Genomic DNA, 144,179 nt, shown 5'->3' on the forward strand with positions numbered 1-144,179 from the left:
CATGGGGCCTGCTCTAGAGCTAAGGCTCTTTTTGTAACGAAGACCATCGACATGGCTGCAAACAAAGCCCGGACCCTCTTCAACACAGTGAAGAACTTAGCCGGAGCAAATTCCTCGGCGGTTGCACGCCCCCTCACCTCGAAAAAATGCCAAGACCTTGCCACATATTTTGTGGAAAAGATCGACACCATTATAGCAAATATAAATCCCTCGGTGGGGGCGGATAGGGAAGTTCTTCCCTTAGATAGCCCTCCAGGAAATCGGCTGGATGCCTGGCCATGTATTTCTGGGGACACCTTAAAATCTTTGGCCACCTCTATTAAATCAGGTTCTCCGTGTGATCCCCTTCCTATTAATATCATGTGCCAATTGGATGATGGTGCTCTAGGAACTATTGCCGAGACACTTAATGCCTCCATCCGTTTGGCAACTGTTCCGGCATCCTGGAAGCACGCTATGGTCAGCCCTCTGCTGAAAAAGCCATCTGCTGATCCAGAGGTCCTTGCAAACTATCGGCCGATATCTTTGCTACCTGCCTTCTCGAAAATTTTGGAGAAGCATATCCATGGGGCACTATCATCGCACGCGGAGAGTAACAACCTGCTCCATTTCTCCCAATCGGGCTTTAGGGCGGGTCATTCAACTGAATCCGCCCTCCTGGGAGTTACGGAGAAAATCAGGGCACTATTAGACGACGGGCAAACGGTGGCTCTCGTCCTGCTTGATCTGAGCGCGGCCTTCGACACCATCTCGCACAACAGACTGCTTGCCAGGCTGAGCGTGGATGGTGTCGGAGGGACCGCATTGGGCTGGATCAGATCCTATCTGAGCGACCGGACTTTCCAGATCTCGTCCTCACACGCACAGTCGGACATTTTTCGGTCACCGCATGGCGTGCCCCAGGGCTCAATTTTAAGCCCACTATTCTTTAACCTTTACCTCCGCCCCCTCGCTGATCTAGCAGAGCGAGTAGGTCTGGAACTCATGACCTACGCGGATGACTCACAGATTATTTTTTCCCTTACTAATTCAGAGTCTTCATCCCCTTCAGTCCTGAAACTTGGTCTCCAGGAGGTCTTCAGCTGGATGTCAGCTAACCAGCTGAAGCTTAATGGGGAGAAGACAGAGATTCTTCTCCTGGGGAAAAATCGTGAGCTGTGGCAAGATAGACACTGGCCGCCATCTATGGGCGTTTTCCCTAGTCCGGCTACCCAGGTTAGAAATCTTGGGGTGTGTATCGACGATTCTCTGTCCATGAAACAGCAGGCCAACAAAGTGGTTGGCACTTGTTTTACCATCATTAAATGGCTGCGGAAGATTATCTGGATGCTTCCTGTGGATACCCAGAAGACCGTAGTCAACGCGCTAATAACATCTAGGCTTGACTACGGTAACATTCTCTATCTGGGCTCCAATTTAGCCATAGTCAGACGACTACAATTGGTCCAGAACTCCGCAGCCAGGCTGTTATGTAAGATCCCTAGGACAGCAAGGATTTCGAAGCACCTTAGAGACCTACACTGGTTGAAAGTTGAAAACCGGGTCCGGTTTAAGGCCTTGACCATTATGTTCAAGATCAGGGCAGGAACCGCACCACGGTACCTGCAGAATTTGGTCAGGCCCCATGTTCCTGTACGGAATCTTCGTTCCTTAAATGGAGCAACTTTCGTGGTTCCCAGATTCAAACTGGCCCGAATGGGAGGTAAATCTTTCTCCCACCTGGGACCAGCTCTTTGGAACTCTCTCCCTTTAGCTTTGCGCAAAGAGGGAAATTTTGCCAGTTTCAAGAAAAAAGTCAAAACCTGGCTGTTTAATAAATAATTGTGTTTACCAATGGTTGTTGATCTGTGACAGTATTTTGCCTTTCAGTATCTTTTTCTCGTAGCCATGGCGCCGGGAAACCCTTTGTGGGTATCTGCGCGCATTATAAGTGTAAGAAATAAAATAAATAATAAATAAATGGAGCCAGACAAAAGGGATTCTTGTCCGATTTCCGTTGATGGCTTTTTTCATTTGCATCTTACTTTTCTTCACTTCAAAGGATTTGGCTGGGAAATATTTTACATTTTTTTCAATGAATTTGAGGAACTACTTTTGTATGCCTACATTTTTCTTTTTTCACTTGCTCTTACCTTTAAGTATTTGCTGTTTTACCTGTTGCATACCTCTCACCATCTTTTGTATACCTTGTCATTGAAACTTAAACAGCACCACCTCAGTACCATTCTCTAGTGTCATTCTGAAAATACCTCTTTTGATTGCCTCCATCTCCTATAATTTCTTTTTTTTATATCTGTACCTGTTCTTTGCGTGCATCTGCTCTTTTTGTGCAGTTTTTGCCCATTTAGCTCTCATGCCTGAGCTTCACTGTGCTCCCAATTCATTTATTTCTCTTCCCATCCCCCTCCAGCACTGAAGCTTGCACCTGCTTCCCAATGCCCAGAGCACGGCCAACAACTTAAAAGGATCAGAACGGTCAGAGGTTCTACAGTTTTAGCACTTCTGTACTTCTATTACACACTTTAAAATACCACTGTTCTGGGTTCCTCAGTTATCATTTATATGTGTGCATCTCTGATAAAAAAAGAGTTTAGTGTGATTAGTGAGGAGAAGTGTCACAGGCAGTTGTAATTTTTGAAGCACAACGATTTCGTTCAAGCACACAATAGAATATGCAAGTGGCAGCGATCCACGTCTCTCTGTGGTTTCTGTTACTATGCAAGACTGAATCCCATTGGATGACAACAGACAAAGGTATCAAAATGTGTGTGTGTGTGTGTTTGTGTGTGTGTATGGGGAGAGGAGTTGGCCTCCAATCTAGGGAACAGGGTTTGAGTCTCGGCAATGACGTTGAACATCCTGTCATTCTGGGCAAATCACTTAATCTCCCCATGCCTAACAAAACTGAATGTGTCCTTGTGTAACGAAACTGATGCTATTTAAAGTGCTCTGATACATGATACCTTCGGGTCAAGTTCACGCTATATAAAACTCCAGTCGCCCGTAGGTAGTTATAGTTAGGATGTATTATCCATAGGAAAAACCACAACATTCTATTGCCAATAACTTTGGCGTCGCTTGATGAATCTTCTTTAAATTTTCCAAACGTTTGGCTAGCCCAGTTCTGCTCTTTCCCTGAAAGTTTGAGGGTGATTGGTGAAGCGGGGGCCGAGAAAAAAAGGGGGGTCCCAAAACGTGTTTTCCCCATGCAATTTCCCATTGGACCTTTAGACACGGCTACAGCCCGAACAGGTGAACGGAATTACACCAAATTTGGCAAAGAGGTAGTCCTTGGTTCAGACGTGTGCCTTTTGCTTATTTGGTGTAAATCCGTTCAGTAGTTCCTGAAAAAATGACAGTAAAAGTCATTTATATATCTATGAGCGCGGTGGAACCGCGTATCTATCCGCGTACCCTAAGCGCAGCCAGCACGCACCCTACTGTGCATGAGCTGCATGCTGATTGGCTGTCAACAGTCAAAATCAGAAAGTATTGGCAGCCATCTTGTGCCTCTGTAGAAACGAGGCACAAGAAACCAAAAACAAACTCCACAAAACGCGAAAAGGGGGCTTGGTAGACACACCCTAAACCCCTAGGCCTGCTCAGGGGGTCCCACAAGAACCCCCAGGGCCCAAATTTTTAAACTTTTCTTGTAAAATCGCGGGATGCACGTAGGATCCACGCATCCTAGCGATAGACAAAAAAAGAGAAACGCGGTCTCTCGCGGTAAATAAGGTAATTTGCCCCCGGGGGGCAAAATCCCGGGGGCATTAAGTGTGGGGGGGTCCCTATACCCCCAACACTGCCCCGGGGACAGAGACTCATGGGGCTCTTAGTTAATGTATGCGGGCGGCTCACGGGCCCCCCGCAGCCCTGGGGACCGCCACGCACCAGGGCTTGTCCAAAATGGGTGGGGTGCTCTCAGGCCCCCCAGCCCTGGGGACCGCCACCCTGGGGCTTTTTTGAAATGGGTGGACGGGCTCTCAGGCCCCCCCAGCCCCAGGGACCACCACCCCCGGGGCTCTAATTTAATGTGTGTGGGGGGGGCTCATGGTGCCCCCCCGCAGCCCTGGGGACCGCCACCCCCAGGGTTTTTTTTAAATAAAAATCCTGTGTGGGGAGGGCCTGAGCAACCCCCCACACACCCCGGGGAACGCCACCTTACTGGGGCACTACATTTTTTATTTGGGGGTTCGTTATGGACCCCCAAGCCCAGGGGAGCACCACCCCCTGGGGCTTCTCAAATGATGGGAGGGGGGCCGCGTGGCCCCCTTCCTGGAGCTCTCGAGGGCCCTGGGGACCGCCACCCACACAGGGCCGACTCCTTTAGTGTCCTGGGGTGCCCACCCCCGGGATACTGCCGTTTGCAATGGCAGGGCGGGAGCCTTGTGGCTCCCACCCTGCCATTGCAAACTGCTTTCCTCTTTGGAAGAGAGAGCATGTTAGCTGCTCCCCATATTGAAAAGCAATGCCAGCTCCCTCAGGAGGCGGGGAGCCGGAGGGATTGGGGACCTCCTCCTGGTCCCCAATCGAGTGGGCCAGCCCCGGGGGATGGGGTCCCCAGGGCTACAAGTGGCCCCACTCCAAAAAATAAAAAAGATTTACAAAAAAAATGGCCCCGGGCCTCAACTGGTCATAGGAGGAGGGCATGGTAGCCCCCCTCCAAAATAATAATTTTAAAAAAAATGGGCCATGGGGTCCCCACGGCTAAAAAAAAAAAAAAAAATGAAAAAGGAGGGCTACACAGTCCCCCTACTTAAAAAAAAAAAAACGGGATCGCGGCCGGAGTCCATGCCCCCTCATTGCGCCACTTTGCAAACGTGCCCCCTGGCGCGTTTGCAGAGGGGGAACAAATTCCCCTGGAATACTGGGGGTCCCTGGGGGCCAACTAGCCCACCAAGTACCTCCAGTATGCCCCAGGGAGCTCCATTGCAGAGAGGTGTCCTGAGGCCACGCCCCTTTTACACCTCTCTGCAATGCAGCTCTGTGGCGCTTACTGGAGGTAGCTGGTGGGCTAGTTGCAACCCAGGGACCCTCAGTAAACAAAGGAGACTTAATCCCCCAACTTAAAACGTGCCACAGGGTGCGTTTGCACAGTGGTGAAGGGAGGGGGCGGGACCTGAGTTCACATGTGTCCAAACATGCCCTGTGGCGTGGTTTAGGTTGGGGAATCAATTCCTTGTCAATACTGAGGTATCCTGGGGGCCAACTAGCCCACCAGGTACCTCTAGTAAGCGCCACGGAGCTGCGTTGCAGAGTGTTGTAAAAAGGGGCATGGCCTCTGAACACCTCTCTGCAACGCAACCCCCTGGTGCCTACTAGAGGTACCTGGTGGGCTAGTTGGCACCCAGGGGACCTCAGGATTCAAGGGCACGTAATCCCGCAACTTAAAATGCGCTACGGGGCGTTTGCACCCATGTCACCTCAGGCCCGCCCCCTTCCTTCACCATTGTACAAATATTCTTCTAAAATCAGCCGAACTACGAATTCTGATTTACTCACCTGTTATCAGGAGAGAACCCAGTGCCTCATCTTTTAGCCTAGCACTGACCCTGAAAAGTAATTCTAAGTGTATTTACAGTAACTTGTATTGACTTCCACAGGAATCCATTGTGTGGTTTTCAGCAGAAAAGTTTCTAAGTGCCTATTTTCACAAATTAAATATATTCCTTAAAAATCGCCTGTATGACTTAAACACATTCTTTCAACTGTTTACAAGAGATGCACCCATGCTGGATCCAGAAGTAGTGTGGCTCACTGGTTAGAGGCGGCAGACCCAAGAGCAGAGGACGGCCCAGGACCAGGGTTCGAATCCCGGCGCGGCAGGTTTCTGGACCAGGGTCAGCGGACTCGATAATTCTCTCGCCTCGGTGCCCACTCTGATCAGCGATCACACTCGGCAACTCTGGGCATTAGCTTGCCTCATCTTCACTAACGGCCCCACCAGACCGCCGGGGATGCCTGGTCTCACCCTGGAGATACCCATTAAGGGACCATCTCTCAGGGAAGCCAGGAAGGGTTTCGCAGCGGTCGAAGCGCCTTGGGACCCTCCGGGTAAGTAGTGCGCTATATAAATGCCTATACATACATACATACATACATACATACATACCTCAGAGTAAGAAAAAGTTACGTTAACATTACTTACCTGCTAAGTGAATTTCCTCCCGTAGGATAACATTGGTGATTCTATGTGAAAAAGTTTGTGTCAACTTTTAAAATACAATATTATTCCTTAAAAATCACTACTGTAACCAAAACGCTTTTACTCAACTGTTTACAGGAGATGTCCCAGGACTGAATCTAGGATCCAGTCCTGTCGTTACAAAAGTAATCCAAAAAGTAACTAATTGCATTTAACTAGAAATTCACATTGACCTCAATGATGCATTGTGTCTGAAATTGTGTTGCGCATTACAACAACTGTAACTACTGTACTTAAAAGACTATTGCCTATTTGTAAAGTATTTAAAATAAAGTAAATTATTCGGAGAAAGTATATTTTGTAATGTAATGTATAATGTAAGTATAATGTCATTTAAAAAATAAAATATCTAAAAACACATTGTTTAAAAAAAATGTAGAAAACCAGTATAAAAAAAATAAAAACAACAATACATTTTTTTAAAATTATTTACAAAACACTTGAAATTCACTGAAAAAACCATTGGTTTCAGACATGTTATAGTAAGGAATTAGCATTTAAAAAACCTTTGTTTTAACTATAACTCACACGCCTCAATCCACTGTTGATGATGTCACATATTACATCATTCATGACAAGAGCTCTTCAACATCGTGAAGGAACTCTCCAACCCCAGCTCCAACACCAACGACATCCCACCTTCACAAGACCTGTGTGACTCGCTGGCCACCTTCTTTCATTGCAAGATCGCTGACATCCATGACAGCTTCAACGCCACGACCACCCCGACAACGACTGAGACCTCCGCCCCCACGACCAACATCTGCACCAACCGCCTGCTCTCATGGTCCAACATTAACGATGACGACACCATCAAGATCATGAACACCATCCACTCCGGATCTCCATCAGACCCATGCCCACACCACATCTTCAACAAAGCCAGCTCCGCCCTTGCACCCCATCTCCTGAAAGCCATCAACATTTCCCTTGAGACAGCAACCTTCCCGGAAAGCTGGAAGCACGCCGAGATCAACGCCTTACTCAAGAAACCCAAGGCGGACCCCAAGGACCTCAAGAACTTCCGGCCCATCTCCCTGCTCCCGTCCCTGGCAAAGGTCATCGAGAAGACAGTCAACAAACAACTGACGCGCTACCTCGAGGAGAACCGCATCTTGGACCGGTCCCATTCCGGGTTCCGCAGCAACCACAGCACCAAAACTGCCCTCATTGCCGCCACCGATGATATCAGGACCCTGCTAGACAATAGAGAGACCGCGGCACTCATCCTCCAGGACCTGTCAGCCACCTTCGACACGGTATGCCACCACACACATGCCTCCAAGATGCCGGGATCCAAGAGTAGGCCCTGGACTGGACTACCTCCTTCCTCTCCGTCAGAACACAGAGCATACGCCTCCCCGCTTCTGCTCTGAAGCCACCAAGATCATCTGCGGCGTACCCCAGGGCTCATCCCCAAGCCCAACGCTGTTTAACATCTACATGGCACCTCTCACCCACATCGCCCGACTGCACGACCTCAACATCATCTCTTATGCCGATAACACCCAGCTAATTCTCTCTCTCATCAAGGACCCCACACCGCCAAAACCAACCTCCACGACGGAATGAAGGCCGATGCCAAATGGATGAGGAACAGCCGACTGAAGCTGAACTCTGACAAGATGGAGGTCCTCATCCTCAGATCCACCCCCTCGGCCTGGGACGACTCCTGGTGGCTGACCGCACTGGGAACAGCTCCAACACCCACCGACCACTCACGCAACCTTGGAGTCATCCTTGACTCCACCCTCTTCATGACCAAGCAGGTCAACACTGTCTCCTCCTCCTGCAAGGATTCCCACCGAAACAGGAAGAACAGTCACCCAGCGTCACGTCACGTCAGCAGCAGACTGGACTACAGAAACGCCCTCTACCCGGAGCCTCGGCCAAACTCCTGAAACGGCTCCAACGCATTCAGAAAGCCTCTGCACACCTGATCCTCGACACCCCTCGCCGCAGCCACATCACACCCCACCTGAGAGACCAGCGCTGGCTCCCTACCAACAAGAGGATAACCTTCAAGCTCCTCACCCATGCACACAAGGAACTCCACAACACCGGACCTGCATCACTCAACAGATAAATCAGCTTCTACACGCCCACCCACCAGCCTCGCTCCGCCGACCTCTCCCTCGCCACAGTCCCTCGCATCCGAAGAGCAATCTCCGGTGACAGATCCTTCTCCCACCTCACCGCCGAGACCTGGAACTCCCTCCCCATTCACCTACGGCAGACCCAAGACCTGCTGACCTTCAAAAGACTCCTCAAGACCTGCCTCTTCGAGCAGTAGCAGCACTCCCCCCCCCCCTCCACCAGCACCTTGAGATGCTCACAGGTATGTAGTACGCTTAACAAATGCCATGATTGATTGATTGAACACAACAACACTTAATCATTCACACTACTAAATACTATGCACAAATTAACACATATTTACAGAAGGCATGTGGAAATGCAAATGGTGAGAACCGCTGAATGGTTTCACGACCAATAGGAGCATACACTAATGCAAGCCTCCACAGATCAGAAACCCTCTAAATATACTCTGGTACCTTTAACGGTCTCTGAATCCGCAACCCCTAACACCTAGACAAACAATGTCCTCCATGAGCCAAATACAACATGAGAAGTGCAATAATTAAAAGTCAGTCCACTGGCTTAGTCAAGTGTCGCCATACTACCCAAAGGCAAAACATACATTTAAACAAGGGACACATGTGCATTTAAACCCCTTCAAGATGGTACTCCCTTTCATGAACCCACACAAATCTATGAATGATGAACTTTTCATAGTATAAAAGTATATATATATCCCAATAAATGTTATGATAATAAATCCAAAACAGCATGGGTGGTTTTTTTTTATCTTTACTCAGTTTGCTATACAACCACAAGGCCCCATAACACAGACCCATCAATGCATTCCAAAACCTCTGGAAAACAAACATCTCTAAGAATGCTCACAAAGGCTTGCAAACTCTCCCTAGGTCATGCTTCCGGTGACCTGGGAGACAGTCTTTGGATCATATTTCAGTCTCTGCACCGGTACCCTCCTGGGGCACAACAAAGCAAAAACGGAAAATTGTGAAAAGCCCTACAAAGTTGATAGGGCAATTTTGCGCTCTGCTGTTTAGCCCATGGTGCTGTCTTTAATGCAGCCGCATCTCTTCATTTTGTTTAACCAAAATGTGTCCAATAGAGCCGTTTGATTTTTTAAACTGGTGACCATGTCCCACGTGAAGGGCACTATTGTGCTCTTCTAGAGTTATGCGGGAGCCCAAGCCCGCACAGTCAGGCCAGCTCCGCTTCGCCCAGCACAGCCCTTTGGGTTTCTGTGAAGGAACCTGCTGTTTTCTGTCCCAAAGACCTAGTACAGCATAGGAAGTGGAAAGTAGATGCTCCTGTTCTTCCACGTCCCTTGCACCGGAACTGGCAGTAACTAATGGCCGTGGTCGCCATGTTTCCCCATAAATGGACATGAGAAGCTGGAGGCTTACCTCTGCACTCCTAGCCACTGGCCTTCTCAGGGACTGCAAGAGATGGAGTGGAAAGGTGCTCAGGAAAGACAGTCCCTTCCACGGTGCACCCACCCTCCCTGGGGTTGCATCTCTCTTCGTGCTGTGGAAGGCTATGTAATAGTTCCAACCCTAGGACACTGGCTTTCCTATAGGATTATTAAGAAAACTACAGGGAGCAATACAGACTTTCTCTGCCTGCGGGCCTGAAAAATGCTGCACACAAGCAGGTGGAACAAATGCAGATATCTCTTGCCTTGCTGGACCTAGAAAGAGGGGATTTGTGGAGTTTTGCTTCCGGTGGGACACCCCGCTTGGCGTACAGCCTCCTAGCCTCTAACATTTTTGCAATTTCTTTGGAAATAGTTTCTGTTTTGCTCTCTCAAATGAGGGGTAACTCTGGAATCTGTCCTCCTGTCCCTCTAGCCCCTGGTTGCCGATAAATGTATGACATTACAACTCATACATTTACAATGCATGCCTTTAAAACGCAGTTTTTACATCGCAAAATCCTTTACAACGCATTCTTTTACATTGCATGCCATTACATCGCATTTTCAGAAACTACCTTTACAACGCATTCCATTACATCACATTATACCTTTACAACGCATACCATTACAATGCATACCATTACATCGCATTTGAGGTAAGTGTTGGATAGTATAGGGGTAAAAATTACTATTCTAACTCTAGTGACGGCAACAGTAGGGTAAGTGTTGGATAGTGTAAGGGTACTCTGCCTTGTATTGCATTGTAATGACTTGCGATGTAATGCCTGCATTGTAATGACATGCGTTGTAATGACATGCGTTGTAATGACATGCGTTGTAATGACATGCGTTGTAATGACATGCAATGTAATGACATGCAATGTAATAGCTGCATTGTAATGACATGCTATGTAAAGGATGTTGCATGTAATGACTGCTATGTAAAGGTAGTGCGATGTAATGACTGCTTTTTAAAGGTTGTTTCCCGATTCGTAGGCTTTTTATAGCTCCAGAACCCAGCTGCCTCCTTCCACAAGTAGAGAGTTGTGATTGAGCCCTGGACCTGCTCTTCTATCTGGACCTGTTAATCCTGTCCTGATAATCTTCTTGGCCTGGGGTTTTGTATCAGCAGCACCTTGTAGCCCTCAAGAAAGCTTACACTGCCTGCCTCCACTTCCAGAGTCCCTCTGACTCTGTCCACATACAGTGTGTCTGTGGGTCCAGCAGGATTCAGGGATCATTTTAAAGGGTAATCATCAGAGAATCAGTCCACAGATTTCCATGGGAATCATCTCTTGTAGGGTCCCCAGGATGTCCATCCTCTACTATTCCCCAAAAGTAGTGTAGAGGCCGTACCTCTAGCCCAGGAGACAGGAGACCAAGAAACAGGTGTTCCTCAACACTGGGTTCTTTCTTCTTCACCTTTTGCAATGCTCTTATCTTTTCAGATGTTCTCCCTTGTGCTGTGATTTAAAAGTAGACGTGGAGAGTTCTAGACCGTGGAAGTCTGTGCCTAATTGAAGTGCAGCACTTTCTTGGTTCAACCCTCATCCACCCCCTAGCAAAGCATGAGGGGGGTTAAAGATGGCAGAATCAATTATTGACTTGCAACAACTTTCCTCTGGGTCTTAGCTCCATCCGAACTGCCACTGTAAATTGTTCTCTCCCCTCAAAACTTCAAAAGGGAGCTCCTGGTGTGACTTGTGCCAGAGGCCTACGTGTCTCCCTTTGGCCGTGTGAGATTGGCATGGCTTGTCATTGAGGTGACAGTTAAGTAGCCCATCCACATTCTGCTTCCACACTCTTCCTCTACCAGGAGGAGGTCTGATCCCCTCCAGTTGAAGGTATTGTCTTGGCAAGGCTTTGATTTTTTGGCCAGCAGAGTAAATTGCATGGCACAGCATGATAGATAAAATCCCCAATCTCATTAAAGGATGACTCAGGCAGCGGCTGCTTTCACAGAGATGGACTGGCCACCTAACCGCGCCATACGAAACCGTGGGATGACCAGCCGGCCCTGAGTGGCAGATTGTAGAGGTCGATTTGGCGTATACAGGACAAAACGTCTCCTAAGATATGCTGGTCCTAGACCATGAATGGCCCAGTAAGATAGAATAAGGGCCTTAAAATTGCACCCGCTGGGCCACTGGTAGCCAATGCAGATCGCACAAATGTTGCAGGACACTAGATCTCTGCGAAATGTTGAATAGGAGTCTAGCCACAGCCTTCTGTATGATCTGAAGTTTCTTAACCAGATAGCCAGGAATGCCAATGAACAAAGCATCAAAAACTGGCCCAAAGAGACGAGGATAGGGCAGGGCCGTTTTACAAATATAAACTGTAGAGCTCCTAAAGACAAACAGATTCCTGTTTATCTTGGTATTTTTTATTTTACCTTTTTCTTTTTAAGTTATTATAGAAATATTTTTGTGTTCTCACATGAAGAATGGAAACATGGTCAAATCATACCTATATAACAAAACATTTCATAAACCATTACAAACATACTGGAGAACTTAATTGTGCTCTACAAAAGACATCACACAGTTTAAATGTACATCTGTGACAAAGAACAATGTACAAAAACGAAAAACAAACAGTATTTATCTGTAATAAATCATCCGACTTATACAAATGCCCCTTTTGCGTGTTTTTCAATAGAGTTTAAGAAAAAAAGGAATTTTTAGTCCTTATTAGAATAGTGGAATTTAACCGCAAATCCTGGAAGTTTCCTAGGGGTATGCCTCTAGAAATATGCCGACGCGTTTCGAATTCAGATATCTCTTTCACTGGACTCTCATCAGGGCTTTCAATTACATCTGTAAAACGATTTATGTGATATCAAAAATAGTTTTGGAATTTAACTCTCATTTTTTTGCTTATCTACGATCATATCTCTTATTTGCCATGATACCTAAGTAATGTTCTTTTATTGACCCAGGAACCAGCTGGCTGTATGAACCACAAAGTATTGACAATTTCAAGGCCTGTCGTTTTTCTAAAGTATTAGAGAAATCAGTTTCATATGCCTACCTTGTTTATTGCTGCACCTTTGTCAGCTTTGCCTTACATGAAGGGTAGGATTGCGGGGTAGTTAGGGCAGGCCCGGGAGAAACAGGGAACTCCTGCAACAATTGGTGTATCTTATTATAATGTTCATTCATCAAACTCTAAAAAGAGATTTTTACTTCAGTACTAAAAAGTGAAATCAAGTACCTTAGTGCGCGAACATTATCGCCAGCCGTTTTTCTTTGAATCTCAGTCACTGCGTGTACCTCGTTACTGTGAGGAAAAGTTTAACCATCAGCAACAGGTTGATGCTACTTTGTTGTTAACATATTTGTTACATTGTATCAAAAGCGATACCTTGAGCTCAGTTGAAGCAGAATGCTCTGCTTCGTTGTCGCTCAGGTTTACTCTTTCGCACTCGTATTTATCTGAAATTGAAGGCAGACGAATGTGATTCTAGTGTCCGTATTCGTTTAAACCATTTCACCACCTGTAAACAATGTTGTCAACCGCTCACCTTGTTCTCATTGTTGCACCATTTATATCACAGCTTCTTCACGTTGTTCGCACTGGTAGCCATAGTTGGCCTCGTAGGGCCGGCTTAAAAAATTGAAAGTGGAAGGGGAGGGGAAAGGAAAGCTGTGCCAATCACGACTGACCCCAGAAGAGTTGCGATATTAATGCATTATGGGGCATGTAGTTTTTTAGGGTAGACTTGAATCTGTTAATGTTGTTGTGGACACCTTAAATTCAATTTCCTTTGTGCAACTTTATTAAAACCAATATTAGTGTAAAGGGTGGTGGCGAGGCTATGCCAGCTGAAGTGCGGTATTAATGCATTCAAGGTCTTGAATTGGAATTAACAATGTTGTTCAGTAACCCTCATATTGGATTTCCTTCATGTAACCTCATTAAAACCATTAGCAGTGTGAAAAATGGTGGCGAGGCTATTCCAGCTTCTTCATTCCAACAAAAGAATACACATTTGTATGTGCGGTGACATAATTCATTTTCCAAGGCATTCATACTGTTCTCCCCACCTGAGATTTGGCCCATTGTGTGGTTTTATATTCTACTCAGTTCACTCATGCTATTCAATCCTACAGCAATAGTGTTGAACCTTTGTGTAGCAGCACACTATCAACATCAATCAATCTATTCGCCACATTCACTGTTGCTAAGATTGTCCATTTAAAATCATTTTTGCTATGTGGTTTTTGAAGAAAGTGTTCGACCATTGGTGCGGTGGTTACCTTTTTTTAAATTCTCGATCTATGTTGGGTAATTCAGGTATTCACCTGTTGGTTTGTCTTTCCAATATACACTTTTTTGCAGGGGTACATTATCGCGTAATTTAGAATCCTGGTTTTACAGTTTGTGAAATCTGTGTGTCTCCACTTCACTCCATCATGATTGAACTCTGTTCCTTTTATCGTGCTGTTGCACGCCAGGCAATTGCCACATTTATGAAGTTCCTGAACAGGCTTCAGGTTCCTTTTAGAGAGCAAATCGCTCTTTTGCTTCGGTAAAGAAATGTCAGCTCTTACTATTTGTTGACCGATACTTAAGTTCTTTTTCATCGCAAATATCTGCTTAGGATAAGGAGAGTCCAGGTTTTCAAGGAGATGCCAATTTTTTAATATAATTTGTCTGAACTTGTTGGTATCGGGCCAAATGTTGTGAAAGAAACTAATTTTTCTAGTTCCTTCTTAGGCTTAACCAGTAGAAGGTCTTCACGTGGTGTAAATATTGCTCTTTTTGTAGAGTGTTTAAGTCGTTTTTTTGGGTAGCCTCTTAAAGCCATTTCTTTACAAAACATATAACAAAACATTTCATAAACCATTACAAACATACTAGAAAACTTAATTGTGCTCTACAAATGTTTTCCAGTATGTTTGTAATGGTTTATGAAATGTTTTGTTATATGGGTATAATTTGACCATGTTTCCATTCTTCATGTGAGAACACAAAAATATTTCTATAATAACTTAAAAAGAAAAAGGTAAAATAAAAAATACCAAGATAAGCAAGAATCTGTTTGTCTTTAGGAGCAATACAGAACTTTGAAAAATCGAGGTTTAATTGCATTTTCTTTAGTTTATATTTAATGAACAAAGCATTGGCATAATCGATGCGCGAAAGGATGAGGGCAAGCGCTACCATTTCTTTAGCCTCCCTCGGGAGCAAGGTAAGAACCTTTGTAGGGCCTTGAGGGTACCGAAGCAAACCCCTGTAAGTTTTTTAATATGCTCTTGAAACAGTAGATTTTCCTTAAACCATACCCCCAAATTTTTCGCAGGATCCCCCGCGGAGCTGGGACAAGGAACATTGGGAGGCCACAATGATTCTCTGAAAGTGGGGGGAACTGACCATATAGGAGTACCTCTGATTTTTCCTCATTGCACTTAAGTTGGGCATGTGCAAGCCAGCAGAAAACAGATGAAAGGCAGGTCTGAGCGATCTTAGTATCCAGATCCAAGCCCCTCCAAGTGAATAGCAGCCGGTACTGCCAATAGATGACAGCCGGGCAAGAAGAAGTTGATGGGGCACCATATCGAAGGCGGCAGAGAGGTCCAACAAAATCAGAGCCGCCCTGCCGCCTCCATCTAAGCTCTCCCTGATCACCTCAGTAATTTCCACCAACACAGTCTCTGTACTATAGGAGGCTCGAAACCCGGATGGAGCAGGGTGCAGAGCATTAGATGTTTTCACAAAGGCCTCCAGCTGACAGAATACCACCTTCTCACAAAATGTTGCCAAAGCTAGCAGAAGAGATATGGGACGATAATTTGATGGAACCGAGGGATCTAGCCCTGATTGTTTGAGAAGAGGTAAGAGTTTGACTCACATCACAGTTAGGAAGAAAGGTGGATAATTATTTTTCGATGTACAATTACATTTTAAGCCCTGCACAGTAAGTTCAGTAACTAACTGCCACTAATGAAGATGCTTAACCTGAAAGATATCCATGCCAGAGTCAAGGAGACAGAGGAGAAACCTTCAGATAGATGTTCTAGCGGCACAGGCTGTAAGCCAAGATAGTTTGTAGTTGGTGTTGCCCTGTGCACATATTCTACTTTAGGCTTTTTAACATGATGTGGTGTCTTTGTACATCACACAGTGGTGTGCAGTGCTTAATTTGAAGTGCAGGGACTCAAGTTCTTTCTTAGGGGCCTTTTACCAAAGCTGCTGAATGTCAGGGTTGCCTGACACCAACGCTGCCTAGTCTTGATTCCATCTCATACCTCTTTCTTCCACCTCCTACAATGCCTAGTCTTGATTCCATCTCATACCTCTTTCTTCCACCTCCTACAATGCCTAGTCTTGATTCCATCTCATACCTCTTTCTTCCACCTCCTACAATGCCTAGTCTTGATTCCATCTCATACCTCTTTCATCCACCTCCTACAATTCATGTGTCTTTATCGCACTCTTGCAAGGTTTTTAAACCCTGCTTTCTCCAATGGTCACTGTTTTCATATTTTTTCTCTTCTTCTTTTCTTCCTTCTTTCTTCTCTGCCTTTCTCGCTCTGATTCTGGTGAAGAAAAAACAGAACAAGTCTCCAAAAAAGAAGGAAAGAAGAAACCCTATAACCAGTTGCACGAATTAAGCACATGTGATGTGAACGTGCATCATACATCTTTCACATTCTCTATTAATCAGAGCAGATTTAACTGGGCTTCTTGTTGTTCTAGGTTTGCTCTATATTGCGCTTGTATTAAGTATCTGGGGAATAGGCAGTCCAATTTTCTCTAAGCAATACGCTACTTCATCACAACAGACTGTACCTGCGTATACAGAAAAGAGCGTTATGTTTTTCTCTTTTCGTAGTTCATTGGGTTTTGCAACAACACAGGTATATGTGCCAATTGTAAAAAGTACCACTTTTTAATCATGTTAATGCCCTTTTGCTGGACTACATAGAAATTTTTCAGAGCTGAACTGCTTTAATTTTCGGGTGTGTTGCAAAGCACTGGTGAAGTAGCTCAGGCAAAAGGCGGAATGCCAGTGTTGTGAGAGCAATTTAGATATCTTACTAGTCTTGGTGTAGGATTTGTGTATGGTGTCGCACACCAATTTTGTTGCTCAGCATTATGCAAGGTGTTTACAAAATGGGTGTTGTGGTGAGCCTCAGCTAGGCCTACCAGTGCTAGGGGTTCGCCCTTCTATGCATTAAGTCCTTAGACCAATAAGAAGAAGTTGGCACGGAAACTGCAATACAAAACAAAGTACGTTATTAACCTCAAGAGGTGGAACTACATTCACACAACACCCTTCGGTAGTGTATGAAGTAGCACACAGAACAGTAGGAACATGGACCTTTTATACTCACACAGGGGCTCAAAAGAAGGCGGTATAAGAACAGAAAGAAGGTTTTAGGTACATATAAGGTCATACACAAAATGCACAAACAACAAGTGGGAGGGGCTAGCAGTTGCTAATTCTAGTAAACACATCCTGACAGTTACAGACTAATGACAGCTGCATAGACAGCTGCAAGCTCAACTGAGCATGTGCAAAGTAGAAGAGGCTAAATATAATGTGTCACTAGGCAGAATACAAGAGTAGACGACAGAAAGGTAGGTCAGAGCACATGGTGAGCACGTGGTACCACATGGCATACAAAATGGCTGCCAAATCAATGATGGATTCAGCTAGATGCTAACCCCGATCGCTGCCAAATTACAACATGGGGGAAAGCTATATCGTCACATTGTGTTGACTCGGACGGGATGCAAATAAAATGTTGGATTGTTTTTTAAATTTCAATGAAGATGATGTGGCTAAACCTCAGTGTGATGTTAGAGTGTTAATGTTTTGTTTAGTAATGGTTTTTCCAAAACTTTATTGTTTGGGAAGATGCCCTCACTAAATCTAATTTAAACAAAAAATTGGATAAAGCAAAAGAGTCTTTTGGGCCTCAAAAAAGTGCACATTACCATAGTGCGCCCAGCAATGAAGAGAAATACTACGTGTGTGTATGTACTCTTTGCAAAAGTACAGCATGCCGTAAATCCTAGTGTAATGACAAAGAGTGAACAAACGGACCAACGCATAGTACTAGTGTCTAAATATTCCACGGCTAGCGCAACCTTTAAGAGAATCATCCTCAACCACTGGCCCATTCTACAAATGGAACCCGATTTCAGGGACATTTTTCAAACACAACCGCTGTTCGCCTACACCCGTAGAAGCAACATGAAGGAATTTCTTACCAGAAAATCCCCTATCTCTAAAGACAATAAAGGAACCCAGCCGTGCATGAATTGCAATAACTGCAACTGTATAATCAAAGGAAATACCATAAGACACCCCATGAAAGGCCACTCAATCAAACTACATGTAAACGCCGCCTGCGACTCAATGAATCTGATTTATGCCATTAAATGCCCCTGCGGTAAATTGTACGTAGGTAGGACTGAGAGAAAGATTAAAGTGCGCATTAATGAGCACAAATCTAATATCCGGACTAGAAATGAGAAATCCAATGTTGCTACTCATTTCCATGAACTACATCATACCATCGCTCAACTTCGATTCATTGTATTGGAAATGATAACAAAAACTGAAGGAATCGACAACCGCAAATTCCTTCTCAAAAGAGAATTAGAATGGATGTACCGTTTGCAAACACTGAAGCCACACGGACTCAACGACCGTGTAGAATTTAGTTGTTATTTATAACATTCACGCTGTATTATGTATTCATTGATATATGTCTTGCATTGCTCTTCGCGTTTCCTTGTACTTTACTTTACTTCATTTTCCCTTGACTTTTCCAACATGGCCACTACCTTCCACCTCACCCGTTTTCTATGTTTACCTCTCACACACATCACGCTAGTCCACTTTCTACCTCCACGCTTCAGTATTTACTTCCCTGTCTCCACTTGTTACCTTTACTCGGAACCTGACTACACGTTGACCGAACCCTCGCCACTCGGCGCTTTCATAATGAAGTAAGTCTCCCCTTCTCTCAGCAGGTATCTAGTTCAGCACGGGTTGAAGTTTCATTAGCTCACGTCTTATTAATTCCCGCTACCCCTTTTCACTTATTAATCTTCCCGGTCACACTCCGGCACCACCCCTCGACCCCTTAACCTCTTTCTTTATTCTTGGCAACCTACCTGGTTCACCACGTCAATTACCTTCACGCTTTATACCGTTCCCTGGGCACTGCTCGTACCCGATTTTTTTACGTTCTTGCATGAACACATCGCATGCCGGTAATATAAATTTTTTCACATTGTTTTAACCACCCGCTCTCCCCGCATTCTGACACTGGCCCGTCTCTTCTTCTTTCAGTTCTCCTTGACAAAGAGCATCACGCCCGAAATGCATCGGAGTCTTCATCCAATGATCAAATTTTTACTTTGCTATGAATTTTGTTGATATGCTGCTAATATCACGAAGAAACCATTCATGATAACGAGAATAAACTACTTCTCCAAATTATATCGGAATCAGTTTTTTGACCCACCCCGGAGTGCCTCTCATTGGGATGCATACGCATTTTCATGCGTACACTACTTATTAGTAAATCCTAGTGAAGGCAGTGTACAGCCGAAGTGGGCTAACATTGCCTTTAGATGCTTGCTGGAGTGGTGGGAAAAACATTTTAATTATGACTTATGGATGACGTCTCGCTGAAAACGCCTATAAGTAACTATGTTATACATAACTTTAGTAAAATCAAGAGGTCTTGACTAACAAAGGCCTAAAAAAGCCATTGGTTGCCAGGTTTGTCTTTGAGAAAGAAGGGAAGGAAGGTAGGGAGAGAGGGAGGGAGGGAAGGAGGAATGGGAGGGAGAGAGAGAGGGGGAGGAGGGAAGGGAGTGAGGGAGGGAGGAAGGAAGGAAGGAAGGAAAACAGACATAAAAGGAAGGACGGCAGACAAAAAAAGGCAAAAGGAGAAGGAAGACAATGAGGAAGGAAGGGAGGCAAACAAGGAAGGAAGGAGAGAAGAAGTAAAGAAGGCAAAAAGATGGGAGAAGGAACAAAAAAAGGAAAGAAGGCAAGAAAGAATGTAAAAAAACAGCAGGCAAAAAAGGAAAGATAGAAGGAAAGAGAACAAAAAAGAAAGAAGGCAATACAAAGAAAAGGGAGGAAAAAGAAGAAAGAAAACACAAAGAATGAAGTAAAAAAGGACAAAATCAAGAAGGTAAAACAGTAAAAGCGAAGAAAAAGTTAAAAAAGAAAGAAAATAAATAAAGAAGGAATGAATGGAAGAAAGAAGGCAAAATAGAACGAAAGAAGGAAAGAAAGAGGGTGAAAGGTAACAAGGCAAAAAGCAAGCACAAGAAAATAGGCAAAAAGAAAGAAAAAAGGAAGGAGAAAGGAAAGCAACAAAAGAAGGGAAGAGAGTGAAAAAGAAAGACTGAAGGAAAAGAAGAAGGCAAAAACAAAGACAGTGAAAAGAAAATAACGCAAAAAAGAAAGAAGGAAAGCATAAAAAGTAAAGACGGCTAGAAATAAAGATTCAAAAAGGAAAGGAAAGAAAAAGTTATGAAAGCAAAAAAGAAAGAAAGGAAAAAAGTAAGGAAAGAAGGCAAATAGGAAAGAAAGAATTCAGGACGGCCCTGCTGCCTGCTATCTGAGAAGGTAGACTGGACCTTCACCCTTCATCCCAGGAAGAAGTGACAACAGGGTCACCTGACTGACCTCCTGTTCTGAGCCACGGGGACACAACAAGCTCCAGAGGTCTCCCTGCAACTACCCAGCTGACCTGATGCAATGGATCTGCCTGGACCTGCAACTGGACCTGTATGAGCCCTGCTGGCTTCTTCTGGAGTGAGTTTCTGATCCCCAAGAGGTCCCTCCCAGAACCTGAACCCTTGGTGTGGAATCAGTGGAGCTCCACTTAAAAGAAAAGGATAAATCCTGAAGTTTTAACCTCATCACAACCACGAATGGATCAGTTTGCTCCAAGATCTTGCCACTCACACGATCACAAAGGCAACGCTCTGGTGAACCTGGATTTTTGCGCTACTGTGCTCACGGTCAACGACAGTCAGCCCGATATACACTTCACGCTACAGCATCAACAGCCAGCAAGGACCACCAACGCGAAGCTCCAGCAATGACCACCCACAACGCCTGACAGTATCTTGGCGTTCCAGCAATGACCGTCCATGATGCTCTTCCTGCTCTTCATGGCCTTAACTGCTATAAAGGGAACTCTTTGCGCTGGACTTTAGAAGGTAACTTTATCAGCCGGACTAACCTGGTCTCTGCCCCACGCTTCATCGCGGTCTGCCTGAAATTGTGACTTTCACTCAGTCTCAAGTGATCGAAAAAACATGAGTGGCGCTTTGTGCTTTTAGACACTATACTTACCTTAGAAATTGAAAATCTTTGTTTCAACTGATTCTGTTTTTGTTATTTTGGTTAAAAATAATTTATAACATTTTACTCAATTTTCTAAATTGGTGTGGGATTTTTCTTGTATTGTGTTTTCACTTTGTTACTGTTTGAGTGCTGCAAAGATTCTTAACACATTGCCTCTAAGTTAAGCCTGGCTGCTTTGTGCCAAGCTACCAGAGGGTTAAGCATTTGTTAATTTAGTGACTTTTGTGGTTCACCCTGACAAGGATTGTAGCTGTTGCTCGTGTAGGGTCTAATCCCCCTCAACCAACAACCCTATTTCTCACAATACCCAACTAGGAGAGCAGACAGCATGTCAGTAGCCAAACTATTGATGAGGTAATTAATCCCTAGATTCAATTTGCCAAATTATTTGGAGTCACTCAATCAATCAATAAAACATTTATTTTGGGTGTCACAGACACTCGTAAAAAGTGCTAACAGATGAGTTAAAAACAACATTGAGTTACTATAACGTACTGAAGATTACAAAAATTAGTCAATAGCAAAACATACCAATTCAGTTGAAAGCGTCAGTAAAAAACAAAATATATCACAGCATGTTTTAAAATTATACTTTTACAATAGAGGTAATAAAAAACCTGATTGTTGAGTGTTTATTCTCTTATCTGAAAAGCCTGTTTTAACTCTACTCTTTGTGTCTGCTCCTATTGATGATGGGTTAGTCCAAAAGTCACTCAAGCCCAAGTCAAATAGATGGAATTTGACATGCTTTAGCTAGGGGAGGAAATGAGCATTTCTATGGTGCATAGTGTCCTCCAAAGCTAACCTATTAAGAAGAGGCTGGGGAATCAACCCCATAGAAAAGTGGTTTGAACACTGCTAGGTCACCCACCTTTGTAGTCCTGTGTCAAAGAAAAGTGGGAGAGAGGGTGTGCCCTGTGGAAGGCTAAATAGAGATCACTAAAAGTTATTTACCTTAATGATGTGCCCTTTAATGTTGGAAGAACCCCAGACTTCAGCACCCTATAGAGCAGCAGCATGAGCCTTCGCCCTATATACCTCGATAGCTGGGGACCCTGAGTTAAGGGTGGTTGCCCTGTAGTTCTGAGTAATGGCATAGGCAGAGTTGTAAGAGAACGGCCACACTCTTTTCCATCTGAGCTTCCCCAGAGTTGCTTTTATCGATACTAATCCCCAGGTAGTCAAATTTACTTACTACCTGGAGGGGCTCCCCATTCAGCTGAAAATTCACTCTGTAGGAATTGTGCGGGTTAAACACCATGATCTTCATTTCAGAGGTGTTCACCTTCAGCCCATGGATAAGATAAATGACCTGGAATTTGTTCAGAAGATTTTGGAGCTTAGAAAGGGTACAGGAAAGAAGATTATTGTCTGCAAATAAGAGCACTAGGGTGGAGAAGCCAGCTAATTTAATGAGTCATTTGTACACTAAACTAAAAAATAAACCATACCATTCATATATAGTGAAAAATGTGCGGGCGTGATTACACACCTCTGCCTTACTCCTCATTGCACTGGGATGAGATCAGTCAAATCGCCACCCAGACCCCATCCAACCTGTGCTGTGGTGTTATTGAGTCTTGTGAGGATGTCCAGCAGAGATGGATCAATACTCACAGCAGCCAAGATGGACCAATGGTGCTGCCTTGAGACCAGGTGACAGGCTGCCCTGAGGTCCACAAAGGCCAGATAGAGGTGGTCCCTAAAGAGCCTAGATATTTGGATGTATGAGGTTGAACCGAAAAAGTTGGTCAACTGTACCGACCCTAGAGCAGAATCACACCTGGAAAGGTGTCAGGATGTCTGCCTCAATGGGTAACTTTTTGGCCTTACTGGCCTTAGTACAGTGGGACTTTAGGGCACTAAACAGAATGGGATGGTAATCTTATAGCGAACCTTTCCCTGAATGATCAATGAGTGGTGTAAGGATCTAATTTATTGCATTATTGATACCAGATAGGGTGGTCGTGTCAAGTAATAATTGTTAACATTTTATTTACTTCCTTGTTATTCCGACTAAGCTTAATATCAGACTCCGACCTAGAATATTGAGATTCCAGGGATAGAACCTCCCAATTTGAGCCACAGGGCACTGTGATCGCTAACCGTTTGAGGGGTTACTTCAAAATCGTCTACTATGTGCCATGGCTCTAAATTCCAGAAGACATAATCAATTCTGGTTTGACTGAAACCCAGTGAAAATATGAGAGCACACTTTAGGTCTAACAGAAACCTCCCATTGTATGCATTATTACCATGGTTCAATGTTAAAGTGAGGAGTTGCATTGCTGCCTTTGACGAAGAGGAAAGTTGTTTAATCTCAAGAGGGGGAATGCCTCTGACCTTGTCCTCCAAACTAAAGATGTATGATAAGCTATCCAATGGCTCGAAGGTGACATTGACGTCACCTGTGATAACCAATGGTTTGCGAACATCTCCCGATGTCAAAAGGGGTCAAAAAAGAATGAAAATTCATGTAATGCGGGAGATTCCTTTTTATGGGAAGATGAACAATTGTAGAAGTTTCATAAGTCAAACTTGGTTCCATTCCGCTCCTCAGAGAGAGACTCAGAATGTCATTACCTGGCGGGATGAGGTGCCACTGGATACGGCCCACACACGGAGTTCTTCATTCAAATACTTATTGCCTCTAACATGGATCAGCTCAACTAAGACGGAGACTTGAGGCCTCTCACCTATTGGACTATTATTGCTTCTAACTAAAGAGGTTAATTCCTCTCACATCCAATGTCCCGACGCGGACATGAATAAGATGTGGATCTAATTTTACTCCCCTGGCGAACTTACCACTATTTGCTATCGCCCTGAAGAAGCCCATGTCTGGGCGAAATGCGTTGGCTGTCTACTTATGAAAACCGAGTACATCTATAATAAAGACACCATAAGACCATATACAACAACGTGGAATTCCTTTTCTCGCTTTCTGTACATACTTTATGATTTTTCTTGTATATATATTGCCTCTCATACCCTTTAAATGAATGTTTAATTTTGTGGGCAAGTGGCAGCTGACCATCTGAGGTGGGCAATATCTTGTTACCTTTATGACTAGTCCTGGCAGTATAATCCTCCATAACCCGGCTACCTTTTTCGAATGTTAGGTTCTTGAAATGATATATGATTACCTTGGGCTGACACAATGTTCACAGTGTATTTTCCATAAAAAGACCGTTTTTGGAGGTGTTGCTGAGCATGGATTACCCCAACTTAGAAAGCAAAGCTACGTCTGTCTCTTGATTCCGAATGAGAAATATTTACTTAAGATTTGATTTCTTGTCATTCCCTTTGCTATATTTGATTGAGCCTTATGGTAATACTCTACACTGATTTACCATGCATTTTTTCCTATTTTACTTTTTTTGCCTGCTGTAGTGCACTCTAATTATTTAATAAACCTTTGTAGTTTAAACCTAAAGATGGCTACAAGTCTCTTTTCGCTCTGATACTTATTTAATTGAATATGCTAATTTAGTTGCAGCTAATCTGCTGTATGTAGTAGCACATTGCCACATTCAACTTGAGGTTAACACCATCTCCAATCCTGTTCAGGCTCTTTATTTTAGATTAGCAAATAAGATAGTGTCAACAGAAGAGATAGACATCGAGAATGGCATCGAAATATCAAATGCTTCTGTTAACGTTTTAATTGTAGAAGAAGCTAAAATTGGTGGAGCTGTATGTATCACTGTCTGTGAAAGTGCAGTGAGTATTATAGATAATAATGAGAAGATTACAAGTAAAGAGATATTTTGGTACCATTGTTGGGGAAACAAGCAAGGGTGTAATTGCCCAGCAATTGGTAAAAAATGTAAAAATGTCAAGAAAGTTAGACACTTTTGCAGTAGGTATCCGAATTTGGGTCACAAGGATTTAGCCCACTTTTTTTCACTGCCTGAAGCTTCTTTGCAGAAGAGAGAGGACATTTTGCTGGGTGCTCACAAATGGATCAATTGCACATATACTTCAACTATCGAACTCCCTCCAACTCAGCCCCGGCATTGAGAATCAGTTTGCAGCAAATAGCATGCATCATTGCTCCATTTGGAAGATTTAAAATGTATTTTCAACAAAAAGTTTCAATACTCCCCCCACGAATTACATCTGTCAAGGAATACCGCCTTCAGCCCATAAAGTACCATTATTTTCATTTCCTTTGTTTTCATCAATTGTACTAACAAATGACCTCTATATCTACATTTGAATTTTACTATAGTTCCTGAGGTTAACATGGTTCTGATCCTAACTGATTTTAAATGATTGTTCAATTTAGAGTCTTGCTGAACATACCTAGATCCTTATAAGATTGTACTTCCTTCCCTTTAATTTTCTCTAAAACCAATAAGAAGTGTATTACTTTCTAACCAAAACAATCATTATTTCAGTTGTTTTACCATCATAACATTTATTTTACAATACTTAGGAAGACAATCAAGCTTATGTTGCAATCCCACCTCTGTATAATCCAAAAACAATCATCTGCATAGAGTAGACAAGGAATGTGGATGCCTCTTATTTTTAGAGAGTTTCCCTCAAGGTGGCCAGATGGTCTGTCAAATAGATACCAAAAAGAGACTCAATGCCATCCTTGCTGCAAATCATTTTGTATGGTAATTCTTTTAGACAATCTATCAGAACAATCTAACTCTACCTGAACCCAATTTATGTATGTGGTCCTTTAATAAGAGAAAGGAGTCCTAGAGAAGTTTTCTATAGTTCTAGTTTGCCCCACAAATATCCTTAATCCACAAAGGGTAAAGCTATACAGAAGCCAATGAAACAATCGCAGTGCTTGGTTTGATCCCATTGACTTCTGTACTAAAGCCCATAATTCAAAGCAATGATCAATCATCAAGTGGCCTCATGAAAACCCCACTACTCCAATGGAAGAAGATTTGTTTTGACTAACCACTCCTCAAATTGGGGTCTTCCCAAAGACCCTAAATTGTTGGAAATCACATCAGTAAGTCTATACGTTTATGTTTCCATTCCATCCCCCTTTTAAAAAAATGGTTATATCACACTCCATGTCATAAAATAGGTATATTTATAGTTTGTACTATCTATTGGAATAAAAGGTTAAGTGTTTCTGTCCACTAATTTATATTCATTTTAAGAATCACTGCAGGGATGCTGTCAAGTACTGCTGCTCCATTTAGTTTTAAAAGTGCAATCTTTTTTCTTATTCTTTCTTTGGAAAAAGGTTTAACAATCCCAAATCACAGACCAGGACATAGGGGGCCAAGTTCACTTTGGGGAATCCATATAAATCAATTAAGTGTAATCCCAATTTTTCTTCTAGGATCATACAGGTGAAAGAACCGGTCTACAATTAAATGTGGTATTTACTAATTGCCAAATGTGTTTGTGGTCATGTTGCTTAATTACTTGAGTCATCAGATCCTATTGGCCATTAATGTAAGATATGCTTTACCCTCTAATAACAGTATTTTGGTCTTTTTCATCTGCATTAATTGTAAAAAATTAGTGGAGGGTAAACAGTCTCTAAATTATCTCTCCATCATGCATATTATGGTTTTTACATTTTGGCATTTCGAATCTAAATAATTAGTTTGATTCTGCCCGATACACCTGGGGTTTACGCCCGGTATATCCGGTTCCCCCTTCAAAATCTGCAGAGATATTAAAATCCCCACAGACCACTATGGGTGCTGGCCAATTTGCTAACTCCTTCTCCATACGGTCGAAGGTATCAGGGTCGTCGCTATTAGCCCCATAGATGCAGCAAATAGTAATGCCCAGATTCATTTCGCATAATGCCCACCGCCCCATGGTGTCAGCCTAAAAATCATTTAGCTCCCCCCAGGCCCACCTTGCCAATGATAGCCACCCCCCTAATAGTAGATGTTTGGGAGGAACAACAAAGAGTCTTGAATCCCTTTAGGTTTAACCAGTGCCTTTTCCCCCATGGCAGATGGATCTCCTGCATACAGATAATATCCGTTCGTGTAAATTTAACAAATTCCTCCAGTCTTCCCCTTTTTTTACAATCGTTTAGGCCCCCTGTATTCATAGAGCAGATCCTAAGCTTTGACATACTTCTGCCTTAGATCCTTCCTTCTATTCAGCCGTCCGTTTAGCATACTAAAACACGCTTGACTACATACCTTGTTACAGCTTTAAATCTCAGCCTGATTATAATTACAATAGTGTCATGAATTCTCTTTTTTAGGTTTACACCTCCCCAGCACCAACCCATCCCTCCCTCCCCCCCTTTCTACCACCCAGTCCCTCCCACCCCCCCAACCACCCATTGAGGCATCCTGGGTCCAGCCGAATCCAGGTGTGGACGTCTATGTGGTCCGTACACCAAAGATCACTCTCAGAGCCTGTGGCCCCGCCATTAGAGAATGAGAAAAGAGCATAAAAACCAAAAAAGAAAAAAGGAAAATCAAATCAGAGAAATAAGAGCATAAGCCTGTATCAAAGCAGTACTTGTTTTAAGAATCTCCGGCAACTAATTTGTCCCCAATAGAATTAATTTTTGGTTCATGATGTTTATCAGTTATCCTTCCTTGCAGTGTCCGATATTTGTTGCAGGTATCCTTCGGCTTGAATTTCACTATTGAAGAAGCGCGTAGTTCCTTTGAAAATTACTTTCAGACAGGAAGGGTTTTGTAGGTAAACAGTAGCACCAGCTTTTTCAAAAGGGGTGAAGAGCTGCCGCATTCTCCATCTTCTTTCGACTGTTGGATGTGCACAGTCTGGTCTTACAAAAAAGAAGAATCCATTATGTTACCGCTTACTGGTAGGCCGCGCAAGGTCGTAAATGGCTTCACGTAAAAGAAAGTTACCAAAATGCACCAACATTGCCCTTGGGTATTTAGTGGAGTTCTCAGTGTGTTTACGTTGTGTAAGGGGAAAGCGATGGGCCCGCTGGATTTCTTTGTCCATATACCAGGATTGTAATTCCGGGAAAGTTTTATTCAGAAGGTTACTTATATATCCCCTAGGATCGTTGCTCTCCACGGCTTCCGGGATACCAAGAAAGCGAAGGTTGTTTCTTCTGAAGCGGTTCTCTTGATCTTCAACCTTGAACATTAAGTCGCTAATGATCTCTTCTTGAGTTTTTTTCTTGCTTTTGAAGGCTGGCAACATCTTTCTCTAAATACTCAGTTCCAGTTTCTAGAGATGCCATCCTTTCCGATATCTCGGTGCAAGTACTGCCTACTTTGTTGACCACCCCTTCTAACTTCTGAATAGCGGCATGATTCCTTTCACTGTCTTTCTTTAGGTCTTTATGGAAGTCTCTGATAGTGGTCAGGATATCTTTTAAAGAAGGCTCAACCACTTTCCCTTTTCTTGCAGCCAATCCATGTTGTAATTGGTTGTCGCTCCCATTTGAGTCCTCTTCCATGTGCTGAGCCGGTATAGCTTCATCAGAATTATTGGATTTGTTCCTACTTTTGCTGGCTTGACCAGTGAAACTTCCTTGGGCTGAGCTTTCTTCAAAGTTTGACTTATTGAGCCTTTGGTTCCTTGTTCTCCTTTTCTCGAACATTTTTCCCCTCGGGGTATAGCCATGATCTGAAGCGCTAGATTTCTTGGCGTCTAAGGAGTCTGTGCCTTCGGGTGATTACGTAAGGAGCTGGGAGTCTCATTGTAACCAGGTTGCATTAAAAAAGACTTTGCTGATGTTTCAGGGTCTGGTTCCAGATGCATCATCGTATTCTCCTCATTCTTAGATGCTTCAGCCATTACTGGATGCTTTGAGACTTTTTTCTCCCCTTCCTTGGGTATAGGGCTAAAGATACTGGATATACTAGGCTGGAGTGTACTAGCTTGTTCGGTAGCTTTAGCGTTTGCTTTCAGATTCTTAATAGTTTGAAGTCGCTTGGCTTTTTTTGCCATTAACTCCACATCATCATTTACTTCAATGCATTTCTCCTTCTCTTTATCCTTTCATTGAACTTTCTCTTATTCACCTAGGCATTTTTCATTTCATTCTTTGTTTTTTTCATTTTCCATTTCCATCTCTTTGTCTTTGTTTTTGTGTTTGTCTCTGTCTTTATTTTCGTCTTTTTCTTTTTCTGAACCTTTCCCTTTTGATTTATCTTTGTCTCTATCTTTCTCTCTTCCTTTTCCTTCTTCTCGTAATTTATTTTTAATTTCCTTTGCCTTGGCTCCCCTAGTTTCTGGTCCCTTTGTCTCTGGTCGTTTATCTGTGTATTAATCCATCGGTTTGCAGGAGTCCGCAACACTTTCAATTTCAGGTGTGTCAGCACCCCCCTCTATGCTCTTAGAAGGTATCATTGAATTGCTTAAATCCCTTGATAGTTCTAGTATATTCTCCACTTTTTTTTCCAGGTTGATCTCACTGTGCTTTATTATTTGCTCCTTCTGCACACTCGACACTGACACTGACACTGACACTCCAGCTCCAGCTCCGTGGACCGAGTCTTCCATGACTAATCTTCTATTAAATGTTTTGCCTGGCCCAAAGATTTCAATATGAAGCGGTGAGCTACTGGGCGGAGAGGCTGTAATAACAGTTTCCCCTTGAACTTTGCATTTTAGCGCTTTCCGCACATCTCGTCCTCCCTTGTGCAGCTTCACATGGACAGGAATCCGTGGCCTTGATTGTGCTTTGTATTCCCGGGGTAAGTTGTATGTGCAGTTTATCTCGCCTGCATAAATGATGCAATGAGCCCCAAACTCGATTTGAATTGCCGCTTTCACCAATTGATACCTAGTAGGGCCAAAGGTAGACTGTATGTTTCCATTTGTGGATTGGGTTTTCAATTTCGATTTCTGCTTCAGCTTTCCAAGCGAGTTTTTGTTCTTTGCTGACCCCACTCTCATTGCAGGCAGCTGGGAAAGTATTACATTTCAACTAGTCTCCTCAGCCGCAATACCTGTTGTACCCGATCATTCAGACTGTCAGACTGTCCACCCTATTCAATTCATTTCATTTCTATTTAATTCAGTTCAGGCTATTGAATTCAGGCTAATTTCACCCCGGTTTATCCTGGCCAATAGAAACCTTGCATGCAAAATGCTGTGGGACAGGGCACTGCAGCTGAGCAGCTGACGAGCTGCTGGGGAGTACACAAATTGGTTGTTTTTTGAGGGGAGGCAAGATGGCACCTGAGTGAGAGGACGCTGCTGTATCACTCTCACGGGTCTCTGTGCTCTGCCTCAGAGCTTAAGCATGTACTTTGTTTCGCCGTGGTTTCACTATCGCTCTGCTAAGCTAAACTGAGAATAGAGCCGAGTTAAGGAGATTAAAGAAAAGTGAAATAAAGAAGCTGGTCATATCTTACCTGGCCGAGGCGGCTGCATGGTGAACCTTCCACGGAAGGATGTGACGAGGTCCTGGTGTCCAGGGAGGAAGTGAGAAAAAAAGCTCCAGGTTAGCGGCTCTCCTGGACCTGGACCGGACGATAAGCGCATCCCGGTGCTGTGTTCTGCAATGGAAGGGTGGAGTGACGGAGTCCTGCAGGAACTTTGTATCGGCATATTCTGAGCAGACCCGCAGAAAGTTTACCTGGGGAGGTGAGCTGCAAGCTATAAGCGCTGACTGGTGTTTCGCAACGGAGGCAGTATTCAAGTGGACGGAGACTCGAGGTGAGGAGGTGTGGAGGGGCACTCGTAGCTCCCATTGTCAAGGCTCTCCTGGTCTCCGACCTCAATTGTGACACTGTGTCATAACTCCCACACAAGCTCGAGGATATCTGGTGTTTCGCAACGGAGGCAGGATTCAAGTGGACGGAGACTCAAGGTGAGGAGGTGTGGAGGGGCACTCATAGCTCTCATTGTCAAGGCTCTCCTGATCACCGACCTCAATTGTGACACTGTGTCATAACTCCCACACAAGCTCGAGGATATCTGGTGTTTGAGAAATGGGGGCCGCGCTCTCATTAACACTAACATTACCAACGCCTACCAACTGTTATTGAATGCCGTTGCCTCTGCTGCTGACGTTTTATTATTTTTTTTCTCGGCACCTAAACTATCCAATCTCTTAACCCCATAACTTCGCTGGTAGTACAGGCAGTAGAGGCATTACAGATATTATAGACACGAGTAGTTTCAAGAGCCGAGCATTGTATTGTGCACCTACAGCACCCTGTCAAAACTGTCAAACCGGCTGCAGTTGCGTATGGAGCATCAGCGGGAGCAGTAACCTTCGCTCCTCACTCCCGGTCTATCCAGCGCAAAGCCCTGAGCTCTCTCCTCTCTGTCGGCTGGCATGGGGGAGGAAACAGTCATCACTTTTCTGGCGGAAATCGTCGAGTTTTTTAAAAAAAAAACGCGAGGAGAGAAAAGAAAAAAAAAGATCTATCAGACCTTCTTACGCAATCACTACTTTCTAACTTCAAAAATCTCTTTCTTGGAGATTTTACCCTTCACTGGAATGAAGCTGAGGTTCCCACAATCAACCTTCTGGCTAATGTTCTTGAGATTCGTGACCTCAAACAACTTTGGCACACCCCGACCCACTTCAAATGGGCTACTCTCGACGCTATCATCGCTAATGAGGACTTAGCATCCCTATCCAACATCATCGCCATAGATTGGTCTGACCACCACCTCATATTGTTCAAAATTTCCCCATCAACCCCGCCCGCCCCAGCTAGAAACAACAAAACCACGATTGCTACTAGAAATCTTAAGCAAATCCCTCTGGGTGCACTTGAGTCCAAACTCCAATCCCAACTTCGTCTCACCCCACCCTCTCTCTCAATGCAAACGAACTCACGGAGTACTACAATAAATCAGTCTCTGAGGTTTTAGACCAACTTACCCCTCTCACAACTAAAACACTAAAAAATATTCCCTCCAAATCATGACCTCGACAATGAAATGTGCTCACTTAGACTCGCTGAAAGAACATGGAGACATCATCCTTCCCCCGCCCATCTAACCCCCCTTAGAACCGCTGGAGCTACCTACAAAAAAAACATTTTCTCTGAAAAGGCTACTTTCTTCCGTGCACAACTCACCTGGGAAAATAACGACCCAGAGAACTATTCAACATTGTTAGAAATCAAACATCCCAGGCCACCCTCAACCTGCTGGCCTCTACTAATAGGCATGGGCGGAAAATCCGTTCCGCTCGCGGACTCGCGGATTTTGCGGATTTTTGGGAAATTCGCAATCCGCGAGATTCGCGAATCTCCCGCAAAATCCGCAAATCCGCGAGCAGCGGATTTTGCTCGCACTGCTCGCACTGTTCGCGTGAGTTCGCGCCCCGCGAATAAGTGCAAAATTGCAGAAATACGATCTTAGCAAAACTGAAAGTAACTACTTACCAGGTTCAAAAGTTCAGGCTCATCATTAGTAGCCATTTCCTGTAGTGCTTCCTGAGGGGCCCCTCCAGAGTTCAGTTGCCAGTTGAAACTATTATGTGACCCTGCTCTGAACCTCAGAATAGTTACACATATGCCACAAAGGTCCTGAATTACAGCTAAGGGAGACAAGCAGGAGCCAGGCTGGAAGTTAAAATCCATTAATCAGCCCCTAATTCATTATTGTCAGTTGGGGCAGGGCAGGTGTTGTAACTAATTTTGCAACAATGAAAGCACTTAGCAAGTGCAAAAGATCACTAATCAGGGCGCACTAAGGAAGCAGGTGCCAGCTAAAAAAATATTCTGTGACACATTAATCAGCCCCAAATTAATTCAGGTCACTTGAGGCAGGGAAGGTGTGCTTTGCTTTGCCGAAAATAATGTACACTGGACAACCAGAGGGTGTGGTGATGAAACAGAGGGTGGCATGGGTGGGCCAGAGGGTGGCATGAGTAGTCAGAGAGTGGCAGTGGTGACAGAGAGTGGCAGTGATGAAGAAGAGTGTCCCAAACAGGCTGGACACGTAGAAACAACAAGTTCGCAAAACTTGCGACCCGACAGGTAAGTTCGCAAATTGCGAAATTGTAAAAACCCTCGTGAACTGGCAGAAACACGGGCGAACACAAAAAAAAAAAATCCGCAAATTCGCGGGAATTCGCGGATTTTGCGGATTGCGAATCCGCAAATCCGCAAAATTCGCGAACGCGAGATCCGCAAAATTCGCTCATGCTTATCTACTAACGATTGTGAAAAATTGCAAGCTTTTTCAGCAAACAAATTGCCAAAATTGATCAATCCTTCCAGATTACTCAGCCCTCCCCAACCCCCATGTCTTCCTGATGCAACCCCAACACCATTCTCTCCCGATCCCCACCCCCACTCTGCCCCTTTTCCTCCTCTCATCTACCCTGCCTGAATTCTGCCCCACTAAAGCTCTGCTTAAAAACAATGCCTCCTGGTATAATTTCAATCCTGTGTCAGAACTAGAAGTCTTTACCATCTTATCCAAATTAAAACCATCCTCTCACACAAAAGACCCACTGCCATCATCCCTCGTCCATGAACTAAAGCATATCATCGCCCCTTACTGGGCCAATATCATCAATTCTTCCCTTTCTACGGGGTGCGTCCCCGTTTCCCTCCAGCTTGGACAAATCACACCCATCCCTAAAAACCTGAAAGCCAATCCTAATGACCCTAATAACCTCCGCCCCATCTCCAACCTCCCTCTTCTTTCCAAAACCCTTGAAAAATGTTCCCTTCTCCAATTAGATAAACACTTTGACTCTTTCAACCTACTCGACCCTCTACAATCCGGTTTCCGCAAATGATGCAGCACAGAAAATGCATTGCTTAATATAGTAGATGATATCCACCTCGCCCTGGATAAGGGGGAGTCCTGCGTACTCATTCTTCTCGATCTAACCACTGCATTTGATACAGTTAACTACTCAACCTTACTTAATGCGCTTCAAAATCGCTTCAGCTTAAATGGCACTGGGCCCGATTCACAGAACGTACTTAAAACAAAAACCTAAACTTACTACCATTTTGGTATTCACAGAAGGCACTTACTCATTTTGGTATTCACAGAAGGCACTCACTCATTTTGGTATTCACAGAAGTTTGGAGTCCTAACTTTAGGACTCCTAAATGCCTTCTGTGAATATCGAAAGTCTTCAAGTTAGGATTTTTCTCAGTTTAGGAGTAGTAAAGTTAGGACTCCTAACTTTAGGCCTCCTAAATACCTTCTGTGAATACCGAAAGTCTTCAAGTTAGGATTTTTCTCAGTTTAGAACTGTAAACACTTCGATCACATCTCATCTGCCCTCAATGCCCTTAAACAGCTTCCTATTGAATGCCGATCCTCCTATAAAATAGCCTGCATTACGTACAAAACACACTACCAAAAGACCCCACCTTACCGTTCAAACAAACTCAACAAAGCGGGTTGCGCCCGCCAGCTGAGAAGCACCAACTCTCTTCTACTCATCCCCCCTCTTCTGAAAAAACAAGCCTCACAATCCCATTCCTTCCATGGAAAAGCCCCCAGCATCTGGAATACCCTGCCTAAAAATCTACAAGAAAACCCCTCCCATCTCAATTTAAAAAAAGACCTAAAAAAATACCTGCTCAACAAATACTGGGGCTCTTAAGCCCTCTCGTACTGCACTTGCTACACTCACCTTTCACCTAAATTCACTCCCCCTCTCACCATACATCCCACCTCCCTCACCCTTATACCCCTTACCTTCATCCTCTCCTCAACCCAACAACCCACATCCCACCGTACTCATGCACCCTACCTGCCAGCTTGAGTCTGTCAAATGATGTTTACAGTAGTATTATTTGTTATGACATCCTTTAATGCTATTTCTTCATAGCTGCCCTTTCTCTCTCTCTCCAATGACTCTATTTCACTCATTATGTTAATTTTGCGTACTATGCTTGATGCTTTTGATTCAATTGTTCTGTATTCTTCTGAATTATCATCCTAATAATGTTAAGCGCTCTGATGCCCTTGGGTGGAGCCGGCGCTATATAAAACTTCAAATAAATAAATCTTGTAAGTCTCTCACTTCTTCCCATGTTCCTACCCCCCAAGTAGCATAAGTTGGCAGCTGATTCCACATGCATCAATTTTCTTGTTTACTGCTATTTTATACTTAGCACTATGTTGGGCAACTTGGTCGGCAAATTTTTTTTATGTCCACCTTCAACCAGGTGATTTAGTAACGCAATTGAATCAGTAACACAATCACTTTTAGTTTTTGATGCTACTAATAAGTTGTCAATGTATTGCACCAAAACTGATTGTCTGGGCAACACCAGTGATTCAAGACATTTTTTCAAAGTTTGGTTAAAGATCGAAGGACTTTCAGTGTACCCTTGTGGAACACGATTCCAAACGTAAACATGCTCATCAAAATTGAACGGAAAAAAAAATTGGCTTTCAGGATGCAATGGAATAGAGAAAAGGGCATTTGCATAAATCAATTACAGTGAACCATCTTGCGTTCCACGGTATCTGGTATAAAATTACTTCTGGATTTGGCACTATCAGAGAACATGATATGACAATTTTATTAATTTTCCTCAAAACTTGGACCACTCTATATTTTCTGTTAGGTTTCTTTATACCAATTAAAGGTGAATTACAAGGGCTACTCATTATCTCTTTTAGAATGCCTTGCTCAACCAATCGATCAATTTCTGCTGAAACACCTGCTTTAATTTCTGGGCTCATTTTGTACTGTCAGGTATTTGGATAACCTGCACCTTCTTTTACAGTTACTTTTACTGGGTCTACATTTGCCATTAACCCTATTTCCTTTCCTGTAAATCCCACACATCAGAATTTACAGTATTTTGAACCTCATCTGGTAACTCGTTTGGTGTCATCATGGAAAACAGGTCATTTACTACTGTACTCTGTTTAGCTAACATGATCTTGAATACTCCATCTTCATCAGGAGTCTGAATTGCAACACCGTCTGGTGTGCAAAATATTGTGCAGTCCATTTTACACAATAAATACTGATTTACCGGTAAGGATGCACCAAGTACGCATTCCTTTTCCTCCCCTCTCAGGCACCGTCATTGTATGTCATTCTCAAAAAAGGAATCCTGCAAAAGAAACTGTGGGGTTACTGAATTATTCTTACCACTTCTCTCCTGGAATCTGGTGTCCACACTGCACTTGGCTTGACTCACAAAATTTGGCATAGGGGCTGGTGACAATTGACTCTGTACAACCTGCTGCGGTTGCCTCATTAACACCTCATTCTTTGTCTGTGGATTGATATTTTGATTTTGAACATTATTATTCTCTATAAGTTTACACTCGTTTATCCAATGCCCCAATTTTCCGCACCCGTGATAGGGAAACTTTTTCTTTGCTACTTCTCTGCTTATTCACCCTCTTAGTTTGCGCCCACTATTTTCACCTTTGCCCTGCGTTTTTCCTTGTACCTCTGCCTGATTTCTTAGCTGAAGTTCTTGCTGCTCTGCTAATTTAACTTGGGCCCACATTACTTTTTCTTCTAAATTCTTTCGCCTAATGTCGATCTAGTCCCCACAGTACTTAGCGTACTTGAGGATTTCATATATAGCCTTTGCTTGCCAGCATAACATGTGCTGTTTAATCATTTATGATATTTCCATCCTTAACCCAGACACAAAACGATACACAAAATGTGTCATGTCCTTGTTTTCAATATTTTCAAACCCGCTCTATTGCTTGAACACCTGTAAGAGACGTTCATAATATGCGTGTACTGACCCATCCTTTTCTTGAGTTGTTCTGTCTATTTTTATCCAGTCAGTTTTCTTTGAGGGAATTTTCCCTTTCAAGAATGTAATTACCTGATTGTACTTCTTCATCACCTCAGCTGACGGGGCTCCTGTCTTTGCATCTCTTGGAAACTCATCATTAGGCCAATCTATCGTAATTTTACATTCTGCCCATAAATCAGCAGGAACAACTATGTCAAATAAACCATCTAAATCCTTCAACAAAACTTTTGAGACTTTCACAAACCTTTCAACTTGCCGGTACCATTCTACTTGCTTTTCTCTAAACTTTGGGACATCATTTGTAAATGATAAATTATCCTGTCGGGTCCATAGGACATGCCCATAACCTCCTCACGGACTGTCTCTCATTGGGTAAACCTTTTAACCTTTTCTGTTTCTTTCATTAAATACTCAGATGTTGTTCGATTTGCCTGTGCTTCTTCCTTCTTCTTTAGTCATCTAGTTTTCCATCTATCCAAATCTCCCCATTTTTGCAACAAGGTTAACAATTCTTTTATCTGTAATTTCATTCCTGACACATTCATGTTCTCTAAATCTTTATCAGAAAATTCTTCTCTATATGGTTTCTGCAATACTTTGGATTTCCCAACATCGATGCCCATTTCTGAAGCCAAATTCATTATTTTTTCATGAAATATCTTTGTATTTCAGGTGATGCTTCTGCATATGAATAACAACTCTTCTTCACTAAAAGTACTTAGTCTTTCAACCCCTACATTTCCCCTACATTTCCAGCTATCATTTCTTCCAATTCTATTCTTAATTTAAATACATCCAATACCTTTGGCTGTGTTTTTGGCTTTTCTATTTCTCGTGTCCATCTTTCTAGTTCTTCTGGGGTTACTACAGTGGCACTTTTTGACCCTGTGGATGTTTCAATCTGTACCTCTTTTTACCACCCGGGCAAATCCATTAAGGAAATTATCGACTCAAACTCACTTGCCTGATAGTCAATTAATATTTTTTCTTTCCTGGTTGTATGATCAGTGTAGTCAGGACGGGTGTTTTAGGACAATTTTGCTTATCCCAATATAAGGGAACAACGGGACCTATAGTCACTGGCATCTTCAGTGCTTCAGGATGGGTATTCAACTGGGTTATTTTCTGAATTAACCAACTTCTATTTTTATTTTTTGCTTCTCTTTATTTTTCTTGAAGTACCCTTTCCGTTGTAGTCTCATGTACAACCTACGGAACCAAGGGTGTTTTCAGAAGCGGAGCACTAGGGTAATTCTATTTAATTCGTCCTGATAAGGTGGAGGATTTTTCATTAATATATCTTCAAAATAATCATCTTCTGAATCTCCACTACCAGTCACTAAATGTTTTGTTTTCGCTGTATATTTACTTCCTGTCATTTCTTCTGTGGTCAATACGGGATATAATCCTTCCACTACCATGGCCTGTCTCCATTGCTTCATCTGATTATCTTGATTTTCTTGTGGAAACCTAGGATAACATTTACTTATGTTACCACTACATCTTGATCTGTCTCACTCAAAAGCCTCAGTTTCCCATTCTTCTAAAGCTTCATACTGAGTTAATCTGGGTCTTGGTTCTAACTCATTCATGCGAATTCATAAATTGTGTAAAATTCTTCCATTAAATGTTCCATATTCAGGAAATGCTAATACTCCATCATCTTTTGTGTATTCTATCCAATTTTCTAACCATACACAAGTTTGGTAGCCTCTTTCTATCATCATGTATGATGCAGGTGTTTTTGGGGGAGGGAATAATATTTCCTTCTTTAGTTTTAATAGGTTTATCCTTTTTAAAATAATTTAAAATTTTCTGCATAAATGACATTTTCCTTTTCCCTCCGTACATTTTGGCTAGATTTCCTCTAATAAATTTCTTATGTGCAAAACCTATAAGTCTTCTGTCTGGACGGGTCCCTATTATAGTAGGATATGTACTCCACATGCAATACCCACTATCTATTACCACTGAAACTTCTATTTTGGCAATTAATTAATTGTTTGCTTCTACTCTAATGCTTCTCCAATGCCAGCACGTCTTTTATTCTGATGACCAATCAACGTTTGATTTGCTTATTTACTTTAGCTAATGCTTGCACGGCTTTTCTGTGACATCAGTTTCGCTTTCTGTACTCACCACTCCTTTACAATTTTACCTCGACTACAGGCCCGTTGTCTCAACAAATGCTAGCTCGTATCTCAGTCAGTGCAGCACCCGGGACTGACCCCTCCTTTGCAAGGTAATGAGAAACTTATTTTTTTACAATTTTACAAATGTGTTTCATTAATTAACAAAGTAGAAACATTCGCTACTGTGCCTGATGGACTAAATTCAGAGGAAAGTTTATTTATTCCGCTGCGAGTAAAACCTTTCCGTTTATCCCTCACACACTATGAGTAAAACCTCTTCCGCTTACTCCTCACTCAAGCATCAAAGAACCTGCTAGTCCTTCAGTATTACCCTTTCTAGGTGATATAAGACCAACGTTTCACCAGCAAACTCTTTTGCTACCAATCACTCTCACTTTGATACAAGAAATAACCCCTAACCAGTGCTTCAAGTTCTACCTAACTTTTCACACTTTCTTCATCAAGGCAAGTAACCTTACTGCAGTGTGGCTTCCATTTACCACATGAAACAATACATACGGGTTTTGGTGAATACATAAATCAATATTTCAATATACCATTTACTACCTACCTTAACTAAAACCTAACCATAGCTCTGCTACCAAGTAATACTGATGGAGTGAGATTACCAGCTTGAATTACTCTAAAAACATCAATACTCACCTGGGCCCATGAACACACATACATAAACTGATAATCACTGCTGTGGATCAGGACTTATTTTACCTTATAGAATTATGTACCTGTACACTGTTTCTTACAAAACCTTATCACCTTAATTCTCAAATTTCCCCTGGTTGATAGATCAGGTTGTTAGCATAATAGGTATAAATGACATTTACCTTTTTTTCTTGAATGAGCACAGACTCGGGGGAGTTTTAAAAACTTTATCTATGCAATAATTTTGTGAGTCAAATACCAATACATGTCAAACACCAACTTTTAGGAAAAAATAATGATAAAAGTAAAACATAAAGACTTAGTAAAATCTCATGATGTTGGTACCTGGGAAAGGTGGAACAGGAAAACGGTACAAGGACATACGACACGTTTTTATGTTTACCTAGAATGGTTGAGGGCCAACCCCTGGCCAAGGAGCTGGAAAAGGGACTCCAAAGTAGTCAGGAGCCAACAGATCAGGACAGGTTCAGGACAGTACAGGCGACCTCCTCTAAGTGCAACACGTTGCACCTCTCTGGTTCTTCTCTACTCGATTCATCCCCCTTCCGGATGGACAGATTATTCTCACTCAGCAATCTCTTTGACTCCTCTCTCTCTCTGTCTCTGCTTTCTTGATTCTTCTGTCAGAGTGCTCGAGCAGCGTCTCTGACCTCCTTGGCATCCGCTGTCTTTTCCCGCAGTGATGGGACGGTGACAAGTCTGACAATCTACCTGATTGAGCCTACCTTAATTATACTATTCTCAGTGTATGTACCACCCCCTAATGTTTCAATATTCGTGAATCCCCTACTTTTGATTAGACAATGGGATGGGGAGAGGTCATCACACCATCCTAATGTAATGCCTTTTTATTTAGTTTTATTGTTCTATGTTCCCTCCCTTAATTTCACTTTCCCATGCTTTATTTCCACCCACATTTCACATTTGGATCACTACAATGTATACGAATTTTAACTTCTTTACTTCCCCTCTTCGGGTCAAGGGGTGGTGTTCCCAGGCACGTCTTCTGGTTAAACTGTACTTGGCAGAATTTCAATGTCACAGCACGGAGTTTGACAAAGTCCTGTGCGCTCGCACACAACCTGGCAAGATGGAGATTTCAGTCACCCCTCATGCCCAAATATGAGCTAATAACAAAGTTAAAGAAAAACAAGTTACGAAAATAAATGAATGCACTGTATGCCACTTATTCCTACTCTAATCCCTTTAATTTATTTTCACTATTGCATTAGCAGTTTAGTAAGACGTGCAAGGTTTAGTTTAAGCGTAGCATATGCATCAGCATGTCTAATTCGAAGCGGCCATCTTTAATACTACTGCGCAGCTGCAAAGATTTCCCACCAAAGAGAAAGACTTCACACTACGTAGATGCAGAAGACGCATGCGTAGAAGATTGCCGTGTTTTCGGCAACTATATTAAGCCACTCGGATTACTTGTTAGGAAAGCACACTGGAAAGCTTCCCTTAGATGAAATAAATGTTGTATAATGTAATTATTAATATCCACAAAACATGTTGGTTACATTATTACACATTATTCGAGAGGATTGAATCCGAGCAAGTTTTTTACATACGAAACCTTGGGGTTTCTTCAGGGTCCACTGGGAAGGGTCCTTCTTCTTTAATATTTAATACTGCAACTGCAACTTACCCACACTGAAAACGGCCTCCGTGGGGTTCCTGGTTACTTTCCTCGGGGGGTTCCTTGGGTCCCTGGCACTTTTACATCTTTTGGGCATAGTCTTGACTCGAGTCGTGGTTCGCATACCACTATTTTAGTATATGGTTTGGTCTCCCCCTGGCGACCACTATGTATTTGTGCTACTTACCTGTTTCTATTTAAAGGTATTGTGTGCATTGTGTATATCCCCGGCTAGGAGATATATGTTTGTGTTAGTGAGTGTCTCCTAATAAATATATATTTTTATAAATACACTGTGTGGTTCTTTTTCACTTAATCTATACCTATAAGATTATGTTCAGGTAAAACAAGCTACTTTACACTCCTTCTGGACAACGCCTGAAAGCTGCTCTCCACAGCTACAACTCAGAGAGCTTTGTAAGGTTGTCTAAGACCACTACAATCACCATCAGGGTTGTAGGATTGGTACAGGGTGCCCACTTACATAAATGTGCTTCATATACCAAGCCAGCTTCTCAGAGTGTGGAGATGAGAACATTCTTAGATAAATTCAGGCAATCATTCAGTATTGTATAGTGCAGCACTATAACCGCTGAGGCTGTATTTTCTTTGTAGAAAAGCCAGGTCTTGAGTCTCTTCCTTTAGTCCAACAGGGAGGGTGCTGTTTGGAGGTGGTGGGGGAATTCATTCTAGGTCTTGGCAGCACTGTAGGGGAAGAAGCCCCTGGCATGACTGCGACGGATGCGTGGGGTGTGGGCGAGGACGAGTGAAGAGGAGCGCAGGTTTCTCGAGAGTTGATGGAATTTCAGTCGGTGGTTGATGTAGGATAGTCCTTGATCATGGATGGCTTTGTAGGCATGCATGAGGATCTTGAACTGGCATCTCTTCTGGATGGGGATCCAGTGGAGGTTTCTGAGGTGAGGGGTGATGTGTGACCCTTTGGGAAGGTCCAGGATGATTCTGGCTGCTGCATTCTCTATGGTCTGGAGTTTTCGGAGGAGGTGTGTGGCGATGCCAGCCTAGAGAGCCTTGCCATAGTCAAGGCAGCTGGTGATGAGGGCCTAAATGATGGTCTTTCTAGTGTGGATAGGGATCCCTCTGAAGATTCTGCGGAGCATGCGAAGAGTGCGGAAGAAGGACGATGTGACTGCGTTGACTTGTCATCTCATCACCAGTTGGCTGTCGAGGATGATCACTAGCTTGTCTGCATGGTCTGTTGGTGTTGGAGTAGGTCAATGTTCTTCTGGCCACCAACTGTGGTCCCAGATGGAGGTGTTGTTCACGAAAATCCGTACTTCTGTCTTGTCGGAATTCAGTCTGAGGCAGTTGACTCTCACCCAGTTGGCTATGTTGGTCATGGCATTGGAGAAGCTGGTTTTGGCTTTGGAAGGGTCCTCGGTGAGTGAGAGTATAAGTTGAGTCTCATCTGCATAGGAGATTACGTTGAGGTTGTGGAATCTGACGACGTCTGCAAGGGGGTCATGTAGGTGTTGAATAAGGTGGTGTTGAGTGATGATCCTTGGGGTACATCACATATGATGTCCTTGGGTGCATAGGTGAAGGAAGGTAGACGGACACTCTGTTCAGTTATGTTAAATTTTTTATAAAGCGCCGCGAATACCTGAGGGTGTCTTGGCGCTGAAGCAAAAGGGTTAGAAGTCAACTCATTGATTAAAAAGCCAGGTTTTCAGCAGCCTCCTGAATTGAGATAGGGAAGGAGCTGATCTGAGATTGAGTGAAAGGGGATTCCAGGCTGTCACAGCTCTAACCACGAAGCTGTTGCCACCCCATTTAGATTTTTTGAATCTGATGGTATTTGCTCCGAAAGAGCCTGCTGATCTTATATTTCTTGAGGTAGTATACCACGATAGGGCTTTCTTGTGAAACCAGGGTCCTGAACCATGGAGAGCCTTGTAGGTCAGGCAAAGGCCTTTAAACCTGATCCTGTTTTTGACTCTCAACCAATGGAGATCCTTGAGAGCAGTGGAAACGAAATGGTTCCTAAGCACGCCCAGAAGGTGTCTGGATGCCGAATTCTGAAGAACCTGCAACTTATTTAGATATTGAGCTTGTGGGCTGACGTAAAGGATTTTACAGCAATCCATTTTAGATAATTCAAGTGTGGAAATAACTGACTTCCTGACTGACATAGGCAAAAAAAACAAGATTTTTTTAAGTATTCTCAAGATGTTACAGTAAGACACCCCAAAATGGATTCCCTCCTCTCTTACAGGATGCAGGTCTTATGGCTTTGGCCATATGACAGAGTAGTTCCAACAGACCGGATTTTAGCCAGACATTATCGGACATAAAGGACAGTCAGGGAATGCTCCGCATTTTAATAAATGCTCGCTCTTTATTCAAACATGCCTATGAAGTGGCAGGTTTGATCGACTCACATAATCATGACATTTTATTTATCACGGAAACATGGGCCACTAATACCTCATCACCTGAACTCATTTATTTATGTATTTACTTATTTAAACAGTTTTATATAGCACAGGCTAGACCCAAAGGTATAGAGTGTTGAGAGAGGAACAAATTGCAAAATAACATCTGTGTGAAAAGGTAAGATGCAAGACAATAAGAACAATATGCAAAGGACCATAATTACATGAACAAGAAAACAAGGCGTACATTTAGGCCGTAACCGCTAATTGATAGTTAAGATAGTGTGGGTGGTCAGGGATGAGGGGGGGACAGTGTGGAGGTAGGGAAGAAGAGAGGCAGGTGATGGGAGAGGTGATAATATGCAGGAGTAGGTAGTGATTATAAGTGAACTAGTAGCAGGAGGGTGGAAGTATATGTAAGGAAAAGAAGAGGGGGGAGTAGGTCAGGTCTCAAGTGGCGAGAACATAGCACCATCATAGGGAGGATGTGAACCCCTGTTTGGCGGCAGGATTAAGGACCCCAGTATTTGTTTATAAGGTGCCGCTTGAGATCTTTTTAGAAGCTGAGGTAGGAGGGATTGCAAAGTAGATCTTTGGGGAGTGAGTTCCAAATAGTGGGTGCATTTCTGGAGAATGAGCGAGACTGGGTAGCGTTCTTGTTTACCAAGGGCGGTATTAGCATGAGTGTATTTGTGCACCTCATCTCTGTAGTGCAGCCTGCTTTGTGGAGTTTGTCTGATAGATACAATGGGGTGTGATGATGCAAGGCTTTATGCGTAATGCAAGCATTCTTGTAGGTGCATTGCCTTCAATGGGGAGCCATTTGAGATCTTTGAGGATGGGGAGATGTGGTCAAACCGCTTGCAATCCGAAATAAGCCTTGCTGCAAGGTTAAGGACAGATTTGATTGGGGCTAAGTGGGCTTTCTGTGTTCCAGAGAGAATGATATTACCGTAGTCTAATCTATAAAGTACTAGCGATTGAACAACTAATTTAAAGTCATCAGCAGAACGAAGGGTTTAACTTTCTTGAGGTGGTGGAGAGTGAAGATAGCACATTTGGCTGCACTTTTTATGCGGGCAGAAAGTCTGAGGTTGTGGTCAATGCTTATTCTTTGGGATTTAACTGAATTAGAAGTGGACAAAGAGCAGATGAGAGCTTTAAGGTCAGAGATCCCGAGTTGGATGGGGAGCCGGTTGTTTTTAGGAGCGAAGAGAATGACTTCTCTTTTTTTAGGGTTGAGTTTAAGGTGATTGTGCTGGAACCAGTGTTGAATCTTAGTCAGGGCATCATTGAGGTGCAGAATGTCTGATTGGGATTTGATCCTGTAGTACAGTTGGGTATAGTCCGCATAGAGGTGGTATTTGATTCCTGCTTTCTTGAGAATGAGGGGTTCCATGAAGAGGTTAAATAGGGAGGGAGAGAGAATAGAACCCTGAGGCACCACCAGGGAGATGGGAATAGGTTTAGAGAGGCAATTGCTGATTTTAATTTGTTGGCTTCTGTACTGAAAAGGGAGGTGAACCATTTGAGTACTAGACCATTGAAGCCAAAACGAACTTTGAGGGTGTTGAGTAAGGCGGAGTGGTTTATGGTATCAAAAGCCGCAGAGAGGTCAAGAAGAATGAGAAGGGAAGCCTCCTCCTTGTCGAGGGAGTGATGGATGTCATCAACAATGTTGAGCATAGAAGTGTCTGTGCTGCAGCTATTTCTAAAGCCTGACTGTAATGTGTCCAAAAGGCAAAAAGAGTCAATGTGCTTGTCCAGTTGGAGCAAGGCGCATGTTACGAGGGCCTTGGATAGAAGAGGAAGATTAGAGATAGGACGCAGATTGTTAAGGTCGGTGGGCTCGGCAGTAGCATTTATTAGGGTAGGGGTGATTTGGACAAGCTGGAGGGAAACAGGGAAACACCCTGTGGCCAAGAAGGAGTTCATGATGGTGGTCCAATACGGTGCAATGATATGCTTTAAATCTTGTACAAGGCTAGCAGGGAGAGGGTCCAGGGTATGAGAGGAGGGTTTAAGCTTGGTGATGATGTTGAGGACTTCACGCTCTGTAACTGGGGTGAAGTGAAGCCAAGATGCATTATTTTTTAGCAGTGGGCTGGTGAGGAAATGTTCAGGAGGGGAAACAGCGGGAAGGAGATGAACAGGGTCAGGAGGGGACAGAGGTGTAAAAGAAGACTTGGATGGCATGTCAATGAGGGGTGATGAGCAGTGTGGTGGTAGGGATAAGGCAAAGGATTGGTCAATCTTGGCGATTTTTTCGGAAAATAAGTTAAAAATTTCATCACATCTTTCGATAGAGGCCAACAATTGGGGGGGGGGGCAGAAACTGTTTGATTTTTGATAATGCTGAATAGTTCTCTGGGTCGATTTTTAGCCCGCTCAAGTTGAGCGCAGAAGAAGGCAATATTTTCATTGAGAATGTGCTTTTTTGTAGTTATGCATTGCGGTTCTGAGGAGGGCAAGATATGGGGGGAGGGGCGTTGCCTCCACGTGCGTTCGACCAGCCTAAGTCAGCATCTCTCATTGTTGGGATCAGCATTAAACCAGGATTTGGCGGGATTGTTTTTATGCAGTTTTAATTTGGCTGGGGCAATATGGTCATGGACCTCCATAATGGATTTGTTGTAGTGTTCGGTGAGGTCATTAGCATTTTGAGAGGGAGGTGTAAGTTGAAGTTTTGCTTGAATCTTAGTCTCAAGTTCGCATGCAGGGATAAGGTGAAGATTTCTGGTGAATTTCCTATGTTAGCTGTTTTCAGGGGACGGGGGTGGATGGCGCAGTTAATCGTGAAGAGGATAAGGTGATGTTCCCACCAGTCAATGGGGAAAATGGGGGAAAGGGAAGCCAGGTCTTTGCTAGTAATGATAGCGTCAAGAGTAGCCCCTTTGGAATGAGTTGGCGAATGGCAGAGTTGATTCAAGTCAGTAACGTCGAGTAGGTCATTGAGTATGTTAACCGAGGTATCATCCTTATTGTTCCAATGAATATTAAAGTCACCAAGGAAGAGGTTTTTGGAGTTGGAAATTGAGTCTTGGGAAAGCATGTCAGACAATTCCTCCACGATGGGCAAAGGATCACCAGGGGGATGGTAGATATTATGTAGTCGAATAGGAGAGGAGCCCTGAACTTTGAGTTCAGCTCCGATGTATTCGAAGGTGGCTTGATCAGAATTAGGAACAAGGGAGAGTTGGAGTTCATCTCTGTAGATTATGGCTAGGCCCCCTCCAGTTTTGTCAAGCCTATCTTTCTGAGAATGGAGCAACCCGGGGGAGAGAGCAGGACAAAGATGGATGCAGAGTGAGCCTTGAGCCAGGTTTCAGTAAGAAAAGCGATGTCTATGGCTTCACTAAGGATGGTTTCGGAGATTTCTGTTGCATGTTGTGCGGCCGATCGACAGTTGACCAGCATGCAGTTGAGGGGTTTAGGGCTGATTTTGGGGGGACTGCAGGTATGGATTCTGGTGAGTTGCAGAGGGGGTCTGGGCGCATCTGGGGAGGAAGGGATATGGCTTGTCCCCAGGATCACCGGAATGGCGGAGTGACATGTAGGCGGGTCGGTAGTCATGGAGAGATGTGGGGGAGGTCTAGGCTCATTGTAGCCACACCCTCTGGTAACTTGCTTCATAGGGAAGATGGCCCTTTGAAAAGAGGAGGGGGCTTGGTGGTCATCTACTGTGATAAATTCAGAGGAAATTTCCCGACTCCACACTATAATGGCTGTGAAGTTCTGTCCTTTAAACTCGGGCTCGCAAATAACTACACCCTTCAAGGCTTTTTAATTTATTGTCCCCCAGGCTCTAAAGCCAGTTTCCTAGACTCCATTAGCTCTCTTCTCGAGACAGACATCTTTAATTCTAACCTTACGGTTCTCGGGGACTTCAACTTTCACTTAGAGGAAATAGGAGACAAAGACACAGCGTCATTAATTGAAGCTATAGATGCTTGTGATCTCAAACTTCTTAGCTCTGATCCCACTCATTGTGGGGGTTATACACTGGATGTTATGTTATGTTAGCAGGGCTTGTATAGCGCATGGGATCACTGACTAAATATCGAAGGACGCAATATAGACTACCCAAAATATCGATCCCAAAATATCGACAGACAAAATATCGAATTGTATGTATGTATGTATGTATGTAGGTGTACCTGTAGAGCGCAGACCTGTCACCCAAAGGGCATCCTGGCGATTAGATTCAGACAGCTATGCTTTCACTGCTCAGGCATTTCTAGGGAAGAGATGCGTTTTCAGCGCCTTCCTAAATGAGAGGTATTCCCTATGGCTTCTCAGCGGGAGTGGCAGGGAGTTCCAAAGTTTGGCCGCTGCTACACTAAACGAGCGGCCACCCATCCTAACTCTTTGGAACCTTGGGACCACAAGCAAGTGCGCCGAAGAGGAGCAAAGGAGCTGCAGGGCCGAGTACCAGACGAACATATTCTGTAAGGGCACTGGGCCCTGTTGATGTACCGCCTTAAACACCAGGCATGCCGCTTTATACAGTACGCGCGAATGTACCGGCAACCAATGTAGGTCCATTAGAGCTTGAGTGGAAGAGCTGAAATTAGGGCGAGAAAGAGCCAACTTGGCAGCCATATTCTGCACCCGCTGTAGCTTCCCCAACAGATTTTTTGGTGCTTCCAGAAGCAGCGCATTGCAATAGTCTATACGACTCAGTATGATCCCGCAAACTACTTCTGGTCTAGCTTGAGTGGGGAGAAGGGGCAGAACTTTACGCAGCATGCGTAGCAACATCATGCATGAAACGACGGTCTTCTGAACGTGCAGGTCAAGTTGTAAATTTGGGCCAAAAATCACCCCCAAATTACAGGCAGACTCCGCAGCTAATACTGGTTTAGGGAAGGTGGCAGGCCAAAAATTCTCCGGAAGTGTCCGCGGAATCCGATCAATGGAGCAGTAGAGCACCTCGGTCTTAGTGCTATTGAATTGTAAAGAGTTGGCCCGCAGCCAATCCGCTGTGGCTGCCATACAGCGATGAAAAGTCTCCAGCGGAACCGCGTTGTTACCTTCCAGGGAAAAGACCAGCTGGGTGTCATCGGCGTAATTACAGGCCGAGATGCCGAAAGATTTTATGAGCCGGACCAAAGGGCGGAGGTACAGATTAAAGAGTATAGGGCTGATGGCCGAGCCCTGTGGAACCCCCTGCCCTACTTTCTGTGGCTCCGATTGAAATGGAGGAAGCGCAACCAGCTGCTGGCGGGTGCTGAGATAAGATGTCAGCCAGTCTCTAGCCTTCTCTGGACCCCACACTCCTCAAGTCTCCTAATGAGGGTCCGATGGCACACCGTATCGAACGCGGCCGACATGTCGAGCAGCACCAAAAAGGCTGCCCGACCACTGTCGACGCGTGAACGAAGATTGTCCAGTACGGTGACCAGTGCAGACTCCGTCCCATGCCCAGGGCGGAAGCCGAACTGGAACTCATCGAACCAGCCAGTTTCTTCCAGGAAGCCAGACAGGGAGCGGGTCACCCATTTTTCCACGATCTTGATAGGAAAAGGGAGTAACGAGATAGGCCTATAATTGGAAAGACAAGTAGGGTCCAGCGTTGGTTTCTTCAGCAATGGTGACACAACTGCCAGCTTACAGCACTCGGGAACAGTTGCCAATTCCAAAGATTGGAGGCAGACGGAATACAAAGGCTGGAAGAGTTCCGCCTGAAAGGCCTTCCAAAATTTGGGTGGCAATGGATCGCGCGGAGAGCCCGATGATACTGTATGTGCCATACTGCAGAATTCCTCAAAGGAGGGGCTGGGGAAGAGACTTAGTTGGAGTCGACTGGAAGGAGTATCCGGAGCTCCCAAACTGAGAATAAGAGCGCTCGACTGGGGTCGACTGGGTGCCTGGTCCGGAGCTCCCAGACTGGGGCCAAAGGCAGCCGGCCGGGGTCGACTGGACGGGCTAACCGGAGCTCCCAAGTCGAGACTCGGAGGAATTGGGTTTTTTAGACCCTCCAGGATCTTAGCAGTCTTGTCCTCAAAGGCACCTGCCAAAGAGTCACACAGAGCCTGCGACGCAAGGACCGAGTTGGCCATGCACGCAGGATGAGTCAAATCCCTGACGATTTTGAACAGGGCTTGGGACTTATTAGGCGCCTGATTCAGAGTGGTTTCTAGAAAGGCCGCCTTGGCCAGCTTAATCTGCGCCTTATAGCCCTGCAAAGCCAGCCTAAACGAGGCCCTTGCTGAGGGCGAGTACTGCTTCCTCCAGGCTCTCTCGGCACGTTTGCAGCTCAGCTTCAGCTGCCGCAGCTCCTCCGTATACCAGGGGCAGGCCCGATTCAGTCTAGCTCGCGACTTGCGAAAGGGCACAACCTTGTCTAACGTGTTGGTGATAGACCGGCTCAAGAGGAGATAGCTTTCCTCCACCGAATCGCTCAGGCAGAAATTATCTGGTAATAAGGAGGGCAGCGGAGCAGACTTAAGTAGCCGGGACCAAGGTCTGCCCAATTTAGCCTGTCCGGCACCAGCATCCCCCGAGGGGTACTCCCCTATACAGAGGGCGAAAACAACCAGTGAGTGGTCCGTCCAGTCTTGACATAGGATATCATTGACCACTACTAGTTGTGCATCGGCAAAGATCAAATCAAGGGCATGACCCCCCCTATGGGTCGCTGATCGAACCAATTGCTGCAGCTGGATGTCGCCGAGAGCCTGGCAGAGAGTCATAAACGCACCTTCCGACGAGCCGCCCTGCCATAGGTTGAAATCACCTAGGACCAGCAGCTTGGAGTGAGCATTAGAGAGGTCATATATCAGGTCGACGAAGACTGATAGGGAGGGTGCCGGGCCAGGCGGGCGATAATAAAGGACGCCCGTGAGCAGCGTTTTTTCCCGGTCCTTAAAGGAGAAGCCCATCAGCTCAAAGCCTGAAACCTCTCTAATTTTAAGCTGGAGCAGACCCAGCGATTCTCTAAAGATGACACCAATTCCACCACCCCTGTTCTTCAACCTAGGGGTATGGATGATTTTGAAACCTGGAGGGCAGGCCATGCCCAATTCAACCAGGCAGTCCTCCCGTGTCCAGGTTTCAGTTAAGAACAAGACATCAAGCCCCGAGGACTCAATGAGGAAGGCAATCTCTGTGTGGTGTTTACAGAGCGACCGAACATTCAGCAATCCACAGGACAGAGAATGCAACGGAGGTGGAACAGTAGCCCTCTGAGTCGAGGACAGCAGGCTCGGTCTCAATTTTAGTAAGGTAGCCCGAGAATAGACCAGGCGAGGTGGTGCAGATGACCAGAGGAAGCGGCCCTGTGCGCGCCGTTGCGCGAACGGGCGCAAACGGGCTTACCTCTGGCGCACCTCCGGCGCGCCTACATCGCGCGTGCTGTGACCGCTGCGCGCTTGGTCCTCCATCCTTATATAGTATTTGACCGAGCGGAAGTCCGCCTCCTGCCTCCCTTGCCCTCAGCAAGATGGCGCCCGAAGTGCTCCCAGCCTTCACCCCCACCCAAGATGGCGGTCGGACCCGCTACACTGTCTGTATCCCGCCAAATGCGGGATACATTGATGAATTCCTATGTACAAACAGGTAAGTACCAAAATATCGAATCCAAAATATCGTTTAAATATATATACTTTGTAAAAATATCAATTTCTTAAAAATAATGTAAAAATAAAAAAATATAAAAAATAAATAGATAAAATATACTTAAATTACCTTAAAATAAAATAATTAATTTAACTTTTAGAAAAAAATATATAATCATATCTGTTAAAACATATATATATATTAACATAATATTAATAAAAAATACACAATATTATTACCGTAGGATAGCGGAAGTGTAAAAATTACTATTCCCACTCCGGGAAGTGCAACAGTAAGGAAAGGATTGGATAGCGTAGGGGTAAACATTACTATTCCCACTCCAGAGAGTGCAACAGTAGGGAAAGCGTTGAATAACGTAGGGGTAAAAATTACTATTCCCACTCCAAAGAGTGCAACAGTAGGGAAAGTGTTGGATAGCGTAGGGGTAAAAATTACTATTCCCACTCCAGAGAGTGCAACAGTAGGGAAGGCGTTGGATAGCGTAGGGGTGAAAATTACTATTCCCACTCCAGAGAGTGCAACAGTAGGGAAGACGTTGGATAGCGTAGGGTTAAAAATTACTATTCCCACTCCAGAGAGTGCAACAGTAGGGAAAGCGTTGGATAGCATAGGGGTAAATTTTACTATTCCCACTCTAGTGAAAATAAATTAATATAATTCACATAATTATCAATTAATCAATTAATAAAAATTAAGTATCAATTAAGAATTAATTATTTACCAATTAAAAATTAAGTAATAATTTATTCCAAATAATACCAATCAATGAATTAACATATTTAATTAATTATAATTAAATTACTTCCCACCCTATTCCCCTATAAACCCACAACCCGCTACAGAAAATAAATTAATATTATTCACATAATTATCAACTAATCAATTAATAAAAATTAAATATCAATTAAGAATTAATTATTTACCAATTAAAAATGAATTAACAATGCATTCAAAATAAATACCAATAAATTAATTGACATATTTAAATAATTATAATTAAATTACTTCCCACCCTATTCCCCTATAAACCCACAACCCGCTACAGAATTTACGCAAACATTCGATATTATTAAAAATTCGATATTTTTCAAGTCAAGTCAAATAGGCTTTATTTCGACATTAAAAATATCTTAAAAAGCATACATACATATAAAATTCATTTTGGAACATTGAATGTAAAAAGTGTAAAAACCCCTTGCATGATATAAATCAGCAATTATTACTATAATTTTTAGGGGGAAAATTATATAAATTACCTAAAAGAGGTATGTTTTTTAAAAAACAGACCACAGAAGTAAAAACATGATTAAACAATTTGCCTAAGTCTCTTTGACCGAATCCGCCATGCCCACCCAAGATACTTCGAGGTGGCGCATGCATAAAATGTGCGAGTGTCTGAAATTAATATCCTTAGTGCCACATTACAATGTCTTGTGCCCAAGGTGAGACACATGGGTTTTAGCCATTTCATCCGTGGAACCTTATAGGCAGGGCACTCAAATAACAAATGAGGGACAGATTCACGGCGCTGTGGGCAGAAGGGGCACCACGGAGCAGTCTGGTAAGGAATCTTCCAGTGACATGTGAGTTCCATTACAGGGAGAAGACCTATTCTGAATTTAAAATACAGGGATCTTTCCCATGGGGCTGAGATAATATCCAAATACAACTCTCTGAGGGGAACATCTTTAGACTCCATAAAGTTCCTAGTCGTTTTGCAAATCGTAGCAGAAGAGTTTCTTTTGTTTGCCACCCATCTCCAGTAAAGTTGTTTTATCATTGATTTGGGCGGGGCTGTCTGTTGATGCCATGCTTCTTCCAGCCCCAGATTGGCAAGTAGTGCTTTAATGTCCCTTAACCATTTTATTTTTGCCCAACCTGTAGATTTGATTATCTCCCGCAGGCCATCCGCATAACTTGAGAGCTCTGGCACTCTCCAGATGCGGGCCCACAGAAGCAAGGGGCGTAACTTTGCTTGGTCTTCAATCGCCCGACAGCCCATGTCCAATTGCAATGGTAAGATGGGGACAGATGGACCAAGGGACATCAAACTTCTCAAGAAGGTGTTCTCTGCTCGGGTAAGCTCTTTCATGTTAGACATTCCCCAGAGTTCCGCCCCATAAAGAGCGGCACTTACTCCTCTGGCCGAATAAATGTCCATGACTGCTGCTATTGGTTTTGTGGAAGCTGCTCTCTGCTCTTTCAGCAGGGCCCCAGTTACTCTTTTTAAACTCAACAACATTTTAGTCAAGTGATAGTCCCATTTCATTGAGTCCACCAGCCGAATACCCAGATAATCAAATGTCTTGGTCCTTTCCAGTGCAACAGACCCCAGTGTTGGAGGAGGGCCAAGTTTTTGCGGGGGGTTCAGGATGAGATACTTTGTTTTATCTGTGTTAATGCAGAGTCCTCTCTGCTTGCAAAAATCGTCAAAACCAGAGAGAAGCTGCTGAAGGCCCATTGGGGATTTTGACAGAAGTAAAGTATCATCCGCAAAAAGCAGAGTGGGGATTAAACGGCCTGCCAAACGGGGTGCATCTGCTGGTATCCTGGTCAAGTAATCCACCACCCCATTTACGTAGAGCGAAAAGAGGGTTGGGGCAAGTACGCAACCTTGCCGTACACCTCTATTCACGTCTATTCTTGAGGTCTTTTGACCATTCGGCCCCCAGCGTATTTGGGCATAGTTCTTTTCATGGAACCTCATGATCAGGTGAAGCAAATAGGGTGGCATGCCAAGGTCACACAAAACCTTCCATAAGTTGTTTCTGGGAACCAAATCAAAGGCCGTCCGGAGGTCGATGAAGGCCAGATATAAGGTACCCTTCCCAATCGTGACGACCTTCCAGTGGATCATGAGCAGCCTTAACGATTGTTCTATTGTTCCTGTGCCAGCTCGGAACCCAGCCTGGAAATCCAAAAGTATCTTATTTTCGTCTGCCCACTGTTGAACTCTGGCTAAAAGGACCTTGCCCGCTACTTTTTGCGAACAATCTATCAGGCTGATCGGCCTGTAATTTGCTGGGTCGTCTCTTGAGCCTTTCTTGTGCAGGGGGACCACCTCGGCGGCCATCCATGAAGCGGGCAGAGGAGCACCCGATATTTTTAATAACCTATATTATGTACTTGGATATTTTAACTGTCTACATTTTTTAAATCGATATTACATTACTTATCTTCAAAACAATACTTTTGATGTCTATATTCTGTCCATTCGATATTTTGTCTATTCTATATTTTGGACTCGATATTTGTGTTCCTCGATATTTTGGACTCGATATTTAGACCATATACCAGTGCATGGCTACCCCAGCAACGGGGCATCCCAGCGCTAGTGGACAGGCAGCAGTGATGGAAGGTGAGAGGCTAGGTGGAAGGACAGCCAGAAGATGCCTATAGTGTAGGATGCGACGGGGCAAAAGTGCACCACGCAGGTGTCCCTGGATAGATGGAGGAGAATAGCCAGGTTTTAATCTGTTTCCTGAAAGCCCAGTGATTTTGAGTGTGGCAAGCCGAGATTGGGATATAATTCCAGAGGGCAGGGGCCAGGGGCCTAAAAGAGCACCCCCTGCTCTGCTCTTGCGCACCCTGGGAGTGCAAGCCAGATGCAGGTCTGCAGAACGCAGTGCCCGCGTAGAGTGAGCAGAGTCCCTGCAGAATCTGGGGGCTCTGATCGTACAGAATCTTATGGATTGTGCAGAGAGTCTTAAAGTGAATTCTCTGTTCGATCGGAAGCCACTGTAGGCGGTACAGGAGATGGGAGGTGTGGCAGTGCTTAGGGAGGGTGAAGAGAGTGCGGGCAGCTGCATTCGGAGCCCGTTGCAGTCTCTTTGTGACCATTTTGTTAGCACCCAATAGAAGTCCGTTACAGTAATCAAGGCGAGACAGGATCACTGATTGAATGATCATTTGACGGATGGGTGCGCAAAAAACCCTAAGATAGGTTTCAACCCGCGTAAGTGGCACTGTTTTCAAACAATAAAGTTATCTCCAATCTTGACGTACTTCCTCTGATTTGGTCTGATCACTTGGCTGTCTTCTTTGAGATGAATTGTCCCGCTTCCTATGTAGCCCCTATGAATTGACTTAAATCTTCCCAGCACAGATCTTGAACAAAAGTTGACGAAGCTCAACTTGAGCAACTTCTGGTTAGTTCAAGTCCCTCTATGGAGAACAATCCCAAACTGGCAACGGATACTTACTCCACCTGGCTCAAATCTGCCAACTCTCAACTTGCCCCAATAAGTCAAGGTGGTCCTAGCAGAACTTGTACGTCCAAACCCTCAGTTCACATAGGCTCTCAGAATAGAAAAACAAGGTTGCAGATATCAAGAGAGGAAATGGAGATCCAAATATGATATATACAAGAGAGAAATTTATACGCTCCTTAACAAAATACAAAGCTCTATTGGCCACAGAAAAAACAGCCTATTTCTCCTCGCAAATTGAATTCTCTAAAAACGTAGCCAGAGAACTCTTATCAAGTTAATAATAAATTAACCAAACAACCTGAACAAAAAAGAGTTTAGGCTAGGTTAGTCAGTCCTTCTGCAATGACATTGATTCAGACCTGAGGGGTAAAATCGAGTCATTTTTTTTACTCATTTGATCCCCATGGTAACTCTGTGCCAGTCACCGGTGGACTCAGCTTTCGACATGGATTTGTCCATCAAAAGCTTGGATCATTTTTCACTGGTCTCCTCTGCATTAATAAAAGACCTTATCTTAACTATCAAATCAGGCTCTCCAGACGGCCCATGTCCACCTTCAATTATAAAGCTAGTTCCTGACATCATTGCTACCCATCTCTTAGACATATTTAATAATATGTTTAGAATTGGTTTGTTTCCTTCTCAATTGAAAAGAGCCTCCATCCTGCCTCTACTGAAAAAAAGTCAACTTGGATCCCCAGGACCCGGCCAATTACCGGCCCATTTCCAGGCTCCCTTTCCCATCGAAGATTGTAGGGAAGGTAATAAACATGCAACTAAATCAGTTCATCGAGGATTCCAACTGCTTGGACCCCACTTGGTTCTGATTCAGATCCAAAAAAGGTACAGAGACTGCTCTAATTAAGGCCACTAATGAGCTCAAATTCATCTTAGACAATGGGGGATCAGCAGCCCTTATCCTGCTGGACTTATCCACGGTGTTTCACACGGTGGATCATTCCACCCTGATACACAGTCTGGAAGCAAAAGGCATACAAATCTTGCCCTGAAATTAGTTTTATCCTTCCTGACAAACAGTGAAAACACAATTAATTTAGATGCCTTCTCTTCATGCTCCTTTCGCCTGCCCTGTGGGGTTTCACAAGGATCCTCGCTCAGCCCGACTCTTTTCAACTTATACGTCACAGACTAGCCCCCCTGATCTCATCCTTTGGGTTTTCCATTACCTCACATGCAGACGATATGCAAATCGTTTTATCAGCCTCCCAGGATGCCTACAACACTGGTGCTCACATACATGACTGCATGAAAGGTATCAATAGTTGGATTAATAGACACCATCTTAAGCTTAATGCAGAAAAGACTGAGGTGACCTTACTCGGCAATAACCCTAACCTTTGGTCTGCCTGTGTTGGCCTAGGGAGATGGGCCCCCTTCCTGCACCCACCAGGAAAGCCAAGAGTCTGGGTGTCATGATTGATAACCATTTACTCTGGGGAAACTAAATTAACGCAGTGGTCTCCTCCCCATGTTCTGGAGCCTGTTGATGAGGGTGTTGTGGGAGACGGTGTCGAATGCTGCGGAGAGGCCCAGAAAAATCAGGGCCACAGTTTCTACGCGGTCAAGGAGAGTGAGAGCAATCGGTGCAGTCTCAGTGCTGTGGTTGGCACAGAATCCTGATAGTGAGGCATCCAGAAGGTTGTTTTGTTCCAAGAATCCAGTGAGATGGTATTTGATGGCTTTCTAAAGTACTTTGGCTAGGTAGGAGAGCAAAGAGATCGGTGGATAATTTTTTAGATCGCTGGAGTCGGCAGAGTATTTCTTTAGGAGGGGCCTGACTGTGGCGTGTTTGCATCTGTCCAGGAAGTAGCTGTGCTGATAGAGGTGGAAGATATAAAGTTCTGCTATTGGATTCTTCAAATCATTGTACAGCACATAATATTAGAAGGAAAATACTGGGAATTAATTTTGTACACCTGAAAATGGATATCATGTGATAAATAGAGAATACTATCTAGAAGAAAGATCAGAACTCTGACATTTTAGAATATATTGAAAAACATAAAGCAGAGAATCATCCTGACTTTGGATGATAAAGCTTTCATGAAAATGAATCATTGTCTAGTTTTTTGGAAAAACAATTTAGCACAAAATTGACAAACCAATGTGAAGACTATTTAGAAGAAGGGTGTTTTAAGAGATGTTCTCCTCAAAATAAACAACAAAGTGCAGGATGTTTGTGACTAAGTTTACCGTATACTTTAGATTGTAACTGAAAACACACAATCATTGAGGATTTTATTCACATTTAATGAAACTGGATCAATATTTCTTTCAACACAGAGACAATACAAAACTTGTCAGGCTGACATTAAATTAGCAAAGCCATCATGTGATTTGTCTGTTATGGTGCTAGGCCACAGCAATGCTCAAGGGGATTTGTCAGTAGCGTATCAGTCAATCGAAGAAGGATTGGCATGCCCATGGTAGATTCTAAGAGTACCAGAAACAACACTTGGCAACAACAAATTAGTTTTATCAGGACTAATGAAGCATGTTGTCTGTGGGTGTAAGTGAAGCACTTGGAAAGGATCCCAACATGATAACATAATGTACATCTTTTATCTTGCTCTGGACAAAAGCTTCAAAGTGATGTTCTGAGGGTCTGGGTGCCACCTAATAAATCAGAGGAGCTGACACTAGAGGTTAGGGGAGCATATGATTTGGCCAGGTATTTTTGAGTTCCAGGAAGACTACTATTGTTTCAAGCAACATGTCGTAGATCCTGTTGCATATAGTTCAGTGTTATTTAAAAAGACTATTTGATGATGCAGGGATGAAGTGGTCTAGTGGGGTACATGAGCAATTTTATCTTAAAAGATCAGGGTAATTTTCACTGGGGTCTACTGGAGATCTATTTAAAGAAAATGTATAGAGCATGTTGGGGGAGGTAAGAATTAGTCACGGTGGTGGAAAAGAAGTCAGTGGCTTGACTTGTGTAGGAAAAGTAATGAAAATACTAGTATTGTCATGGGTGACTGGGAGGTAGTGAAGCGAGTGAACGAGATAAGTACCTAGAAATATTGAAATTTTGTCCAGTCAGGGACCTATGTAAAGGGTATGAAAAAGCAATATGCTAGTAGGAAGCAGCTCATAGGTGATTATCTTACTTAATTGAAAAAGTGTGGGTGATTTGGGTGCAAACTTTCCAGAAGAGGTGAGTGAATGGTTGGATTACCCTTGGTAACCAAGAACACATATGCCCTGTGCGCTAAGATATACTTTTATTTAGGTATTATTTCTTTAGTTCACAAAGCATTTTTTTCTAATGTATCCAGAATAAGCTGATATATCTGACAGATCACATGCTCCTTAGAATTAGGTGTGCCAATCTATAGTGTGCCTCACAAAAGTTCAAACACAGGGTCCTATATTTCTATATAAAAAGAATACATTTTATGTGCTTAAGAACTAGGTAACATTTATTTGCTGAAGTTGCAGTTACAGACACATGGCGAGAGAAACAATAAGCTAAACATTTGTATCATAAGGGAAAAGAGTAATAAGGCTATTAGCACTAGCCTGCTTCCCAATGACAACCTCTGATAAAAGGAGTTGCTATTGAATGAAAATAGCAGGAACTGTGTCAGTCTACCCACCAACCTTTTCCTGCACCATACATAACTATGTGGAGAAACTCAAGAAAAAATGGCGGCCATACCACCCTCTTCCACTTTACCGAGTAACCCTTAAAAACAGTTATTGTCTGTGGCGAGCACTCTCCAGTTCTTCCATTTTCAAGTTCCAACGCTAAAACTGCAACAGGGCATTGAGAAAAGGCTTGGCTAGTGGTGGCTCCTCCGCTAAGGCGGAGGAGCATCACCCCAGTGCTCAAAAGGAAAAATAAAATGATAATGACATATTGTTATTATCATTTTTATTTTTCCTATTGAGATATGGGCTCTTGGGCAGCGCGGAGCTGGCCAGGTCAGGGAGTGGAGTGGTTTACACTCCTTAAGTATGCATGACTGCTTGGCTGTCCCTCTTGTGCTGTTGTAACAGTCCTGTGCGCTTTGCATCTTCCCCACCAGGCTTGCTTTCCACAGCCTGGTGAGGAACATGCAAAGCCTCCTATTCCCCATCTGAGCGCATACCCACAGCACTCAGACCAATCACAGCGCTGCATTGCAGTGTTGTGATTGGCTATGGGGAACATGAGAGCCCGGGTACTTCCTTTTACCAGCGGAGACAGGAAGAAGAGGACGGAGGAAGGAGACCGTGGCCATCCGGCCCAGGTAAGTGTTTTTTTTCATTTTCTTCATCCCCCCTCCCCCACTCCTGTCCAGTAGCAGCAGCTACAGGGCTTGGTGGAAGCCCTTCCAACCGTGACTTCAGGGGGTGCCCTGTTTGCAAGTTTATTTTGGTTTTAAAAGCACCTGCTGCTGTGTTCCTTGCCTCCAGCAATTTCCAGGCAACAATAAACATGTCAAAGCAACTCCAGTGATTAATGTTCTTCATGGAGAGAGAAATCAGAGTTTTGTCCAGTTGAAGTTTTGACTGATCATAAAATAGCATTGAGGATTAATATGCAAGCTGCAAAGAACGTGTACCATGCAGATCACAAAGTGCATATAATGTAAAAAGATCAGTGGGTTAGTGCTTTTCTAAGAGACATAATTTTGTTACTTGCAGTTTATAAGTTAAAATCCTAATATAGAACAGTGAATTATTAACTATCATCAGAGAACTGAATGCACACTGCAAAGGATATATTAGAGCATAGATTAATGTTGCAAAAAGGGTTAATTTGGGTAGAAATCGATTCTTATTATTAAAGAGAACCCCCAGCTATATTGTTGAGTTTTCAATTCTTAGTTTATGCTTCTCCAGACCAAGCACTCTTAAACTATACTGTCTACCAGTATGGATGACTTGTCCCTGCTACACCTTGGTGTCCTGTGGCTTATGTGACATTTCCTACAAGCTCATTTACCCACGTAGGATTCATTGTCTCTGTGTAAAGTGTGTGTGTGATGCAAAGTGCTCTGACACCCTACACTGGTATGAGTGACACTATATAATTAATTAAATGCATCTGAAAGCGAGTGGTTATGGAAACTTGACGGACAATGTTAAAATGTGGTAGTGAGGGAATCTGTGGTGACCACCTCCACCATGAATGGGGAGGCGCCAAAAAACATTGTCCTACCAGGTGCCACCAGCACCAAAGCCGGTCCTGTGTACAAGCACTCTCTCAAAAGTCCATTTAATAGGCCGGTGTACTCTCTCGATTGCCACTGCAAAAAGTGCACATTTCTGGGTTGAGAGAAGTCCGCATAAAAATACCATCTTTGTCACGTCTGCCTGTAAACGTGTAAATGTGGCAATTCCAAATTACTGAGGAACGTTAACTTTAATATGCACACTTTCCAAACGTAAAGTTATGCAAATCTTTGTTCAAGGAACCAGGATTGGGATTGTATGTTTAAAAAATGTTTATTTTATCTCCAAAGTGCTTTGAAAATAAGGTTTCTAATTCAAGCAGGTTTTTATAGTGGAAGAAATGAGAACAAGCGATTTTAAAAAAAACAGTCCGTCGCGGCGGCATGACTCGCGGTTGGGGGGGGGGAGGGTCGTGTCAGGATGGGGTCGCACAGGGAGTGGATTTAGTTCAATTTAAAAACATTTTTTAACTTACATTCACCTTCGGTCCCGCGTTGCATCTCCTCTCTCCTCTCCACACAGGAAGCAGGTAGCCTCCCTCCACTCCCCTAAGCCGATCACAACGCTGCAAAGGCAGCGTTGTGATTGGCTGATATGCTGACCCCACAGGCGTCTATGGGGAGGAGTGTGCATGACTGGTTTGGTCGGCCCTGTGGCCGACCAAACAATCAGCACCCACAACAGTGGGCAAGCCACTCCTCCCCTGCCTGGAGAAGGACCGCCCACTCGCCCATCCCCAACCAAACCCTGCCTTCTGCTTTCTTGCAGTGTGAGAAGCAGTAACCTTAAATGGTTTTCATTATACCATTTTGTGTTTTCTGCTTCTCGCACTGCCAGAAAGCAGTAGGGCAACTCTCCTCCTCCCACGTGGAGGAGTCACCCCTGCGAAAGTACTATGAGATCAAAATCTGTGTTCAGCGAAATATTAAACAATCGTGTAACTTGATATACCAAAACAAGCAGAGTAGTGGAGTCTTTGAAATTTGTGTTACAACTAGACTACTAACATTTGGTCCCTAAATTTGTTATGAAAATGGATGACCCATGGTAGTCGTCAGATCATGAGAAAGCAACAACGTCAACACTTTACACTTTTTTTGAAAATTAGGTCTGTGAAACTGTGGGGGTGAGTGGGGCAGTGGTAGTGTCCTCAAACCGCTTGGCGCTCATTGTGTGGGCAATCTGTTTTAAATCTTTTAATGTTTACTTCTGCTGGCCTCAGGTTCTTTTAACGGTGCACACATTTTCTTTTGAGGGGAAGTGCTAGGGGCATTTGTTATCCTTACCCCTGCGGAAGCCTGGGCTCAGTCTCCACTCTTTCCCGCCTCGGTCTGACGCGGTAACCAGTACCGTTGCGTGGAGGGCGAGGAATGGAGAGCCAGGAACTTCCGCTTCGACTGGTTAGCGGTCTAGTTGCAGGGATCTCACACTAATAAAAGCCCATGCCTCACTGGCCACTGAGGGGACGTGCGGAGCGGGCGCGCCAAAGGCAACCCCATCTGCGTCCGTCCGCGGGCGTCCGGGGCTCGGGCCAGAACCCCTGGTGGTTTCAGAGCAGGGTTAAGGTATAGCTCCCAAGAACTGCATGCTCTGTGCCCTGCCATGGCTGCTTCGTGTAAGCACAGTATTGAGGGAGGGAGCAAGAATTGGGACTGCAGGTACTGTTCTTTCAGGCCTAGCGCCGGGAGGGTGTTGAGGGAGGCAAGCTCATTTTTTAAATGTTGCTTATTGAATTGTTGATCACTTAGAAAGCACAGAATGGAGATCTACGACCAGCTTGTGGACAGTCAAGTAGATGTGATGTTCCTTTCCGAGACGTGGCTGGATGAGGATTCAGCGCCAGAGATCCTCGAGGCACTGCCCAGCGGTTATGCGATCACCAGGGTAAATAGGCGATTTGGTAGAGGAGGAGGGGTGGCGATCATCTTTAAACACGCCATCCAATGCTCTCTCGAACCGGTCGCTATTGCAGATTGTGGGGCTGGTCTTTTTACAATCAGGGCGGCCACGAATGTCATCCTGAAAGGGCTCCTGGTATATAGACCCCCTGGACTGCCCACTCGCTTCTCAACTAGCTTGATAGAATGCCTCACACAACTAGCATTGTGTTACAAGAAACTCCTAGTGCTCGGCAATCTTAATTTGCATTTTGATGATGCAACGAACACGGGGGCTCACGAGTTATGTCAGGAAATGGCTATGTTGCAGCTCCTGTTAAAATCGGACTCCCCACCCATCAATTGGGTCATTTACTCGTCCCTATTTTTGCGAACTGGGATGCCATAGATGTGAAACCACCGCTTCCTGTTTTATGGTCAGATCATTTCCTGGTTCCTTTCGTGGTGAGGTTGCCCGAGCTAAAGGTACAGGAGATATCCAGGATGAAAATAGCACACTGGAAGGGGGCTGGCTTCTTTCAGGAGAAGAGTAACTATGCCCTCTCTCAGGGTGGGCCGCAGGGGTGCTCAGACGCTGAAGGTGCATGCGAATCTGTAGATAGGCTTATTACGGAGGCACTGGATAGCACCGTCCCCTGGACACTAAAAATGCCGGGAAGAGGACAAAAAACTGCTCCCTGGTACAATACCGCCTTGAGAACTGCCAAAGTAGAGTGTAAACGCCTTGAAAGGCGGTGGAGGAAAGACTTCTCGGCCCAGGTGAGGAGGTAATATAAAGCCACCTTGAAGAGCTATCATGGGCTCATCAGAAGGGCTAAGGCATCTTATTATCAGGAGAGAATTGGGGCGGCAGAAAATTCTGCAAAGGAACTGTTCAGGGTCTATAAAGAAATATCCTCCCTAGCGAAAACGGCAGCACCAGCAACTGGCTCAGAGGAGTCATGCAACACTGTGGCGGATTTCTTTGCGGAAAAGGGGGAGAGTATTTACTCCACCTTCCCGGATTCTGCTCGAGTAGGCCACGGTACCACGGCGGAAGCAGGGTACATTCTAGAGATAGAATGCATTGATAAATTCACTGTCCCCCCCAGAGATCTTAACAACAATCAGCATCAGTTGTCAGTCAGGTTCTCCTGGAGACACTGCCTCCCCCAAGATACTTAGAGGGAGTATTGAAACTCTTGTGCCGTGTATCAGACACCTCTTGGAGTTATCTTTTATGTCAGGAACGGTGCCAGTGAGATGGAAGGAAGCAGTGGTCCTTCCACTGCCAAAAAAAACCCACATTAGCCCAGAACCAACTTGATAATTTGCGTCCAATTTCCTTACTTCCTTAGTTCGTCAAGGTTGCGGAGAAGGTTGTAAATACGCAACTTACAGTGCATATCGCAGAGGTCTTCAAACTGTGGGGCGTGACCCCCAGGGGGGTCCTGGAGTCCTAGGAAGGGGGTTGCAGATTCCCCAGATTCACTTGTCCCTGTAAAAAGACAGCCGTCTTCCGTCCTGGGACGTCTAATTGAGATCGTTATCAGCTGTTTGCCTGAATGAAAAGCAAACGCGCTGGTAATCTGCCAGTGTAAAGGATGCTTGGGAGGCGTTCTGGCTCTTTGAGAAGACAAAGATGTGTGTTGTTTTGAGTTGAAGTGCAAAGAGTTAGCTACTGGGCTGGAAAGTTCTTTCTTTTAATTTTGACTGAATTTACACTGCCCTTTGTGCCCCTAAAGAGGTGTTGAAGGGACAGTTATGTAAAAAAAAATAACTGCATTACATGTGGTCTGGTATTATTGAAACCTACATTTTGAAAGCACCATTTTATTGTAAAACCATTCATACGTTTTGCAGCATTGTATCTTACCCTGTGTGTAATGCATGTATAAAAAATTGACTTGCATATTCACAGTGCTTTCGGCCACAGGCTGTGACTTTGTAGCACTAAACATATACATCACTATTCTGCGCTGCACCAATCAAGATTGAATTCTGTGGGTCTCTGGTTACACACAGACCTCTGCAGTGCTTTAATTAATAGATGTTTTCCTAATGTACTACAGTGCATTTCCCACTGAGCAATAACTTATTTTATTTATTTTTCATTTACACTGCCCATTATTTTATATGTAGATACCTGAAGGTGAAATATCTAAAAAACGTAAGAATATTTTAGGCTTATTTATGAGAGGCTTGCATCACCAGAGCATCACTTTTTTTGATGTTCTGGTGGCGCAACAATCTCAACCATACCCATGAGGCAGTGCAAAGTCACCCTGCATAGCTTTGCATTGCCTCATATGGAGTAATCAGTAAGACATAGCAGCGCAAGTCACTGCGTTGCTTTACTCTGCGTCAAGGAGGTGCTCCATGGGCTTTGTGTGGGGTTCCCACACAACAACCATGGATTTTGATGCTGCCCCAGATTTACAAAATCATGTAAACCTGGGGCAGATCCAAAAACTGACACCTCTCTAGTAGAGGCGTAACAAGGAGAAATGTTCTATGAGAGCTGCATTCTGCGGCTCTCATAGAAATAGGGAAACGCCCCTCGGGATTGCTTTGGTGAAGGAAGGTGTCTCTTCCCGTACAAAAACAATTCTGCCTACGGTAGTGCTAGACAGCAATTTGTGAAGGGAAAAGAACTGGAATGCATCGTATTTCATAATTACAGTTTATTTCTGCCCTTTCACATTGGAATTGGGCAGCGCCGCAAGAAGACTTGCAGCGCTGTCCTTCGCCAATCCCTCATAAATAAGGCCCTTTGTTTTTAGCTACACCTGTGGCTACACCCCTACACTCAATGACCTTTGGTTTGGATATGCTCATATAATGTTCTAAGTAAACTCCCATTCTATCCAGTGGGACAGATAGCCTTCCCATAGTGAAAAATGAAACACACTGTAATTCACTACCAGAACATGTCACACACACCAGTACATGTCTTACCTATAACATACACAGCACCCTGCACACCGGGGTAGCTTGGACCTACCATAGGGGTGACTTCCATGTAAGAAAAGTGAAGATTAGGGCTTGGCAAGTGGGTGCACTTGCCAGGTCGTCATGGCAGTTACAAACTTCACGCAGACACTGCAGTGGCAGGTCTGATAACCCTTTTAACCCTTTCGATGCTGATGACGAGCTCAGCTCGTCATGATGCACAGTTGAGCTGTGCTGATGACGAGCTGAGCTCGTCATGAATATAGCCTAAGAGTAATTTCCAGCACAGGGGGGGAAAACGCCTAGCAGCCAAGGTGTTAAGGGCTGCTTGGGTGAGTGGCACAATCAGTACTGCAGGACCACCAGCACCATTTGATTTACAGGTTCTGGCACCCTCAGTGCACTTTACTAGGGACTTACCAGTAAGTCAAACATGAAATCATGGAAACACCAATCCATAATACAATTTATAATAGGAGCACTTGCGCTTTAATACTGAACAGCAAAAAGGAAGTGTGCAGAGACACTGAACCAGCAAAAACAGAGTCAAAACTAGGTCAGAATGGAAAAAAACAAGGGAAACATGCCAAAAGATGGCAGGTATAACAGGGGCATTTATAGTTATCAATATATGTTGATGACGAGAAGAACCAGTTTCTAGAAAATGTTGTCAGAAGGGGGTCCTTACGTTTAATAAGGTTTGACAAGGGGGTCTCGACATCAAAAAGTTTGAAGACCACTGGCATATCGGGAAATACAATCTCCTTCAGCCCCATCAGTCTGGTTTTCGGGCCCTCCATTCGACGGAATCGGCCCTGTTACTCTCAACTGAAACCATTAGGAAATATGCGGATGCGGGACAGACGGCAGCCTTAATTCTGCTTGATTTAAGTGCCTCCTTTGACACTGTTGCCCACCATACTCTGTTGCAATGTCTGAGGAAAGGAGGTGTGTCTGGAAGTGCTTTTAGCTGGATGGAATCTTTCCTGTCGGAGCACAGCGTCCATGTGAGGCAGGGCTCCCATTATTCCAAAGTCATCAAACTTAAACAGGGGGTGCCTCAGGATCTACCTGGAGCCAGACCCTTTTCAGTCTTTATGTCACACCTCTAGCAGAGATTGCAGAAAAATATGGAATTATGGTTGTGTCCTCTGCCAATGACACTCAACTGGTGGTTTCCCTTACACAGGCACAGGACACGGCAGCGTCCAACTTTGTGACATGCATGCAAGAACTAGCAGGGTGGATGGCTAATAACTGCCTGAAACTGAATGGCGATAAGACCAAGGTGCTTGTGATAGGGAAGGCTCCTTCAGTGTGGTCATCGGCATGGTGGCCCCAGAGTCTGGGGCCCACCTCCATGCCCTGCGCACAGGCTAAGAACCTGGGGGTATGGCTGGACACTAAGCTTTCCTTTGAGTACCATACCAGGTGGGTAGCAGGTGCCTGTTTTGGAGTCCTGCGGGGCTTTCGGAAAACCTTGGATGTGTTGCCTACTGCAGCCAGAAAGACCATGGTGCATTCCCTGGTGACCTTGCGCCTTGATTATGGTAATATACTTAACCTGGGTGCTACTGCTAAATGCGTGCAAAGACTCCAAGGTATCCAGAACGCAGCAGCTTGGTTGGTTCTTATGCTTCCGAGTAGAGTCTCTTCTAAGAGGACGTTGGTCTCCCTCCACTGGTTACCTATTAGGGAGAGTCTTGTTCAAGGCACTGTGTGTCTGTCACCGTATCATTCAAAGGACGGGCCCATCCCATTTGTTTGATCTACTCACTCTCTACTCTCCAACCAGTCAACTCAGATCAAGCGGGACGGGTCAAATGTGTGTTCCTGCCGTTAAGAAAGCTAGGATGGGTGGCCGTTCCTTTCGCTTTGTGGCCGCACAGCAATGGAACAAACTTCCCTTGAGCCTCCGGTTGGAGTGTTCGGAGGTCACCTTTCGAAAAAAACTGAAAACGTATGTTTTCCCCTCTGGTTAGTCCTTCTCCATGGAAAGGTCTTTGTTGCCGTGGGCAGTTTGCAGCGCAGCGCGGGCACACTGGCCTAGTATAATCATGCGCTATAAAAACAATTAATTATTAATTATTGTGGTGCAATACACAGGCAGTGGGTCTGAAAAAGAAAATGGAGGCCTCCTTAATTGTAACGAAATAGGTGAGTGATGAGGCAACGTCGCGCGTGCTGTGACCGCTGCGCGCTTGGTCCTCCATCCTTATATAGTATTTGACCGAGCGGAAGTCCGCCTCCTGCATCCCTTGCCCTCAGCAAGATGGCGCCCAAAGTGCTCCCAGCCTTCACCCCCACCCAAGATGGCGGTCGGACCCGCTACACTGTCTGTATCCCGCCAAATGTGGGATACATTGATGAATTCCTATGTACAAACAGGTAAGTACCAAAATATCGAATCCAAAATATCGTTTAAATATATATACTTTGTAAAAATATCAATTTCTTAAAAATAATGTAAAAATAAAAAAATATAAAAAATAAATAGATAAAATATACTTAAATTACTTTAAAATAAAATAATTAATTTAACTTATAGAAAAAAATACATAATCATATCTGTTAAAACATATATATATATATTAACATAATATTAATAAAAAATACACAATATTATTACCGTAGGATAGCGGGAGTGTAAAAATTACTATTCCCACTCCGGGAAGTGCAACAGTAAGGAAAGGATTGGATAGCGTAGGGGTAAACATTACTATTCCCACTCCAGAGAGTGCAACAGTAGGGAAAGCGTTGAATAACGTAGGGGTAAAAATTACTATTCCCACTCCAAAGAGTGCAACAGTAGGGAAAGTGTTGGATAGCGTAGGGGTAAAAATTACTATTCCCACTCCAGAGAGTGCAACAGTAGGGAAGGCGTTGGATAGCGTAGGGGTGAAAATTACTATTCCCACTCCAGAGAGTGCAACAGTAGGGAAGACGTTGGATAGCGTAGGGTTAAAAATTACTATTCCCACTCCAGAGAGTGCAACAGTAGGGAAAGCGTTGGATAGCATAGGGGTAAATTTTACTATTCCCACTCTAGTGAAAATAAATTAATATAATTCACATAATTATCAATTAATCAATTAATAAAAATTAAGTATCAATTAAGAATTAATTATTTACCAATTAAAAATTAAGTAATAATTTATTCCAAATAATACCAATCAATGAATTAACATGTTTAATTAATTATAATTAAATTACTTCCCACCCTATTCCCCTATAAACCCACAACCCGCTACAGAAAATAAATTAATATTATTCACATAATTATCAACTAATCAATTAATAAAAATTAAATATCAATTAAGAATTAATTATTTACCAATTAAAAATGAATTAACAATGCATTCAAAATAAATACCAATAAATTAATTGACATATTTAAATAATTATAATTAAATTACTTCCCACCCTATTCCCCTATAAACCCACAACCCGCTACAGAATTTACGCAAACATTCGATATTATTAAAAATTCGATATTTTTAATAACCTATATTATGTACTTGGATATTTTAACTGTCTATATTTTTTAAATCGATATTACATTACTTATCTTCAAAACAATACTTTTGATGTCTATATTCTGTCCATTCGATATTTTGTCTATTCTATATTTTGGACTCGATATTTGTGTTCCTCGATATTTTGGACTCGATATTTAGACCATATACCAGTGCATGGCTACCCCAGCAACGGGGCATCCCAGCGCTAGTGGACAGGCAGCAGTGATGGAAGGTGAGAGGCTAGGTGGAAGGACAGCCAGAAGATGCCTATAGTGTAGGATGCGACGGGGCAAAAGTGCACCACGCAGGTGTCCCTGGATAGATGGAGGAGAATAGCCAGGTTTTAATCTGTTTCCTGAAAGCCCAGTGATTTTGAGTGTGGCAAGCCGAGATTGGGATATAATTCCAGAGGGCAGGGGCCAGGGGCCTAAAAGAGCACCCCCTGCTCTGCTCTTGCGCACCCTGGGAGTGCAAGCCAGATGCAGGTCTGCAGAACGCAGTACCCGCGTAGGCAACATAGAGTGAACAGAGTCCCTGCAGAATCTGGGGGCTCTGATCGTACAGAATCTTATGGATTGTGCAGAGAGTCTTAAAGTGAATTCTCTGTTTGATCGGAAGCCACTGTAGGCGGTACAGGAGATGGGAGGTGTGGCAGTGCTTAGGGAGGGTGAAGAGAGTGCGGGCAGCTGCATTCGGAGCCCGTTGCAGTCTCTTTGTGACCATTTTGTTAGCACCCAATAGAAGTCCGTTACAGTAATCAAGGCGAGACAGGATCACTGATTGAATGATCATTTGACGGATGGGTGCGCAAAAAACCCTAAGATAGGTTTCAACCCGCGTAAGTGGCACTGTTTTCAAACAATAAAGTTATCTCCAATCTTGACGTACTTCCTCTGATTTGGTCTGATCACTTGGCTGTCTTCTTTGAGATGAATTGTCCCGCTTCCTATGTAGCCCCTATGAATTGACTTAAATCTTCCCAGCACAGATCTTGAACAAAAGTTGACGAAGCTCAACTTGAGCAACTTCTGGTTAGTTCAAGTCCCTCTATGGAGAACAATCTCAAACTGGCAACGGATACTTACTCCACCTGGCTCAAATCTGCCAACTCTCAACTTGCCCCAATAAGTCAAGGTGGTCCTAGCAGAACTTGTACGTCCAAACCCTCAGTTCACATAGGCTCTCAGAATAGAAAAACAAGGCTGCAGATATCAAGAGAGGAAATGGAGATCCAAATATGATATATACAAGAGAGAAATTTATACGCTCCTTAACAAAATACAAAGCTCTATTGGCCACAGAAAAAACAGCCTATTTCTCCTCGCAAATTGAATTCTCTAAAAACTTAGCCAGAGAACTCTTATCAAGTTAATAATAAATTAACCAAACACCTGAACAAAAAAGAGTTTAGGCTAGGTTAGTCAGTCCTTCTGCAATGACATTGATTCAGACCTGAGGGGTAAAATCGAGTCATTTTTTTACTCATTTGATCCCCATGGTAACTCTATGCCAGTCACCGGTGGACTCAGCTTTCGACATGGATTTGTCCATCAAAAGCTTGGATCATTTTTCACTGGTCTCCTCTGCATTAATAAAAGACCTTATCTTAACTATCAAATCAGGCTCTCCAGACGGCCCATGTCCACCTTCAATTATAAAGCTAGTTCCTGACATCATTGCTACCCATCTCTTAGACATATTTAATAATATGTTTAGAATTGGTTTGTTTCCTTCAATTGAAAAGAGCCTCCATCCTGCCTCTACTGAAAAAAGTCAACTTGGATCCCCAGGACCCGGCCAATTACCGGCCCATTTCCAGGCTCCCTTTCCCATCGAAGATTGTAGGGAAGGTAATAAACATGCAACTAAATCAGTTCATCGAGGATTCCAACTGCTTGGACCCCACTTGGTTCTGATTCAGATCCAAAAAAGGTACAGAGACTGCTCTGATTAAGGCCACTGATGAGCTCAAATTCATCTTAGACAATGGGGGATCAGCAGCCCTTATCCTGCTGGACTTATCCACGGTGTTTCACACGGTGGATCATTCCACTCTGATACACAGTCTGGAAGCAAAAGGCATACAAATCTTGCCCTGAAATTAGTTTTATCCTTCCTGACAAACAGTGAAAACACAATTAATTTAGATGCCTTCTCTTCACGCTCCTTTCGCCTGCCCTGTGGGGTTTCACAAGGATCCTCGCTCAGCCCGACTCTTTTCAACTTATACGTCACAGACTAGCCCCCCTGATCTCATCCTTTGGGTTTTCCATTACCTCACATGCAGACGATATGCAAATCGTTTTATCAGCCTCCCAGGATGCCTACAACACTGGTGCTCACATACATGACTGCATGAAAGGTATCAATAGTTGGATTAATAGACACCATCTTAAGCTTAATGCAGAAAAGACTGAGGTGACCTTACTCGGCAATAACCCTAACCTTTGGTCTGCCTGTGTTGGCCTAGGGAGATGGGCCCCCTTCCTGCACCCACCAGGAAAGCCAAGAGTCTGGGTGTCATGATTGATAACCATTTACTCTGGGGAAACTAAATTAACGCAGTGGTCTCCTCCCCATGTTCTGGAGCCTGTTGATGAGGGTGTTGTGGGAGACGGTGTCGAATGCTGCGGAGAGGTCCATAAAAATCAGGGCCACAGTTTCTACGCGGTCAAGGAGAGTGAGAGCAATCGGTGCAGTCTCAGTGCTGTGGTTGGCACAGAATCCTGATAGTGAGGCATCCAGAAGGTTGTTTTGTTCCAAGAATCCGGTGAGATGTTATTTGATGGCTTTCTAAAGTACTTTGGCTAGGTAGGAGAGCAAAGAGATCGGTGGATAATTTTTTAGATCGCTGGAGTCGGCAGAGTATTTCTTTAGGAGGGGCCTGACTGTGGCGTGTTTCCATCTGTCCAGGAAGTAGCTGTGCTGATAGAGGTGGAAGATATAAAGTTCTGCTATTGGATTCTTCAAATCATTGTACAGCACATAATATTAGAAGGAAAATACTGGGAATTAATTTTGTACACCTGAAAATGGATATCATGTGATAAATAGAGAATACTATCTAGAAGAAAGATCAGAACTCTGACATTTTAGAATATATTGAAAAACATAAAGCAGAGAATCATCCTGACTTTGGATGATAAAGCTTTCATGAAAATGAATCATTGTCTAGTTTTTTGGAAAAACAATTTAGCACAAAATTGACAAACCAATGTGAAGACTATTTAGAAGAAGGGTGTTTTAAGAGATGTTCTCCTCAAAATAAACAACAAAGTGCAGGATGTTTGTGACTGAGTTTGCCGTATACTTTAGATTGTAACTGAAAACACACAATCATTGAGGATTTTATTCACATTTAATGAAACTGGATCAATATTTCTTTCAACACAGAGACAATACAAAACTTGTCAGGCTGACATTAAATTAGCAAAGCCATCATGTGATTTGTCTGTTATGGTGCTAGGCCACAGCAATGCTCAAGGGGATTTGTCAGTAGCGTATCAGTCAATCGAAGAAGGATTGGCATGCCCATGGTAGATTCTAAGAGTACCAGAAACAACACTTGGCAACAACAAATTAGTTTTATCAGGACGAATGAAGCATGTTGTCTGTGGGTGTAAGTGAAGCACTTGGAAAGGATCCCAACATGATAACATAATGTACATCTTTTATCTTGCTCTGGACAAAAGCTTCAAAGTGATGTTCTGAGGGTCTGGGTGCCACCTAATAAATCAGAGGAGCTGACACTAGAGGTTAGGGGAGCATATGATTTGGCCAGGTATTTTTGAGTTCCAGGAAGACTACTATTGTTTCAAGCAACATGTCGTAGATCCTGTTGCATATAGTTCAGTGTTATTTAAAAAGACTATTTGATGATGCAGGGATGAAGTGGTCTAGTGGGATAAATGAGCAATTTTATCTTAAAAGATCAGGGTAATTTTCACTGGGGTCTACTGGAGATCTATTTAAAGAAAATGTATAGAGCATGTTGGGGGAGGTAAGAATTAGTCACGGTGGTGGAAAAGAAGTCAGTGGCTTGACTTGTGTAGGAAAAGTTATGAAAATACTAGTATTGTCATGGGTGACTGGGAGGTAGTGAAGCGAGTGAACGAGATAAGTACCTAGAAATATTGAAATTGTGTCCAGTCAGGGACCTATGTAAAGGGTATGAAAAAGCAATATGCTAGTAGGAAGCAGCTCATAGGTGATTATCTTACTTAATTGAAAAAGTGTGGGTGATTTGGGTGCAAACTTTCCTGAAGAGGTGAGTGAATGGTTGGGTTACCCTTGGTAACCAAGAACACATATGCCCTGTGCGCTAAGATATACTTTTATTTAGGTATTATTTCTTTAGTGCACAAAGCATTTTTTTCTAATGTATCCAGAATAAGCTGATATATCTGACAGATCACATGCTCCTTAGAATTAGGTGTGCCAATCTATAGTGTGCCTCACAAAAGTTCAAACACAGGGTCTTATATTTCTATATAAAAAGAATACATTTTATGTGCTTAAGAACTAGGTAACATTTATTTGCTGAAGTTGCAGGTACAGACACATGGCGAGAGAAACAATAAGCTAAACATTTGTATCATAAGGGAAAAGAGTAATAAGGCTATTAGCACTAGCCTGCTTCCCAATGACAACCTCTGATAAAAGGAGTTGCTATTGAATGAAAATAGCAGGAACTGTGTCAGTCTACCCACCAACCTTTTCCTGCACCATACATAACTATGTGGAGAAACTCAAGGAAAAATGGCGGCCATACCACCCTCTTCCACTTTACCGAGTAACCCTTAAAAACAGTTATTGTCTGTGGCGAGCACTCTCCAGTTCTTCCATTTTCAAGTTCCAACGCTAAAACTGCAACAGGGCATTGAGAAAAGGCTTGGCTAGTGGTGGCTCCTCCGCTAAGGCGGAGGAGCATCACCCCAGTGCTCAAAAGGAAAAATAAAATGATAATGACATATTGTTATTATCATTTTTATTTTTCCTATTGAGATATGGGCTCTTGGGCAGCGCGGAGCTGGCCAGGTCAGGGAGTGGAGTGGTTTACACTCCTTAAGTATGCATGACTGCTTGGCTGTCCCTCTCGTGCTGTTGTAACAGTCCTGTGCGCTTTGCATCTTCCCCACCAGGCTTGCTTTCCACAGCCTGGTGAGGAACATGCAAAGCCTCCTATTCCCCATCTGAGCGCATACCCACAGCACTCAGACCAATCACAGCGCTGCATTGCAGTGTTGTGATTGGCTATGGGGAACATGAGAGCCCGGGTACTTCCTTTTACCAGCGGAGACAGGAAGAAGAGGACGGAGGAAGGAGACCGTGGCCATCCAGCCCAGGTAAGTGTTTTTTTTTCATTTTCTTCATCCCCCCTCCCCCACTCCTGTCCAGTAGCAGCAGCTACAGGGCTTGGTGGAAGCCCTTCCAACCGTGACTTCAGGGGGTGCCCTGTTTGCAAGTTTATTTTGGTTTTAAAAGCACCTGCTGCTGTGTTCCTTGCCTCCAGCAATTTCCAGGCAACAATAAACATGTCAAAGCAACTCCAGTGATTAATGTTCTTCATGGAGAGAGAAATCAGAGTTTTGTCCAGTTGAAGTTTTGACTGATCATAAAATAGCATTGAGGATTAATATGCAAGCTGCAAAGAACGTGTACCATGCAGATCACAAAGTGCATATAATGTAAAAAGATCAGTGGGTTAGTGCTTTTCTAAGAGACATAATTTTGTTACTTGCAGTTTATAAGTTAAAATCCTAATATAGAACAGTGAATTATTAACTATCATCAGAGAACTGAATGCACACTGCAAAGGATATATTAGAGCATAGATTAATGTTGCAAAAAGGGTTAATTTGGGTAGAAATCGATTCTTATTATTAAAGAGAACCCCCAGCTATATTGTTGAGTTTTTAATTCTTAGTTTATGCTTCTCCAGACCAAGCACTCTTAAACTATACTGTCTACCAGTATGGATGACTTGTCCCTGCTACACCTTGGTGTCCTGTGGCTTATGTGACATTTCCTACAAGCTCATTTACCCACGTATGATTCATTGTCTCTGTGTAAAGTGTGTGTGTGATGCAAAGTGCTCTGACACCCTACACTGGTATGAGTGACACTATATAATTAATTAAATGCATCTGAAAGCGAGTGGTTATGGAAACTTGACGGACAATGTTAAAATGTGGTAGTGAGGGAATCTGTGGTGACCACCTCCACCATGAATGGGGAGGTGCCAAAAAACATTGTCCTACCAGGTGCCACCAGCACCAAAGCCGGTCCTGTGTACAAGCACTCTCTCAAAAGTCCATTTAATAGGCCGGTGTACTCTCTCGATTGCCACTGCAAAAAGTGCACATTTCTGGGTTGAGAGAAGTCCGCATAAAAATACCATCTTTGTCACGTCTGCCTGTAAACGTGTAAATGTGGCAATTCCAAATTACTGAGGAACGTTAACTTTAATATGCACACTTTCCAAACGTAAAGTTATGCAAATCTTTGTTCAAGGAACCAGGATTGGGATTGTATGTTTACAAAATGTTTATTTTATCTCCAAAGTGCTTTGAAAATAAGGTTTCTAATTCAAGCAGGTTTTTATAGTGGAAGAAATGAGAACAAGCGATTTTAAAAAAAACAGTCCGTCGCGGCGGCATGACTCGCGGTTGGGGGGGGGGGAGGGTCGTGTCAGGATGGGGTCGCACAGGGAGGGGATTTAGTTCAATTTAAAAAAAATTTTTAACTTACATTCACCTTCGGTCCCGCGTTGCATCTCCTCTCTCCTCTCCACACAGGAAGCAGGTAGCCTCCCTCCACTCCCCTAAGCCGATCACAACGCTGCAAAGGCAGCGTTGTGATTGGCTGATATGCTGACCCCACAGGCGTCTATGGGGAGGAGTGTGCATGACTGGTTTGGTCGGCCCTGTGGCCGACCAAACAATCAGCACCCACAACAGTGGGCAAGCCACTCCTCCCCTGCCTGGAGCAGGACCGCCCACTCGCCCATCCCCAACCAAACCCTGCCTTCTGCTTTCTTGCAGTGTGAGAAGCAGTAACCTTAAATGGTTTTCATAATACCATTTTATGTTTTCTGCTTCTCGCACTGCCAGAAAGCAGTAGGGCAACTCTCCTCCTCCCACGTGGAGGAGTCACCCCTGCGAAAGTACTATGAGATCAAAATCTGTGTTCAGCGAAATATTAAACAATCGTGTAACTTGATATACCAAAACAAGCAGAGTAGTGGAGTCTTTGAAATTTGTGTTACAACTAGACTACTAACATTTGGTCCCTAAATTTGTTATGAAAATGGATGACCCATGGTAGTCGTCAGATCATGAGAAAGCAACAACGTCAACACTTTACACTTTTTTTGAAAATTAGGTCTGTGAAACTGTGGGGGTGAGTGGGGCAGTGGTAGTGTCCTCAAACCGCTTGGCGCTGATTGTGTGGGCAATCTGTTTTAAATCTTTTAATGTTTACTTCTGCTGGCCTCAGGTTCTTTTAACGGTGCACACATTTTCTTTTGAGGGGAAGTGCTAGGGGCATTTGTTATCCTTACCCCTGCGGAAGCCTGGGCTCAGTCTCCACTCTTTCCCGCCTCGGTCTGACGCGGTAACCAGTACCGTTGCGTGGAGGGCGAGGAAGGGAGAGCCAGGAACTTCCGCTTCGACTGGTTAGCGGTCTAGTTGCAGGGATCTCACACTAATAAAAGCCCATGCCTCACCGGCCACTGAGGGGACGTGCGGAGCGGGCGCACCAAAGGCAACCCCGTCTGCGTCCGTCCGCGGGCGTCCGGGGCTCGGGCCAGAACCCCTGGTGGTTTCAGAGCAGGGTTAAGGTATAGCTCCCAAGAACTGCATGCTCTGTGCCCTGCCATGGCTGCTTCGTGTAAGCACAGTATTGAGGGAGGGAGCAAGAATTGGGACTGCAGGTACTGTTCTTTCAGGCCTAGCGCCGGGAGGGTGTTGAGGGAGGCAAGCTCATTTTTTAAATGTTGCTTATTGAATTGTTGATCACTTAGAAAGCACAGAATGGAGATCTACGACCAGCTTGTGGACAGTCAAGTAGATGTGATGTTCCTTTCCGAGACGTGGCTGGATGAGGATTCAGCGCCAGAGATCCTCGAGGCACTGCCCAGCGGTTATGCGATCACCAGGGTAAATAGGCGATTTGGTAGAGGAGGAGGGGTGGCGATCATCTTTAAACACGCCATCCAATGCTCTCTCGAACCGGTCGCTATTGCAGATTGTGGGGCTGGTCTTTTTACAATCAGGGCGGCCACGAATGTCATCCTGAAAGGGCTCCTGGTATATAGACCCCCTGGACTGCCCACTCGCTTCTCAACTAGCTTGATAGAATGCCTCACACAACTAGCATTGTGTTACAAGAAACTCCTAGTGCTCGGCAATCTTAATTTGCATTTTGATGATGCAACGAACACGGGGGCTCGCGAGTTATGTCAGGAAATGGCTATGTTGCAGCTCCTGTTAAAATCGGACTCCCCACCCATCAATTGGGTCATTTACTCGTCCCTATTTTTGCGAACTGGGATGCCATAGATGTGAAACCACCGCTTCCTGTTTTATGGTCAGATCATTTCCTGGTTCCTTTCGTGGTGAGGTTGCCCGGGCTAAAGGTACAGGAGATATCCAGGATGAAAATAGCACACTGGAAGGGGGCTGGCTTCTCTCAGGAGAAGAGTAACTATGCCCTCTCTCAGTGTGGGCCGCAGGGGTGCTCAGACGCTGAAGGTGCATGCGAATCTGTAGATAGGCTTATTACGGAGGCACTGGATAGCACCGTCCCCTGGACACTAAAAATGCCGGGAAGAGGACAAAAAACTGCTCCCTGGTACAATACCGCCTTGAGAACTGCCAAAGTAGAGTGTAAACGCCTTGAAAGGCGGTGGAGGAAAGACTTCTCGGCCCAGGTGAGGAGGTAATATAAAGCCACCTTGAAGAGCTATCATGGGCTCATCAGAAGGGCTAAGGCATCTTATTATCAGGAGAGAATTGGGGCGGCAGAAAATTCTGCAAAGGAACTGTTCAGGGTCTATAAAGAAATATCCTCCCTAGCGAAAACGGCAGCACCAGCAACTGGCTCAGAGGAGTCATGCAACACTGTGGCGGATTTCTTTGCGGAAAAGGGGGAGAGTATTTACTCCACCTTCCCGGATTCTGCTCGAGTAGGCCACGGTACCACGGCGGAAGCAGGGTACATTCTAGAGATAGAATGCATTGATAAATTCACTGTCCCCCCCAGAGATCTTAACAACAATCAGCATCAGTTGTCAGTCAGGTTCTCCTGGAGACACTGCCTCCCCCAAGATACTTAGAGGGAGTATTGAAACTCTTGTGCCGTGTATCAGACACCTCTTGGAGTTATCTTTTAGGTCAGGAACGGTGCCAGTGAGATGGAAGGAAGCAGTGGTCCTTCCACTGCCAAAAAAAACCCACATTAGCCCAGAACCAACTTGATAATTTGCGTCCAATTTCCTTACTTCCTTAGTTCGTCAAGGTTGCGGAGAAGGTTGTAAATACGCAACTTACAGTGCATATCGCAGAGGTCTTCAAACTGTGGGGCGTGACCCCCAGGGGGGTCCTGGAGTCCTAGGAAGGGGGTTGCAGATTCCCCAGATTCACTTGTCCCTGTAAAAAGACAGCCGTCTTCCGTCCTGGGACGTCTAATTGAGATCGTTATCAGCTGTTTGCCTGAATGAAAAGCAAACGCGCTGGTAATCTGCCAGTGTAAAGGATGCTTGGGAGGCGTTCTAGCTCTTTGAGAAGACAAAGATGTGTGTTGTTTTGAGTTGAAGTGCAAAGAGTTAGCTACTGGGCTGGAAAGTTCTTTCTTTTAATTTTGACTGAATTTACACTGCCCTTTGTGCCCCTAAAGAGGTGTTGAAGGGACAGTTATGTAAAAAAAAATAACTGCATTACATGTGGTCTGGTATTATTGAAACCTACATTTTGAAAGCACCATTTTATTGTAAAACCATTCATACGTTTTGCAGCATTGTATCTTACCCTGTGTGTAATGCATGTATAAAAAATTGACTTGCATATTCACAGTGCTTTCGGCCACAGGCTGTGACTTTGTAGCACTAAACATATACATCACTATTCTGCGCTGCACCAATCAAGATTGAATTCTGTGGGTCTCTGGTTACACACAGACCTCTGCAGTGCTTTAATTAATAGATGTTTTCCTAATGTACTACAGTGCATTTCCCACTGAGCAATAACTTATTTTATTTATTTTTCATTTACACTGCCCATTATTTTATATGTAGATACCTGAAGGTGAAATATCTAAAAAACGTAAGAATATTTTAGGCTTATTTATGAGAGGCTTGCATCACCAGAGCATCACTTTTTTTGATGTTCTGGTGGCGCAACAATCTCAACCATACCCATGAGGCAGTGCAAAGTCACCCTGCATAGCTTTGCATTGCCTCATATGGAGTAATCAGTAAGACATAGCAGCGCAAGTCACTGTGTTGCTTTACTCTGCGTCAAGGAGGTGCTCCATGGGCTTTGTGTGGGGTTCCCACACAACAACCATGGATTTTGATGCTGCCCCAGATTTACAAAATCATGTAAACCTGGGGCAGATCCAAAAACTGACACCTCTCTAGTAGAGGCGTAACAAGGAGAAATGTTCTATGAGAGCTGCATTCTGCGGCTCTCATAGAAATAGGGAAACGCCCCTCGGGATTGCTTTGGTGAAGGAAGGTGTCTCTTCCCGTACAAAAACAATTCTGCCTACGGTAGTGCTAGACAGCAATTTGTGAAGGGAAAAGAACTGGAATGCATCGTATTTCATAATTACAGTTTATTTCTGCCCTTTCACATTGGAATTGGGCAGCGCCGCAAGAAGACTTGCAGCGCTGTCCTTCGCCAATCCCTCATAAATAAGGCCCTTTGTTTTTAGCTACACCTGTGGCTACACCCCTACACTCAATGACCTTTGGTTTGGATATGCTCTTATAATGTTCTAAGTAAACTCCCATTCTATCCAGTGGGACAGATAGCCTTCCCATAGTGAAAAATGAAACACACTGTAATTCACTACCAGAACATGTCACACACACCAGTACATGTCTTACCTATAACATACACAGCACCCTGCACACCGGGGTAGCTTGGACCTACCATAGGGGTGACTTCCATGTAAGAAAAGTGAAGATTAGGGCTTGGCAAGTGGGTGCACTTGCCAGGTCGTCATGGCAGTTACAAACTTCACGCAGACACTGCAGTGGCAGGTCCGATAACCCTTTTAACCCTTTCGATGCTGATGACGAGCTCAGCTCGTCATGATGCACAGTTGAGCTGTGCTGATGACGAGCTGAGCTCGTCATGAATATAGCCTAAGAGTAATTTCCAGCACAGGGGGGGAAAACGCCTAGCAGCCAAGGTGTTAAGGGCTGCTTGGGTGAGTGGCACAATCAGTACTGCAGGACCACCAGCACCATTTGATTTACAGGTTCTGGCACCCTCAGTGCACTTTACTAGGGACTTACCAGTAAGTCAAACATGAAATCATGGAAACACCAATCCATAATACAATTTATAATAGGAGCACTTGCGCTTTAATACTGAACAGCAAAAAGGAAGTGTGCAGAGACACTGAACCAGCAAAAACAGAGTCAAAACTAGGTCAGAATGGAAAAAAACAAGGGAAACATGCCAAAAGATGGCAGGTATAACAGGGGCATTTATAGTTATTAATATATGTTGATGACAAGAAGAACCAGTTTCTAGAAAATGTTGTCAGAAGGGGGTCCTTACGTTTAATAAGGTTTGACAAGGGGGTCTCGACATCAAAAAGTTTGAAGACCACTGGCATATCGGGAAATACAATCTCCTTCAGCCCCATCAGTCTGGTTTTCGGGCCCTCCATTCGACGGAATCGGCCCTGTTACTCTCAACTGAAACCATTAGGAAATATGCGGATGCGGGACAGACGGCAGCCTTAATTCTGCTTGATTTAAGTGCCTCCTTTGACACTGTTGCCCACCATACTCTGTTGCAATGTCTGAGGAAAGGAGGTGTGTCTGGCAGTGCTTTGAGCTGGATGGAATCTTTCCTGTCGGAGCACAGCGTCCATGTGAGTCAGGGCTCCCATTATTCCAAAGTCATCAAACTTAAACAGGGGGTGCCTCAGGATCTACCTGGAGCCAGACCCTTTTCAGTCTTTATGTCACACCTCTAGCAGAGATTGCAGAAAAATATGGAATTATGGTTGTGTCCTCTGCCAATGACACTCAACTGGTGGTTTCCCTTACACAGGCACAGGACACGGCAGCGTCCAACTTTGTGACATGCATGCAAGAACTAGCAGGGTGGATGGCTAATAACTGCCTGAAACTGAATGGCGATAAGACCAAGGTGCTTGTGATAGGGAAGGCTCCTTCAGTGTGGTCATCGGCATGGTGGCCCCAGAGTCTGGGGCCCACCTCCATGCCCTGCGCACACGCTAAGAACCTGGGGGTATGGCTGGACACTAAGCTTTCCTTTGAGTGCCATACCAGGTGGGTAGCAGGTGCCTGTTTTGGAGTCCTGCGGGGCTTTCGGAAAACCTTGGATGTGTTGCCTACTGCAGCCAGAAAGACCATAGTGCATTCCCTGGTGACCTTGCGCCTTGATTATGGTAATATACTTAACCTGGGTGCTACTGCTAAATGCGTGCAAAGACTCCAAGGTATCCAGAACGCAGCAGCTTGGTTGGTTCTTATGCTTCCGAGTAGAGTCTCTTCTAAGAGGACGTTGGTCTCCCTCCACTGGTTACCTATTAGGGAGAGTCTTGTTCAAGGCACTGTGTGTCTGTCACCGTATCATTCAAAGGACGGGCCCATCCCATTTGTTTGATCTACTCACTCTCTACTCTCCAACCAGTCAACTCAGATCAAGCGGGACGGGTCAAATGTGTGTTCCTGCCGTTAAGAAAGCTAGGATGGGTGGCCGTTCCTGTCGCTTTGTGGCCGCACAGCAATGGAACAAACTTCCCTTGAGCCTCCGGTTGGAGTGTTCGGAGGTCACCTTTCGAAAAAAACTGAAAACGTATGTTTTCCCCTCTGGTTAGTCCTTCTCCATGGAAAGGTCTTTGTTGCCGTGGGCAGTTTGCAGCGCAGCGCGGGCACACTGGCCTAGTATAATCATGCGCTATAAAAACAATTAATTATTAATTATTGTGGTGCAATACACAGGCAGTGGGTCTGAAAAAGAAAATGGAGGCCTCCTTAATTGTAAGGAAATAGGTGAGTGATGAGGCAACAATGCCTCTAAACTGGTTTAAGGCTAGAGGCCTCTGGTTGACGTGCTCACATTTAACCATATTTCCCTTAGCTTGCATCTCGTTATGGCGTGGTCCTTTTCAGTACCAGTCAAAACTGAAGTAACTGCTAACTTTTTGCAAATGTATTAAATGTGGGTGCTCTAAACAAAGTGGTATTGAAAACGATACCTTTGGGGCATACATGGATTGAAATGGAAAAAGAAATCTAAGATTTTGGGGAATGGGTCTTTGATATAAAGCATGAATGAGCCCCTGGTGAGCATTCAGCGGATAAACAGAAGGGTGGTGAAAGAAAGAACATGTAATTTATGGCAATGCCAGCACTTGCAGGCCTATGATCTCCGGCATGAATGGATCTGGCAACTTTTTATTTCAAATATCCTTTGAAAAGAAACACAGGCGCTTATTTTTGCTTTAAAGGCAGAAATGAAAGCCTGGGAAGGATAGCTCTGTTTTCTTGTAATTCGGCCTCTACGCAGAGTTAATGGCGCTGTTATTGCACAGTGAAATTAAGTCCTTATGAAACATGTTTTTCAAACCTTTGTAGATTCGATTTTTCAATAAAATTGAGGGGTTTAGGTCATGTTGAGCAATCTGCTACATATTAGCACTCTGCCTTCGATGGGTCACTTTTCATAAAGCCATGGTTTATTTTCATTAAACTCGGAATCTGCGGGGGGCCTTTATTTTAAAATTCAAACAAAATATGCAGCATGCAACACCAGTGAAAATGGATCAAAAGAAGAGAGACAAGCATTTTGCTTTAAAATCGAGGTCTGCCTTCTTGTCCTTGGCAGCGCCTTCAGTTTTCAGCAGAACACTGACATCATTAAAGGGAAAAAGTCATTTTTTTGTTTAATTTAAATATCAGGTGTAACAATTATAACTCCACCAGAAACAATAGCAGGCGAAGGGGATTGGGGGGTGGGGTTAAAGAACAATGATTGGTAGATGGTATTTAAAACATACTTTGAAAACAAAACTGTTGTCATCTGGTCTTCATCACAATGCAGGTTCTAACACTGTATCGAGGAGGGGCTATGGGGGCACAACATACAGAACATTAGTGTTTCTACTATTCGTGAATAAAGACTATGAAAACTAATAGTAAAAGCTTTTTTGCAAGTCTTACCACTATATTTTTGTGTACCAAGGCAGCAAGGTCTAGAACTAAAATACTGAGACCACTTTTCACTTTATGAACTCATTCAATTTTCTTTTGATGTTTTTTAATATTTTTTTATTGTACTACTTAATGTGATGCCAGATTTGTTGAATTGTAAAATCTGATGAATACATATATGCAACTAACAAAGTAAATAAAAGAACCTCTAACACAATAATCTCCTTGGGCAGCTGCACCAAAAATATTAAGGACAAATATTTCAGCAAGACCTTCAAAAATTCTTTAGCGTGCCATCGCTAATTTAAAAAAGTGCAAACTTTGATATCGATCAGTAATCATTTTCCGTTCTGTACTTACAGCTGTATTGAAAACGTGCAATAAAATGTAATTCGTTATCGTCAATGAACTTTCGATTCTTAAAAAAGAAATCTTGTGATTTCTGCATAAAAACTGTATTCATTCGCTTGTCTTTTGGAACAGTGTCCATGAGATCATGAGTTTACGCCTATAGGATGACAGGTAAAAACGAATTTCTGAGCTGCGGCCTGTGAAGATAGTGTACTGCTTGCAAGTTCCAGACAGCCCTTCAAGAACATTTTACAGTCTTGTAAGTGTCACGCGTGTTGTTACTTTGTCCTGTAGATGTGGTGGGAGCGCTAACCATTGAGCAGAGTAGAAATATAGGCCTCTTGTGACAAGGTGCAGGAAGTGACTTTAATATGGCAGCATCATAATAAATTGTTTTATGGTTTCTGCATGGCTCCTGCACTTTTCTGTTACACAATAGTAGACGAAGCAGTGTAAAATAACCAAAACCCTAAATGGCATCCTCCTCTCTAGGTGGCAATGTGGTAAGGAGATAGAACTACACCTATACTCCACCACACTCAGAGGTGGAAAAAGAAAAAACCTTTTTTATATACAACCCTCACCCACTCTAGTAGTGGCATGCTTCATCATCGGGTTCACACTGACTCGTAAGGTTGGGGTGGGCTAGACCATATTCCATGGAGCACTTTGAAGAAGTGTTAAATTTTTTGGAGGGTTATATATTATTATGTAAGAATTCCTCATCCACCCAAGGTATCCCTTTATTCACGGTCTGAATGGGAACCATTTAAAACTGTAAATAGACAGAGCAAGCAGGATATTGTGGTCCTATGACCCTAACCTAAAAATGCTGACATGTTTCTGCCCCACTCTATTGGCCTAACAAAGGTCATGGGCATTCTTCAGGGCGACAGCAGAGAAAAAGATTCCCCCAGTGACGCACTAGTGCATTTTTTACAGACAAAAGAGTAGCATGTAAAAGGTAAGCTTGTGCCTGCAAAATAAAAGGTAATGTACTTGCTGTGTATTGGAAGAACCTGCAAACAGAAAAGACAAGACATACTATGGTTTTAGATGCATATGTTAACTCTATAGATACATTAAATCTCTTTATATCATCATTACTCTAGATTGTAACTGTAGGCAAAGATTCGTTGGATGCCTTTGCGGTTGACAGATTCTGAAAAACCCATAAACAAAAAGAAAATATATTTTTACGTTTTTGCAAGAACACCTCCCAAAGGTAAAGAGTGCTAACTGTGTATGCAGCATAAAATGCAGGTACAAAGCATAAACTGCTTTGTACCTGCAAACGATGAATCATGCGTAAGCGCCACTAATCTCGTTCATTTTGCTTATGGGTTTCATTTTACATGTTTTTTCAGAATCTATCAACCGCAAAGGTTTTGCATTAGCCAGACAGATATATATTTTTTTGCTGTTCAGCAGAGAGCCAGAATTGCATATAAACTGGGTGTGAGAAGTTAGCCTGGCATATGATGTCCACTAGTTCTAGTGGGCACCTTGCACCAGTCTAATCAACCCTTATTGATGGTGGTTGTAAAGTCAACCTTATAGAAAGCTATCCTAGTGGTAGCATGAACCAGCAGTCTTCAGGCTAAGACTTCAGTAGGCGAGTTAAGCAAGTTGTTTTACCATATATAATCCCTTGAATACCAAATGAAAGGACACCACACAAGGTATATATCAAAGATATATGTATTTAATCTAAGCACAACCCATCTGCACTCTTTATGAGGTCAGAGGTAAAAATACAATACAAGTCACACAGTTAATATACGATAAGTTGCACAGTATACGTTATGTCCTAGGGGCCTCACAAACCATATACTAAGAAAGTGGTATAAGTACCACGTGAGAGTTAGAAAGCAGGCCTAGGGCCTGTAGAATCGCTGGGGCTACACTAAACAACCAAAGGTTAGGAAGTAGGAGACCCACGGGAGCCGCGTGCAGTGTCTACAAACAGGCGTGGGTTCCCATTGACTTTCTAGGGAGATCGTAAAAGATTCAAAGTTTCAGTTTAAGGACACTTCCGGATGGACTAGGATGGAACCCTTTTAAACTAGGACACTTCGAGAGTCAAGACCACGGGAGCACTGGGGTACTCGTGTTACCTCACCCAGGGAAGCCAGGTGCATAGGTGTCTTTTCGTGTCGTCGTTTCGTCGTCGTTTTCTATGGAGAGCTGCATGATGTGCTGCAGGCGACCAGAGGAAAAGTGTCCAGATGGATCCAAGGGTGGATCGGAGATGTGAAGAACCTGAAAGCAGAGGGGACAGAGTCTGGGTCACTAGCCAGTGACCAGGAAGGAACCAGGCGATGTTGGGTGCTTTAAGGTGAAGAAGGCGAGTTTGTCTCTTCAGCCACGAGGTCCAGGAGGCATTGACGATGACCAGGAGCTGGATTCGAGCTGTCCCATAATTGATCTAGCTGACTGCAGTGTCAGTATCCGGATTGGACCCAACAAGCCTTGGCAACTGCAACCCACGCAGGATGTCAAGATTGGCTCTGTTGCAGACCAGCAAGGTCTGTGGTGCTTCTCCTTTTCAGGGAAGCTGGAGCAAGCCTGGAGCAATCAGGATAGCAAGTTAGATTCAAGATGGCATCTTCAGGGGGCTCACTAGCCAATGGGCTAGAAACCGGGAAGATGCATCAAGCTCAAATGCAAAGGCGGGGCCCACGGAACACTCGTAGAGTGTGGGTGCCTGGGCTTCGGTGCAAATGGTGCTCGGGGCTTGGGCTTCTCGTACCCCAATGCACAATTTACTGATTTACTGAGGCTTCAGGAAAGGAGTGCAGGTAGCAAAATGCAGGATGTACAAGATCCCCGGTCCCATGTCTCTCGTGTCCGCCACGGGTCTCAGCTTTGCTGTGAATGTGGGTCGGGTCAGAAAAGTCTGGAAGTCTAGTTCTTGAGTCGCAGAGTCTTCGGGTTCTGACGGGAGCCTTGAAACTGCAGTCCGGCGAAGTTGCTGTTGGTGCCTGTTTGCACAGGGTGGTCACTCATTGACCACAAGGGAGATGTCTTCTGTCTTCCAGTCAGAATGGAATGTCGAAGGTCCAAGATATGTCTTTCAAAGATTCATCCAGGATAATCTAAAGTCCCAGGGACACAGCTCCTATACTTATACTAAAAAAGGGGGCTGGATTACCTTGTTAGGTCCCTCCTATGGGTGGACCTGAGAAGGGGGTGGTTACACCCCTTTTCCTTTGTCCAGTTTGTCGCCAGAGCTGGGGCTGGAGTGCCCCAGCAACTGGTTTGAACCGGGCTATGCATGGAGCACCTTTTGTGCCCCAGGCAGTGTCTAGATGCATTCACTGAATGCAGCCCTCCCTGCCCCAATACAAAAAAACCCTGTCTGGGGAGGTGCTGTCACCTCCCTGGACAGGAAACCTATTGTCCAGGCCTCCCCTGCCAGAGTTTGGTCGAGCAACAGGAGGTCAGACTCGTGTCTGTGGCAGCAGCATCCATTTTGTGATGCTGAGGCTCTGTTTAACTTTAACCGGGTAAATCAGTAACTTACATGTCTTTTCCCTCTAGAAGGGTGGAATGCTACCCCCGCCGAGAGAATTGGCGGGGGGTAGTATTCCAAAGTGTTTTACACCTTACACAACATGTTTTGATAAAGCCAAACCAAAGTTAGCATTAACCACGAGGATTATAATGCACTTGAGAGTACATGGTATGGCTATCTCATAGAACATCTATAAGGAGATGGTTCCGAAAGCTGCAGAGGGGCTCAGCTCATGCTAGGGCACCCTCTCACATAAAACCAAGCACTCTGCCTCCAGGATTGTCGAGGCCTACCATAGGATTGGCTTATAGGTGTATATGTGTCTATATGTAAAGGTAGATATAGGTATAGTATATCTAAGTAAGGGGTGATTACACCACCTTACCCAGGCTGTGTGAACAGACCTGTGGTATCAGTTTGGAAGGCGAGCCAGAGGTGGCACGATACATGCTGCAGCCCCTGGTAGGCCTAGGTTGCACCTATGCCCTGGGTACCTATGGTACACTATACAGGGGCTCACAAGGGTGACCCAGTAACCAATCTGGTATGCACCTAAAGTGCATGGTATCAATTTAGAGAGAGAACAGCTGGGCTGTGGGTCTGATTAGCAGGCCCACAGCCACATTAAAGTCGAAAAAACATAGAATCACAGCAAAAAGTGGGGGTGACCATAGGAAGCAGACCCTACTCTCCTACACAACAACACTGGGTTACATTTTTTCTGTACTCTTAATTTCTCAATATATTTGGGCATAACTAAGTTCTGCCCCATGGAACTAGTTAAGCTTATTCACTATTCTATATGCTACTAGAAGCTCATGTACTGTATCTTATGAGTGTTCCCATGTTTGAGAATACTCATGTCCTGTTTCACTGATTTTTAGGGATTACACTTCCTGCCTATACACGATTACTTGAATAAGGGCAGACTTAGTCAAACACAGCTTTCTCAATATGAAACAGTTGACTTGAACACCAACCCAGTTCTTGTATGGCTTGGAGAAGACGCTCTAGGTATTTACTATTTGGACATGTTTATTCATCCTTCTATCTTGATTTTGATCGGGTTCTGACACTCTTACTTACTCACCAGCACTATCAGAATGAGACATTATGTGTTTGGTTTTTCCATATGCGGCACATCTATACTTACTCCTATTATTCTTTTCCTTGGCTCACTAGAGCTTGAACTTGTTTTCTGCTTCTCTTCTATGGTTTCAAATTTTTAAATGGGTATATCACTATCTTATGCGATTCCTATCACCAGTCCTGTATTTTTATGTCTATCCTCACTCGACATACACTTCTTCTCGACATCTTTTGTAATCTATGAGCCGATCAGGTTGCCTTAGACTCACTTTGTATATGTGTTTTTTACATGCTTTTTCTATATATATTATTCATTTTGCTTATTCATATGTGTATATTATTTGCAGCCTTGAAAAAGTCCAAAGGCTAAACATGTGTTGGCAACTTCTGTTTTCTATATGTATCAAGTTTTGCAACATGTACAAATAATAAACTATGTATAAAAGAAGAAGAACCATTATGGACAACACTTGCCTTCATATGTTTTACTTGCCTTGATTTAGCATTATAATGTGGACTTCCTATGTGTGCTTCGGTACTTATTGCTTGTTAGTAAAGATTGGTAAGAAAAGCAGAATGCAAGGCTAGATGGAAGACTAGAAGACTAAATTGAAGGATTCATTTATTACTGAAATTGGATTTGCTTTTCATTTCCCAGAGTAAGGATATGGACTCTCATAAAACTAAAGTTAACAATGAATCTAAAGAGGAGCAAAAAAAGAATTAAAGACCAATTTCCAAATTCCACCTTCTGAGTAAGGATATGCAGAATTACATGACGGATCAGCGACAAGTGCAGTTATAAAGCTATGATCTGCTAGACAAGGGACCCAGGATTTTACTAGGTTACAGAAGAAGGGCTAATCTTTGGGTTCCATGAGACAGCGTGCACAATAGCTCACAAAAGTAAGGCTTTCTCCCACATTACAGGATTGAGAGCAGTGCTTAATTTGAGCCAGTGGTTTCCGGTGCTCGGCACCAGAACTTAGTTGTCAACACTGGCGCTTATAGCGCAAACTGGACCCAATGGTATTGGAGTGCTTTTCATGAGCACCACTTAAGGACACCTTTTTTGGTTGGCACAGGGAGATTAAGTGCTTTGCCCAGAATCAGAGGATGTTGAGCCTACGCCGAAACTCAAACCTGGTTACCCAGCTCCAAAGTGCTAGATGTTATGCCCCATCCTCTCCAAGCTTGTAGGGTTTCAGGTTAGTAGTTGGTTCTGTTATAGGCAGCGCTAATAGTTGCAAGCTACCTCCTGACAAGAGCTCCAGCATTTTTTTTTCACAAGTTAACTACTGACTGTGAGTGCCAACGAGACAACAGGAATTAAGCTTTGACCAGATCACTGGAATACGACTGGCTGTTAGGTCAAAGTGGTGAAGCAGTCCATCTGATGCAGGAGTGAGGCTAACTAACTAGCCCTTAGAAGCAAGACTGTCATTGCTGGATGAATGTGTTAGTCAATGCTGCTGAGAAGACAGCCCTGCAGCTAGCCTGTCACAATTGTCAACACTTTTCACTTTGGTGTGCAATTACATCGATATGACAATAGTGAAGATATTCAATAAACATAGACCCAGTTGAAAACTGTTTCAGCAGTACCTTATCAAAACTTCATGTGACTTCTTGTATTCTTAAAATTCTGTGGGTAAAGCAACATTTTATTCTCTCTATCGCTTACTTATCAACCTGTTGCTAGTCGCTATACATATTTGTAGTAATGTTATGCATTCCTCCCATGTCATCTATTCCTTTATTTGTGAATGTTCTATTACATCCTTTGTGATGGAATGTTGACACTTGAAGCTCCCAGGCAGTTGGTTCATTTTCCCTGAAAGCTGTGGAGACGAATGGCAATAAACTTACCTCTTTTTTCAACTTACCGTGGGTTGTGGTTACTTCAATTGGCGATGAGGTGGGCCACCGTTCGCTGTCTCCATCCACGTGTGCGGATCATTTCGCATGAAGCAGAACCATCTTTTTGTCAGATGTTCTCTAAAAAAAAAAAATGTCCAAAGTGCTTTGTATTGGGAAACCGATGATGGGACATTGTGTCTCGGCCAATAATAAAAGAATTATCATACTTCCCACTTTTCAGCACGAGAGAATTTTACGAGTTGGCAAGAATTGGATAGTAAAAATTACTATCAGAGGCTTTCATCAGACAATAATTTTTTATCTACTTGCTGTATCTTCCGATCCTCTCCTGTGCCAGTGCGATGCTCGCTGGCTTCAAGGTTGGTCCTGATTTCCTTCTTTTGGTCTCCGGATAATGGATGTGACTGGAGAAGGAGTGTGTGTCTAGGAGAAGCCGTTGGTCCTCACTCCTCAGTCTCCGTGCAGCAATTGATGATGTGTAACTTGTGCCAGAAGTGACGCAGGTTCTGTGCGCATCTTGGAACTAGAACAGCTACGATCATCACGTCGCTGGAACGTTTCGTCATTGTCATCAGACGTTATTTCCCTGCCACCAAATTCGTAGGGAGAGTGCTGAAGATTGAACTTTGCTGAGCACAAGATTTCACCGTTGTGCGCCAGATACCTTGACTGGATGAGTATCACCGCAATACAGTTTGTTTTTTCAATGGGACATCAAGTGGAGTAATCTGAAGAACTTTGGTGAAGTGAAGGATATTTTTTATTACATTTTTTTGTCTCAATATTCTCTTCATTTCTGGTCACTACAGTCTGTGATTACTTATCATTTGTTAATTTCTTTACAAGTATTCGCTTGTTTTAAAAAAAAAAGGGGGAGAATCTTTTCTCAGGAAAAGTGCTGACTTCATTGTGTACAATGAGATTTATGTTATCACTTTGCATTCATTTATAGTTAATTAACCAGGTCAATACTGTGAAAATTGTGAAAAATTTGCAATCTTATATTTTACCATCCTAAACTTTCATTTTAGTGTTTCAACTTGTTAATACCTATTTTCCATTATGCAAAGTGTACAAGCCCCTCCTCCTTTTTTACAGCTCCAGGAGACCCACCAGTTGTGTGGAAAGTATGGTACAGGGCATTTACAAAATATTTAGGAGCTATTGGTGGCATTAGATTCAGTGCTGAACGTAAGAAGTATATTCTTGAGCACAATCTTGGCCTTGAAGGTCAAGCTGTTTTGGAACATTTACCTCCACTTGAAGTACGGGAGGGTGAAGAACCTGTTAATGAATTCGACCAAGCTGTGGCAATGTTAGAAAAACAATTTGATGATGAGAGGAGTTTAGTAGTAGAACAACAATCTGGTGAAAGTATTGTATCGTATGTGGCTTCGTTACACATTTTGGCTTCTGAGTGGGAATTTGAAGGTTTTACTTCACAACTGATCAGAGGTCAAATTGTGGTACGTTGCAGGGATAAAAAAAAGTTCAAGAGAAGCTGTTAACTTTAAAAAATCTGCCTCGTGAAGAAACCATTTCTATTGTTAAAAGCATAGAACTATCTCAAACTTCTTCCAATGAGTTGAAATCAGATAAAACAGCAGTAGGAGCAGTAAAAGAAGTGAAGGATATTGGTGAAAAAAATAGTGTTGAACAAAAAGGGAAGCTGTCCCTAGCTAGACAAGAAAATACATTTGTAAACTCACAAAAAGAAAATGTGTGTTCCAAATGTGATTTTCCTTCACATTTCCCAAATTAATGTATATGTCCTGCCAGAAATGCATCTTGTCGAAATTGTGGTAAACAAGGACATTTTGCTAAAGTGTGTATTTCCAGAAGTAATGTTAATGCTGTATGGGATGATAACGACAAATCCGACACCAATGTGGATGTTGTGAGTTCAATGAGTGATTTGATGTTAGTAGTTAAAGATGATTGTGAAGAGTGTGTAGACCCTATTGTCGACATTATTGTTGATGGTAAAACTTTACAATTACTCGTTGACTCAGATGCATGTATGACGATGATCACGGAGGCATTGTTTGAGTCTTTTTGGGGTGATAAGTGTCTTGCACCCCTTGACAGAAATCATGTCTCCTACGAAGGAAGGAGGATTGAGTTGAAAGGTTTTTTTGAAAGTACACTAGTTTTCAAAGAAAGATGTATCACCAGAAAAATCTATGTTGCAAAGAAAGGTTTTAACATTCTAAGGTGGTATCACCAAGGGTTATTTGGTATGACCCTTAGACCTGACACAAAAGAACTTGGGTCTGTTGTGAATGAGGAAGCGCATAATGATGATTCATCACTGTGGGCTACCAAATTTCCTGATGTTTTTTGCGACAATCTTGCATTAATTAAAGGTTTTAAACATCTTATCAAAGTGAAAGATGGAGCAGTTCTGGTGAAACACAAGTTGCGCAACGTACCTTTCATTATTAGAGACGATTTAGTAGAAGAACTAAAGAAAATGGGTGAATCTGGTGTGATTGAACCAGTAGAATCATCATTGTGGTTAAGTCCCTTGGTAGTCGCACGGAAAAAAATGGAAATCTCAGAGTCTGTATTGACTTACGCAGTTTTAACAAAGAAATATGGGTGGATTCCCACCCATTGCCACGTATTGATGATATTGGGCTAGATGTAGGTTTATCTTATTTATCGATTCATAAATACCGAATTTTACCGATTCGGTATTTATGAATCGGTAAATAAGATGTAGGTAAAAATTCGGTAATTTTTACCGAATCGGTAGGATTCGTTATTTACCGATTCGGTAATTACCGAATCGGTATTTGCCATTGATTCCTATGGGCCTTGAAGCCCATAGGAATCAATAGCAAATACCGATTTGGTAATTACCAAATCTGTAAAAATACCGAATTGCCAAGTGGGACAGAGTGTCACTTTGACACCCTGTTACACCCCTGTTTCTGGCTTGTGTGCCATGTGGCACACATGCATGCCCTAAGGGCATGTATGTGTGTCACATGGCACAGGTGTACATGCACAGATGTGCATGTACACAGGAATTCGTTATATACCACCCAATGGTATTAGGTGGTAAATAGCGAATTCTAAAGGCCCTGTAGCACTGTTTAAAGTGCTACCTACATAAGAAATTACAGATTCTGTAATTTTACCGATCGGTAATTTTAACGTTTCGGTAAAATTACCGATTCGGTAAATTTACCGAATCTGTATGTTTTTGCTACCCCTACATATCAATGTCCAAATACCGGTCGGAAACGGCCGAAAATCGGTATTTTCGGCCGTTTCCGACCGGTATTTGGAGACCTACATCTGGCCCATTGTTTCAAAGTTTGAAGGATCCAAGTTGTTTTCGAAGATAGACTTATCTTTGGCATATCATCAAGTCGAGCTTGACATGTCTTCCAAACACCTCACTGCATTTCTTTCTACCGCTGGAACATTTCAGTTTAAAAGAATGCTGTTTGGTTTGGCGTCAGCGGCTTCCATTTTTCAGCGCATTATGGAGACAGTATTGATGGAGATTGAAGACACAGTAGTTTTCCAGGATGATATCCTAGATGCAGGAAAGTGCAAGACTTTTCATGAAAAAAACCTAACTGACGTTTTGAGTAGGTTACAAGGAAAAGGGATTGTCGCTAATAAGAGTAAATGTGTATTTGGAGTTGAGTCTATTGAATATCTAGGCCATTGTATTTCTTGGAAGAGTATTCTTCCAAGAGAAGGGTTGATAGAGGCCATTGTTAAGGCTCCATGTCCAAAATCAAAAGAGCAAGTTTCATTATTCTTGGGTATGTATGAATTTTATTCAAAATTAATTTCCAATTTTTCAGCTAAAACTGTCCATCTGCGTGATCTTTTTTTTGAAAAACTAAATTTTTGTGCGATAAAGTGTGTCAAAATGAATTTGAAGTTATCAAGGGTGAACTTGGTGCTTTTAAAATTATGACTCCTTTTGATCCTTCTTTACAATCCATTGTTTCAGTCGATGCGAGTTTGGATGGTCTTGGTGGGATGATAACTCAGATTAAACAAGGGGTTGAACACACAGAAGGATTTGTTTATCGCTCACTATGTCCTAGTGAGAAAAAATATTCATTAATTGAGAGAGAGCTTCTTGCTTGTTGTTGTGGAGTGAAGAGATTCAGAAGTTTTCTTTGGGGCAGGACTTTCAAATTGTTGACCATAAAACTCTTTTCCCGATCTTGAATGGAGTTGTGGTAAAGAAACATACTCCTAGGATAGCGAGGTTGAGCTTAAAATTACTTCAGTATAATTTTTCTGTTGATCACATTTCTGGGGAAAAAATATTAGACCTGATTTTCTCTCTAGGTTACCCTTACCTTGTTCTGAATGCGACCTTTCAGCAGGTGATGAAGATGAGGAATGTCTAATCGCATCCATTGATGTTTGCAATGGCGGATGTTTTAATGAAAAAGAATGGTTTGATGCCCTACAATCCGATTCTATTCTCAAGGAAGTTAAAACTTTTATTATTCAAGATTGGCCCAAAGAAAAGCATTTAGATGGTGAACTTCAGCCTTTTTAAAAAGTAGCTGATGAACTGTCTCTTGAAGGAGGTGAGATGATCCTATGTGGGAATAAATTTGTACCTCCAGTGGGTTTGAGAGATCGTATTGTTGAGGTTGGAGATGAGGGTCATCTTGGACAAACATGCACCAAATGCAGAATTCGAGCAATTTATTGGTGGCCTTCTATGGACCGACAAATTGAGAATGCGGTTGAAAATGTTAGCACTTGTTATTCAAGTGACAAGGTGATCAAAACTGTTACTCCTCCTAAAGTGAAGGTTGAGTTGCCATCTGGTCCTTGGATGAAGCTGGCTTTAGATTTTATTGGACCTTACAATGCATTATTTAATTGGTATACATTTGCTTTGGTCAATGCAGATTATTATAGCAAGTGGTGGGAGGTGCACTTTATGGTTGATCCCAACACACATGAAGTCATTAGATTTTTGGAGAGTCTCTTTGCTATAGAAGGATTTCCCAAAGAGCTAGTATCAGACAATGGGATCCAATTTGTTTCGAAGGAGATGTCCAATTTTCTAGTTCAATCTGGTATTGTTCACCGTCATGTTGCACTTTATCATCCTCAAGGAAATCATTTCATTGAGAGCATGAACCGTATTTTGGTTGTGTGTGTGTGCAGTGGGCTGTATCAAGCAAAGTTGAAGTAAGAGAAGCTGTATGGAGCATGTTATGAGCTCACCAAACCACTCTATTTACTGATTTGGGGAAAAGTCCTTTTGAACTGTTGCAAGGGAGAGTAGCCACTTTTAGTATGTGTCCAGCATGGATGAGGCAATGAGGTTTATTTTCTAAAATGTCCACCTTTTCATCTGATATGGGAGCTTGTGGTGAGATCTCCAAGCCAGGATGTTGTGGTGTGAGCGACAAAGTGAATATTCACTTTCCTTCAGACACCAGTTCCCACAAGAAGGTTTAGGCTCACAAAATCAAGGTGGGAGATTGGGTCAAAATTAGGATTCCTCACAATGTCCCCAAAGGTTTGTCTAAAATGAGTCTGCCTGCTCGTGTGGATTCAATCTCTTGCTATGCAGTCAGGGTCAATGGAAAGAATTGGTGGAACATTTCCAGAGTTTATAAACTTCCTGATAAGGTTGCACGTCATATGGGACTAGAATCTAGTTCCGTATCTCCTCCCAATAAATCAGTCCATAAAAGTCCTGGTTCTGATATGAGTAAAGAAACTTTTTCTTCTTAAGGAACATCAAGTTCCATTGCTGGGAGGAGTCCTGTTCAAACTCCCCCTTTGCGGAAGAGTAGTCGGAGAAAGGTTCCACCCAAACGTTTGGATATGTAATTCATTTGTTAATATGTAATCTTATTTAGCATTTAGTGTATCACTTAGATTATATTTAAGTATATTCTCTTTTCTCATGTTCTTTTACCTTGTTTTGTGTTCTTTGCTTTTTCTTTTCTTGCTCCTTTTAATTATGTTGTTTATTTATGAAGAAGGGAGATATTGTAGTAATGTTATGCATTCCTCCCATGTCATCTATTCCTTTATTTGTGAATGTTCTATTACATCCTTGGTGATGGAATGTTGACACTTGAAGCTCCTAGGGCTATTGGTTCATTTTCCCTGGAAGCTGTGGAGACGAACGGAAATAAACTTACCTCTTTCTTTAACTTGCCTTGGTTTGTGATCACTTCAATATTTCTATCTCCTACGCATAAATACTTTTGAAACCGTTAAACTGATCTAAAGATCTGCAAGCCAAAATGGTAAGCTAAAGTAACTGAATCCCTTTCCTTCGAAGCAGGCACTGAATGCATCAGCTTCACAGGTCTCTAATAGATGAGACCAAGAGGGTCTTCTATCTGGTTCACCTTAGGCTCCCTACAAAGTGAAGAATTATCATGGTATATAGATCCGTTGTCTGATGAGAGGTTGAGAAGTGAGGTCTTTAATTGTCATTTGTGTAATCTTGGTATTAATCCCCTGTTTTCTGTTCCCAATGTGCTGACAAGGTTTATGGTTAATGAAGGGAAAAGCACAAGTGTTGTTCATTGCAAATGCACATGCTCTCACATACTTGGTGACTGTAATAATTTAACAGACTATAATTGTCTAAACTTTATATTGAATCAAATTGAGTAGTAGGTATGAGTTAGGACCATGAACTAAAGCGTCACACATAGATAAATCAATCTGAGTTGTACAATTCCATTTTTGAAAATCGCAATTGAAAGCTGCTTGGAGAAGCAGACAATGGGAAAACCAAAAACCATCCAAGCGATCAGGCTCGGTCATTTCTGTAATATTTTATTTGTTGCAAATGCATATTGCAACTGGAAGACACACCAAAGTATTATGGAGGTTATTCTGATGGCGGTCGGACTGCATCCGATGGCTCATTGGCGGTCGGACTGCATCCGATAGCTCATTGAATGCTGTCTGACCGCCATCTGCTGCTGCGGATCGACAGATGCATTATAAAGCATGCGGTCAGAGGCAGCAGGGGGAGGACAGTCCGACGCTTTCCGATGGCTCCTTGAACCCGTCAAACTGTTGCAGGGTCAGTAATCCCTTCAATAGGGGTGGTGCCTTCTCAGGCACTGTCGTAGGGATTACAATGTCCCTTTCCGCCAGCCCTTTCATGGCGGTTCACCCGCCATAAAAAGCCAGGCAGAAAGTAACTTTGGGGGCCACTAACAGGCCCCCCTTGACCTCTGCTATGGAGTCTGGGGGGCTCCAATGGTGGCCCCTAAACATCCCTGCACCACATGCCTGCCACAAGGTGCAGGAATGTTTTTAAAGTGTATATTTTATATTGCAGCTTGTGCTGCAGCCCACAGCACAAGCCACAATAGAAAATATACACTTTGCGACCACAGTGAAGGCGGTCACATTGTAATTAGAGCAGGGGGACCACTGTCTCCTTGTCAGGCGGCCTCTCTTCTGCCGAACAAGAGCCCGACCGGCATCGTAATGATGCCCTATGAGAGGAACAGACAGCACAGAGTAGGTAGGGGAGGTGCTTCTGCAGCAAAACAGAGAAGTTGTTGTGCTCAAGGGGGGATACATTTGCTGTGTGAGACAGAGTGACCTATGCATATGCCACTGGGCATCTTACATTGATATCATATGGTTGGGATACCCGTCACCCCCTCCCAACACACTCCCCAAGAATGGGAAGACGGAAACAGTTCTTGAACTTTTGGAAGGCGGGAGGGAGTTACCCTCCCAGATGTATTCATTAAAATATGAAACAAAATTAAAACGTTTAAAAATAACAGTTTCATATCATGTACAATTTCATTTACACATTATGATGTTTCATGGGCTAACCTTAACACATCTCTAATACAAAGGTTCTCCTAGCCGATTCTAAAACATCCTGTAAATGCATTTCAAAAATTCAAATTGTACATCCTAACATTACGGGCCAACGGCAAGGTCGTAACCGGTGTCAGATCCCTAAACCAGAACTCCCCCCTCACTTGTGAGGGGCGGGCACACAGAGGCCTGTCCCTCTGTGCCAACTTCCAATTTCCTTTGTCTTAACGGGGGCCCCATATTTACTCGACGCCATCTTTAGTGGTCGTCCGAGGACTCGTGTGAGGTGTCTAGAAGGTAGCGTAGACCCCCCTCCCACCCCACACTGCTTACCACATCTGCCGTCGCAGATGTCCTGGCCCCGGGAAATTCCCAGGAGGGGCCCGTAGCCCCTCCTCCCCAGGGAGGGGCCTATGACCGCCTTCCCTTTCGGCGGCCCCATCCTTAGGGGGGACCGCCTCCCCGTTTGAGGGGCCAATGGCCGCCTCCCCCCGGGCGCTCCCATCCATAATCGGTGACGCCCCCACCTCTAGGGATCTTCCAATTACTGCTCACCGATCATGACCTTACCGCCCGACCAAAATAAATACGACATTTTTTAAACTAAAGAGGATGGAAAAAGACAGATATACTGCGATTCAAAGTATAAACTCCTTCTAAGCTTTGACGACATACTTCCAGAAAGAGCAACCACTTTATTTACATACCACAAATTACGAACTTTATTCGAAAACAACCTAAAAAGGAAACGTTATCGTGTCACTCGACTTTATTCCAAAACAAATCGCTGTCATCAGGGGCTGGTGGGTGGGTCAAAATTGGCTCCTTGTTCTGTCTCGAGCTCACGTGCAACGGGGAGGTGCAGCTTCTGAGCACAAGAACAAGAGGATGCTTCCTTGGATCGTCGCTCCTCTTATCCTCCTTCGGGCGGGCATGGACCCTCCTCCAATCCGCCTCCAGGGCGTGGCCAACGGTGTAGGTGTCTAGGACAACCCCTCCTTGGGCGGGAAAAGGCGCGCCCCGGCTACGCCGCTTCGGGCATAGCAGCCGAGACTCACCTCCCGCCCAAAAATGGCTTCCCGGGGGGATCGGGGTACTTCACCATACGTTCGGGGGGACCGAGCGGTCGCCCCTTTCCATATGGTTGGGATACCCGTCACCCCCTCCCAACACACTCCCCAAGAATGGGAAGACGGAAACGGTTCTTGAACTTTTGGAAGGCGGGAGGGAGTTACCCTCCCGGCCGTATTTATTAAAATATGAAACAAAATTAAAACGTTTAAAAATAACAGTTTCATATCATTTTTTTTTTTTTTTAAATATATTTTTATTGCAGGAATTAGTAAATCGTTACAATATCGACCAGCATTGTATCACAAGCATTATCACCATAGTAAAACCCTCAGGCCCCCCACCGTAAGTTTCGTACACAGCCATCCGGCCCACAACCCTGGGGTCGGGCGGCGAGATGCAATGGGGGCTCAGCAGGATGCTTGAGCTGGTCCGGATGATCCACTGTCCGTCATCTGCTTTTCCAAACAAGCCTATAAACCCAAAAGAAAACCCCCACCCTCAAAATACTACTAACCAAAAGAAACCCCACCCACCCCCGCCACCAGCGCCTGGGAGCTACCGCCACAGGATCAGCCATGGGACCCACGGGGAAAGCAATAGGACTAACAGTGCAAACGTTTACCGGGACTCAGGGCGAGTCGCTTCTTCATCTTCAGAGTCGCTGGGGGCACAATAATCCCTGAGGGCCTGCACCAACATTTCCCACTCCAACGCGGCCTCCTGCGCCTTCTCATTACGCTGCCTCCAAGCTAGTTGATATCTCAGCGCGCTCTCCCCCGCCGCCCACTTCAAAAGCTCACTGTGCCATCTGCTGCCTGTCGGACCAACTCGTGCCTTCCAGTTCCTGGTCACCTCTCGTTTAGCAAGGAGGAGCCCTAGGTCGATAAATTTACTAGAAATTTTATTCCTGGGGGTATGGGGGAACCAGTGTAGGATCCCCACCGCCGCATCAAATGATAAGGATCTCCCCGTCACCTCCTCCAGGGTCTTCTCTACTTCCTGCCAGTAAGATGACAATCCCGGACAGGCCCATAGCATATGTAGGAGGTCCGCTTCCTGAGCTGGGCACCTAGGGCATTCCTCCGAATTCGTGGCAAAATACCGCCTAATTTTCACTGGGGTCAGGTACGCTCTGTGGAGAACGTAATAGTGGACCAGCTGGAAACGGGCGTTACGTGTGCCCTTCCAGGCTCGTCTCACCAACTGGGCCCAGGTCGTCTCCGGGATCTCCCTGCCAATGTCCTCCTCCCAGCGGTTTCTCAGAGTGGTAAGGGGAGCCAACCCTTCGTTAATCAACCTGCCGTAAAGGCAAGTGACCGCCTTCACCGTGCCCGCAGACATCATCACGTACTGGCACACCTGAGATAAGGGGGGTTCCTCCTGCCCGCTCTTCCAGTGTGCCTGGATTGCTCGGACAATGGCCGAGTGCAGCAGAAAATCACCACGGGGGATCTCGAATCGGTCGATAAGATCCTGGAAGGACAAGAGTGCTCCGTCCTCGTACAGATCCCCAACCAGCTGTAAGCCGGCATCCTCCCAGGCCGCCAAACGTGACCAATCCCCTCCATGGGGGAGGGCCGTCAGCATCCCCAACGGTATTTCAGGTGCATATGGTGTTCTCAGTTGGCCTCGGGCGTGAGCCCGATTCCAACACAGGCGGACAGTCCGCTCCTCTATCGACAAATCCCGCAGGGCCAAACGTTGTCGCAGCACTATAAAGGAGAGAACATGCCTGGCCATGCCCGTTCCCCTCCTGTCTTCCGGGCCCCGGAATTCCCTGGCGATCTCCTGGGTGAAGGTCTGGAGCTGCGCCGCCAGATAATACTTTTCAAAGTCCGGCACCGCGAGCCCCCCCTCGTCTTTCGGCCTCATCAGGGTTTTGAGGGCTACCCACCGGCGGCCCGACCCCCAGAGGAATCCGACCACCATAGAGCGTAACAGTCGAAACGTGGCCGGTGGAACCCAGATCGGTAGGGTCCGAAAGTAATATAATAGCCGGGGAAGCGCCACCATTTTAAGCAGGGCGATCCGTCCCGCCACCGAAAGCGGCAGCGTGGCCCAAAAGTCCATGCAGCGTCGAAGTGCTCGAATGCTGCGGGCAATGTTCCCATCCAGGAGGTCGGGTTGGTCGTGATAGACGAACACCCCAAGGTACTTAAAGCAGTCGGGTTCCCATCGAATCTCCCTAGTTAGGGTAGGGGCGGGAGCACCTTTGCGTACCGGAAAGAGACAGGTCTTGGACCAGTTCACTCGGAGGCCCGAAACCTCCCCAAACTCTGTGAGCGCCACCGCCGCCCCACGTAAAGCGTCGAGCGGGTCCTCTAGGAAGAGCAACAGGTCGTCCGCATACAGCGAAACATAATGCGGGCCCGCAGGCGTCCACAAGCCCGTATAGTGGGCTCCCGACCGAAGGTGCAGCGCGAGTGGCTCCACCGCTATCGCAAAGAGAAGTGGGGACAGTGAACACCCTTGCCGCGTGCCTCGGTTTACCGGATACTGTGAGGAAATCAGTGGACCCGCCCGGATCCTGGCTGATGCAGAGGCATAGAGAACCGCGGTCCACCTGACAAAGCCCTCCCCGAGGCCGAATCTCCGCAGCACCGTACAGAGGTAGTCCCACTCCAGGCTATCAAAAGCCTTCTCTAGGTCCACCGACAAGACGACCGGGGACGGGGCATCCACAAATGGTTCCCCCAGCAAACGGAACAGCCTGCGAATATTCATAGTCGTGTTTCGCCGTGGGATGAAACCAGCTTGGTCTTCATGCACTAGGGAACTCATGTGTCCCAGCAGCCTCGAGGCCAAGATGCTGCTCAGTATTTTATAGTCCACCGTCAACATTGATAGGGGGCGGTAAGACCCCGGGTCGGACGAGTCTCGACCCGGTTTGAGGAGAGGAACCACCAGCGCCTCACACATCGAGCTCGGGAGTCGCCCCAGCCTCTTCGCCTCCCTGTAGACCACCAACAATCGAGGGGCTAGGAGATCAGCGTAAGCTGCATAAAACTCCACGGGTAGGCCATCCAGGCCCGGGGTCTTGTTTCTCGCTATCCGTTTAATGGCCCCGCGGATCTCCCCCAATTCAATGTCGGACCCCAGGGCCTTCGCCACTTCTTGCTCCACTACGTGGAGCTCCAGTGGACGTAGATAATTATCGAGCCGGGCAGGGTCTCGTGCGGAGCGACTGCGGTACAAACGTTCATAATAATGCCGGAAGCAACTAAGAATCTCCGGTTGGGTGTGTACCTCGGTGCCGTCTGCCTCACGCATACTTGTCGTCAATTGGGACTGGCGCGTAGGGTTGGCCAACCATGCCAGCAGCGCGCTCGATCTGTCCCCCTCTGCGATGGATCGGACCGTATAGGCTTTATAATCAAAACAGCGAAGCCGTTCGACCTCTGCCGCTACCTTTTCCCTCGCCTCCGCCGTTCGTACCTGCAATTCCGGGTGTCCAGGGCGGCGAATTTCAAGCTCACGGAGTTGCCGGTCCGCTGCATCTAAGTCAGCCAGGATAACGCGCCTCATACCCACTTTCTTAGAAATACAGTAACCCCTCACCACTACCTTAAAAGCGTCCCATTCTAACGCTCGTGTACTCGCGGTGCCGCCGTTGGACGCAAAATATTCCAGTACCTTGTCTCCCAGGTCCGCTCTGAAAACACTGTCCTCAAGAATCTCGGGTCGCAGCTTCCAGGTGGGGAACCAGCGAAGGTCCAGCAGGAGTGGGTTATGGTCAGAAATGGTTCTGGACAAGTACTCAGATCGGACCGCTGCCGAAACCAGTTCGGGCGACCCAAGAAAGGCATCCAGTCGGACATGCAACTCATGCAGGCCCGAGAAGTATGAATAATCCCTAGATGCGGGGTGATGCGCCCTCCAGATGTCCGCCAAACCCCATCGGGTCTGCCAATCCTGACGACCCTTAGCCGTGCGACGAACCGGAGAATCGGGAAGTGGTGGATGGGAGCGGTCAATAGCCACGTCCACTACGGAGTTGAAGTCTCCCCCAAGCAGAAGGGGCCCGGAGAAAAAGTGGGCCAACGAGCCCGATAACCTGGAGAGGAAGGCAGTCTTAGGAGCGTACACACAGCAAACATTCAAGTCCCTCCCTCCTAGAGTGCCCGAGATGGCCACGTAACGTCCCTCTGGATCTATCACTGTTCTCGTGACTTGGAAGGGGACCCCCGCTCTGATCCATATTAGCGCCCCTCTGGCATACGCGGAATACGACGTGGAAAAGACCTGCCCCCTCCATCTACGCTGTAGCGCCGCCCCTTCCGCCCTGGTCAGATGAGTTTCCTGCAGCAGCGCCATTTGCACCCCCCTACGCACTAAATAAGCGTGGACTTTGTGGCGCCTGGACATAGTATGAAGCCCCCTTACGTTCCAAGTAACACATTTCAAGTTAGCAACATCAGCCATTGTCCCATATTGTTCTCGCACAGTCTCCCCGTCCGGGCTCCCGCAGAGAAAAGATATCATCCATCCCAGCACTGATGGCGGCCATTTTCCCCAACCAAAACCAAACAACCCAAGAACAAACCGAACTCTCACCCACCCACCCCAGAACAGGACCCAAACTGCGCCATCCAGATCCCATCCAAACCTCGCCTTCCCTCAACCCAATAACCCCTACTACTCCTACGGTCGCCACCGTAGGAAGGCCTTAAGGGCCAGGTGCGGGCCGGGCGGAGGCAGTGGGCCCTCGACGCTCAGGCCACCAGGACTAAAACAAGCCCTAAACAGTACCAAAAACCCCTCGGGGCAGAAATAGGGGCACCCCACCCCTCCCACCCTCTTTGTCAGCAGCAATGGACGGCAACCGCCTCCCCCCTGCCGGGCCCCCACCCAAAATAAGGCAGCACACCCCGTTACCCTTGTCCATCCAAAAGGTCCTCCACCGATTTCGGTGTGATCACCGGTGTATGGGCACTGTCAGTCACTGAGTCCTCCGATTCCGATGGTGCCTCCTCATCACCCGGGTTGTCTTCCTCCTCAATGGCTTTGTCTCGTGCACCAGACAACTCCGACAATACTTCCAACACTCCCCTCCACTCCGACGACGTCTCTGCAGTTGAGGGCCCTCCCGTGCGGCCGCGGCGATTCCTGATCCTCCTAGATCGCCGTCTCTGTTCCGGCTCATCCGCCTGTTGGGACGAGGAGCCGAAGCCATCTTTCCCTGTCCTGTAAAGCTCGAGCCAGGCACAGACATCCTCCGGGGTGTCGAAGAACTGAGTTTTGTCATCGACAATGATGCGGAGCCTTGCAGGATAGAGGAGCGAGTACTGGATGCCCTCGCTCCTGAGCTCGCGCTTGACCGCCAGGAAGGAGAACCGCTTGCGTTGAGTCTCGTAGGTGTAATCCGGGAAGATGTTCACCTGACTGTTCGCCACTTTGAATGGACCATTATGTCTGGCGGCATTAAGGATTAAGTCCCTGTCCCGAAAGTGCAATAACCGCGCCACCACCGGTCTCGGGGCGCGTCCTTGTTGCGGTGGCCGCGCCGGGACTCTGTGGGCACGCTCCAGAGTGTAGAAGGAGGATAGCCCCTCCGGGGCCACCGTGTCACGGAGCCAGGTCTCCAAGTATGTCACCATGTCGCCATCCTCGATCTTTTCCGGGAGGCCCACTACACGGATGTTGTTCCTTCTGTTGCGGCCTTCCGCATCCTCCGCCCTCTGCTCCAGGGTCGCAATTCGGGATAAGGCATCCTTCATCGTTGCAGCCAAGGTTCGCTGCGCCGGCTCCAAGGATTTCACCGAGCTCTCCACTTCCTTGACCCGGTCCGACAGTTTACCGTGGTCCGCTCTGAGGAGGCCTAGGCTCGTCGCCACCTGGGCAATGTCCTGTTGGAGGGCCGATCTCGTGGTCGCTATCGCCTCCAGGACGCGGTCGAACTGTTGTTGCATCGGTGCGCCACCAGAACTCTTCGGGTCCCCATGTTCCTCTTTGTCCTGGGCTTCCGAGTCCGAGGCAGTCGGGGTAGTCCCCTTGGCTCCTCTAGGTTTCCCCATGTCACCGGGGGCACTCCGTGAAGGTCCCGGAGTAGGCGTCTCCGGGTGCAGATGCCGACCACGACCCTCCCGGTTACTGGTCTTCAAATCAAGTATGGGAGACCTCCTTCTCCAGGGCCTGTGGAGACTTCTCCGCTTCGGCTCACGCCACCGCCACGGCGTCCGAGGGCACCGATGAGGGGGCGGAACAACCGCCGCCGAGTCGGGCAGGCCCGCTCAGCCGCTAGAGACCCGGGGTGAGGGTCACCAACTCCACTGGACGACTTGTGGCGCCAAAGTGTCGCGCCTCCCATGGAAGTGGACTGGCCAGGAAAACGTAGCTAGGTGCGGTGTCGTGAGTTGGGCCACCGCCTGGATCACAGGGCGTCCGCTCCCGGGGTCCCCTATACCGTGGGCATCCGCCCAGTCACCCAGCCGAGTGCAGACTCGTTGTAAATAGTCCAATCCAATTGATATCTAGTGCACAGAGCAGCCGGGGATGGCAAAGGGGGCGCAAGTCGCTGCTCGCGACGCTCCTCCGAGTCAATGGGTCCGACCAGGGGGACAAAGAAGTCCGGGCGCCATGTTGGGTCGCACTCCGCAACTCCGCAAACTTCGGTTCCACTCCGGATCAACCCTTGTCCGAGCCCCACCAGGGGCCCCGGCAGGTCTCCGTCGGTCCGCTCAGCAGAATGCGGGGTCTGGGGTGCCCCGCAGCCTCCGATTTACAGGATAATTCCGGGCTCAGTCCCGGAGCCGAGCTCTCAGGCGACCATCGCCATCGGCGCCCAAGCCACGCCCCCAACAGTTTCATATCATGTACAATTTCATTTACACATTACAATGGTTCATGGGCTAACCTTAACACATCTCTAATACAAAGGTTCTCCTAGCCGATTCTAAAACATCCTGTAAATGCATTTCAAAAATTCAAATTGTACATCCTAACATTACGGGCCAACAGCAAGGTCGTAACCGGTGTCAGATCCCTAAACCAGAACTCCCCCCTCACTTGTGAGGGGCGGGCACACAGAGGCCTGTCCCTCTGTGCCAACTTCCAATTTCCCTTGTCTTAACGGGGGCCCCATATTTACTCGACGCCATCTTTAGTGGTCGTCCGAGGACTCGTGTGAGGTGTCTAGAATGTAGCGTAGACCCCCCTCCCACCCCACACTGCTTACCACATCTGCCGTCGCAGATGTCCTGGCCCCGGGAAATTCCCAGGAGGGGCCCGTAGCCCCTCCTCCCCAGGGAGGGGCCTATGACCGCCTTCCCTTTCGGCGGCCCCATCCTTAGAGGGGACCGCCTCCCCGTTTGAGGGGCCAATGGCCGCCTCCCCCGGGCGCTCCCATCCATAATGGGTGACGCCCCCACCTCTAGGGATCTTCCAATTACTGCTCACTGATCATGACCTTACCTCCTCCACGCATTTCACTGGGCACATGTGGGATCCCAGCATGCGCTGAACAATCACACTGTCTCCGATCGCTCCCTGATCGGTTTTGGACTTGGCTATAGTGACTACCATCGCGTCACCTCTAATCTGGATGTGTTCTCGACACAGACCTCCCCCCGTATCCCGCTTGTTCCTTGCTACCAGTTCGCTTATCCGCATAGCCCCATGGAACGCTAATGCAAAGGCGGCCCGGAACAGCACTGTCTCTGACTGAGATGAACAAGTCGCAGGGAGTACGGACATTAACTGGGACAACATTGCTAGCCCTATCGGGCGCCTCTCGTCCTCCCTACGAATCTCAAGGCGTTGCCACCCGCGCAACGCCTTCTTTACTAGAAAGGACGCTGTGGGGTCCTGAATGCCATGAGCCTGCGCCATGAATGCAATGGCGGCTCGGTGTCTATTGGCTGTTGCCACTGATCGGCCTGCTTGATGCAATGAGACCAGAAATTTCAGGACATACTCCTCCTGCCCCCAATGCTCCCCCCTAGCTGGACCCAAAAATGCCCAATAGGAACGGAACGCCCCTTCATATGCCTTCCTTGTCCTGGGGGCTAGACTCTCTCCCACGAGGTTTTGTAATCCGGGGCACCGAGAGACCAGAGAACTTCGGGAAATGGTGCCGCCACCAAGTCCGCAAAGGGCAGATGGCCCCGGAAGGCCTGCATGTGGGAACGAGAGAGTGCATCAGCCGCCTGGTTCAGTACCCCAGGCACATGTTTTGCTCTAAAGTGGACGTTTAATTTCATACATAGCAGGACAATTTCTTTCATCAATCTCAAGATCAATTTGCAGCGTGCTGCCTGATTATTGACACATTCTACCACAGTCATATTATCCGACCAGAACACTACAGTGCGATCACGAAATCCCTCCGGCCATGTCTTCAAGGCCACTAGAATAGGGAACAGTTCAAGAAAGCCAATGTTACCTGTGAGCCCACTCTCGTGCCACCATGCCGGCCATGTTTGTGCCGACCATTGATTACCGAAGATGGCGCCAAAACCCACACTCCCTGCCGAGTCGGTCCACAAACCCAGCTCCTCGGAGGAAACCGCTGGTTTGTTCCACAGGACACGACCGTTAAAATCCGCCAGGAATGCCAACCATATGCGCATGTCCTGGCGAACCTCTGCCGAGAGTCTTGTGCGGTGATGCCCTTCCCTAAGGCCAACCATGGCTTGAGCAATAGAGCGAGAAAAGGGGCGAGCCATTGGTATCACTCTAAGGGCAAAATTAAGCTGACCCACAACCTGCTGCAACTGATGCAACATTACTTTCGACTCATCAACACATGCCTCGAGTGAGGCCATAAATTTCAATACCTTCTCCTTAGGCAAACGGAAGCACCCCTCTTCAGAATCGAGCTCAATTCCTAGAAACTCGAGCGAAGTAGACGGCCCCACTGTTTTGCCCGGTGCCAGTGGCACACCAAATATACTCATGAGATCACAAAATTTACTCAAAGCCTGTGCACATTCCGTGTCCCCAGCTGCCCCCAGAAACAGAAAATCATCAAGGTAATGCATAACCTGTGTAAAGCCTGTGGCTCTGGTGAACGCCCATTGTAAAAAACTACTGAATTTTTCAAAATACGCACAAGAGATGGAGCAACCCATTGGCATACATTTATCCATGTAATAGCGTCCTTGGAACACAAAACCTAGCAGACGCTGATCCTGTGGGTGTACCGGGAGCAACCGGAACGCTGACTCGATATCCGACTTTGCCATCAGCGCTCCGGGCCCCAGGCGATTCAACATGGCGACAGCCTCATCAAAGGAAGCGTACCGCACCAAACAAACTCCCGGGTCAATCGCATCATTCACGGAAAGACCCTTAGGAGCGGACAAATTATGTATTAACCGAAACTCACCTGGGTCCTTCTTGGGGACTACACCCAACGGTGAACAAACAAAATTCTGGACAGGCGGGTTCGCATATGGACCCGCAACCCGACCTCGGGCCACCTCCTTTGCAATCTTTGCCTGTACTACAACCGCATTCTGACGAACCGACAGTTGGTTTTCACACAGCGATTCCCCCCAAAAATCCCCCGCCGGGATGTGGAAACCACATGAGAAACCGTCCCTCAACACCCCAGCGGAGACATGATCAGGGTATTCGTTCAGCCAAGGGATCATTGCCATGATGTCGATGGGAGTAGGTAGCAGCGCCCCTCGGCCGTCATTAGACCTGTTTGGCGCCGCCTCTGCCCCCTGAATCGCCATTCTTGGCTCTGCATGAACTCTCGGGGTGTGAAGATTGTCCACACCCTGCACACTCATGCCTAAATTTGCACGTCCCCTGTGGCCTAGTGCACTTGCCTCTGTTGAAGCTCCAACAGACCCCTTTTTTGCCAGAGTTCCCATTACTCCTTGTGTGCTGATCACCACCGGCGCCCGCTCGAAAGGGCACCGCCGGGGAATGGCGGGAAGGTTCATAAAACTCCATTATTCGTGTCTGGTAACAAGCCAACTCAGTCAATACCTCAGGCCTACGTTCCCCCATGATTGCAGTGAACATCCCGAAAGCCCTGGCCCAATTAGCGATTGTCTCATCAACTCTGAAACCCGCCATCTTTGCTCGCCATACACTTGGATGCAACAATTCCTTCTGATTTTTAACGTGCTCTATTTCATAATGATCAGTTAATAGCGAAAATATATTCACATATTTATCCGCCCATATCATTTCCTTTGTGGCCAACGGGATATGTTGTACCACCTTTTCCCTTCTTGAGGGTACCGACCCCTCCCCAGCCATTGGCAACGGCTTCTTACCCAAATCAGTAGCTGAACTCGCTGGTGCCGCTGTTCCAAGGCCCGAAGACGGCTGTTCCGCGGGAATCTAAGGGGGAACAAAAGGACAAGGTGCCTTCGCAGCATCTCGAGACTGCCGCAACTGCTTCATTATTAGTTTGGCTTCTTCGGCCGTATCCCCTGGAGCTATGGCACCCTCATTATTCCTGGCCAACCACGCCGCCAACTGTGCGGCCAACTCTGGTGGCATATCCCCCTCGTTCACAGGTGTAACTACGACAGGTATCGGCTGTCCTGCATCCGGAATCGGAACTGGGGCCTCTACTGGCCTGACCGGGCTCGCCGGAGGTGACTCGGGAACCGGAGCCTCACCCCCTGCCGCCCTGTTCCTGGCCCTTTTACCTCTCCCGGCAGGGACTACCCCCGGCAATGCTGGTCCGATGACTTTCTTAGGCCGGCCCGTACCGTTCATGGCCGCCATCTGCTTCTTCATGTTCGCCATGTCCTTCACCAGCATACGGAGCATTTGGCCGGTGCTAACCTTCTTTCCGACCTTTTTGCCCGGCATTCTCTCACGATAGTCGACCGAAAGATCCTGGAACCAAAGTTCGAAGCGCTAGAAGAGAAAACACAAGAATTACAAATTCTCAAAATTGGCTCCTTGTTCTGTCTCGAGCTCACGTGCAACGGGGAGGTGCAGCTTCTGAGCACAAGAACAAGAGGATGCTTCCTTGGATCGTAGCTCCTCTTATCCTCCATCGGGCGGGCGTGGACCCTCCTCCAATCCGCCTCCAGGGCGTGGCCAACGGTGTAGGTGTCTAGGACAACCCCTCCTTGGGCGGGAAAAGGCGCGCCCCGGCTACGCCGCTTCGGGCATACCAGCCGAGACTCACCTCCCGCCCAAAAATGGCTTCCCGGGGGGATCGGGGTACTCCACCATACGTTCGGGGGGACCGAGCGGTCGCCCCTTTCCATACAACCTCTGACATGGGTTACCAGACAAACAACCCATCACTAGTCACTGAACCATCAATTGATTTTTCATTTTTGAGACACAAGAATTGTATGCAGCCTCTCCTTGCTTGCCTACCTTTTCGTGCACAGTTGGATGAGACCGAACCCTCAGCTTGACTTTTCTACTCTGTCTTGTAAGGTCTCCTGGCTGTGTTGTTCAGAAATATATTATTCTCCAGCTAGGTGAGCACTCTATAAAAAACATTAAATGCATGCATAAAATAGTAGCTAACAGGACATTGTTAAAGACGATCATGCTTTTTTGAGATGTTACACTGCCTATTTCTGAAAAATATCACATAGTCTGAGTTATTGTCTAGAAATTATTTGAAAATCCATGGGCATGTTGAATTTATTTGGTTTAGCAAACGAAAATCAAAAGAAAGGTATGGAACAAGTGGAAAAAACACACTAGTTCTGATTATCTTTGGTCTAGTCAAAAATGTCTAAGGATTTCCAAACCTGTACATTATCATCAATCAGTTTCTGAACTTCAATACACTATCTTTTTTACATAGAAACTGAGAACAAACATGTTAAAACCCCATTTTCCTCTATACAAAGGCATGGCAGAAATGCTTTTTTGTCTGCACAAAAAAAACAGCGAACTCCCAGTTGGTTCTGAATTCAGTGAAGGCTACAGGCTAGAAACTTAGGAGACAATAGATCCCGGAAACTCCTGGGAACCCAGCCTGATGCATTATTCTATCTCAGATGTGCTGGCATAAGGCATTCGCAGCTCTCAACCGCCTGTGTCAGGAATATCAACTCTGACGTCTCCCTTTGTAGCAAATTTTCTACATTTATAGTACTGAATTCTACACAAGCAATATCGCCATTCTTGAAAACGGGGAGAAAATTGAGCATTTTGTTCTCTGGCTTTTGTTTGGCTGATTTCCCAAAGCAAAAAGATAAAGTGGTGGCGAGGGCGCGATATATTTCGCCGCTTGCTGTTTGCTCATGTTGTCTAGGCCTTGTGTGCTGCGCGTAACTTCAGCAATGACGTTTTCTAAAGGTGCCAAATGAAGAACGTGCAACTGTTACGTGCGTAGATTACATTCCGCTCGCGCGCTGGCTCGTTGAGCAGAGAGAGCAGCTGGATTTCCCCCAGATTGGTGGGCGCAAATCTCGCGCTAGTCACAACAGACACCATTGTGACTGACATCTTCATAGCGAGTCGAAAATGCCCTTTGCTGTTTCTCGGAGTGGGATAAAAGCTACCTGTTCTGTTTAATGGGACAACAACATACTTTCAGGCAGAGAGAAATAATGGAAAAGGACATTACTGACACTCTAAAGAAAAGGCGCAATATTTGTATTAATCTGCCTTGAAAAAAAGTTATTGACACGAAAAGACCCAACCTCACCCTCATTATATTTGTAATATGAATTCAATTATAGTAATCAAAAATACGCCTGTCGTTATTAAAGAGAGATCGAAAAGGTGAATGCTCTGCACCATACATGCTTTTCCATATACTTATATTTGGTACTTGCCTTTCTTAAAACTGATGTGATCGATCGATAAAGATGGAGATATTTCTCCCTGGGCTTCGTTGATGAGCCTCGCAATGTGACGAGCATGACATGGACGATCGGCCAGATGTCGAATAAATGCGCCTTATTTATTCAGGGCTTTGGCAGACTAAGGGGAAAATGCCCATGGCAACTTTGGTTGCAGTAACAATCTGTGCATGTTAAACTGCACACGTCTAGCTCCTTGCAGCATTCCCACATGTACAGCTTCTCCCACAGAAATACTGCTCGCATGTATACATTAGGCTGCATTGTTACAGAAATACGGGCGATACAAACAGATCAAAGGTTTGCTTTGTCTTTTCTGTGACACATTCTGACAAGTCAAACGAACCCCCCAACATAGTTTTCAGCGAAATCTGACTTGATCTCTCTCTCTTGCTAAACGTTTTTGTAAGACATAGTACTGTCTGTGTGGGTTCTGGACACATCTCCATGCAGCTTTGTACACAAAAACATATGATACACAGATCTTCATTTCCACCTGGTCTGACACGGCAACTGATTCCACGAGTGTCTCTTGAAAACATATTCATTCAGGAATACCTCAAGATGTTAGGGATTTAGAAAGCCCCTGATATTATTTGACCACCGCAAAAATTGCTGTGTTATGTTATGCGTAGTTATATAACACTCATACTGCCAGTGGTATAAGCCACACCCGCAAACAAGTTCAGTACCTCTCTGTTTGATTTCGTGAAAGCCTATTGTTTCTCTGTTGTGATTAGTCGCAGGCAGTGTGAGGATATTAATATTTTGTTGTTAATAAGTAGATATATTGTAAGTTTGTTTAGTGTGACCTTGTGTCTAGACTAGAATGCTTACATTCAGATTTGGGTGTTTGGCTTGGGAATTGCCATGTGGTGTTTTTATGAGCATTAATTAAATTGAAGTACTGGCTAGCAAAGGGAATCCTGATATTTATCTGATGGCTTAGCTAGACTGTGTTGGGTAGGTGGCATGAGCTTTGTTTAGACATGTACTGAAGTATAGCAGTGATTGCTGATGGTTTACTGTTGTGCGGTGCCACTAATATCTATATAAAGTCCTCATTTGGAGTCAGGAAGAGTCAGTGCCAGATTACAAAATAGGCAAAATAGGCAGCGGCCTATAGGCCCAACTCCTTTAAGGGGCCTATCGACAACGGATCAAAAAATTATTTACATTGAGCTTGAAAGAAAACTACAATCAAGCTTTCTTAAATATTGTTTCCAAAAGATAGAAAAAAATGAATAAACTCAAAGAAACAAAAGCTTTACATGAAAGACTCTATAGAGAAAATATTGCATTAATGTAATTACCCATTAACCCCTTCGATGCGGGGGTAATTCCCCCACGTGCGGAGGAGAAGGGGAGTGAGCATGGCACCGCAGTGTTCGTGACTAGCCCAGCTCGTCATTAGTCACAGTGGAGCTGTGCTCATGACGAGCTGGGCTCCACACGACTACACCCACTGATTAATTCGCCACCACAGGCGGGGAATCAATCGCGCGTGGGCAGAGAGCAGCCGTTATGACGAACCCAGCTCATCATGAGCACAGCTCCACTGTGTCTCATGACGAGCTGGGCTCGTCATGAGCACCGAAGAAGTTAACAACCGAAAGTACATAAGTCAAAGAAATGAGAATCACATAACAGTTTGTCTCTTAAAAGCTGATCTTCTGGCAGCAGTCAGTTTGTAAAAAAATATCTGGTGCATTGGGTATTAGGACATCATTTGTGAAGGGGGACCCGAAATTTCGTCTGTCTAGGGACCTCCACAGGGTTGATTCCGGCACTAGGGAGAGTAGTGACCCCTTGAGCGGGAATAAGCAGGTTGATGAGGAGAAAGAGGGAGGAGGAAGGATGTGTGTGTGTGCGCACTTGCATGTGTGTGTGTGTGTCGGGGGGGCTAATAAGGTGGGTTGGGAGTTCTTGAGCATTGTTGTTTACTATAAAGAGTGGTTGGACGGAACTATATGAAAGGGCATTCTCCTCATAATTCCACCAGGCAAACTCACATATGGAATGCAATTAAGGTATTGCAAATATCGATTCCTGAAATGAAATTCTGGAAGCACCAGAAATTTGTCATTTGGCCTTAAGGAATTGCAAATTACCACCAACTTCAAGTTGGTGGTAATTTGCGATTTTCTTTAAAAAATCACTTTTTTGATTTTTTAAAAGTGCCATATGTCGCACATACATGCCCTTAGGGTATCTAGGTGCTCAAAATGTGCACACATACATATTTCAGGAGTGCAACAGGGTGTACTATTGGCACCCTTGCAACCTTGAAATTGCATTCTCAATTTGCGATTCTCTAATTGGTAATCGCAAATTCCCATTCTTCCCATTCATTCCTATGGGCCTCCTAGCTCATAGGAATGAATGGGAAGGTATTCCTTAATTGGGATTCTCAATTTGCAATTCCCAAATAAGGAATATGTAGGATTCGCAAAACATTTTTATACCTATGGCCCTCAACTCCCGCATAGTAAAAGTGCAAAGAGGGCACAGCAGTTTCTATTTGTACTGATTGTATTTGACTATTCCCACAGTATTCCCATTGGAGATGGTTTGGGACTAATTCAAAAAGACAAGTAAGAGTACTACAGGAGCAAGTTTTTACATACCCAAAAATGCGTTTGTCAATAAGTCCCACACTGTACATTTTTCTCTTGCTAAAATATTTTAATTCCGCACCTGCTATTTTCAGCCTGGTTTCAAAAGGACACACAAACACCCTTGCACATTGAATTCATTAGCCAATCAATCTACTTTATTGCCATTAGATTCTACACATCGCTGTAGCAGACTTTCAATCTTCTTAGCTGTCCGTGTGCAATTTGCGTCATTCACTGTATGTTTTGAAGTGCTCACCAGAACAAATCAGATTTACAAATCTTGAATTATAAGCTGTGACATACCCAGTTGGGATAATTTTCCTTAGAGAATAAAATGTACGTTGAGAGAGAAGTTTGATCTTCATAATAAAATCCATGCCGAGGTTTGTCCAGAGACATGGGCTGGATCCACCCAGATGTGGGGATCCACTAAGGCCTTCACTTCTTCATATGAAAGGTATTTTACAGTATGAATGCTTGGCATAGACTTTTTGCTGACGGAGTCATCCCTGCAACCAACCAGGCCTTTCATCCTTCCATGTGACATGGATGATGTGTGTGTGTATATGTTACTTCTGAGACTAGAGTATAGGTGTATGGAATGTGTATTGTCAAGTTGCTGTAGCTAAATCTAAATCCATTTAGATTTTTTACGTTCATGGGGTACTTAAGATGGCAGGTGGGTCGATTCCTAAACTGCAATTTTAACAACTTATCCATGGCTTTTCAGAGATCCTTTGTAGTAGGTCAAACTTTTGGATGTGTAGAGGACGAGACAGAGGGTCCTTCTGAAGCTTAGGGAGTTTTCCTTTCCCATCCCTGTCCCATTGTACACTGGATCGGCATCACTCCTCTCCAAGTTAACAGGTAATTAAGGGAGACAGCCTCTATCTCTTTTGTGCCCTTGTTTTGTGTATTCCCTGACAGAAGACTTCCAGCTCCTTCCTGCAGACAACTGCAAAGAAAAACTGTGGTTGCAAATAAGCAAATGGCAAAAACTGAGAAAAACGACCCTCTGACGTGACAGCTGGAATGCACTAACACTGTTCAATATTAATATAAAGATGAGACAGCCAGGGTGCCAAGTCTTCTTTTCAGAAGTTTGGTTCTCCACACTAGTGGCTACAGAGAAACTCTATGCTCCGTGGGTTGGTTATTTACCACAAACTCCCATTCACAGGTTTGGAACCAGAAACCTGGGGAATTCCATCAGCCTGCCAAAGAGCCTGTCTTGACCCTGATTTAAAGGAGAGAACTGACCAACTGCTCAGGTGGGACATTGAAGATGCTCTTGCATTAAGAAAATGCTGATCATAAGACGGACCACAAAGCAGTCAATATGGGACAAACTAAAGCCATTCACTGTGAAACAGAGAAGGACCTGCTAGAGGGGGAGCCTGGGAAGCATGGAGTATCCATGCCGCATAAGTTGAAGTAAATGCATCCAGGACTGTACGCTGCCATGAACCTTGACACTGTGTAAATTCCTCACAAATTAGCAAGAAACATCGGAGCTCTAGACAGTTTTTACTACATCCCATGAATTCCACTGAAAATCTAGTGTCTGTAGATTATGGACGGCACATAAATATGGGTGTTGGGGCTCTGCTCCCTTTCTTTTTTTTCCTCTGGAAAAAACTCATTTTTGCTTTCCACAAGCATTTTACAAATCACAGGATGTGATTCTATTAAAAGTAATGCAGACATGCTTCCTGGCTGGTGGCTGCTGCACACTCACCCTGAGCTGTGCTTACTCCCTTGGTTGAGGCCAGAACATGTACATACTTTACATCTGCCTGCAAAGAACATTTGTTAGGCTGACAATCACAGCCCTGAGACTTGTGAGGTTATTAGCTCCGCAAAGCCACATCTTCCTGGACTAATCTTCTCCCCCTTCTGATATGGTGATAAATAGCCCCAAGTGTTTCAGGCTCAAGTCCTGCAGCGCCAGGGGCTTCACCTCAATCATGGAAGAGATCATTGTAACTCCACCCTTTTCCAATCCGTAACAAGTTGGGTGGGTCAGTGAGAATCCAGAGAGACCCATTTCACCACATGATGAGCTTGGATAAGGTGGGATAGTGGCTGCAGTCACGAAGCAGGCAATTCGAGACTGTGCAGAATATTAACACAAATTTTGATGACACATCACGCAGACTTGAAGTGCGTGCTTCCCGCACTTCATTTTACAAAGTACCGCAGTGCTACACAAAGGGGACTGTTCAATGCTGCGACCCACAATTCAGCAAAGCAGACGCTTACAGGTAGATTCATCAAAGACCCGTTTTGCGAGTCTTTAATAGCGATCCATAAGGAATCGCTATTACAGACTCGCAAAATGGGATTCATGTAGGAATCGCAAAATAAATTGCGATTTCTACACATTCCTTATTTGCGATTAGCAAATTGCTAATCGCAAATAAGGAATAACTCTCCATTCATTCCTATGGGCCTAAAGGCCCATAGGAATGATTGGGGAGTATTCCTTATTTGCGATTAGCAATTAGCTAATCGCAAATAAGATAGCAATTTCAAGGGTGCCAGGGGTGTCCGAAGGACACCCTGTAGCACCCCTGAAATGCAAATTTACACAGGTGTTGCGCACACACATGTCCAAAGGAAATGTGTGTGTGTAACATGCAACAGAGAAAAATGCATTAAAGTGCTTTTTTCTACTTTTTCGCTATTTAAATAGCGACCAAATATTGCGAATTCGCAATTTAAAATTGGTTCATGAATTGCAGTTAAGGAATCTCTAATAGAGATTCCTTTAATCCAATTCCTCTCAAATATGCGATATCGCAAATAGCGATATTTGCATTTGGGATGATGAATCCCTAATGCAAAAATCGCACTCGCAAAGGGTCAGATTCTCAGAATCTGGCCCTTTGCGAGCGCTATTTAGCTTCATGAATCGGGCTGTTAGACTTTGCTATAAACTCTAAGTCGAGCCAAGTGCGGATCAGTAAAAAACGAATCACACTAAACATGGAAATTGAGGTCTACTACTCTCATTATATGCTTTCTTTACACTCTGCAAAATAATATGAACTGCTGCAAAGCAGTTAGATGTTGAAATCATTCACACTCATGGCGGACTGAGTGTGTCTCAGTGTAGGCTTCACTATTGTAACAATAACTCTATAATGGCCGTTACCGGCATTCTGGGTGCAGAAAGTATGCAAGTCCCCTATCTTAGGCCGAAATGAAGATCTGCTATCTTGTGTTGTGTGGAGGGGTCAGGAGCTTATGGTGGGTTCTGATTATTTTGAAGTGCATCCCTCCTCCGTCCAACTCCTGCCCCTGTAACTGGTGTCCTGTACCACCTCATTATCTGGACTGGCCTCTTCTGGCACATGGTTCCCGGTGCACGCTTTAGGGTTGGAAAATAGCTGAGGAAACCGGGCAGCAAAGTGGCTCAAGGAGGCTCTAAAATCCCACCTGCTCCTTAGTGAAACATACCTTTTTTTAACTTATTTTTATTGGCATATCTTATATAACAGTTCAAAACACAGACCGTGTATAAATTTACATGCAGCATCCACTTCCGGATCGACATGGCATTTCAAGAGCTCTGGTCGATAATTAGCATGTTTATCACTGTGTTGCAATTCAATAATCAGGTTAATGGTACCCTCAAAGTCTTATTGAACAATGCTATATTCTATTACTAGATGTACATTTCGTTTAGGTCTTTCACATGAGCGGCTGGTGTATCCGCATCAGGATGTGACAATATAGCCCAATATAAATGAATGTACTTTTTTTTTCATTTCAAAAGTTTTTATTGGTAGTTTCAAAAGAAAACAAAGGAGAAATGCTGACAAGCGTATATAAGTGGTACATACAAATAACGAATAAACGGTTGTGATACATGATATTGAAATAGTGGTTATAGCACTGACAATGGAATGGAAAACAGTAATTACAAATAATCAATCACCTAACATAACATAACACAAAGTAAATAAATAACTGAGGAAGTCATAGGATTGAAAATACATGACATGACAGTAGGAGCAGTAGTTTCAATAAGTTGGTCCACAGGTTGATGACGCTTCCGATTAGGCTGACTAGTAACCTTCTATGTAGACAGGGAGGCACCGGGCGATCTAGAATGCAGAAAAAAGGAGGGCTGGGTCGAGGGTGCATGCAGGAGACTCATGGAGGTTTGTGGGCACTAAAGTAGTTGTCAAGGGTGATCCACCTTCGCCTCCGAGGGGGGCACCATGTTGAGTGCTGAAGAGATATATTGTCAGCGCCTCGAAGATTGATTACTCAATTTAGCCAGCAGGCAAAGTTAGATTTTCGGGAATCTTTCAAATTATTGAGAACCACTTTTACAGCAGCCATGAGTAGTAGGTCTAATAAGGCCATGTCATTGTCATTAAGGGATGTGGTTTTGAGGAACTCAAAGACTAGGTATGGCAATTCTCTGGGTGGGGAGAAAGAGAAGACCTTATTGAGAAATTCGAAGACTTTATCCCAAAAAGGGACCACACACTCACATTGGAGTATAAGATGTTCAAGGTCCCCTTCAGCACACTTACAGTTCCAACAGAATGCATCAGCTCTGATGTTGTGAGCGAAAAGACGTACCGGTGTCCAGAAAGCTTTATGAAGGAGCCAAAATGTTGTCTGGGATAGTGTAGGGCTGATTTTGTGTTGCATGCAAGATTCCCAGGTTTTGGCCCATTCTACGTCTGATATAGGTAAAGAGGAGTGTGATACCCAGAACTGTGTGAGATGCTTATTAAGATTCGAATGTTGCGGGCGTAGGACCTTATAGATCCAGGACGCTTGGTGGCCTAGCCTATTTAGTCTGGAGAGGTAAGACGGGGGAGAGGGAGGGCTCGCAGAGAGATTTGACCTAGTGATTGCCGCCTTTATATTCAGGAAGTTATAAAATTCAAGTGGGTCAAGATTATATTTGGATTGGAGATCCTTGAAAGAGAGGGGATATGATCCTTCATATAGTTGGTGTGGGAAAAAAATACCCTTTTTAATCCAGAGGTGATTACATAGTGGTTTGCCCTTGTAAAGCACGGTATGGTTATGCCATATCGACTCCCATCGTGAGTGTCAGATGGTGGTATCAAGTAATTTATCTACTTTTAGAAGGGCGACTCTTGTGTTCCGAAAAATTGGCTTCAAACAGGTGACTGTGTTCAGACTCGCGGACAGAGCAGCCGCAGGGGCAATATTCCTGAGAAGGGCTTTTTCTATCTCTAGCCAAACTGGATTATAATCGGCAGGGGGTGACAGCCAATAAGAGCCCTTCTTGGCGAGAAACGAAGTTTGGTACTGTTTTAAATCCGTTTGATTGACCCCCCTAGGGATTTGTCCAGATGTAGTTTCTTTATGCTAATTTGTGCTTTTTTCCCTTTCCAAAGAAAATTGGTGATTGTGACATCTAATTTGTGATGAAAGTCCAGGGATAAAGTAAGGGGCAGCATAGTGATGAGATAATTCACTAGTGGGGAGATCATCATCTTTATGGTTTCAATTCTCCCCCACCAAGTTATGAAGTGGGGAGACCAACCATCAAGTTGCGTTTTAATTTTTTCTAAGGTAGTTTCAGGAAGGGTACTACTAAATTCAATTAAGAGGTATTTAATGAAGCCAGACTGCCAGGTCAGGCCTGAATTACCCAGCATGTCTTTGGTGCTGAGTATGTTCAGAGGTTTAACCTCAGACTTATCCCGGTTCAATTTGTAGCCTGAGTGGAGGGAGTAGTTTTCTATGGTGGCATAAGGGCCTCGATGGAGGAGTCTGGCTGTTCAATGACCACCAGGATGTCATCCGCATATGCGGCCAATTTTATTCGTGTCTGACCAAATTCCACGCCTTTGATATTATCGTTTCGTTTCATATAGGCGATGAGAGGTTCAAGGGCCAGGAGGAATAGAGCTGGAGAACGGGGGCAACCTTGTCTGGTCCCTTGTTCTAAGCGGAAAGGTTCGGATATAGAGACGTTTATGGCGATTCGGGCGGATGGGGAGGAATAAAGGGCCATTACTATGTCAATATAGGACTTCCCCAGCTTGAAAGATTGCATACATTGCTTTAGAAAGAGCCACGACACCCTGTTGAACGCTTTTTTTTGCGTCCAGGGTGATGGTAACGGAGGGAGTGGCTGTTATTTTGGCTTTTTCCAAAACATGGCAAAGTAGTCTCGTATTATCGTTGGACATGCGGTATTTAAGGAATCCCACTTGAGAATTACTAATTAATTTAGGGAGGAGTGCATTAAGTCTGTTGGCTAGGGTTTTTGCGTATATCTTGCAATCCAGATTTATGAGCAAGATTGGGCGGTAGTTTTTCGTTAGAAGGGGATCGTTCCCCTCTTTCGGGATGATGATTATGGTGGCCTCACTCATTGAATCAGTGACACCACCCTTTACGGAAAAGGACTGGAACAGGTTTAGTAAAACAGGGCTGATAATTCCCTCAAATTACTTATAGAAGCTGGCCCAAAAGCCGTTGGGCCTGGGGCTTTATTGCTCTTAAGGGTTTTGATGGAGGAAGAGATTTCCTGGACTGTGAAGGGGGAACCTAACTTGGAGCTGTCCTCATCAGAGAGCCTAGGGAGGTCTAACGAGTTTAGGTAATTGGTGCACGCCTCTGGGTTGAACGCCATCTTGTTTTTGTAGAGGTCTTTGTAGAAAGATTGGAAGGTGTTTAGGATGCTGTTTTGCTTGGTATGGATGTTGTTGGCCTGATCTTTAATTGAAGCTATGTTGAATTGTTTTCGTTTATGTTTGAGGTAAGAAGCGAGTAGTTTCCCTGCCTTATTTCCCTCGCATAATTTCTGTGCCTTGAATTTATTTATCCATACCCCAGCGCGTTTGCTCATGATTGCAATGTATTCGTACTTCTTTTTAGTGAGACGGTCTAGAGTGGAGTTATTGTTTAAGTCGGCCGAATGGGAGATTTCCAGTGCCTTGATGTCCCGCTCAAGAGTTTCTAGTTCGAGGTTTAGTTTTTTGCTCATTTGTGCATGGATACCAATAATGACACCACTAATTGTGGCTTTAAGTGGATCCCACACAACAGATATGTCCGAGCCTGGTAAGTCGTTCAATGCAATGTATTCACAGATGGCGTTCTCTATTCGTTTTTTGTTTTCAGGTTTGGAAAGAATGTCCTCATTAAAACGCCATCGTTTCGGGGGGAGGATAGAGCGTGAACCAGCGAGTTTAGTGTAGATACATGAGTGGTCCGAGACCAGTTTGGGTGCTATGTCTGTTTCTTCTATCAGGTGTGTGAATGGGCTGGAGATTAGTATGTAGTCGATTCTTGAGTAAGAATTGTGGGGAGCCGAATAAAATGTATGATCTTTCCCATCCGGGTGTTGTAGGTGCCAGGAGTAGCGTAGGTTGTATTTGGAGCAGAGACAGTGAAGTATATCATGGGAACGTGAGGGGTGATATGTGCATTTACATTGGCGATCCAGAAGGGGATCTAGGGGGAGGTTGAAGTCCCCGCCAACTATCAAGAGCTCATCTTGGGGAATTCTCTCCATTGCTGATGAGACAGATTCCCAGATCTCAGGAACATCAGAGTTTGGCCCGTAAATATTTACCGCGTGGATAGAATAACCGTCTCTCATTAGATGTGCAACAATCAATCTGCCATCAGTGTCTTGAGTGTGTGAGATCATGGAGATGTTTAACTTTTTCGAGATTAGGGTGATCACCCCCCTCTTCTTGTGGACTGCTGGGGAACATAGGGTGTGCGAGATCCAATGCTGCTTGAACTCAGTGTCTTCTTTTGAAAGTTTTGTCTCCTGCAGTAGAATGATATCTCCTTTGGATTTAACCAAATAGTCAAGGACTTTTCTTCGCTTAACTGGGTGATTAAGACCCTTGACGTTTAGGGAAACTATATTGAGTCTTTCTGCCAGGGTTTGGGTCGAGTCATCTAACCGTAAAATGTCGCAAGGTAAGTGGCCAGCTTACTGCGGGTGCAGCTGTGCAAGCTATGGGCTATATGGGGAACGCAGAGGGGGAGTGTACAACATGGCTGGGAACTATTAACTGAAGAGACCATCTTATGACAGCGAACTTGTGGTAACCATTATTGGGATAGTATGATGAGTAGGTTGCATACGATACTACATTTGAAATCTGGGCAGCGGTTAAAAAAAGAGATAATAGAAACAATAACGAAATTACCAAAATTACATTTACCCCACAACCCCATATACCCCCTCCCTCCTCCCATTGTCCTTGAACCCCCCACTCTCCCTCCACTCCCATCCCTCCCCCACCCACCCAAAGAATTTGAACTTAGGAGCTGCGACGGCAGTCCCGTCTGGGGTAAACACAGGAATGTGTAGTAGGGTAGTAATTCAACAGGAGAAGCATACATACTGAGCGATCTCAGTGTATCTGCGCTAACCTGTATAACCTAACATATGCTGTACAAAGCACCTAGGTGAGGTCCAGGCCTATCACAAATATAACGCTTCAACTGTGAGAATTTTTAACATTTTGAGTGTTAGCAGTTTATAACCCCATTAAGCCTGTATGAGAAGTAATGAACACATATGAGGATAACCTATGAGGACTGAGGCAGCATAATGGCCGGAAATCAGCTTTACGGCTTGAAATTCAAAGACGCTGCATCCAAAAACATATGTGATACTTGGAGTACATGGGGCTCGGGTAAGGCTCAAGTATATTAAAAACACCTGCGAAAGGTTTCTAACAGTATTGAATAATTTCGAAAAAGAGTGATCTCATTCAATATTAAAGAACATAACTACTCATGATGATTGAACCAATACACTGGTCATTGCTAATTTGCTAGTACTAAATGGTATTTCACCAGAAAGTAGCAGAGGGTCAAAAGATTAACGGGAAATGGAAAGGATAGTGAAGTGAGATGCCATCTCTAGCTGTGTGACTGGAGAAGTAGATAAATACAGAAAGCCAGGTCAGGTAAGTATCTGGTCTCTGGCACCCATCAGTCGCTACTCGGAACCGCCCTTCATCATTTGGGGCTCCGAGAACCAACCCTGCACCTGATATAGTTTTTTAACAGAAAAGGCGTAGTCTTCCTGTTAGTCGGTGCATAATGACTGGTGGATGAAAAGTTACGTGCTGGTGAAGTAACTGATGGGGTGAAAAAGTATGTGTGCAGTGCAAAAGCAAAATGATACCAAGAGTAGAAAAAGTGAATAAAATAGGTTTAAGGAGCGACAAAAGAACCTTTAATAAAGTGTATCTCCCAACACCTAAATTAAAAATAGCAAAGACAGGGAAAACTTATAACCTGTCTAGTGATGGAACGTGGTCGACATGTTTCAGCAATTATCGGCCATTAGCCTTGCCTTCTTCAGGACCTAGACATACCGCTACTGCAAATATAAAAACCCCAAACAAGTGAAAAAGTGTTTTCATAAAAGAAAAAGAAAATTGGAACAACTTAAATATGTAAGTGTCACCTGGACCTCCTAGGTGTGCTTGTTCCAACTTCTTCTCACACAGTCAAGTTTCACGGACTACTTCTTACCTGGTTAGTGAGAAGCAGAGACCTCACCCCACCTGGCTGCGGCTCAGGAGAAAGGTGAAGCACCGCTCTGCAAAAGTGAATAAATCAAAGCCATTCGAATCACTCACTACAAAGTGCCAACACAGGGTCAAGAGTTGCCTAGGAGTACCACCAGGGAGACCGATCATCTCGGGCATCGGGTCAATTTTAGAACCCCTGTCGACGTTTGTTGACCATTTTTTACGCCCGATGGTCCAAACAATGCCCACTTACCTGAAAGACACTACTGACGTCTTGCGTCTACTTCCGGACCTGAACTTTGATATTACAACTGACTTGTTAGTCTCATTTGACGTGGAGGCTTTATACACCTCCATACCTCAGGATGAAACCCTGGAAGTGATACATTCTCTGCTGGATACCACTGAGATAGATACCATCACCCCGGTACATTTCATCATGGCCTGCGCAACTCTTGCCATGAAGAAGAACTTTTTTAAGTTTGAAGACAAAATATACTTGCAAGTGTCTAACCAGGTAAGAAGTAGTCCGTGAAACTTGAAAAGTTTCAATTTCTATGGTAAACATTATACACTAGTTAAACAGTGTGATTGGTCATACTTTCTCACTATAGACCTCACCAATGTTAATAAATATATAACATGTGATAGTACAGGTTTGTGTTGGGCAGTTGGTGGGTGCCACGCTCATGTTGTACATTTCTATTTTCAGTCCACCTTTGACTGTGTGAGAAGAAGTTGGAACAAGCACACCTAGGAGGTCCAGGTGACACTTACATATTTAAGTTGTTCCAATTTTCTTTTTCTTTTATGAAAACACTTTTTCACTTGTTTGGGGTTTTTATATTTGCAGTAGCGGTATGTCTAGGTCCTGAAGAAGGCAAGGCTAATGGCCGATAATTGCTGAAACATGTCGACCACGTTCCATCACTAGACAGGTTATAAGTTTTCCCTGTCTTTGCTATTTTTAATATAGGTGTTGGGAGCTACACTTTATTAAAGGTTCTTTTGTCGCTCCTTAAACCTATTTTATTCACTTTTTCTACTCTTGGTATCATTTTGCTTTTGCACTGCACACATACTTTTTCACCCCATCAGTTACTTCACCAGCACGTAACTTTTCATCCACCAGTCATTATGCACCGACTAACAGGAAGACTACGCCTTTTCTGTTAAAAAACTATATCAGGTGCAGGGTTGGTTCTCGGAGCCCCAAATGATGAAGGGCGGTTCCGAGTAGCGACTGATGGGTGCCAGAGACCAGATACTTACCTGACCTGGCTTTCTGTATTTATCTACTTCTCCAGTCACACAGCTAGAGACGGCATCTCACTTCACTATCCTTTCCATTTCCTGTTAATCTTTTGACCCTCTGATACTTTCTGGTGAAATATGTCTTTAGGGCGTGTATTCAGAGCTGGTCGTTAAATTGCCCTTGGGTCCCCTTTAAATGTATGTGTTATAGTACTAAATGGTACCACTTATAACCAAGACAGTTTATGACAATGGCAATGACAGAAAGTTGTGTTTAAAGAACCACCTGATACGCTTACTGACAGATCAATAGCTCACCAGAGCATCCATCCAACAGTCAGAGGTTAGAAGAATCGTGGGTATCCGTTTTCCGTTTATTCGAAGATCCGCTCAAAGACTCCATGGACTGTGGAGGAGAGTCTTCGAGTTGACGTGCCAGGTCTTGAGGGCTCGAGAAGAAGGGTGGTCATGGTCGATAATCTTAAAATTTGCCGGGCCTGCTAATGAGAATTGAATATCTTTTGCCTTCAGTTTATCTCTCAAAGATAGGAAATCTTTTCTTGTCTCAACAGTCTCTTTGGAATAGTCCTGAGTAAAGATTATACGGTGACATTCCCAAGTGATGTGATGATTTTTCCTGGCGAATTGCAAAATGGCCTCAATGTGTTGAAACCGGAGAGGTTTGCAGATCAAGGGACGAGGGCCTCTTTTTCCCTGGGAAATGAATGTTGGTATTCTGTGTGCCCTGTCTAATTCTAGGCCATGGTGGAAGTTAATCCGTGTGACCTTTGGGATCCATGCTTCAAGGAAGGCCACACAGGATTCTGTGTCTTTTTCTGAATCCTCTGGAACACCAAAGATGCGTACATTACCTCTCCTATTACGGTCCTCTTCCTCAGCATTTTGATGCTTGAGGTCATTTGTAGTGCTCTGAAGGTGTTGTATTATTTTGGACGAATGGGTTGTCTTGTCTTCTACGTCGCTTATCCGTTGTTCCACTTCACTACTTTTGTTCATAGCGCTCATGTCCGCCCTGATCGATGTGAGCTCCAATTGCATGGTATCTGTGTTACCTTTCGTGAATTTAGCCAAGTCGTGGACTTCCGCCAATTTCTTAAGTATCATGTCAGGTCTGATTTAGCTTTGATAGGCGATTCAGACAATGTTGGTTCAGGTCTTACTTTCTTGTTGTTCTTGTTGTCTCTCTCCGCCATCTTTGTAGGGTCGTCAGGCACAGAGGGAGATGAGAAGAGGCAAGGTGAAGTGAGATTACACTGCAAGCACTTGATAGTGAGTACTTGTCTGTGCGGTCGTCTGTTTGCTTCGCACTATTTTACTTGTGGCAGGAAGCAAGGTGAGGAATATATCTGCAGGTTGAGGTGCCGGTGATAGTGAGCCCACTACTGCAGGATGGCAAGAGGCAGATCCAGAGGTATTGGCCCCTCCCTCAAAACACTGTGTAGCCGGTGCTTACTCACAGGTGGTAAATCGGTGAGGAAAGGTTCAGCATGGCAGTCCTGAAACCTAATCAGAAAGAGGCAGGTGGCTAGTTGTGTCTAGACAGGCTGTAGGTCAGCAGTGGTATAATCCCCTGGCTGTGGCTGGAAGGTTACTATCCTGGGTGTGTACCTCGTATAGAAAGCCAGGTGAAGTAACAAGGCCACAGTTAGGACACAGGTAGATCGGCCCGGCACATATGTGGGGAAGATATAGATCACATGTGAAACACACACGCTGTGCAGGGGAGTCCTCCGCTGTCCCCACCACGACCAAGATCCAGCGCACAGTGTCAAAACAGGTTACCAGCAGTTTATAAGGGAATGGCTGTTAATAGCTAGCTTCCTGGTGTTGATATTGTGCATCAGTGGCAGCAGACTCCATTAAGCTAAATACCTCCCATTCAACAAGATACCATTTAGCAAGATCCTCTTTAGTACGATACCTCCTGTGAGTATGGTGAATATGGGAGTATGGTTGTGTGCAGAATCAGCAAAAATCAGCAAGTTGCAGGTTTTGGCAGCAGCAGCAGGTTGTGGCAGCAGCCCACAGCGTCTCTTAAACTCCAAATCTCCCGCCGCTCCTGTCTCGCATCTAATTGTCTCGCTTGTTTGCCCCCACCGTCGCTGCCATTTTAGAGTCAGGCTGGCCGATGGCCGATGTCGTGTCTGCGGTGGTTGAAGCTGGACTAGCGCTGGCGTGCAGGCAGAAGAGAGGAAACAGGGCTCTCCACACGGACATAGGGAACATGACGGCAGGTTCACTCCCACGAGCTCGAAACATACGGGAGATAGCAGTGCTGCAGCCGTTCCTACGCCATTACGGGGTCAGGCATTAGAAGCGCGAAGTAAGTAAGACGTGTGAGTCTTTCAATTTTATAAAATTTGGAAGCTTACAAGCCCTAGACGCTCACCTTTGGTATATGATGGTGGAATGCCAGTATGCACAATTGCCGTTTAAGCAGGGGCCCGAAGTGTGGGTGAACAGGGCCGGAGGTCCGCGAGGGTCGGCGCCATATTCGGGCTCAGCAGAGAGACTGTGGCTGTCTGTTTTCCCAAGCTTAAAACCTCTGATCACGACATCCGAAACACCAAAGTCCGGCACCTGGGAGCGCTGGAAGGTATGCGGTTCCGAAATCCTTAAAAGCTGGGTTAAGTTGTGTAGCTTAATCTCCTGGGTATGGAGAATTCGCCCTCCTGTGCGACGAGCGACGGATTTAGGCGGCCATCTCAACCACCGTCCAAGCCACGCCCCCATGAATTTACTTTTTTTAACAGAGAAAAAAAAAACCTTGTTCTAAAACAAACCTATGCCTGTGCAGTGGAGTGGTGTAAAGTAGGGATCGGCTGTCCTTATCTAGGAGATCTGGGCTTATGGGTAATGGGCCCACCGGGGTGTATCAAATGAGAACTTTCCCTCACAGCGTCCTCTAACATATTCCAAATCACATGCCATCGCATCTTGTAGTTCGGAAAAACAAAACATGCACGGCTCTGATTTTATAGGGATAGAGTAAGCCATCACGGTTTGATGTCTTCACCCGGGTTATCTTGCTTCCCCCCCCCCTTCCTTGCTGGTTGCGCCGGTTGTTCCGAAGCCCTAGTGCAACATATCTTTGTAGAGAACGATGGAGTCTGGATTTCTCATCTGAGGTGTTGGTGTCAAGCTTTCTACTCAGACAGTCTGATAGAAGGACAGCCATATTCTACTCTGCGCCTTACAGAAATTACAGAATGATGCTGAATGCCAAGGGTGTTAGGGTCCCAGACCTGGTTGCAGATGGTACTAGGTCCCTCAGTAAACAGGTCTGAGACCCAGGGTGTGAGTGTCTCAGGACTGTAAATGCAGGGTGTCAGGAATACTTCCATGCAAACAGAAGTTGTAAGGTTCTTGTGACTATTTACAGAAGAGGTGAGGTTCTTAGATTTACTTACAGTGGATGTGAGCGTCCTAGAAGGGATGATGGTCCTATACCTCGATACAGATAGTGTGACGGTGCTACACATCGACACAAAGGATGTGAGGATCCCAGGAATTCAGAATGCAGCACACATGCAAAGAGGAAAAAACAGTATGCCTGCCTTAGGAAGGCACTGGATTTTTTTTTAAAACATTTTTCTTTTATTTTTGTATACAACTGAACAGTACAGTCATGTAGTCAACGGCATTTCTCCCCCTAGTTCCTCTCCCACCCCCCCCCCTGAACAACACACTGTGGATATGCAGTACATCATTGAATTTTAAAAAAGGACTATGCATCAAGGTTCCGGCTCCCCATTGCCCCTTCCATCCCCCCCTGCCCACCCTGCCATGAACTAGGAACGCTACAATATTTTCAATCATTCCCCATTCCTCCATCCAGTCAATGATAATGTCTCCACTTAGCCCAAATTTTTCGAAACTTCCTAGGGCACCCCCTGGATTTATAGGTCACCCTCTCAGCCGCCATGTAGATGTCTAGTCCTCGCCTCCATTCCTCCAGGTCAGGAGGAGTCGGGGAGCCCCATCGCTTCCCAATGTCTCTTTTGGCCACCACCAGGGCCAGGACCAGGAAAATTATAAGTGGGCGTGGCAAATCCACATCAGTGGACATCCCCAGTAGAGCCAGCTTCGGCTCTTGTGTCAATGGAACTCCCAGGACCTCTTGTAATTCCGAGAAGACCCAAGACCAGTATGTTTGGATCACTGTGCAGGTCCATAGTGTATGATAAAAACCTCCCCCTTCCCCGTGGCATCTGAGACATCTATCATTCTCAATTTTCCCCATTTTATGTAGTCTTACCATGTCATAGTATGTCCTATGTAGTATGTTATATTGAATGATACGTAGTCTCGATTTTATCGCTACCTCACGGGGGTGCATCACCACTAGCTCCCAGTCTAAATCTTCCAATGGTCCCACTTCACTCTCCCAGGTATCTCTGAGCTTCGCAAGGTCCCCCAGCATATTGTTGGTTAGTGTTTTGTATGTAAGTGAGACTGCTTTCCCCTGAATCCTTTCCTGTAGAAGCCGCCCTTCCAGTGGAGCGTACTCCGCTATCCCTAAGGCACTGGATTTTGGTGCAATTTCCTGTATACAACTTTTTGTGGATATGGATTATCATCAAAACCCATTTATGGTAGCAACGGAACCTCCAGGCACCACACATGGAATTACCCCATGTCGCAGAGTAACGCAAAGCAGCCCCCTGTGCTGCATTGAGTTCTTTTTGGTAGCAAACCAATGCAAATCATGATTTGCATTGATTTTTAAATACCAACCTAAACTTTGCATCGAGTATGTGTTAAAAAGTAACACAAATCCCACACAAAGTATTTAGAAATCTGGGCCACAGTTACCAAATTAGTGCTTTTTTTGTAGCCAGCGAAAAAATATTTTTTGAACCGGGTGTTCAGCGCCCTTCTGAATCTGTGCGCAAACTCAGAAAGACTAGCACCATTATTGGACCCCAGAAGTTCGAAAAACAGCCCTCGGAAAGCGTACCCATAGGGGCAGGCTAACGTAAAACTTGAGACTGCAATTTTATGTGTAACAAGTTGTTTGTAATAAGTTATAGTTCATGTGAATTTGTTTTCATGCCTGCTTAAAGCCGTGTTAGAGCTTAGAATTATTGCACATTGACACCTATTTTAAATGTTCTGCCATCTTGTTATCCAGTGTTGTGTATTGAATATTTAACCTGACTTTCAAGTAAGCATAGTCCCATTCTGAAGTTGGTCTAGCAAGAAAGTACTGCAGATTTAGGGAAATTAACTTTTAATATTAGGTTTTCTGTTTTTCTCTCAAGGTCTTCTCACCTTCTTCCAAAGACAAGATTTGGCACTTGCTCGTTAGTGCCTATGTGGAGTTTCAGCTTGACCAGGTGTTCTCTCCTCTGCACTTTGTATTGAGGAAAATTGTATTAAAGTAGCATGAAAATATGTTGTGTTTAGCATTATGTGCTCCAACTGACCAGATGGCGGAGGTCTGATCCGTTCATACTGCGAATCGCACTCAGAATATTTTTTAAAGCTTGCTTGCCTATTTTTTGCATTAAACACATGTTGGACTTCTAAGAGCTTTCCCAAGTGCCTGTTTTCTTTCACAGACTTCATGCACATCAGTTTTCAACATTGCCTTTGTTTTATCATCCTTTCAATGGCAGGAATGAACCTCGTTCCTACTCTTTTCCTTTTCCGCAGGGGTTCAGCTATTAATAGTACAGCGGGTGCAGTGGTACAGCACCCAGGGATCAGGCGGGGTGTGAGAAGTTGGCCTGATATGTAGTGTTTCCAATTCTGGAACCACTGGGTATCAGTCCAAACAAACCCCAAAGATGTCTGGTTGTAAGTCAACCTTGTTAGACAAGCTATCCTAGTGGTAGCATGGACTAAGCAGCCTAAAGGCTAAACTTAAGAGGTCGTGTTAAGCGAGCTGTTTTACCACATACAATCCTGTAATCAAATGAAAGGACACCACACAAGTATATATTGTAAAAATATATGTATTTATTTCTAAATTACTCCCCAGTACTCTTTATGAGGAAAGGGGCACAAGCGTTAAATCAAAAGCACTGTTAAACATATAAAGTTGGCACAATTATGGCTGAGGGCGGGGGGCCACTCAGACCATATACTAAAAAAATGGTATAAGTAACACTTATCGAGCAATGGTTAGGCCTAGGGCCTAGAGATTCGCTGGGAGCAGTCAGGACAAGCAATGAAGAAGTCGGGAGTAGCCCACAGGATACGGGTGCAGCACGGAAAGTGCGGCGCGCACCAATGTAAAGTCAATGGTGCGTAAAAGTTAGTTAAAGTGAATTAAATGATACTTCCGCTGAACCTAGAAACACAAAACTTCAGACACAGACCCTAGAGGTGTGTGCCAGTGTAAGGACACCGGCGTTGCAAAGTTACCTCACCCACAGGCCGTGGGTGCACAGGGTCGAAGTGGCGTCGGGTTCTGTCACGCAGGTTCTGGGTGCTTGGAGCTGTTGCAGCTGCAGGCGCTGTGAAGCAGAAGTGTCCGGTGCGATCCAAGGGTGGATCGATGTAGAAAAGTACCTGAAAGCAGAGGGGACAGAGTCTGGGTCACTCAGCAGTGACCAGGGTGGAACCAGGACGGAACCAGGCAATGTCGGGCGCAATCAGGCGGTTGTCGATAGGCTTCTCTCCGCTGTCACGTGGGCTCTGGGGCATCTGCGACGTCCAGGAGCAGGTCACGATCTGTCCCACGTAGGCTCTCGCCGTCAGCACCGTCGGCTTGAAGATTGTAGCAAACAGCACTTGGCAAAAGCAATCCACGCGGAACCGGGAGATTGCTTATCACTCGAACCAGGAGGGTCAGAGTGGGTGCTCCTTTTCACAGGAGCTGGTGCAGATCTGGAGCAACCAGAAAAGCAAGTCGGTTTTCAAGTTTCGTCGGCACAGGGGCCACAAGCCAGCTGGCAAGTGACCGGGCCAACGCGTCGAGCACACACAGGCAGAAGGGCCCCACGCAGCACTCGTCGAGTGTGGAGGGGTGAGCTTTGGTGCAAGTGGAGCTCGGGGCTGGGGCTTCTCAAACCCCGGTGTACAGCTTCGAGGGTCACTCGTGGGCTGCACGGTCAGCGTCTCGTGGCCTTTTCAAGATGGCGTGCCCCACGCTTCCGGTCGCCTCCACGGGTCTCAGCTCTGCAGGGACTGTGGATCGGGCAGGTAGAAGGCAGGCAAGCTTGATCTCGTCGATCTCTGTCGCTCGAGTTCCGGCGGGAACTGCAACAAAGCAAGGGTCGAGGGCTGGATGGTGCCTGTTTGCACAGGGTGGTCACTCCTTGACCACAAGGGAGATTCTTCAGTCTTCTCACGTCGTGTAGAAAGTCGAAGGGTCCAGATTTCGTTTCTTATGTTTCTTCAGGATGATCTGAGGTCCGTTGGGACTGCTCCCCCTCTTATTCGAATCTAGGGGGTTGGACATCCTGCTAGGTCCCCTCCTATGGGTGGGACCCAGGAAGGGGGTGGTTACACCCCTCTCCTTTGATCCTGGCCGCGCTGGGACAGGGGCTGGGAGGCCCCAGAACCGGTTTGGCCGGATCCTGCCAGGGGCAGCCTTGTGCTCCCCAGGCAGTGTCTGGTTTCTTTGAAACCTCCCTACTCCAATCCACTATCTCCTGTCTGGGGTGGTTTGACACCGCCCTGTGACAGGAAACTCTTTGTCCAGGCCTCCTCTGCCGGGTTTCGGTCAGCAGCAGGAGGCCAGACCCGTGTCTGTGGCAGGGGCATCCATTTTGTGGATCTGAGGCTCATTTTAAATCAACCGCGTTTCAGTAAAGTAACATGTCTTCTCCCTCTAGAAGGGTGGAATGCTATCCCCGTCGCCAGAACTGGCGAGGGGATAGTATTCCAATTCGTATGACACCTTACACGACATGTTTTGATAAAGCCAAACCAAAGTTGCTATATAACCGCGAGGATTATAATGCGCTTAAGAGTATATGGTATGGCATTATCCCGGATCAGCTTAGGGAGTTGTTCCCGACAGCTGCAGACAGGCTCAGCTCATGCCAGAGCACCATCTCACATAAAACCACGCACTCTGCCTCCAGGATTGATGAGGCCTTCCATAGGAGTGGCTCACAGGTTATATATGTGTCCAGATATAGGTTTAGATATAGGTATACTATATCTAAGCAAGGGGTGATTACACCCACTTGCCCCAGCTGAGTGATCAGCCAGTTGTGTCAATTTAAGAACCAGCCAGGGGTGGCAAAAGCTATGCTTCAGCCCCTGGTAGGCCTTGGTGGCACCTATGCCCTGAGCACCTATAGTGCATGGTACAGGGGCTGACAAGGAGTCCATTTCCAATTGTGGTATGTACCTATAGCACATGTATCATAAATTTAGAGAGAGAACAGCAGGCTGGGGGTCTGTTTAGCAGGCCCACAGCCTCAGTAAGTCGAAAACCAGTGAAGCAAAAAGCAAAAAATTGGGGTGACCATAGGATAGCAGACCCTACTCTCCTACATAACCCCCCCCCAAACGCAGGGACATTAAACTTAACCTTGACCAGATAAGTCTTCATGTTCTAAGTGGAAGTACCTGGAGAGACCATCTGCATTACCATGGTCAGTCCCTGGGCGGTGCTCCACTGTAAAGTCCATCCCCTGTAGGGAAATGGACCACCTGAGTAGTTTGGGATTTTCACCCTTCATCTGATTTAGCCACAAGAGGGGCTTATGGTCTGTCTGAATTAGGAAGTGAGTACCAAACAAGTATGGCCTCAACTTCTTCAGGGCCCAAACCACAGCAAAGGCCTCCCTCTCAATAGCTGACCAACGTTTCTCCCTGGGGGTCAGCCTTCTGCTAATAAAAGCAATGGGCTGGTCTTGACCATCTTGATTAAGTTGTGAAAGCACAGCTCCCACCCCCAACTCAGAAGCATCTGTCTGTACAATGAACTGTTTGGAGTAGTCAGGACTCTTCAGGATAGGTGCAGAGCACATGGCCTTCTTCAGGTCATCAAATGCCTTTTGACAGCTAACTGTCCACTGAACCTTTTTGGGCATCTTCTTGGATGTCAAGTCATTCAATGGTGTCACAATGGACCCATAGTTCTTTACAAATTTTCTGTAATACCCAGTCAGGCCCAAGAAGGCTCTGACTTGTGTCTGGGTAGTTGGAGGAGCCCAGTCCTGTATGGTCTGGATCTTGCTCTCCAGTGGTTGAACTTGACCCCCACCTACTAGGTGGCCCAAGTACACAACCTTGCTCTGCCCTATCTGGCACTTAGCAGCCTTGATAGTCAGGCCTGCCTTTTGCAGGGCCTCCAGAACTTTCTTCAGGTGGATCAGGTGATCCTCCCAGGTGGAGCTAAAGACAGCAATATCATCTAGATATGCTGCACAAAAGTCATCCAACCCAGCAAGGACTTGGTTCACCAACCTTTGGAAAGTGGCAGGTGCATTCTTCAAGCCAAAGGGCATTACCACAAATTGATAATGTCCACTAGGGGTCGAAAATGCTGTTTTGGCTTTTGACTCCTCAGCTAGTCTGATTTGCCAGTAGCCAGCTGTCAAATCAAATGTGCTCAGAAACTTGGCAGAAGCCAATTTATCAATGAGCTCATCTGCTCTTGGAATGGGATGAGCATCTGTCCTAGTGACAGCATTGAGACCTCTGTAGTCCACACAAAACCTCATTTCTCTCTTCCCATCTTTGGTATGAGGTTTTGGCACAAGGACCACTGGGCTAGCCCATGGGCTCTCTGATGGCTCAATCACTCCAAGCTCCAACATCTTTTGCACCTCAGCCTTTATACAATCCCTGACATGGTCAGGTTGCCTGTAGATCTTATTCTTCACAGGCAGATTGTCACCAGTGTCCACCTCATGGGTGCACCAGTTAGTCTGACTGGGTGTGAGTGAAAACAATTGTCTGTGGGCCTGCAACACCTGTCTGCAGTCCACCTGTTGCTGCTCAGTGAGGCTGCCTGCCAAGGCTACTCCATCAACTGAACCATCATCAGGGTTCTGGGAAAGCAGGTCTGGGAGAGGGTCACTCTCTTCCTCCTGTTCCCCATCTGTGGCCATGAGGAGACTCATGTCCTCCCTGTCAACAAATGCTTTCAATCTGTTCACATGGAGCACCCTGTGGGGGCTCCTAGGGGTACCAAAGTCAACCAAGTAGGTGACTTCTCCCTTCTTTTCAATGATAGGGTAGGGTCCAGTCCATTTGTCCTGGAGAGCTGCTGGCCCCACTGGGTCCAACACCCACACCTTCTGTCCTGGCTGGAACTCAACCATGACAGCCTTTTGGTCATGCCAGGCTTTCTGTAATTCCTGACTTGCCTCAAGGTTTTTGGATGCTCTCTCCATGTATTCAGCCATCCTGGAGCGGAGACCAAGTACATAGTCCACAATGTCTAGTTTAGGCTTTTTGAGAGGTAACTCCCATCCTTCCTTCACCAAACTCAATGGACCTCTTACAGGGTGGCCAAACAAAAGTTCAAAAGGGCTGTAGCCAACCCCCTTCTGTGGGACCTCTCTGTAAGCAAAGAGCAAGCAGGGTAAAAGGATGTCCCATTTCCGCCTAAGCTTCTCTGGTAAACCTTTTATCATTCCCTTTAGGGTCTTGTTGAACCTTTCCACAAGCCCATTGCACTGTGGATGGTAGGGTGTGGTAAACTTATAGTTTACTCCACACTCTTTCCACATTGCTTTTAAGTATCCAGACATAAAGTTGGTACCTCTGTCTGAAAGAACCTCCTTTGGAAAGCCCACTCTTGAGAAAACTGCAATGAGGGCTTTTGCCACCACAGGAGCTGTGGTGGTCCTCAGGGGAATTGCCTCTGGGTACCTGGTGGCATGATCCACTACCACCAGTATAAATCTGTGCCCAGATGCTGTTTGAGGATCCATGGGACCCACAATGTCTATTCCAACTCTTTCAAAGGGTACCCCCACCACAGGTAGTGGTATCAGGGGGGCCTTTGTTGTGCCACCTGACTTACCACTGGCTTGGCAAGTGACACAGGAGCGACAAAACTCCTTGACATTTTCTGACATGTGAGGCCAGTGAAAGTGTGGAACAAGCCTGTCCCAAGTCTTATTCTGGCCTAAGTGTCCTGCAAGGGGAATATCATGGGCCAAGGTAAGAAGGAAGCCCCTAAACTTCAAAGGTATAACCAACCTCCTGGTGGTGCCAGGCTTGGGGTCTCTAGCCTCTGAATAAAGGAGCCCTTCATCCCAATACACCTTATGGGTACCTTGAGCATTCCCTGCAGCCTCAGCAGCAGCTTGCTGTCTGAGGGGTTCAAGTGAAGGGCAATCTAATTGGGCCTGCCCCAGGTCTGCCCTTGAGGGTCCCCCTGTCCCCAGAAACTCAACCTGTTCAGGTTCAAGCTCATCTGAGACAGTCTCCTCTTGGACTGCAGAATCAGTTTCCTGTGAAACTTGATCCTCAACCTGGGGCAAGTGGGAAGGCACAGCCTTAACCCTCTTGCTCCTCCTCTTGGGTTGTGGTTGGTCTATTGTTTCAAGATCCACCACTGGTTCAGGAAGGCACTTCTTAGCCTGAGACCTTGTCACTGCAAGGACATGAGCTGAAATCCCTAGCATTTCTGCATGAGTCCTGTACTCCACTTCTGACCAAACTGAGCTTTCAAGATCATTGCCTAACAGACAGTCTACTGGGAGGTCTGCACTCACAACAACTTTCTTTAGGCCATCTACCCCTCCCCAGGAGAAGTTCACAACAGCCACACTATGGGAAGTAGTGGAGTTGCTTGCATTGGTCACTAGGTAACTTTCACCTAGTACAATCTGTCCAGGGTCCACAAAGCCAGGTGCCACCATTGTGACACTGGCACAAGTGTCCCTGTAGGCCTGAGCCAGTTTCTCATTAATTAAGGGAGTCTGCCTATATTTGCCCAGGTTACTGGGGCTTACTGCAGTGGGCAAAGATATGTCCACATCATATAGGAGAACTGCCTGTGTGGGGATTCTGACTAGGCCAGATTCCACCTCAGTACCCAGGGTCAACCCTACTAAACCCTTTGGCTGTGTACCACCACTGCTGACTGTACTAGGGGGTGCAGTTGCTTTAGGAGCTGCAGTGGTGGGGACTGGATTTTTCTTAGTGCATTCACTGCCCCAGTGTGAAACTGATTTGCAGGTATTACACCAAGGTTTCTTTGGGCCATCATTCTTCTTTTTCTTGTTTCCATTTTGGGAACCCCCCTCCTTATTGCTAGTTTGGGGGCCTGAAGACTTCTGGTCCTTTTCTTTATCTTTCTGATTCCCACCCTTCTGGTCTGTTTTCTTCTGGTCACCTTGGTTCTGGTTTTTCTGCTTAATCCTTGTTCTGACCCATTTGTCTGCCTTCTTTCCCAATTCTTGGGGAGAGGTCAAATCAGAGTCAACAAGGTATTGATGCAACAGCTGGTTCTGACAGTTATTAAGGATCTGTTCTCTCATCATAAGATTGTACAATCCTGTATAGTCTGAAACTTTACTTCCCTGCAGCCAACCCTCCAGAGCCTTAGTGGCACAATCTACAAAATCAGTCCAGTCCTGAGTCTGTGCTTTTTGGGTGTCTCTGAACAACAACCTGTATTGCTCAGTGGTTAGGCCAAACCCTTCAATAAGAGCACTCTTCAGAACAGAGTAGTTTTTGGCATCCTCAGGTCTAACAGTGAGGAGCCTGTCCCTCCCTTTCTCAGAAAAGGAGTACCATAAAATTGCTGCCCACTGATCCTCAGGGACCTGCTGTACCATGCAGGCCCTCTCAAGAGCAGTCATCCATTTGTGGATATCATCCCCTTCCTTGTAGGGGGGCACAATTTTTGTCAGGTTTCTATTGTCATAGGCCCTGTCTTTTTCTTTAGGAATTTTGCTGCCACCAGTGGCATCTAAGCCACTTATTTTTTTCTCCCTTGCCAAGGTAAGTTTAGCTTGTTCCAAAGTAAGCTTAGCTTGAGCCAGGGCTACCTCTTCCCTCTCTATCTGGAGTTGGACAGCCCTCATTCTGGCCCTATGCTCTTTTCTCTGGGAGGAAGTCATCCCTCTTTGAGATTCTCTTGAGGCACTAGAAAGGTGAGAGTCCTCTGATGGAGATCTCTCCCTTCTATTGCCTGGGAGAATTTGGTTATGAGATCTGGGGTGGTGCTGGCCCCCCCCATTCCCATGTAGGTCCAAGTTGGCCTGGTTAAGGCTGGCAACCTGTACCTGGTTTCCCTGCTGATCCTGATCTTCAGGCTCTTCTACATCAGAGCCTTCCTCTTCCTCTTCCTCCTCCACTACATCATCATCTGGAAGATCCTCATTCTCAGGGGAGTTTATCCCTTCCTCTGTTTCTAAGGGAGTCTGACTCACCTTATCTAGGTCATCCTTTTCTAGGAGAGCTATTAGGGAAGGAATGGTAGGGCCTCTGCCCTTTTTTAGCCCCCTGGCTGTGCACAAGGCACTCAGGTCTTTGTGGCTAAGGTTGTCATATCTGGATGTTGTCCCTATAGGATCAACTTCTACAGGAGCAGAACCTGAGGGTCTACCTGTATCAGACATGACTGCTAGTGAGGTGTAAGTGGTGCACTTACCTACACTAAGTGGTTTCCTACTGTACCTTGCTAGTGAGTTGTAGTCAGGGTGTGCTACTCCCTTTTATCTACAACTACTAAGTTCAGTAGAACTTAATATGCTAAGCTTTTGATTTATATGTACCTAGAGGTACTTGATGTGATCTTTCAATTTGATAAAGATTGCAATGGTAAAACAAACAGCAAGCTCAAATCCGCACCGCTGCACACCAATGTGAGAAGTTGGCCTGATATGTAGTGTTTCCAATTCTGGAACCACTGGGTATCAGTCCAAACAAACCCCAAAGATGTCTGGTTGTAAGTCAACCTTGTTAGACAAGCTATCCTAGTGGTAGCATGGACTAAGCAGCCTAAAGGCTAAACTTAAGAGGTCGTGTTAAGCGAGCTGTTTTACCACATACAATCCTGTAATCAAATGAAAGGACACCACACAAGTATATATTGTAAAAATATATGTATTTATTTCTAAATTACTCCCCAGTACTCTTTATGAGGAAAGGGGCACAAGCGTTAAATCAAAAGCACTGTTAAACATATAAAGTTGGCACAATTATGGCTGAGGGCGGGGGGCCACTCAGACCATATACTAAAAAAATGGTATAAGTAACACTTATCGAGCAATGGTTAGGCCTAGGGCCTAGAGATTCGCTGGGAGCAGTCAGGACAAGCAATGAAGAAGTCGGGAGTAGCCCACAGGATACGGGTGCAGCACGGAAAGTGCGGCGCGCACCAATGTAAAGTCAATGGTGCGTAAAAGTTAGTTAAAGTGAATTAAATGATACTTCCGCTGAACCTAGAAACACAAAACTTCAGACACAGACCCTAGAGGTGTGTGCCAGTGTAAGGACACCGGCGTTGCAAAGTTACCTCACCCACAGGCCGTGGGTGCACAGGGTCAAAGTGGCGTCGGGTTCTGTCACGCAGGTTCTGGGTGCTTGGAGCTGTTGCAGCTGCAGGCGCTGTGAAGCAGAAGTGTCCGGTGCGATCCAAGGGTGGATCGATGTAGAAAAGTACCTGAAAGCAGAGGGGACAGAGTCTGGGTCACTCAGCAGTGACCAGGGTGGAACCAGGACGGAACCAGGCAATGTCGGGCGCAATCAGGCGGTTGTCGATAGGCTTCTCTCCGCTGTCACGTGGGCTCTGGGGCATCTGCGACGTCCAGGAGCAGGTCACGATCTGTCCCACGTAGGCTCTCGCCGTCAGCACCGTCGGCTTGAAGATTGTAGCAAACAGCACTTGGCAAAAGCAATCCACGCGGAACCGGGAGATTGCTTATCACTCGAACCAGGAGGGTCAGAGTGGGTGCTCCTTTTCACAGGAGCTGGTGCAGATCTGGAGCAACCAGAAAAGCAAGTCGGTTTTCAAGTTTCGTCGGCACAGGGGCCACAAGCCAGCTGGCAAGTGACCGGGCCAACGCGTCGAGCACACACAGGCAGAAGGGCCCCACGCAGCACTCGTCGAGTGTGGAGGGGTGAGCTTTGGTGCAAGTGGAGCTCGGGGCTGGGGCTTCTCAAACCCCGGTGTACAGCTTCGAGGGTCACTCGTGGGCTGCACGGTCAGCGTCTCGTGGCCTTTTCAAGATGGCGTGCCCCACGCTTCCGGTCGCCTCCACGGGTCTCAGCTCTGCAGGGACTGTGGATCGGGCAGGTAGAAGGCAGGCAAGCTTGATCTCGTCGATCTCTGTCGCTCGAGTTCCGGCGGGAACTGCAACAAAGCAAGGGTCGAGGGCTGGATGGTGCCTGTTTGCACAGGGTGGTCACTCCTTGACCACAAGGGAGATTCTTCAGTCTTCTCACGTCGTGTAGAAAGTCGAAGGGTCCAGATTTCGTTTCTTATGTTTCTTCAGGATGATCTGAGGTCCGTTGGGACTGCTCCCCCTCTTATTCGAATCTAGGGGGTTGGACATCCTGCTAGGTCCCCTCCTATGGGTGGGACCCAGGAAGGGGGTGGTTACACCCCTCTCCTTTGATCCTGGCCGCGCTGGGACAGGGGCTGGGAGGCCCCAGAACCGGTTTGGCCGGATCCTGCCAGGGGCAGCCTTGTGCTCCCCAGGCAGTGTCTGGTTTCTTTGAAACCTCCCTACTCCAATCCACTATCTCCTGTCTGGGGTGGTTTGACACCGCCCTGTGACAGGAAACTCTTTGTCCAGGCCTCCTCTGCCGGGTTTCGGTCAGCAGCAGGAGGCCAGACCCGTGTCTGTGGCAGGGGCATCCATTTTGTGGATCTGAGGCTCATTTTAAATCAACCGCGTTTCAGTAAAGTAACATGTCTTCTCCCTCTAGAAGGGTGGAATGCTATCCCCGTCGCCAGAACTGGCGAGGGGATAGTATTCCAATTCGTATGACACCTTACACGACATGTTTTGATAAAGCCAAACCAAAGTTGCTATATAACCGCGAGGATTATAATGCGCTTAAGAGTATATGGTATGGCATTATCCCGGATCAGCTTAGGGAGTTGTTCCCGACAGCTGCAGACAGGCTCAGCTCATGCCAGAGCACCATCTCACATAAAACCACGCACTCTGCCTCCAGGATTGATGAGGCCTTCCATAGGAGTGGCTCACAGGTTATATATGTGTCCAGATATAGGTTTAGATATAGGTATACTATATCTAAGCAAGGGGTGATTACACCCACTTGCCCCAGCTGAGTGATCAGCCAGTTGTGTCAATTTAAGAACCAGCCAGGGGTGGCAAAAGCTATGCTTCAGCCCCTGGTAGGCCTTGGTGGCACCTATGCCCTGAGCACCTATAGTGCATGGTACAGGGGCTGACAAGGAGTCCATTTCCAATTGTGGTATGTACCTATAGCACATGTATCATAAATTTAGAGAGAGAACAGCAGGCTGGGGGTCTGTTTAGCAGGCCCACAGCCTCAGTAAGTCGAAAACCAGTGAAGCAAAAAGCAAAAAATTGGGGTGACCATAGGATAGCAGACCCTACTCTCCTACACGGGGACACTGCACACCAATTTTGCTTGAAACCTACTGCTCAGGCTGTGAAAAAGGGGTGCCATTTTCCTTGATTTCATCAGAGCCCATAACACCCTTGCTAAGCTACTGTTTTCAACACAATGCGGAGATGAATAACATCAGTAAGGACGTTTGCTGATGCATATATCAGAGTTTGCTTTCAATTTTTTGTATTTTACATTTTCAGTATGTTTTATAAAATTATAGTTGCATTACGTAAATATATAAGGTTGTGATCTATTGTGCTGGAGTGTGGTATTAGGCACCTATGTAACAGCTTTTTTTTTCAATGTTTTTACTCCAGATCAGACAAGTGACAAAAAAACATTCACAATTAGTAATTCCAGATAGGCTGTGCTTTAAATGGGCAGGTGGTATCAGGTACTGAGTTCCTGCACATTTCAGATTTGAAAGGCAGAGTACCTACACTTCTGTGCAATGGTGGAATACCTTTAATAGGAGAGGGCCTGGCACTTATCAGTAGCATGAAAGTATTCTGGGTAGTCAGTACCTGAACATCAATCTATATTTACATTTACAGCACTGTAGGCAGGCCACGAACTACAAACATGCTTAATTTGAGCCAGTGGTTCAGCTCAGGCACTCAATTGTCAACACCAGGGCTTGTGACAGTCTGCCACACGGTGGCCATGTCTGGCTAAATTAGAGATTACCACAAACAGCTAATTATGAATTCAATATACATTAAAAAACGCCTATTACTTGCCGCCCAAGCCATTCTTATAACTTTGTGAATAGTCCGAATTGCCACACTTGTAGGAGTGTGATTGTTAGTATTAGTAGTTGTGTTGTTATTATCATTGGCAGCATGGCAGGGACAATATGTGGTGCAACCTCCAGTGACCTCCTGATGAGGGCCCTGGCACTTGTCTTTTTACAAATTAAGTACTGATAGCTGCAGAGAATACTAAATGCTGCTCTCCATCACTTGTCAGCTGTGAACCCCAGAGAGCTGCGATCTAATTGTGGCTCAACAATTTGACTAGATTCCGTGATTCTCTGTATCTCCCTCAGCCTTGATTCCCTAATGTGGCAATTGGAAAGACGCTAACCCGCAGAACAAAGCCCTTCGGAAAAAAAACGGACGTTTTACTTTTTTAGCTGCCTCAACCACACAGGCTTCCTTGCCGGCTCGTGCATCCGGCGTCATTTCTTATGATTACCACGGGGATTTCTGAAGGGATATATGAAAACCTGCGGCCTGGCGTTAAAGGCCTAAACGCTCACAAATGCCAAGTTGTCACTCTCGTTGGGTCTCGGCAGCCAGAAAAGAAAGGTGCGTTTTAATGCTACCCCCAAGTCAATTAAAATACAGTAATGCTGACATCTGCGGCAGACTGAATGATCAAAGCGACGGGTGCCCATGCAGCTTCTGACACAAAAAAACAGTGTGTTTGGCGGCAGAGTGACACAGTGTAACAGGTCAGGTAATTATGAAAAAAACTATGATGTATCTGTTGCAATTGCTTAGCTTGTCCCCATTATCAGAGCCATCAAACGGAACAGCACTCTCACTTCTGCCGACTGCGCGTGAAGCCGGTGACACCCCCGCTCTCCCGATGCAGATGGCATCTCCGGAGAGGCTGAATTAATTTGACAACAAATGTGTGATCGCGCCGCCGCTGTCTCCCGCGCTTTTGAATGGCGCGCTTTTTTGTTTGGTTTTAATTGTGGAAAGGACAGCTCCTTGGCGCGTCGGGGGATAAACTGCAAAGCTGCTGCCGCGGCCGCCCGTCCACCGTGGGCCGGACCGGGCCGCTCTCCGCCGGCCTCGCGTCCGCTTCAGAGAGGCTGAGTGCGGCTCGTGGCAACACGTTCCATTCCCTCTCCTTCCCCGCAGCCGGGGAGCTGCGCATTAATTACGTCGATTAAAGGATTTTTTTTAGTTGTTTCCTTGATGTGTTTATTAAATTAATGAAGGAATTTGACAGACGAGTCTGTGTGCTCAGGGTGTGATGATGCTTCAGCTATGAGTATACATTAGCGAGTTGCATATCTCCGGCCCTGCTAACATTTATAATTGCCTTAATGGATTTTCTGTTATGGGCAATGCCTTTTTTTTCTCGCTCACTGATGCAGACTAATTACAGCTTTTTGCATTAAATTCTAATAGATTTCAATTTATCTCCTCTAAATTATCACAATAATTACAGTAATAAATTAGGCATATGGATGACATTAATCACAGCGATTTAAATTTGGCATCATAACCCAGCCGCAGACAAGGATCACTATTTCAGGCGGCGCGTACCCCCCCCCCCCCCCTCTCAATTAAGCGCTCCAAAACAAAACAAACAATTGTAGAGTGTTAGGGCCCGGTTACGATATCAGAGGGAGTCGGGACCAGAGTTCATCCGTTCATCCGACATCGTTGGGGAACTGGAACCGAACGACCTCCTGTCGTCGGTTCCAGCCCAGCAAGTAGGATATGACTCAACAATGTTCAGTCGCAAACCTATTCTTTACAATGGGA

Source organism: Lissotriton vulgaris, chromosome 8 (genome assembly GCF_964263255.1).
Source record: "Lissotriton vulgaris chromosome 8, aLisVul1.2, whole genome shotgun sequence".
Taxonomy (NCBI): Eukaryota; Metazoa; Chordata; class Amphibia; order Caudata; family Salamandridae; genus Lissotriton; species Lissotriton vulgaris.